The sequence below is a fragment of the Streptopelia decaocto genome (assembly GCF_964273445.1).
Source record: "Streptopelia decaocto genome assembly, chromosome: 3".
In the NCBI taxonomy this organism is placed as follows: domain Eukaryota; kingdom Metazoa; phylum Chordata; class Aves; order Columbiformes; family Columbidae; genus Streptopelia; species Streptopelia decaocto.
The window spans coordinates 84,632,385-84,733,542 of record NC_138656.1 but is presented as its reverse complement, the minus strand read 5'-3'; the positions used below and the strand labels follow the sequence as shown (position 1 = coordinate 84,733,542).

Here is a 101,158-nt window from a genome sequence, read left to right as displayed (position 1 = left end):
CTCTGGCCCAGTACTCCTGCTGAAATTTTTCATATAAATACTTTATGAGAGCATGGGATGTAAGAGGAGGGTATATAAAAGTACAGAATATCCCATGTTAAAATTTGGCAGATTTTCTGTATGTTTGATGCAGATATAAAAGAAGAAATTTCTCTATTCACAGGTCTTGAATTCAGGTTTAATTATGGCTTCTGCTGTCAACTGTGACACATGAAACTATAAAAAAATAAAAATTCTCTCTGAAACTCACCGAACCATCTTTAAGTTTTGCACTGACATGCAACAGCAATGAAGTGGATTCTTCATGACTGCTAAGCACTGCGAGTCCATAGTCTTGATTCTGGCTCATGTCCAATCCACAGCAATGAGAAACTTGTTGTGGTATTTTACAGGAAATTTATGTAGCTGAGATATCTGTTCAAGTACCTATGCATCTTCAGGTTGTGTTTTTTTTTTTTTTTTTAAGCAAGGAGAACTAAGCATTTCTTCTCCATGTAACATACACAGCAAATAAAGAATTAGATCACATTTTTGAGTGGCTTTGGATATATTCCAGCTTGGGTCATTATATTTCTCTTCTTCCAAAAGAAAAATACTAAATTACAAGAATGCAAAAGAAAATTTTTAAAAAGTATTCTTAAAACAATAAAAACTGCAGTGAACCTGTTTAAGCACCCACTTGAGGGACAAGTATAATAAAAAGCAGCTACCTAACATTTAATGATCTAAAAAGATGAGTTGAGTCATACTCAGCTTGAAATCAGTTGAGGATACTTTGGGGATAGTTTCTTGAGAGAAGGTTACCTAAACAAGGAATACTTTCATGTTGCTTTTTACAATACCTAACATGTAAATATTGTCTTGAAAGAAATAAACAATGTGAAATTTTCTTAGAAAAATAATCACCGGGGAAGAAAAAAAAGATAAAAAATGAAAAGAAGCTAGACATTTGTAACTGGGGAAGCACAAGATCCTTACGGAAACACTGCCCTCTAGTTCTCACTCAGAAGGGTGATGTCCTTGTCTTTGGCTGCTTCTATACTCTATAACCTTCTTCAAGGTTACGTGTGGTGTGAGTTCTCACACTCCTGTCGTCGTTGCAGTTCTGGCAATATCACAGGTTTGAAGAGATGGAGGTCTAGTTCTAGGAACGTGATTCATTTGTTGAAATGTGAACATCTATCTGAGCTATTTATTTTCTTTTTAGCCAAGAAGTGGTAATTCTGAGGTGTAATATATGTTATGATAAAACAGATGTCTTAATATATTAAGATCAGATTAATCCCATGTACTTCTCTCCCTTGGCAATAAGGGAATGGCAGGTAACGAGCTCACACACAAATATCCATGGTGTGGGCACTAAAGTGACCTGAGATGAATCTTAGTCCTGACTTCACTAATATAATTAAAACTCTGTGGCCTTCACTTCCCTGTTAACGTTATTGTTGTCCTTGAATGAATGATGTGAAGCAGAGATGATGGGATAGGACACTTGACATGTATTAGCTCTGGAAAGCACATAACATGCTGGAACCTCTCCAGTGTCTTTGTATGCTTCTGCCAGGGATTTCAAGAATGTCACCAGTTCCTTATAGCTGACAATTTCAGAGGCTGTCAAAGAGCAGGATAAACACCTGGTCTTCAGCAGTAATAAAGGCCCCAGGCAGTATCAAAGATCATAAAATTTCAGACCTGCAGAGTTGCTAAAAATACTTCAGATCATCCTTCTTCGTAGTCCCCTTTTAAAACAAAAAGACATTTTAGGGGTGCTGAAATTAGAGCTCTCCACAAATCCTGAGTAAATGGGCTTTAATATTCTTACTTGAAGCTGAGTGGGAGAGGCAGGGAGAGAGAAGGGAAAGGAAATTCCTTGTGTTTCGCAGGCGCAGATGGAGGAGGAACAGGACATCTGCTCCTCCAGCAGGATGCAGTAGTGGCTGATTCCCTGGAAGAGACCATCAGGAGGGTTTCTGACCTATTTGTGCCACGTTCTTGTATCTTCTGCTCCTTACGTGACCCAGTAATACCAGAATAGAGAAAGTTACTGTGATTTATTCAGCTGTCTATATACCTGTTTCAGGAACTCCCCTCTCGCTTTGCTCAGGCACCCCCCCAGACTAATTACCAGCCTGCCCATGCAGCTCTGTAGGACGGGTAAAAGGGTTCTACCTTAATACCATCATATTCCCTCAGCAAGTCAACTTCAATATGAAAGATCTTACTAGAAATACAACACTGAAATCTTCAGTGTAAAAACGCACAGTGCTATTAAGAGTTATTTTATCCTAGGAGAAGGAACTGTCTGTGAAATTTAGACAAGATGCTCTGTACTGTTGACCCAGTTCAGTGACACTTAGACCTGGTGGCAGCTCTAGGGCCTTTTAGCTAGTGAGGGTGTCAGAAGAAAATTTAGTGACAGGCTCTGTATGTGTGTGCGCGTGTGAGTGTGCACAGGCGTGCGAACAAGCACATGTAACGTGATGGAGATTTTGGAGAACACAACCACACAAACCAAGAAGGCACCACAATACATGGGAAGGATTTGAAGATGTGCCTGCACAGCAGCCCTCAGTGCATTTTCTAAGCTCATATAAACCTGGAAAAAAATCCTTCCTTGAAGGAGAACAGCATTTAGTTTGCTTATATGTAAGCACCAAGGAAGCAAGTAGTAGGAATGATGCAGGTCACTGTGTGTATCTACTGAAAAGTCCCTCATTGTGGATGGTGACCACTGACTATGGGACTACAAAGGTCATAAATTATTCCTTTATGTGAATAACAGTTTTAGAACTTGAATCTAAGAGAATAACCTGAATGTGTTTAGATTCCCCTTCCCCAACATTTGAACTTGCATAGAAGTGCCAGACGTAGATCGTCACAACATATACTTCTCCAACACTCTTGCAAGAAATAGCTAATGCATAATCTTTCAGAACTTTAAACTTCATTTCATTTAATGTTTCTCTCTATGATTCAGTAACTTCTGTGACTTCAAGATGCATTTGATTGCTGACAAAATTAGATACATTTCTTGTAAATATTTAGTTCCTTTAGTTTAAAAAAGTAGTGCTTTCACCACCAGGATGTAAACTTTAATAAATATTATTCTATCTTCTGACTTTTTTTTTTTTGCATACTAGCAGGTGACCAATAGGGTATACATTTTGTTCCAGATTGCCATGTCACATTTTATGTAATAAAAAATAGCTGGCATTTGATCACCAGTTAGACAGCATCCTTGCTACAGACTTTGAAGTCACTGTTAGACATGATGTAATACTAATTCTGTTATCAATAACCAATCAGGGAACAATTCACCACGGTAAACCCTGAATTAAGCCCAATCTGTGCACATGTGGGAGATGGTAATATTTTGTTTCTTTTTTCCTTTTTTAAAATTAAAAATCTGTAAGACCAATGCACAAAGTTAAACATGACGTTGATTTTATATGCTTTCTTTCTGGCTCACTTGTGATGGCAGTGCTCAGAGCATGTCAAGCATGTCAAGCAATGCCTGTTTAACATGATTTACATAGTTATTCTTCCTGATTTTTTCCTCTAAAATCCAACTCATTCTGTCATTAGTAAGACCAAATATTGAAAATACAAATCAATTCCATTGTTAAATAAGAGTATATATATTTAAAGAGTTATTAAAATAAGCTATAATTCAATTCAGTGGGCTAACAGTAAAGGCTAAGTCCTATTTGCCTTACTTATGCAAGTTATTACATTGCAATGAGATTAGTCACCTAACATAAGTAGGAGTCGGTTCTGTAACAAATCTGCAAACACACACACAAAAATGGAGTTAATCCTGAAATACCATTTTTAGCTTGCTCTCATTGTGTCTCTCTAATATTATAGAGGTCTCCTAGTAGTGACAGTTTTAACCTTGGCTCTTTTGCTTTTTGAGAGATGAAGTCAGCCCTCCATTTGAACGCTTTTTTCATAGTTTAATATCCTCATCAGTTTTACTTGAAGCTAGGCTAAAAAAATGAATAATAAATTTGATGAGAGCTAGTTAAAGAAAGCACTGCATTGAATTTGGATTGCTCCCAGCTCTCTTAATTGAACAAAGGGAAAGTTTCCAAATACACCTTCTATATTGGCCGACTGCCTTAAAAGTTCTCTGAACCTAGAAGTCCTTCCTCTACTAACTAAAATACATGCTGAAAAAAAAAATCTGTTGTATAAAGTTAGACCAGAAATAATGTAAAACTGATTATCTCATTAGAAATTGGCATCAGAATTAAGTTGTATTATGTATCTGTTTTGATGTTGGAATAAGTAACAGAGTTCTAATTTCTGTCATTGTGTAATTTTGCATATAGCTAAAAACCTGATTTTTAAAAGCAAAACCTCCTGTTCTTATTTGGGTAGACATAAATTAGTAATAGAATCAGCACAAACTCCTGGTCATGTGGAATGCAGTCTGTAAGTTCTGACCCCAAAATCAAACGGGGGCTGCCAATGCCTGGAAGCAGTTGAAGAGAGCTGGTTGGTGGCATCAAAAGAATCAACTGGAGCTTAAATTATTTTACCAACTAGAGAGAAGATAAACCCAAAATGTGGTGTTTCATTGAGCTGCATTGTCCCTCAGAAACATTGCTCCATAGTTTGTCCTAGCCACAGGTCTGCATAGCCTGGTTTTCCAGCAGCAGCTGAAGGCTGACGCAGCAGGTAGATTGGTAACTACCAGTAAAAAATTTCCAGCCTTATTATATTGATACTTTTTGACAGTGGGATGGCGTTTCTGCATCCCTAAACGGGCAGGAAACTTCCTCTGGTAACAGGAAGGCCCCTGGGAGAGGCAAAATGAAGGTAGAGGTGGCAGCAAAGCCTCATGAGGACTTCTCCTGGGGTGGCTGTCAGCATCCCTCTGCTGTGCAGATTTTGAAACACACACCAAGAAATTATTCTAAAATCAATGTATTCTGGTTTTGCCTGGTACGGCACTTCTGGGGTGCACTCTGTCAAAAGCCACCGGCGGGATGCCAAGGACCCCTGTAATGCTGCGAAGGCAGCGCTGGTGTAACTGCAGGCAGCGGTTTGTATGTCGTGTGTAACTCTGTGCTCCCACCACGAGACCAAAGGTTTTTCTATATGGAAGGTATTCCAGCTTCTGGGGAGCAGCAGCAGCAACATTATTTTCACAGTATATAAGCCCGAGCAGTGGAAAGCCATACAAAAAGTAAAATTTTAAAACAAAGGGGCGTTATTGATTGTTTACTCTATGTGACAATTCAGTCCGCTCACAACAGCAGTCTGGCTTCTCTATACATAGTTCACTGTACTCATCACATAAATTTCAAGTTAATGGGAGCTGCTGTTTGCCATTGTGTGTATGGCATTTACACACAAATTGTACCAAAAAATTAGTATTCATAGAATTTAGTATGCAGAGGCATGCAATAAAAGAATGTTAATGTTTTTAAAGAGCTCTTAAAAGTTAGGGAGTGCCAGAATTAGGAAAGTAACTCAAATTTAGCTCACTTGTGAGCACAGTCATTACACAGTCACATCTTTTTCCCCACAGCATTCCTGCCTTATTTTGTCTGAAGGATGGACAAACCTTACTGAGGGACAAGTTAATCAAAGCTTACTTTCAGTAAGCTCAAGCCTTACTTAGCCATTATTAATACAATTATTCAGATCCTCTATTGAATTATTAATCTCCTCATAAGATTTACTATGATGATTTCTTTGCACTATTATCACTGTTTGCCAACATTAATTAATACCCACAGTTCTGTTTCGAAGTTACCCTTCCCTTGATTTTATGCACAGGCACCTAAGACAGAGGGACTCAAAGAACAGCTGTGAAACCCAGAATTATCAAGAATTGTCTAAATTTGGGTGCCCAATTTTAGAAGCTGAGAGCCTGATTTTTTCCATGTGTTCAAATCGCAGCTAGCAATTTTAAGTGCAGCTGTGAATGCTCAGCCCTTTTCGAATTTAGACCCAGATGTCCCCCATTGGGCCACAAGAAAATGAAAAATGACAGAGGCAAGGATAGCATCAATCTCTCCAGGGCAGCATTCAATTGCCTGCAGGCCCTGCCTCATCTGCTGCACATTTTATAACTTCTGGAGCTGGTGAAGCAGGAGTCACGCTGACAACAGCTACACTGGCTACACGACCCTGAAACCCTCTTTAATTATATGATTGCATTTGATATATTTCCAGTTATTTCTACTTGTTCAATGCACAGAAAAATTATCTTCGGAAAAATACCATAATTTGTTTGCACATAAAACTTCATTCCACCATTTCTGAACTATTGAGAGTCTGACTTTGCAAACTCTTCTTTTTTTTTACTGCATGCTACCTAAGCCTTTTCTAGTACAACAGTGCACTAACATCCTGGGGGCATTTCCATGCAAAATATCGAAATTATTTCCTAATAAAAGGCCTTTTTCTTTTTTTCTTTTTCTTTTTTTTTTTTTCTTTTTATTTTTTTTTTCCAGTGTTATGCTCTGGAGAGGAACAGTCTTGTAGTGAAAGCCTAGGGCAAGGAAATAGGAAATTTAGTTCCAGAATCACTTCTGCCATAGACTTTCTTAGTGACCTTGGGCACTCCTTATCCTTGTTGTCATTCCCTTTCATCATCTTGAGGTTGGGACTAGCACAAGGTCTGCTTCAGGGCAGCTTTGTGGAGCTCAATTCATTATTCTTGGTAGGGGGTCAGATTCTCAGGTGGAATGCACTACAAAATTATGAAATATTATGCAATAACATGCTGCAATAGAAGTGTCAAACACAAAGTGGTGTTATGAAATACTAGTGATGCTGTAATTGTATTAGGAGATAAGCCTTTATAAATTTTTTACCTGCTGTACAAGATGTCTGTATTAACGTCACTGTTTCTCCTTATCCTGACCATGATAATTAGGTACCAATGCTCTGATGGGTAGTATAAAATGTCCAGCATCACTGCCTGGCTTCGGAACTGTATATACCCAGTACACCAAGTAAATGCATATAGCTTGCCTTTAACTGGGATGCCTTGGAGTTTGAACAGAATTTCACTGTAGTTTTGCATATTTAATTCCCTGCTTCTGGCAAATTCTTTGCCTTTTCCATTTACTGCTATAGCCCTAGCTTTGTCAGCTTTGTAGGAGTCTTGCTTACAGGAGGCTGGCCCCACATTTTTCTATGAGACTATAACTTTAGTTGATAAATGTGGCTATGTGATTGCCACCTGATTTTTTTGTAAGGCCATTCATCTGGATTTCTGAGTATGATTAGGCAGCACAACATACTAATAAGGAATATTTAAACAGGATTGAGAACAAGCTAAATGGAGCACTTCAGAATTGTCCTCAGAGATTACTATCAAAGGTGAGTATTTCTCAAGGGGCTGTACACAGGATGCATGGCCACAGCATACGCAATGATCTCCGTGATGTGTAACAGATCTATAATGCCCCTGGTCTGCAGAGGACAAGGACTGGCAATATGGTAAATAATGATGAGGGCTGGGCTATCATACACACTGATCTGAAATATATTTTAATATAGCCCAAAACAGTCTTATACTTCTGGGAACAATGTGTCTATATAAGGGAGGTGTATCCAGGACACTTTGTAAGGACAGGCAGACAAGCAACTCAACATGAGAAGACACAGTGTGCTTGGACGGGATCACAACAAGCAGAAGTGTGGGAATGCTGTAGGTGGGGCTGGTGAGATGGATATTGAAATGACACGGAGTCCTTTGTACACATCTTTAGAAGATAGGGGAGAATGAAAAAAACATGCAGGCAAAAGACACAGAAATTAGATAATTTCTGGCCAAGTGCTGGAAATTGTAGTAATTACTTAGGGTAGTTAAAGATGTGGGAATTTTAAAAAGAGATTAAACTACAGTGAATTAGCATCTTTCTAGTGAAAATATGATAGGTATCTGAAGTCGCTCCAATGTGGGAAAGAAATCTATAAAAACATCAGTGCCTGGAATTTTAAGCTGGGTAAGCTTAATAGGATAAAATATAAGATGTTTTTTAGTGGGATGGTAACTAATCATGGGAACATGTCCCCGCCAAGGATAAGCAGTGGGTTTTCTGTCCCTTTGGATTCACAGCTTGGATGCCATCTGGAGGATAGGCAGTAATCCAACACAACATCAATATCAGAGATATACAGGACAATCTAATGATCTCTTTTGGCCTGATACTCAAGGAACTCAAGTTCATGAGAGTTCTGCCATTGACTTTAACAAAGGCAGGATTTCATCTTCTGTTCCCAAGGCTTTAATAATGGAAAAGGTATTAATTACCTCTGCTCAAATGAATGGAGACAGAGTGATGTGCAATACCCTGGAGGAAAGATGCTAACAGAAAGCAGCAATGATGCAAGTTGAAACCAACTTCCTTTTTCTTTTTTTCTTATGAAAATTTTCTGCTTTTCAGCTGCATAGTCTCTTGAAGCACATCTGTGTGGTCAGCTCTAATTATAGAAAATTTCTGGGATGTAACCCTGTGTATAGAGGGAACCAGGGCTTTGGAAAGCAGCAGATGAGAAGGGACATCCTTTAGATCCAGACTTCACCAAAAGAACAAATGCAATTTTGGTATTTTAAGGTGAGTGAAGTTGTCAGAGATTGGGCAAATTGAAGGTCATCTGTGTCCTCAGTGAAGGGAAGCAGGATTAACAGCAGTGGATCGTTCTGGGCCTTGGAGATGACTGCATCTCTGTCAATGAGCCAAGAGAAAAGATAGATTCTTCTGCTTCAGCGGGGTTGACTATTGCTTCAACTTCAGAAACTGGCTTATTTGTTTAGCTGCATTTAGATGCCTTGCCAGAAGCCAGACTGATGGCTATGTACTAGTTTCTTTTAATAAAGACATGTTCAAATGTTACAAATCTGCAAATGTTTCTTTCCTCTCTGTCTCTGCAGCATACACTGCACATAGAAGGCAGTTGAGTTATTTAACTCTGTCCATGTTAAGAAGAACTAGAACATTTGCTGTAATAAAAAATGTTCTGGGTTTAAAGGTCAAGTACAGCAAATACTCTGATAAGGCTGCAGTTACTGAAAGTATACTCTTGATTTTCCTGTTTTCATTTAGATTTGCATTTTTAGGCACCAAATCATGAGTTACAAGGGGTCCCTCTAAGGTATGAACATACAATTGATTGGGAATTCTGTGAAGTATGGCCCAAAAGGATTTCAACATCAAATATTTCAAATATTTTTGATAGTGATTATGTACAGTGAAGTCATTAGAATAGTCAAACAACAATGATTAATTTTATGCCTTAGATCTTTGAACATTCCAGTTCCCCCTGTGACCATGGAGAGAGAGAATGAATAAATTACTGGGTTCCACGTTATCAACCCTCCCTGATATATGCTTTTCTCATTCAGAATATCCTTAAATTCCAAACTGAGTTTGTAAAAACCTCATCCTGGAACAAAGATGGCCCTAGCCATCCAAACACAGGGCTTGGTCCCCTTGATCTTTCTTGGGAGGCAGAAGCGTTTAAGATCTGGTCCACAGTGTCCAAGTTTGGCCTCTGCTTGGGGGCGACTGATGCTGGGGCCTGTATGGTGCAGCTGAGACTGAGTTTAGGAAGACAGCCAGCTTAAATCACTGCACTAAGGCCATGCGGAAAACCCTCTTTCCTACTCTTATGAGTCCGTTCTGTGAAAAAGGTCAAAAGAAAGGTTACGTTAAAAGCAATATTTTGAAAGAGCCAATGGATGTTGTACCATCATATGGTCTACTGTGAGACTCTGCTGGGGCTACAGATCCCAGACTAGGATACCCTCATGCAAAATAAACAAATTATAAGATTCTTATGAATGGCTAGGGTAAAAAGTTAATAATCTAATCACAGAGAGGTAAATATCAGGCCATAAATCCAGAAAATAAATTCTAGGACATATACTGCCAAGGTTTAGGGCCTGTTTATACTATAGTGACCAGTCTTATAAAAACCAGTATGAATATGCTGAGATCCAAACAGGAAGGAAGAAAACACAGCATTCATAAACTTGCATTTACTTTCACATGTTTGATTTGCATAAAATTTCTGTGCTTTTTATTGATAAATAGACCCAGGACGTATGAATTCTGCATTGCTCTTTCTGCCATGGCCTACAACCTAAAAGATTCACTTAGTTTCAATGTCTCTTCATCTCCTTATCCAAAATCAAAAAGTTTTTTTGTCCTGTTGAAATAAATGTACTTCTAAGTGCCCAGCATTAGAATTTGGTCGGCTGAAGAAGACCAAACTCATCATTTCAGTTGTATGTTGCTGAGGTTGGTCGCAGTGTTTACTACCGTTAAAGTAATACATGTATAAGGCTTAAACAATTATTTCTCTGACTATTTATTGATCAGCTAGATTTTGCAAAGCCAGATACTTGTCCAAGGCTTCTATACACCATACTCAAACTGCAGACAATTTACCAGCATGGTCACTTCAGGGAAAACACCTGTATTTCTGAAGTTCATTGTTCCTTGATTTCCCACCTTCTTTTTTTTTCCTTTTCTGTCTGTCAGGAGGAGAATGATAGCATGTCAGAGAGATCTGTCCGCTCCAGCATTCTGCCTCTGGTCTAAATTGGAAAATAAGAGGATAAAAGAGGAAAAGACCACCTAAGAAATTGCTGTGACTATTAGACTGTTAGGGGATAGTTTTACCATCACTGACCAAATTCAGACACTATTGACAGTGTCATATCCTATAATATTTCCTGTACTTACTTTTGATATCACAAAAGCCATCAAATTTCTTTATAAGTATGCACCTACTCACATTGAGAATAAAAGGTCCCAGTACTACACTGTTTTTCTAATTTCACTGCTTCATCACATTAAACTCTCTCTTTCAGTGATCCTGCACCCACTTTTGATATATTCACCGTTGGCTTGTTTTTTTCTCTTTAATATTCTTGTGTATTTTCTATGTTGGCGATACACATCTATTGGTTTTTTTTTCCCTACTCCGCAGGTACATTAATTACTTTCTATTTTATAAACGTACATATATATATATATATATATATATAACAGTTCAGATAACTAGGAATGGTCCATTACATTTGGATCCTACAGATGTTAGAATACTTGGAAGCAGTATCTCTTTCTAAGTATTATTATTTTCTAAAATCCAACAAAGTAATTTACCGTCTATTAGCAAAACAAATCTCACAAATAGTGTGTGGCTTTAAAAGTCTGAGCCTTCAAAACCCTGACTAGTAAAATTCTTTCTCACATCTACTCTATGGCAATGCTATCAATGTGAACCAGCAGATCCTCATCAAAATACAGGAATGCATCTCCCACCTCCTTTCTCTGTCTCACACGGACAGCATGCAGATGCACATCACCTTCTTCACTTGAGTATTACATCAGAAACCTCACCAATGTTGTCAAGAGATGCATTGCATGAATAAACATCAGATGACTGAGGCTACAGATAGGGACTTGTAGACAATTTTAGAGTCATTTGGCTATTTAAATAATGAGTTAAAATATCCTTCTTCTTTTAAATTCAATAGAAGTTCCCACAACCTAAACTGACTAACCAACACTGCAGACATTAATTATGCCAGTAGAAATTATTGGTGCAATATTATGAGTAACTGGAGGAAATTCTGAGGTCTGTTTTATACAGAGACTGTACCAGCTGGTCGTGTGTTGTCAGAAACTCTGAAAAGATAGCAATGCAGTCAGTGGGATTCAGCTCCAGCTCAACACACGCATGAACTTAAGTGTCTTCTGTTGCATCTAGAGCCTTTTGAACATCCCTTGGGTGTCCTGCTGGACCACCAGCTCCTGCTGCAGAAGGATTTGGGGCACCTGCAGGTCCCACTGATGTGTGTGGCAGCTCTGTGTGGATGAATGAGATACACAGGGCATCTCTAATGGCACAAGGTGTGTGTGCATGAGCGCTGCATCCCATGAGTGCCCTGTCTCAGTGCTGGTGGCGATTTGGACTCTTGGCCCACATGTAGACCTATACATGCAGACATCTACATGCAGGCATTTGCATCCTTCCCTGTAAGTCATCTCGGAGAAAGAATCATTTCAAGAGGCTGTTTAGGCATATCCAGGATTGGTCCTAGTCTTGGTGTGCCCTGAGTTTCTCCAGAGATACTTCCGGAGGTCTCATGGCTGTCTGCAAACAGACAGTGGGAATGAACTGAGAGGCGGGAGAGAGGAGACACAGACCTCTGCCTTGGGATGGGGAGGTTCTCCTGCAGCGCTGGGTTTGTGCACATGCCCTTGCCAGCCCTGCTGGCTGCCCCTGCAGAGAAGCTGCTGCTGGGGAGGGAGTCAATAAGCAGTGCTGCATAGAAAGAGATGGACACATAGACATGCTGCAGCACAACCAGGGATGAATTATACTGCTCAGACCTCTGCTTAGGCACTCAGTAGTTTTGACTACTTTGACACCTTTGCAAAGCCATGGACACAGCCAGACAGCATCCCCGAAAGAACACAACAACCTCTGGCCATGACACTGAGTGCTGCCTGTCCTTGAGGATGCCTGTCAGGAAACTGGGAAATCACACAGCAACTGACGTCTGTAACAAATATGTCACTCATGTGGAAGAATGGATGCTGTGTCTTCTCCAGCAGCATGTTTCCTTTTCTCCAGTAAAGTTTTCTAACTCCAAACCCCCATAGTAATATACTGTGCTGTGGCTATGAAGGTCAATCTGAAAAGTATTTAGTAAATTCAGAAGCTACTAATAGCCTTTAGGAGCTCACTGGTAGTGTCCAACAGCTGGCAGAGAAGTGATATGTGAATAAGCATAGATATGTTTATAGATGCACTGTATATCAGTGTAGTTGCTGATCTCATTAAAACACATCTGCACGCTTAGGCTTCTGAAAATGATCCTGGGATGTGTGAACGAGTCTCAGTATCCGGCCGTAGATGGCACCAGACAACCACGAGTAGAGCAATCCCTGCTTGGTGCTGCAGCAGCTGGGCTGAGGCTGCACGCCGGCACATCCCCAGCTAACTGCCTGTCTGCCATGAGCTGCTAGAAATTCCATAATTTCTTCTTCCAAGACACAATTCTGCTTATCCCCCCCCAAATCAAATAGTCTTTCTGAGTTTCACAACTATTTTTTCATGTTTAATTCCCCCTGCAGTGGTTCTTTTCTCAGGTTTTAGGGTTGGTTTTTTTTGGATACAGCAGTACAAAAAAAGCCTACCATGGTCATGGATGGCACTTTGAAAGAGTATGGGAAGGGATCATTGCTGCTCAGAAAACCTAGCAATCTGAATAGGCTGTTGCACAGGTTTGTAAGGGACTTTCAGAGTCTTGAAGCCTAATTGTTGCTTTTGCAAGCAATTAGGTGAAGCAATCCCATTCATAAGCTGATGAAGCTTTAACTTAAAATCTAAATCATGTTTTTTATTCCTCCCATGCCTCTCTGAAGCTTAGAAAGGTTTTAATTTCCAACCTAGATTCATTTGTGGACATATTGTCCTTTTTCATTCCTGTACTAACACTGAGTTTTAGTTTGAATAGCCCTTCTCCCTACCTGGTATTTCCTGCTCCACAGAGCTCCCTGTCAGACCCATGGTGTGAATTTTGGGGCTGTCCTATGCAGGGACAGGAGTTGGACTCAATGATCCTTTTGGGTCCCTTCCAACTCAGGACATTCTATGATTCTATGGTTAGACTTGTGTGACTCCTAGCTACATGCTCACAGGCTTGAGAGACAGAGCATGTGCTCTTTAAGCCTTCATCTCGCTTCCCTGAAGATATGCCCAGAGCTTTTCCGTCCTTGGCTCCCAACAAAACACCCAGCTGCCATCAGGGCTAAAGCATCACAGCATGGGCAAAGGTCTTAGAGACATCATCTTGCTGAAGGCCATCTGGAGGGTGTGAGCCAGGTGAGATTAGGGTGCAAGCAGGCAAAGAGATGAGTGAGGAGAGGGAATCTCTGGAGAAGGGGCAGTGGGTTGCCAGTGGTGTAGACAGCTCAGGGCAGACTGTGTCTCTCAACCACCTTTTTAGGATTCTGTCATTGCAGGTTATGAGCATAAAAGGGAGTCTAGAAAACAGGTGTAATAGGCTGAACATGAGATCAACGTCTTCCTCAGTTCACTGCACACTATCACTTGTTGTCCTGGGGTCTCCCCCATTAGGGTCATCAGTCTCCTCCAGCTTGCTAGCTGGATGTTCCCTGATCCACTGGTGTCCTGCGGCTGTGTGCACCTTGGTACACACCCGTACCCCAAACTTGGCCATTAAACCGAATTCCAGTGGTGATCACCCAGCACTTTTCATGGAACCCTCCTTCCAATCACTAGCTTACCTTCAAGTACAATGAGCGGTTATTGTTCAATCCCTCCTTCTCCTTCCCTCCTCTTCAGCTATGGCCACCTTGAAACTCTCCTCATCGTGCCTTCCTTGTACAGTTGAGCTAATATTCTTTTCCTCCTGAAGGGCTTATTAAATACTTTGCAGAAGTCCAGTCAGACCTCCTTCTTCTCTGAAACAGGTAATTTATTTTTAAAAAAGGAAACTGAGACTGAGATTAAACAACAACCTAGTGTGCTGGAGGTTCATTTGTAGTACTTACCCAGAAGTGAGCAATTTGTCCCCAAACATAGCTACTATACTTGGGTCCAGCTCTACTATTCTTTTTGCAAACTTAAATGCATACATTGAAGTTCTGTGTATCCTCAGTTAAGGACTGGGACTGGGAAGTTTGCAAGTTTCTGGGGCTGAATGTCTGTTTTCAGAATGCTGAACTCAGATGTGCTCTATTACATGCCAGAGGACTCCTTTCATTACATTTCCATTTCATTTTAGTTGATTGATATTGACTGATTGCTTCTGGGACTAAGAAGTGGGAAGTATCACCTGGATATGGAAACACGATGGGCAAATTTATTTTGCAAACATAAATTCAGATCTTTGAGACTTTATTCAGCACAGGTCCCTCAATAAACATAGATTATAAGCTCCAGGAACCAAGGATTGTCTTGTGCATTTTATAGCACGCTTTATCTATTAAATCAATAATAATTCAATTGGGAGTTTTGTGCAGAACTAGAATATAAAAAAGGCTCTGTTCGCTCAAGCCAAAAATTCATATAGGGTCTTCATCCTAGGAGAAGGCAAAAGGACAGGGGGAACATAATGGGACACTGCTTTACATCCATAGCTTCAAGGAGTCTAGCTCTTTTTCTGGTACATGTTCTGCTTATTCTCAACTCATCTCAACATTGTAGTAAAAAAGCACTTTGAGAAGTTGCATCTTGTTAAATAAGTGAGGGTTAATCACTCTTGCTGCTTAGCCAGTTTATGCCCTCAACATCTGTTTCTTTCCTTTTGACCATGTGGTAGTGGCAAAGCTAATACACAGGGTGTTTCACAAAGATGGACCCAATTTCAAAGTAATTTCAATTTCAAATTGGGTCTTTCTTTGTGAAACACCCTGTAGTCTCAAGGCCTCCGACTAACACCAACATTTATTTGAGCAAATGGATAAATTATATGTAAGACAGATATACTGATACCCAAGTTCAGATACCACAGCTGCTTTTCTTACTTGGCACGAAGTAAAATATCCTAAGTGTCCCTCATCTAATGTATTTGCTACTGATCGTACATGATTACTGTGATATGTACAAGTAACAGCTATATTCCATATTTACCAGTTTTCTGTAATCTGTATTAGTATATTTTCTTCTTTAATGTGCATTTCCCCATTACTGGCCAGCAGAATGAAATGTTGATTAATACCAGCTTACTACAGGAAAACAGGAAGGAGAGATGGTTTAAGTAGACTGGCTACTTTTTTTTTGGTTTTGCTTCATTTTCTGCATTACCAATGAGCCCCTTCTGAATTAATATTCATGTAAAAAATGTAGAACATTTTCAGCTTTAGTTTGGAATTTATTTTCTATCATCTCCTTCACAGAAATGAAGTCCAAAGCAGAGTACCAGAGAAATACACCTGCCTTTCTCCAGGTCCCAGGACACCTAATATCAAACTGATAGTTTTTAGATAAGCTGAACATTACACATTTTCTAAAACTTAGCAGCACTGAGGGTGGGCTTGTGTGATCACAAGCAGTAAAACCATTTCCACATGCACAGGCAGATATAATGTTCCTAAGGTCCCCAGCACACCTGAGCTCCTGGAAAATGAAAATGCTTTCCTGTCAGGTCCCGGAGAGATTTGGAGCATGTTCTGCTGGTGGCATGGAGGGGGTTATTTTTTCCTGACCCTGAAGCCTTGAAGCATGAAATTTGATTATAATCATTGTCCCATTGAGGAGCTGCAAAATTTATGAGCACTAAGAGCACAGCAGTGAGCTTCCTTTTCTCCATAAAAGACCACTAGTGGGTATATGGTTTGCTCCCCAGATTTCAAACACACACACATACACATATAAACAACTTTCCCTGCTATATCCACAGGCTGGAGGGAGACAGCTAATTCACCTGAAAGCACACGAGCAGCATCTATTGCTTTCCTGGGTAAAGGGATCAATCATTCTCTCCTCTTTCTGCTCCAAGGAAGCTTCATTTCATCTAAACTAAGCTGATAATTCCTGGACCACAGTTTGCTCCAATTTCAAAGGATGAAACCACCCCAGTGGTAAAACAACATTTCCATATGAGACATGGTTATTGAGTCATGTCCTAGCTTCCTTTTCTGAGAGGTTTTTCCTGATGTCTGGATAATTTCTGGGTCCCTTCCCAGGTCACTGCAGTGTGGGAGCTCTCCCAGGTGGGCTGCACAGGGGACAGGTTTGCCTCCTGGCTCATAGGTCGCCTCACTCCCAAGGTGACCTCTCCTTCCTTACTGCTGCAGAAGTAGCGATGCACCATATATTTTTCTTCTCTCTAATGTCTCCCTTTCCCACTTCAGTCTTCTGGCAGCTGCTCATTTACAGCATATTCTCTCACACTAAAAATGTGTAGAAATAAGCTTTTTCCCTAAATAACTGGATCTTTTTTTTGCAGATGTTAGAACGAATCCTACTGCATCGGTACCATGTACACAACAGATCCAGAGCACTAAGTAGTCAATTCCTGGTTTGTGTTACTGATGCAGTCTTCTGAGATCCAAAAATCCTGTCAGCAAAGACTTTGTGACTCACCCTGTGAACCATCAGCATAAATGCTGAATAGCCTTGGACTAGAAACTGAATGCTGGGAGACCCAACAAAACCAGTCCAGTTCATCAGAGGGCTCCATTGTCATCTAGCTTGAGACCTGTCTGTGAATGTCTGGACTTAACTCTTGCCTTCTTAATTTTGCCAGATAAAAGCTTTTAGATCTAAATATATAAATACATATGGATTAAAATATCAATATGTAGAAATGTTTTGCAGAAAGCCAAGTAGATGGTATTGATACATTGTTGCTATTGCCTAAACTGTAGCTGAGTCAAAGACACTGAAATTTCATTTGAGATGATCTACCTTTCATGAAACCATGACATTCTTTACTTGTATTTTTAGCGTCCACCTCTTTGCTGCTACAGTTATAGAAACCATTCCATACCTTCTGTATATTTCCCCTCTTTTTAATATTACAAGTGAATATATTGAAATATTTCAATATATTGAAATATTAGTGTTAGAGGTTACAAGACCTCTTCATATATTTCCTTTAAAGTCCCTGGTGTAAAATCTCTAGACCTGTACATTTGAAAATGTTTCAATTTAGTAGGTATCACTTTGCATTCTCCTGTGTTAATTTTATGGAGAAAACCAAACCAAACCAAACCAAACCAACCAACCAAACAAACAAAAAAAAAAAAAACACAACAAAAAAACCTTCTGTGCCAGCTGAAAAATGGTTACTGTGGCGTTTATTTTCCTTTTTCCTTACAGAGGCTGAGCAGAGAGCTGGGTCTTTCCTGCCCCTGGAGTCTACAGAGAAAATCTGAGAACTTCACCCAAAAGCTTTTGGACAGAGGCTTTGGTGGCAGTGGGTGTTCAGAGCTCCACTGTGCCACATGCCCCTTGGAGTCTGTCCTCTGCATCCACAGCACATTCATGACTATTTCATCTTCAGCATCCTGTTGAGAAGCAGCCATAAATTGAACTCCCTTTCAGCTACATGATCTGCAGCTTTTGGATTTGCATCCTGATCAGATACAATGTGATTCACCACATGATTTTTCTAACCATTCGGAGAGCTGCAGAGAAAGCAGCATTTCTGCTTTTAGTACTCTAACCACTATTTAATGATACGCCGTGCCTTTACTCCTTCCCAGCTCTACAGCTTTTCTCTCCTCAACACTTAATTCTGATCTTCAGGGTGTATTTAAGCCCTATAAAATTTAGCAGACTGCAAAGCTGTTACTGCATATCTTGGCAGTAATTACCTTACCAGTCCTGTTTTCTCTTCACAGTTATTACTTATGATACCTATATCAGGCCTTCCCCTTGAGACCCTAATTGGTATTGATGTTACTGAGGACTGTGGTTTGGGAACTCTCTGTCGTGTTGGACATTTTGCTCTCAGATTGCACCAAATACTAATTATTATAAATTTTAGTGCACTGAATTTCAAAATACATAAATGGGAGAGGATTATTTAAATCACTTTGCCTTCTGTGCGGAAGTAGGCTCCCTAGAACTAGATTACATCCATCACTGGAGTGGATTTTAGGAAGACATTACAACTGCTGGGGTGGTTTGGGATCACTCAGTGCACTCCAGCAGTTTCCCCATGATCTACAACTGTTGTCGGTTGTTTCCTTCTTGTCACATTGCATAATGAAAGACAGTATTTTTTTTCCTCTGGACTGTCGTTGTTAAAGAAAGATCACAATAAAAAGCTTGCTGCTTCAGAAAGCTTAACCTGAAGAACAAAATTCCTGGCATTATGTGAAAGTGACCAGAATTGGAAGAGGAAGAAAAGGTGGCAGGAGGGAGACAGCTAATTCACCTGAAAGCACATGAGCAGCATCTATTGTTTTCCAGGGTAAAGTGATCAGTTGTTGTTTCTTCTTTCTGCTCAAAGGAAGCTTAATTTTGTTTAAGCTCAGCTGATAATTTCTGTACTGTGAAATGCAGGTGTGCCCACCTGGGTGCATATGGCTCACAGAATAACTGCTGTTGCAGCATCGCTCCAAAAATTTCCTTTAGTAAAGAGCCAGGTTGAGTTTACAAACCTACTGTCCTTTTGTCCTGCTAGACAAGACATAGACAGAATAGCCCAGACACATGATGACAGATACTTTCCAGCCTGGATTTCTCAATAGCCTGTGGAAACAGAAGGAAAGGGCTACTGGAAGCTGCACTGTGTGCTGTTCCAAAAAACACAGAAGTGGAGAAAAGAGACTGACTGTCTCCAAGGTATGCTCCCCTTTCCTCATGGTTTCATTTCCCTAGCAGCTGCTGGGATGGAGAAATGGGAGTTTTGGTATAGTTACCCTCGCTTTCTGCTAAGCCCCACAAATGGAGTTGGATAGTTGGTATTTCTGAAAATCAGACTGGAATCCCAGCCAAGGCTCCAATTCTGACATTATAATTCATCATCTGGTCAGTAAAACAAGAATTTTCTTCAAGCCTAATTCTATTCCTGCTTGGTTTAAATGTTTAGTTCTCATGTACTATGGATGTGAACTTAAGCATCAACTGGTTTAACTGAAATACTACAATAAATACTAAAGGCTTTCTGCTGCCAGTTGTTTGTGTAAAACACTTCTGATGGTTTAACCAGATTGGCCACAATAGCTAAGCAGGCAGACAAAATCATGTCCAGCTAAGAGGAAGGGACATGCTCAGATATACTTAAATATTTCATTGTATTATACTATTTTGTTCTTAAATTATCCTGACAGCATCTTTTTAAGTCAACATACCTTTGAAGGCATACATGTGTGAGCTTAACTCATTCCTACCATGTTAAAACATTAATGTATAATTTCTCTCTCCTCTTAAGTGATGTCACATTCTCCAGGAAGTTATATAATACTAATGGGAAGTATTAAACACAAACCTATTTTTTATAATTACTAGCTGTGTCCCCAGGACAGATGAGAAATGCTAAAATATGTTGATTAAATGCTGGCCTAAGTTGGGCAAGCATGTGGAGCAGCTGAAGAGCAATATAATAATAAACATATAATTAGAGGTAGATTCTTCATCCTAAAGGAACCAAGCCAGCCCTTTCAGGAGCTGCAAAACCTGGGTAGCTTCACTGCCACTGGATCAGTGCACAGTCTGAGAGAAGTCACTGGGCCTCCATGCCTGGTGCTTCTTTCAGATGAGCTGTGTTTTTGCTAAAGTAACAAAGATACTTAGCATCAAACCAACTAAATAGCACAACTGAGCCTTTTTAGGTCACTCAGCTTTTTATACATGACAACTACAGGTTCCCTAGACAAGCAATGATTCAATAGATACAACATTAACCCAAGTCACACGTGCATTCATAGTGCAATAAAACTGTTAGTGTACATTTGGGAAAGCATTGCTTTTATTATAAAGCACATCTGCAAATGAATTTGTTGTGTGAGAGCTCCTCCACTTCTCTTTCCATGAGACATGGAGAGGATGATGAAAATACCAAATGAAACACCTTGCAGTTTGAGAAGAGGTTTACTTCCCTGGCTTCTTGTTAGAAATGCAATTAGCTTTCCAAACCATCACTTACTTCTTTCTGTGGGTAGCACAGAGGATGAAAAAACTTACAGTGCTCAAGTAGAGCCACAAAAGATGGCAAGTGATAGGGAGGTTTTATCCTCTAAGCCTTTTAACAGGGCATGGGACTTCTGCAGTCTGCACGGCAACCCAGCCTGAAACGACAGAAATCCCCAATAATTCTTTGAATGACAGGTCAGCAAAGTCTGAAATCAAAAGCAGTTGCTTTCAGTGAGCTGATCTGAACATGGGAAGAATAATATCTTTTTGATTATGCTTTCCCAGAGGGTACCCACTTGGGAATTACAGCTATAATGTGGTATAGTTTAGTTAAAGGGCAGTGCTTTACTTAAAAGATGTGAGAGTGTAACTCAGGAGTTACACCTCACTGGTAGTTGGTTCAGAACTAATGATTTGGTTGTAGTGAGTTTAAAAAGGTGTTCATCTCTAACATGTCTAGGCTAGTAGAGCAGGAAAAGAGAATAAGCATTAAAGTACAGAGCACGATCAAATGAAATATTATCCTTAAAAAGCTTTTTAAATTAAGTGTCCAGTTTTAATAAGTCTGCACTAGAACATGCTAAATGGGCATTTCTGAGGCTTTCTGCATGGCTGAGAAGTTTAAAAAAATGGCTCCTCATTTGTGACATTACAGAGCTTCAGCTTTTGTTGGTTTAGATTTCTCCAATATCCCTGTGAGTCCTGGTCTCCACTGAAGTTAAACAGAGAAGATTTAATAACAGGTCTAAGACCTACACTTTTTTTTTCCTTCTACCTTATATTCAGTTAATTGGTTTCAATTTTTTCAGATTACTTATTTCTCTTACTTTGTATCATGAAACATAGTTATACTTGTACAACCAGCAAACCAGACCTTAGATGCTTTAGTGATTGTGACAAATGCAATATGATTAAAAACTTCAGGATAAAATCCCTGTCAGAGACCCCCTAATTGAATTTCGCAGGACATTGCTTTATTTTGTGCTGTTAAATCTATCTGAAAAAAAAAGCAGGGTCTTTGTTTCTTAAGACTTTGTTTCCTTCTACTGTTTCTTTCCTATACTAAGCCGCAGATTGTAATCCTGTTTGTCACCATGATCTGTCGTGGGAATTATGATATGATGCCGTTCTCACTGACGGCAAAACTCTTTTTGACTTCAGAACACAGGCAACCACATTGTATAATCTCTTTCCTCAGTTTATATGATATAGTGTCAGACCTAAGGTATCAAATAGGACAAAGAGTAAAACGTTCAGTTCTCAAATAAGGAAAGTAATTAGAAAGCAGAATGTCCTTGGTATAAGAAAAATAATCTCAGATCAATCTGTTTCTGTGTTGAATGCCTTAGGCAAGGCTCTTCAGGCTTGAGACAAACAAAATCAGAGATTATCAACAAAAATTTCATCCTGGGCTCTATGCTTTCTGCATGAGACTGTGCAAACTGTCCTGCAGAAGTGTGTTATCTGCAGTGGAGCAGGATCTCCCAATCAGGCACCAGCACTGCTCAGTATAGTGTGGTTAATGGCAATGAGAAGGGATGCTCTGGGAGCTGAATGAATCCCCAGGACCAATCTCATGTAATTTGCTTTCTTTTCAGGGTGTGACTCCAGTGTTGATATAATTTCATCATGAAGGAGTCTTGACCTTATTCAATCCCAACTGCTGTTTCCCTACACTGCCATCTTCTTAAATCAATATTAGTACAGGCAGTGAAATTTGGCTGATGAATGTTGGCAGCTAATTTTGATCTATTAAAAAATTGAAAAGAAAGAAATTAAAACATCAGTAACTGTACAGATTTTTTCTTAGAGACACAGAACATCTTTATCAGAAAGGAAAGGTTATATGAGAAAAATATACAGGGTATTGGGTACAACACAATCACCTGCAGACTTCCCACTATGCTTTTACTGCACCTGGAGCAAGGAATGAACTCTCAATCTATTTTTATTTTACATTGTGGAAATATCCAGCCTAAGAAGAGTATTACACAAAATTTCCATGGGTTGTGATAGAACATAAAGCTCATCCTCTAAAAGACTGCTCACCTTGAGTCTCTCCATAGGCACTGCCCAACAAAATGACAGGCAGTCTCCATACTGGCAAGTAATTGTACCTGCAAACTCTATACTTTCCTCACCTAATTTTGTACATTTTGTGAGGTGAAGGTACAGCCAGATCTGCTCAGAGAATTGCCAAGGTTATCAAAATACACTCTCAAGGTTTACAGTGAGGGAGGGTAACAAAACTTACATACTAGCAGCAGAGAGAATGAGGGAAGAGATTCAGACAGCACACAGGTTCTTTTCTCCACTGATCTTTGGAGAAAAGGCAGGTCTTTCTCACATTGAAGAAATGTCAACAGGTAGAGTTTAAAATTGGAACTCAGAAATCCTGCACAGAATGCAGGAAAGGTGAGTAGAGCAGGGGAATAAGGTAAAATGAGCTCTGAGATCAGATTTGGGAGATAATTTCCTCTGTCTTAGGGCTACTGGATCACAAAATCACAGAATGTTAGGGATTGGAAGGGACCGCAAAAGATCATCTAGTCCAATCCCCCTGCCGGAGCAGGAACACTTAGATGAGGCTACACAGGAATGTGTCCAGGCGGGTTTTGAATGTCTCCAGAGTAGCAGACTCCACAACCCGCCTGGGCAGCCTGTTCCAGTGTCCTGTTACTTTTACTGAGGAGAAGTTTCTTCTCAATGTGTTCCACTTTGAACCCATTACCCCTTGTCCTACCGTTGGTTGTCACTGAGAAGAGCCTGGCTCCATCCTCGTGACACTCACCCTTTATATATTTGTAAACATTAATAAGGTCACCCCTCAGTCTCCTCCAAGCTAAAGAGCCCCAGCTCTCTCAGCCTTTCCTCATAAGGGAGATGCTCCACTCCCTTAATCATCTTTGTTGCCCTGCACTGGACTCTCTCCAGCAGTTCCCTGTCCTTCTTGAATTGAGGGGCCCAGAACTGAACACAATATTCCAGATGTGGTCTCACTAGGGCAGAGTAGAGGGGAAGGAGAACCTCTCTCGACCTACTAACCACCCTCCTTCTAATACACCCCAGGATGCCATTGGCCTTCCTGGCCACAAGGGCACAGTGCTGGCTCATGGTCATCCTGCTGTCCACCAGGACCCCAGGTCCCTTTCCCCTGCGCTGCTCTCTAATAAGTCATTCCCCAATTTATACTGGAACCTGGGGTTGTTCCTGCCCAGATGCAATACTCTACACTTGCCCTTGTTGTATTTAATTAAATTTTTCCCCACCCAACTCTCCAGCCTGTCCAGGTCTTGCTGGATGGCAGCACAGCCTTCTGGGGTGTCAGCCACTCCTCCCAGCTTAGTGTCATCAGCAAACTTGCTCATAGTACACTCTATTCCCTCATCCAAATCATAGATGACTATATTGAATAATACAGACCCCAGTACTGACCCCTGAGGCACTCCACTAGATACTGGCCTCCAACTAGACTCCACCCCATTGACCACGACTCTCTGGCTTCTTTCCTTCAGCCAGTTTGCAGTCCATCTCACTACCTGCTCGTCCAGACTGCACTCCCTCAGTTTAGCTGTAAGGATGCTGTGGGAGACTGTGTCAAATGCTTTACTGAAGTCAAGGTAGACCACATCCACTGCTCTGCCATCATCTATCCACCTCATTATGTCCTCATAAAAGGCGATGAGGTTGGTCAAGCACGACTTCCCCTTGGTGAAGCCATGTTGACTCCCCCTAATGACCCTCTTATCCTTGATATGCCTTGAGATGATACCAAGTATAAGTCATTCCATCACTTTCCCAGGCATGGAGGTGAGGCTGACTGGTCTATAGTTACCCAGGTCCTCCCTCTTGCCCTTTTTGAAGACTGGAGTGACATTTGCTTTCCTCCAGTCTTCAGGCACCTCTCCCATTTCCCAAGACTTGGCAAAGATGATGTAGGATCCTGAAATGCTTTTCTGGACAACAGGAAGGGTGTTTTTAGGAGAGTTAGAAACTTTCTCCCCCCTTCATCAGGATGGCCTGTTGCTTTCTGATTAAGCCACTTTCTGGGGAAATTTAAGACATAGATTTCAGTTCTTTCAGCCTGAAATAACTTGGGAACAGACTTTTTAGTCAGGCCTGTAGTGATAGGACAAGGGGCAATCATTTTAAACTAAAAGAGGGGAGATTTAGACTAGATATAAGGAAGAAAATTTTGACAATGAGTGTGATGAAACACTGGAACAGATTGCCCAGAGAGGTGGTAGATGCCCCATCCCTGTAAACCTTCCAGGCCAGGCTGGAGGGGGCTCTAAGCAACATGATCTAGTTGAAGATGTCCCTGCTCATTGCAGGGGGGTTGAGCTAGAAGACCTTTGCAGGTCCCTTCCAACCCGAACTATTCTGTGATTCATATGAAGCAGATATATCCTGTGGCAGAGCTCAGCTGAGATCTCCCAGCTGGTTTATAAGAATCACCAACCCCTTTCACCTGATAAATAAGGCAGCTAAACTGGACATACCTCATAGCAGTCCGTGGCCCACCCTGCCTTAGTTTAGAGTTTAGCCCTCCAAATGCAGTGATTTGTTTTTCTGCCCATGTCGAGATACACAACTCTGTGGGTACAAATAGGAATTTCCTGTATGCGTTACGTCTACGGCATTTCTAATTGTAATATGATTTTGACTTTCAGGAAGGCTGGTCAGACATGAAAATGTAAAGGGAACTGATCTTGATGATAACGATAAGGACAACTAACTAACAAAGGGGCATTTGGTGTTTAGCTTATGTTCTCTGAGACAACGGCCTGCTAATCAAAGGGAACAAAAGAAACGTGGGACTCCTCAGAGGAAACAAAACACAGTTGCAAACAAAGATAGTGAAATAATAGGGATCTTTTAAACCAGTTGGTGCTTTCCCTTGGAACCTACAAGACACAATATTCACATAGTAAAAAAAGTTGACTGCTAAACATGCATGCATTTGTAAACAAGATGTAGTTTGGAGTCAGGAAAAGTGTAAGGACTAGATGATGTGTTGACTGAATGGAACATTAATTGGGTCAACTGAGCCTTCAGAGCTCATAAAACTTCAAAGACATTTAAATAATATTCCTATCCTGTATTTCAAATGAAAAATGACCTCAGATGTAAGCATTTCCCTATTTTCAGATTTTGCAACACAAAATTTGCCACTTAGCAGTAGAACACAAGATGATAAGCACAAAAACTCAACAAGTGAATCTGGGTTTTTCTGCATCCAGTTTGCATGAAACAAATAATAGTTTCAAGGCAAGCAACCATGCTGAGGCCCCATATCTTCCAGTGCAAATGGACACAGGTGCTTTGGTTTCTTTTTACAGAAATACTGATGTTTTAGAAAACCCTCCATTTTAGAAACGCCTTCTCTTTCTGCATTGGAATCAAAGGCATAAGAAGAAACAACAAAAATCCCATTTTACTGTATTTTCACTGCTGAATTTAACCATAGCTTAACTCATAAGTGAAACAAGATTCAACTTCATTGCTCAGTTGCATTAATTCTAAGTTAAAATTACTGCATTTCTGATGCATCCCTGGGCCAGTGTGCTACCCCATGCTCCAAAGCTGCCTTGCCCAATACCCCTCAGGAAGCACCACAGACTCCCCAGCAGGCCCACAGGACCTCAGCTGTGCTGTCACTGGCAAGCCATCACTCTACCATGTTCTTTCTCCCAAATCCTCTTCTTGTGAACCAGTTAGAGTTTTAATGGCTGCAATGTTGTTCCTCTCTGAGTGCACCCTGAGAAGACCACTTCTTCCCCAAGAGACCCAGGAGCTCCAAACATGTGCAGTTATTTGGCACTTCCACAGTATCAGGTTGGACAATTCCTGTACGGTTCCTCTGCATCCCCACCAGGCCATCCCAAACACCATTCAGAGGTTAAAAAAAACTCAACACAAATAAAGTGAATTCTGAAGAGTGGAGCATTGCACAGCCCCTTGGATAGAGAGAAAGGTCTGCTAGGGGAGGGTGAGCAAGTGGTTGGCCTGGTACAGAGATGCCATCTTGGTGCAGATAAGGCTAACTGAAATTTCTGGGAAATGCTGGTATATTAGTATTGGACCTCATTGATCGATGTATGGAGCCATGTATAACCATGTACATGCCTGTGTCCATGTGCCTTTTACATGTCTGTACCAAATGTAGATTGGATGGATGCAAACTTGGACAAAACTAACTCACCTGTGTAGGGTGGGTTGTAAAAATCTGAGCTACTCCATGTCACAGGGGAATATCAGCAGACTTACATTCTAGTTACTTGGGGAGGCTAAGTTCGGGTTATTTGGGGTTTTTCTTGGTTTTGTTTTGTTGTGGGTTTTGTTGTTGTTGTTGTTGTTATTGTTGTGTGTTGTTTTGTTTTATTTTTCCTATGGAAGGACCATTTAGAGGCTTCATAGCACAGATCTTCCCTGCTCCTCTTATCCTGAAGAAATCATTTCATGTATCCACACAAGAGATTCCACTCATAAGGTGAAGAATAACATACCTCCCTAAGTGAGAAGTAGGATTAACACTTGCTAGAAAACCTTCCCGGACCATTTGCAAAAATAGCTGAAGTTGTACTGTTTGTATTAGCACTCTGGACTATTCCCAAGCTAAGACTAGATCTTTGTGTTTGCTCAGGCATAAGGGGAAGCATTAATGTTTACCAAGTGAGAATGCTGTTGCTTAAGGAGCTTAATTGAATTTATCATTCCTGGCTCATGATGTCTCAAGACGAGTCACAGCATGCATCAAGCCATCAGAAAAAGGCAGATAAACACAGCATAATTTTCCATGTTTTCTGAGCAACCACCTGCAATAACAAGAAACATCAGTTTGAAAATAACCCTGTTACTGGTAGCTTTTCTTCTTACCAAATTCTCACTGTAACAGAAGAATGTGAAAGCGGAAATAACTGAACTGTGCATTGAAAGGGATATATTTCATATGAGTTAGAGATGTTTATCTTCACTGAAATAACAAGACAGGAGGCTGCAGTGCTTCATTCAGTTAAGAAAGACTTGGACTGTTTATTTTCCATTTACAAATGAGAGCCCCTGGGATATGGTAACTTAGCTGGAACTGTTCATCTTGAGATTATCACTTGGAATCCAGCACGGATTGCAATAATCATAGGTTATTATTTGATGGGTAGAAGTGGAGAAAATAATAATATTGTTTTTTCTCCAACTTTTAAGTAACTTTGGTGAGAATGTATGAATAGTATTCTATTCTATTCTATTCTATTCTATTCTATTCTATTCTATTCTATTCTATTCTATTCTATTCTATTCTATTCTATTCTATTCTATTCTATTCTATTCTATTCCATTCCATTCCATTCCATTCCATTCCATTCCATTCCATTCTATATTGATTTTATGGCACATTTTCATTCTGTTAGCAACTTGAAACTTAGGTTTCTTTTGGTAAGGACTAGCACTTCTCTAATGGCATCATCTTCTTTGTTACTCAGATATATTTGTACTCTACGGTATTACAATATCCCACTGATTGTCTTCTAGCAGATGCCTACTATTATAAACATTTAAAATTAAATGTTCCAGTTCACTTATCTCCATCCTTATATTCCCAGCACTTACACAGAGCACTTTTATGTGGAATCTTGATCTAATCCTATTTCACGTGCCTGATTTTCTTTGGATTATTTGCACCAATCTTTGTTGTTTCCTATCTGGATTTTGTCACCTTCTCAGGTATGCAGAGTGTTTTTGGTTTTACCCTTTCGACAATGAGTCACTCCAACTGGCATGCTCTCCTGCACCTGTCATCTTGTCCTCAACCTTCCATTTAAAAATGCTCCTACAGTCTTTTATTTTACTTATTTTACTTTTTTTTTTTTTTTTTTAAATCCTGTGTGCTAGCAGACTCCTTCTGCTCCACATCGAAAACTGGGGGTTTCATACATTCTGCATTTGCCTTTATTCTGTTTGCTGGAATGCTGGTTTATAGAAACAAAGATTCTTAAACACAATAGTAGACATGTTAATGGAAAATAAATCTTAACTGATAAATATGAATGTGTGTAATGTCCTCATGGGAAAATAAATCATAGCAGTACAATTCAACATGAGAGCTGAGAGATGTGGTGAGTCTGTCCCTCTCGCGACAGACTTCTTTGACATAGCTCAGTTTGTTTGTGAGGAACTGCAAAACCGGTTCGTGCATAGTTTATTAAAAATAGAGATGAGTGGTTTTAAATAAACAACCAAAATTCAAGTATTTCTCAGCCCCTCTGTAGTTATACTACAAAAATAAAGAAACATGCACACTGGCACACACAGAGATGAACCTTTTGAAGTAAATGATTTGTTCAAAATTACATCCTTGGTTCTGGTGTTCACTGAGGCGTGCTATTAAGCGGAGCTAATTTCTTGTGTCTGCCTCAGAAAACCATTACCCCAACTGTCGCTATGGTTTGCAGGCACAGCAGAGAGGAGCACACAAAACCCATGTCCTCGTCCTCCAGGGAGTGCTTCCAGAAAGCTTATGCTGCCACTGCTTTCCACCCTTGATATTCATCCAGATTTGTCCTGCTACTTGGCCTGTGACAGGGAATCCCAGAGCCACATAAAGCCCATGAAAATAACAAAGCCGTATGGCACACATGTCTCTGCTATGTCTCCACCATTAGCCTTATACACAACCCTAAAGGATGTACTGGGGAGGCTGGGGCTGGTGCTGTTCATGAAACACTTGCAGATTATCCCCAATGCTTTCTTTTCCCCTCCACTTTGCCAAGGACAACTTTGATGCAAGGGAGGATTAAGCCTGGTCAAGCTACTACTTCCCAGGGATATTACCTCCCCCCCGCAAAAGGAAATTCTCTGTAACATTAAAGATATTAGTATTTATGGTATGATGACTGAGAGCAAGGAACTGAAAACTCCTTGTGGAACTTCCTGTATGTGTTGTGCACGCAAAAACCCTTGGGTATTTTACACAGAAATGTTGATTATAATTATAGTACTAGAACGTCTTTATCTGCCAAAGCGTCTGCCTTGCACCTGCTCTCCTGCCATGGAAAGAGAGCAATGAGAGAGAACAGAGGCTGCAGCAGGAAAGGGAGGAAAAAATGTAGCCTCTTTAGAAACGCTCCATCAGTTTTTCTTCAAACAAATCTTTTATTGGTCTCAGTGTGGGGAGAAACAAGCACAGCTCCTCCACTCTTTCCTTGCTCATGGATGTGAGCAAACTTGTGAAGAGCATCTCAACTCTATAGCTCTTTGAAAAGCTGAAACAAAAGGATGGATCCCTGGAAGCTGGTACTTTGTCTGGTTGAGCAGGCACAGGTCTTGCTGTGTCAAGACCGGCTTTCTTTCTCCCCATCTGACAGGAACATGTTGATTGGCACTGCAGCATCAGCAGAGAACCCGCACAACTCCCTTGCAGTTCAAAGCAAAGTCGCCGCAGGTTTCAGAGGGAGCGAGGGCAGGCTTCAAACCTGCATTCCCTTGTGAGGCCATTGAATCCCTTCTAGATTGCCAGAGTCCTGACAGTCAACATGAGGGTTTTTTCCGATAGAAGCAAAAAATTCATGAGGAAATAAAGGCCTAAACTATTCTTCAGTTATTGCATAGCTCTGGTTTTCATCTGTTACTAATATAGGTCCAAATTCAAAGAAAAATACTTTATTTCAATAAGTGCTTAAAAACATAGATGTATAAAAGTTGCTTCAGCAGAGCATTCACTTAATATTTGCACAAATTATACCTAGCACTTCGACTACTCATTCTCTAAATCATCTCTAAGTAAATCAGTAAATAAATACAACCACCATCAAGTACACGTGTCTCAATGTATTTAAAATAATTATTTCAGACCAAAAGCTACCTGATTAGTACGTCAAACAATATTTTATTTTGGAGTATTTGCTGAATGTTAATGTCACAGACAATATGAGTGAATTCTTGCACTGCCGAGATAAGGAATACCTGAGATAATAATTTCCATGATGAGCTCTACATTTCAGCTGCGAAACACTCTGAGCATTCTTTGCATTTTAAAATATTTCTTCTTAATGGCAGCACCATTTTTTAAAATATATATTTGTCAAAACCTATGTACTTAGGAAGAGATATCTGATGAAGTCTAAGACTTGTTGTGTGTCAGTTTCTAACCAGGTCATATATATTCAGGTAAAAGTTAATTTAATATGTATTTCTCATATTGCTATGTATATTAATGAATCTATATATAATATAGATTCTGAGATGGTAAGAATCTATATATTCTTCTATGTAATCCTAACTTTATATGTAATATATTTTCACAGCATAAATATAAATATAGAAAAAATTAGACATACATATGCATATACATATACATATACATATACATATACATATACATATACATATACATAATATACATTCTGTGAAGGTAAAAAAAAAGAAAAAAGTGGCAAGAATGTACGAAGTCTAGTATAGACATAAATTATTTCAATAACAACAACAAAAATTATATGAACCATTGTTTTTGGAGAAAAAAATAGTTTAAAGAGACAGGCAGTAAATGTAACGGAAAAATTTCAGACTTTTTTTTTTATGGTTATGCTGCAGTAATGCCTGCAGGCCAGAGAGGCACTTGGCTGACTAACAAAATGCTAATTATTCAGAGACTTCTGTTCCACAGAGTAAAGTCACATCAGTAACTTGGTAAGTGGCATCTGTGGAATTCTTAGAGTATACTAATGAAAAAATCTGTCAGGAGAAAATTCAGAAGATGAGACAAGAAAATTTTCAATAATGTGATATCTCACTGCTGTGCTATTCTGTGTTTCATATTGCGAATGCTAGGATGTACAAGAATGCAATGTGTGATAATGAGACTGTGGCTGCAGGTCTAAGATTAAAGGAATGAAATGCTGAGCAGAGGAAGCTGGTAATAATATTGAGGATGCAACCCTTAAAACATCGCAATCATGATCTCCAAGTTCTTTTAAATGACAAATTTACACCTATCAGAGAAAATCGCCTACTTTGAAATTTTTCCCTGTAGCAATCTTAGTGTATATATTCATATCAAAACCAAACATTGCATGTCATAGTGCACCTCATATCACCTGATATAAAATATATGGAATATTTTGATATATTTTACAGTGAATACTTTAATATCTTGAATATTAAGTTGAGGCGTACAAAGACATTCCCAGAAGTAATCAGGTAATGGAACAGTAGCACCTGGATATGAAAATTTCAGATCAATAACGTAGGCTTTTGTTAGTTGAGCTAACAGAGTAACTTAGTGATACCAACTTGGAGCCTCCCTAGAAGGCAATGAGACCTTGCCAGCAGGTTTCTCAGGGTTCACTGGGGTAGGGTCTTCTGAGGTCCATGCCAGGCTTTGGAAAGGTATACACTAGACCTACGACTCCTATACCTATTTTTTTTCCAAACCTGATTCCTCTCTCCCTTCCCCTGAAAGATAATAATGTTTTAGTCATGCCTCTTCCCAGTTTTGGCTCTTCATCTCACTTCTCATTAACCAGCCACAGATTCTACCCTCTAGTCCTCTCTCCAGACCACCTCTGGGGCCAAGATACCCAGGCTCAATGTCTTTCACTAGGAAGGACAAAGTCACACATGTCTTGTGCCTTTTAACTGTTTTCACAGTCTCTTCCCAATATGTAGACACTTGGAGCTCTTCGTTAGCTCTTCACCTAAGTCTTCTTACCCCATTAGTGCTATTTCTCTCTCCCAGTTTCTCCTCCCATCTATCTTTCACCCTTCACACAGAACCTATTCCTATCTGACATCACCCCAAGCAAGCACCTCCCAGTTTGGATAACTCACTTCAAGATGTACCCCAGTTCAAATTGTCCTTACTGTGTGTAATAGTTTCTTTTCCCAGCTCCTGTTCCAGCCATTCTTCATTTGCTTCTGCATCCTCTCTCTGTTGCTGACCTGACCTGCCCCATCCCTCCTCCTGTTCTCCACTGCCCATTTATGCCTGGACACAGTCTGTTTCCTCAAGCATGGCTTGTTCTTCCCATATCATCAAGCTATCCTTTCCCACATCTGCTAGAGCTGAATTCTTCAGGATGCCTCCACAGGACTTAAGCCCTTTGGCCAGCCAGCTGCGATGACCCTCATGAGCTCAAGCCCTGGTCCCAGTTGTCCCCTGGACTCAACTCACTAAGATCTCCTGCTCTCTACACCTCTCTCCACCCCCAGTCTGGCTCCAGTGTCAGGGCTCCAGGTGTACCAACAGGCTCTACCACACAGATACGTGACCATTATCTTTGTGGGCAGTCTCTGCCAGAGGGCAAAGGGTAACCCGCTCAGTGTGGAAGGAAGCTGCTGTGACAATGGAAGTTTTGCTTTAGGATTTGATTGTCTCTGTCTGTCTGTCTATGGGATGAGGAGTGGCACGAAGGGGAGAGGTGGGTTGGCCTTAAAGGAGGCCCAGGAGCTCCTTCCAAAATCTGTGAATGAGCTCACCTGTTTGGTAATGATAGAATGTGGGAGGCCATGGCATGGAAAATATGATCAGATGAGTCAGGCAGTCAGCAGGGCCACAAGCAATTCCCTGAAGGTGAAAAAGTGAGCAGTCTTGGTGAACAGGTCCACCACTACCAGAATGGCTGCATTTCCTTGTGAAGGGGCAAGTCCACTGCGAAACCCAGAGGCACGAGCTGCCATGGCTTGGCAGGTGTGGAGAGGGTCTTTGGGAGCCACTGGGGCTTTTGCAGAGACTTTTGGTGTGGGCACAGGTCTTACAGACTGGGATGTAATCAGCTATATCTGCCCACTCTCTGGACCACCAGCCTGCCCGTGTGATCATGTAGTGTGTCCTCCAGCAGCCACCACACCCAGCACCAGGTGCATCGGTGTCTGCAATGGTACTCAAGCAATGTATGGCTGCTTGCTCCACTATGTATAGGCATATTCTTTTTTGCAAGCAGGGGAATGGAGAAAAGAGAGGCTGCAGACCCTGTTAGTGCAGTCATGGTCCTGCCACACTGTCCCAATTCCTCTTTGTCTCCTTTCCAGGCTTAATCTTCCATTGGGCTAATTAAACCTCCCTGCTGCCACCTCTGAACATAATTTCTTGTCCTGTCTTACAAACCCCAGCCTCAATCCCACTTCCCAGTGTATGTCTGTCACCAAAGCACTTGTCCACTGCTTCTCTTCCTTCTCCTCCTCCTTTTCCTGCCACTCTCCTCTTGTTGCAGCCTGGATGTTTGGGCTATGCAAAGGAGTGGAAGAGAGAAGAAAAGCAAGCATCTCCCAGTTTGGATAACTCACTTCAAGACGTACCCCAGCCTCCAGCAACACCAAGCTTAGGTTGCAAGGAGACCCCTGGTCAGTTCTGGATGAAATGAGCCCCAGACAGATTTAATTCTTCAAGGAATTTAGTAAGCAAATTCTTCAAAGTCATTTTAGTGAGCAACTAAAATTATCATTTTTGTAGACCTGGAAATTGGCCTAAAACCACAAGGTAAATACCTGGTGCAATGGCAAACTTCATGCCCCAAAAACATGCAGCTCCTGTAATTGTTAAACCCCCTCCTAAAAAAGGCACTGGAAGTTTTACATGCTGCAAGATGATGTTTCTACCATTTATCCTTCATTCTTGGAAATGGCTCAATGATTTGAGCTGTCTTATTTTGATCACAGTGTTACCCCAAAATAAGCCTGAATAAACCCACCATGGAAAAATGTAGTTCAAAAAAAAAAAAGTTTAAAGCAAGGAAAATGTGATTTTTAAGGGAACTGACAGCAAGTCTTAAAATATGTGATACCAATATTTACTTTTGGCACCCCTGCCATTTATCTACAAATTCTTTAAGACAGGCAGACTACTGCCGGCCCACACAATGAGATCCCTGTTCTCTGTGTTCGATGCTACCGTTAAGGATCACTGGGATGCAATGAAATTCTGCTACAATGGAATTTGCAGCCTCATAACTTCAGTCACCAGCAGCCAGGGAGGAACCGCAGGGCTCGGGGAGTTTCTGGCAGTGCTTATCTCCGGGTGCCTGTGTCAGAGCTCTGACATCCCCGCAACACCATACAAGACACCGTGTGCACTCCTCAGGCTGGCACTGCTATCTTTAGGACTCACGTTGCCTCTCTCAGGTGCTTGTTTGTCAGAGGTACGGCTCACACATCACTGCTCCTTGCAATTCATTCTTTCCTGCTAGAGGTTAAATGCTGCATTATATACACCACCAGCTTAGTGGCATGCATCCTTTTTGAGAGCTGATGCTGTGCTGATGGCTTAAGAGATATAGGAGAAACTGAAAAACAACAATTCTGCTCCCATGACTATCTTTTTAGCCAGGAAAGCAATAAATCTGAAGAAACAAGTAATTGAATGGAACATTGTGAGAGAAGAGATGACACCGCTAGGGACTGTATTCCCAGTCAGAGGAGTCAGATCAGGACATTCCAATGACTATCTAATTTCTTCATCTCTTCTGTCAATAGCTGTTGGGCTAGAGTGACTTCATTTCATTTGGCTGCCTCTCACTTCTTTTTAGAGGTGAGAGGGCAAATCCTGCTGGTGCCACATTGCAGCACCATGCACTCCAACTGCAGCAAACCCCTGTGACATTATGCTGCATTATGCTGAGCAAGCCAGACACTTCTGCTGAGCCCTGGCACCAACGATGTATCAGTGTTTCACTGACTCCCATTCTATTAAATGGAGTTACAAGATTGGTGTTCAGCACTGATGTCTCTGTTTCTTATCTGGATGGAATTTAAAGTGCCCATAATTCCACAGCAAATGATATTCTTATTTTTAAAAAGATCCCTGTAACTGGTGGCTGATCCCATTACACATTCTCAGACCCTTAATGTGTCGCTTTCCCATGTGGATACATTATCCTTTACCATTTGCCAGCCTCAGCCTGGGAGCGGAGTGCAATGGGGGAGGGAAATGAGGAAGCCCAACCTGCTGTGTGGACTCACACCCTGCCACATGGACACAGGGGGGTCTCCCGTAGGTGTGTGTGCCATGCACACACACAAATGTATTGCTTATTCCCCAGCAGATACCAACAATCACCCGAATGTGCTTATGGGTGTAACCACAAAACTTATAATGGCATCGGGGCTGGGATAAATCTGGGAAGTTGGAGGTTTTCAGCCTCATTGACAGAGCGGATGGTAGAGCAGTTCCCCTTCAAGTGAGGCCATTTGCTGTTGAATCCTCTAAACCCAAGCGATGGTGCTCCCCAAGTCACCAGGAACCTGGTTCCCCATAGCACAAAGGGGTTGAAAAGATGTGTGCTTTCCTGGAAATGCATCCCTCTTTCTCACAAAGGTTTCCTTCCAGTATCCCTGCAACCCTTGATGTCCAGTTGAATAGAGGAAGGAGAAGAATAGTTTTCTCCATAAAATGAAAGAATGATGTTTAATACTATTATAGCCTAATCAAAATCCAGCGAGATGGGAAGAAGTAGGATGGATGTCTCCACAAAAGAGCATTTTGTCTTTAGGACTCCAAACACACCTCTTGGTAGGAAACAACAAGCACTTTGGCTTAAGTGGAATTACCCTGTTTGAATATGTGATACATTTTTGTCTATAAATAAGATGGAAGAAATATGCAACAGCAACAGGACAAGCACCATCTTTATTAGCCAAGCAATGGTTTTATAGCCATTGGTAATATGAATAGCCTGACCTACAGATTAAGTTCTATTCCTTGTTTTTTCCTTACAAGAAAACTTGTATATATTTTATTTCTTAGGACCTAGTTTAGATCTCATATAATTTACTGACAAAAAAAAAATCATTTTGTGGAAATGTTGAACCAACCCCACTTTCAGGTACATTAGTGATATTGAAAATACTGTATCAAAAACAAATAATGGTGAGGATAGAGGCTGGTAAAACCAACAGTGCTGTTCTTTGCATTTTACAAACTGATGCTTTACTTTCAAAGTATAGCAGAAAAAGTGCCCTATATGTCATACCACAACTAAAAAATGCTTGATGCCTCATAAGACACTACTGCAAAGTCTTCAGTAGATATAATTGCACACAGATGAACATCTACCAAGGCAGTGCATATAAATGTCTTATGCAAACTTCACATTTACTCGCAAAAAAATGACTCATTTTTAAACTACTAGAACAAACGTGTAAATAAATGACATATGCATGTACAGTCAATATCTGTACGTAAACACCATACATACACTTACTTTCCAAAACCCATCCCTAAAATATTGCAAAAATTGGATGCAACAGGATGAAGCGAGGCTATAAAACACTCAAGATCAAATTTTGTCTGTTAATCAGTCTCAGTAAGCAGAGGAGCAGTTCCATGTGTTTGACCTTGTCTTTCTCACTAAAAAGAAGCACTGACAAGATCAAGCCAATTCTGTCCCTATATGAACTCATGCAATAATTTTCAAACAACGTCTCTTCTTTACCAATAATTGAGAGCTACTGTGGCCTTCGGAGGGGCTAATACAAAGCCAACTGAGTGTCCCCTGTCCAGATATTCCCATGTCCAAGTGTGATTAGCACTATCTTGTCAAATTTAGCTCTAAACCATTTGTGAACACCTACTTTGTTTATAGTAGCACACTCAAATCTGCACAGACCTCTTGTGTTTGCTCTTCTGTGTATCCTATTAACAGTGCATCACATTTCAAGATGTCATACTGCAGAAAGCCACTAAAGCACTTTTAATCAATTTAAACCAAACCAAGTGAATTACTTTAATTCTGGATAAATACTGCTTGGTATGCATTCTGAGAAAACAAAATCAAGTGTTTAATTCTACTGTTGTAAATCCAGAATGACTGTACAAGAATTATTTGTACTGCATTTGAAATTGTTCAATTGCAATTATACAAAAATCCCTATAAAAATCAAACTATGGATAAACAGAATTGAACACTGTAAACTGCCAGCTATGACCTACTTGAAAAGTTATATAAGGAAATTTTTAAAATCTCTGATCTTAAGATAAATTTTGAAGCAGCTCAGAACTGATGCAATGCCTAGATATTTTTATTATTGCATAAGAGAGTAAATAAAACTGTATGACATCGTATTTCAGTTTTCATTTCAGTATTATATTTACAGCACAGTATATTTGATCCTGACCCCCTTGCTTTACCAGAGGTAGTCTGGTTATACACATCCAACCAAGGACAACCTTCAGCTCAAAAGTTATAATTAAAAAAAATGAAACAAAACAAAAACAAACACCAAATCTGAAATACAAAAAAGCAGGAACTAAGGCACAGAGAATATTGTTTTAATTAGATGAGTCAAGAACACATGGGGGGTCTGCCTCTATCAGACTTTGTGCTGAATTCAGAACTATTCTTTCCACTACCATATGCAAAAAACCCACACAATTAAACCAAGGCTTGGATAGTCACTTACCAATGCACTGTTACTCTTGCTCTGTGCACAAACTGAAGGAGAAAAAACAGCCATGACAAAGAATCTTCTAGCCTCGACGTAATGATTTCTAGCCTATATTTCAAAGTCAGTGGGAAGATAGCAAAATGTTAGGGTTTTGGTGTTTATTTGGGGTTTTTTTTAATCGCGTCAATAAGAGTAAGTTATTATTTCAAATACAGACATTTGTATTTCTCTCAATAAACAGGACTGTACTACTAAACTATGCAGCCAAGAAGAGTCATACAGTGTGAAAACATGTAGAGGAACAACAGCTGTTAGTCATTATTTTCTCCTTATCCTTTCAACACCTCTGTTTCAGTTTGCTCTCTAATGGGTAAATCACACTTTCTCCCTAGGACTTTTTCTCATTTCGGGCAGGTACTAAAAAGAATCCTGAGACAATTAAGAGTAATTGGCTAAAGACACCTCTTTTGTTGCTTTTACTGTAGATGTTGAAACACATTTTTATGCTTTCTCAAACAGATAAAGCTAATGTTGTGTTCTCTTAGTCCTTTGCCACTACTAATGTGATAGAAGATGTTTCTGCTTTTCTTCTTTGGACAATGAAGCCTCTATTCTTTTTTTTCTTACACAGCCTGTGTTATATTTCTCAAAAGAGAAAAAATTATTGCTCTCACTTCATTTAGGTAAAAGAAGAATCTACCATCAAACAGCTTTTAAACATCTGTTTTATGCTTTATCTCATCTGACAAGGTTTCACAACAGCCATTTGGAAACAGAAAAAAAATAGATAAAATTTTGCTTACGATGAAACTCAACTTTGTTTTTTTACTTTTACGAGGTACTTTGCTCTAACCTTGGCTGTAAGATGAATATTTACTGGGAGTTTGAGTCCTCTGTTCATTCTGATTTTAATTAATCTGACTCTATGTCACAGTAAAAGTGAGGCTGGAAAAAATGCAAACCGCTACAAACATTTCAGTGCAGTAAAAATTACTCTGGGAATCTTGTTATTTTAAACATTTGGCTTAAACCTAATGTCCTACTAAGTCGGGCTTTTTACTGTGAAATACATTTTCCTTTAATAACTCCTTAAGTCATAATAATTATAATTTTTTCTAAGTGGTTAAATCTCAGAACCTCCAAAATGACAGAACGCATCCACTGATGAAGCTGGAATGTATCACGGCATGAGCAAGCTTCATCTGTTTCAAAGAAAGATGTTGTTTTCCTTCAGAAAGGCAATTCAGTGCACATCTGGTTTTGACTTACAAGATCTGAAAAAAAATGCTATTGATCTAATGCTATTAATCTGATTACATTTCCCACACAGCTTCTAATCTGTAACATTTTTTACAACTGGTACTGCTGATACTGTTCAGTGGAACAAACTGTGCTGAAGATATTGTAGAGAAGGCCTAAGTTACCTTCTCTCTGCAGCTATTCTTGGATAGTGGTAGGGTAGACGCACTCTTTATAGCTACACTCAAAAAGACAAAATATTATTCAAAAGGGTACAGTGCCTCTCTCTTCGTGGTGCCCAGTAATGTGAGTAATGGGCCAATAAATTAGCGGGGTTTGAAGACCTCCTTCAGAATCTAGGGCAGCTCCACCCCACCAAGGCTCCTAGCTTCCCTAGGGCTGATATTATTACTGTTTAGTAGATCTTATATATGATCACTCTACTGTTTCTGCCCCCCTCACATGCATCGGTGATTGCAATCTCAAAAAGAAAAGGGGAAAAACAAATAATGAAAAAAAGTAAGCTCCCTTGGTACCGGGAAACATGGAGATGGTACAAGTTTGGCATAGAACCTTGTGCATGTAGCAACAGCATCTGATGCTGGCAGCAGAATGAAGTGTCGGGACCACGTGAAAAAGACGAAAGGAACGCAGGTCTACTCGGTAAAAATACCCTACCAAAAAAAAAAAAAAAAGCCACCACGCTAACTAAGAAAGCAACGTTATCTTGGGGGAGTATGTCACAGAGCGTATTGGGGGGTGACGCATTATGAAACAAGGACCCCTCTAAAGAGCGTGATTTCCTCCCCCACCCCTCCGCCCGAGGGGGGAAATTCCTTTGTCTGTGCCCGGGAAGCGCTGTCCCCCTCATCCCCTCCTTACACCCCCATCCCCCTGCAGCTCCGCTCCCGCCGGTTCGGGCGCGGGGCGCGGCGGGCGCTGCCGGTACCAGCGCGGGCCACGGTGCCGAGCGGAGCGGAGGCGCTGGCACTCTCTTCTCACACGCCTCGCCGTGCCGCTCTAGGGGAATCAACACATTTTTAACAACAAAAGGCCGCGCTTGCGGCTGCTTTAGTCCCATCACCGGCGCGGAAGGGCCTGGGCACGTCCCCGGTGCCGCCTCGCCCCGTCTCCCGCCCCGTTCCCACAGGGGCTCCCCCCCTCCCGGCAGCAGCCATGTGTCTGCTCAAGTGCGATTAACACCGACTTGCCAACTCCCCACCCCCCCGGGCCATTTGGGGCATGCACGCGCCCGCGCCCCGTGTTTACACAGCGGAGCCTTTTTGTCGATGGCGCTGGCAAATGAGCCGGGGGAGGTGGGCTCCGCGGCGCGCAGCGGCCGCCGGCGGCTATAAAAGCCTCCGAGGCCGGGGTGTACAGGGCTGGGCGAGTGGCCGCGAAGCGGCGGAGGATGGAGAGCGGATGGATTGGGTGCTGCTGCCGCCCCCGCTTGCTGCTCCCGCAGGGCTACTCGCCGTTCTCCGCCTCCTCCCGGTGCGGGGCGCGGCCCAGCCCTGCTCTGACGGTCCTGCCCTCGGCCCGCAGGTCTGTGCCCTTCTGGCGACCCTGGGTGCCCGTGCCGGACGAGGTGGGACAGCGGACCGGCCCCAGACCCACCGCAGTGAGTGGGGCGGAGGGCGGGGGGTGGCACCTCCCGCCGGCATCGCTGTACTAGCGTTTAGGGAGTTCTGGGGGGGCTGTTTGGGGTGGTCCCCTCGAAGGCTGGGTGCCGTGCCGGCGGGCTGATCTCTGCTCTCTCCCCCCCAGCATCGCAACCCCTGCGGGCTAGCAGAAGCCTCCCGAAAGCTGGCGCAGTACACGCACCCCGTCAGGTAAGTGGCTGCCCCGGGCCGCTGCCGCTTTCCGCGGGGGAGCTCCGGGCACCCGGTCCCCGCGCTGCCGGGGCCTGTGGCGCTGCATGGCCAGGGGGTAAGAGCTAAGCACTGGCTCCCCCACCCCTTCCCATCCCACCCGTGTATTTGTGTGGATATCGAAGTGCCTTCAGCGCGATTTAGCCGTTTAAGTGCTGTTGAACTGACAGATCCTCGGGCAAACGATTGACAACACTTGTGGATTTACCAGGTCTTTAAGATGAAATGTTGGCATGCTTTTGTGGTGTAGGACTTTACATATGTTTACACAGTTATGTGGGTTGTTGTGGGTTTTTTTTTTGTGGTGGCAGAAGCAGCTTGCTACTCATTCCTGTGCCCAGGATTAATAAAGGGAGGGGAGAGGTAGTTCCTAAAGCTGTCTTGCTGTGCAAACCTCCAGTGTCCTCCTGGGGCAGAGAAGCAGGTGCAGGCATTGGGAAAGAGTGGCAGGAGAAGAGAGTACAGACTAAACCAGCATTGCTAAGAAAAATACTCATGTAATTACTGCACTGTCAGTTCTGAAAAGGAAATAAAATAACTGCAGTTGAATCTGCAGGAGAATCTGTATACAGAAGTACTAGTAGGTGTTGCGAGGTGCTTAAAATAATTGCATAGGTAATTCTTCCAGACAAGATGCAGCTTTCTGCCAAAACTAGGCTCCAATCCTTCAAATACTATACACAGACTACCTAAGCAATTGCATGGACTCTGACTTCACTGTCACTGCTCTGGTGCTTAGATATGAACAAATACTGCAGGGAACACTGGGAATGAAGAGATGTTATAAAACAAGTGTCAGATACTTCGTGCTGCAAAGAAAGCAGTGTTCTGTTAAACAGTAGCCTGGAAAGCACTTTTTGTAATTGCTAGAAAACCATCTAGTTCTGTTTCTTAATGTATTTCTATTATAAACAATCCGTAGTCAGCATTTGTGTTGCAATGTGCTCTTGGGACCTCTATTGTCTATTTCTTCCTGCTACTTACAAACTGTAAACAAAAGAGGATGCTAGTTTAAAGGAATAGGAGCTGTGAAGTATATTAATTGCAATCTGTTATCTCATTAGCTGATAGCTCTTGCTAACCACTGTATTATCAGCAATCTTTATGTTAATTTCTGGATATAACACAGACTACTTTAAAAACTGGACTTAGGGGGCATCTTCCATAAGGAACATAAGGAATCTGTTAGGTGATTGTTCTTGGAAAGACAGGTGAAATATCAAGGTCCTTTCCTCCTAGACCTTTATCATTCCTTTCACTTTGATATTTGTCTTGCGCCATTGTAAATGATCACCTAGGTTGGCAGCCTTCGGTAACAAAACTACTAATGTAATCAGGATATATTGACACCCATTATCTTCCCTAGGAATAGTTTCAGTGAGGGCAGTGTTACTTGAATCGGATCCCCAGGTAATACTGTTAGTGAGATACTGGAGTGGGAAGTTTCAGATGCAGTGGATTTTGGTTTTTAAACCATTTTTGCTGCAAAACTAGCTCTTTAAGTTCATCCTTACCTATGTAGGAAGCTTGTTGTAACAGAATTTCACTGCTGTTTCTTGTTAGTCAACCTCCAAGTAAAATATGTAATAACAATATGCAAACCTATTGTATACCTGTTTCAGACTATTTTGGCCCAAATCAAGGTGCTATGATTACTTATATCAGGAAGCCGAAGCACTTCTGAAAAACTTTCCAGTTCAAGCTACGATTTCCTTTTATGAAGACTCAGATAGTGAAGATGATGAAGATGAACTGGAACATGATTCAAGAACAGAATCAGATTGCTGATTGCAGGGAAGGCCAACACAACTTCTAAGACTTAATTCGAACTTAATATAAAATTGTATTATAGTATTTTTAAAGATAATTTATTTGTATGTAAGTTATTCTTAATAAAATGGAAATGTTTTGTAATTTTATCTAAGCCTTTTTCATTTGTTTTATTCCTGTCCTGTTTTAGGCAGGGAAGGTATTGATTAGTATCTTTAACTAAGGTCCTATATTTTGTAGACTATAACTTGGACATCAATTTTAGGAGCCGAGAATGGCTGCCTTGCTTTAAAGTGCTCTATGGTTGTGTGACTTCCTCAAAGTTTGAGGACACAAGGAAAGATCTTTCATTGTGATTTAGCAGGCTCCATGTAGGAAGATATAAAGAAATAACTGGATTAAGTATTCTAATTATGTGCCTGTTGTAACAATAAGGTTTCAAACATGGAAAAGAAACAGTATAGCTGTTTACCAGATGTCCCCATCTGGAGAAGGATCCAAATTCTGCTCTAGTTATACTTTTAAAGAAAAAAAAAACCAAAACACACAACACCAAAAACAAAACAAAAACTCTAGTGTTTTTTTGTCATTGATACTCTCTCATGTACATGAGCTGTATTGTTATGCATACAGTATGAAACTATCAGTTTTGCTTGTAAAGTGGACATCAAGAACTGAGAGAGTTGCAACGTGAGTTGTTTTGATCACAGAATGGTTGGGGTTAGAAGTGACCTCTGGTGATCATCTAGTCCAACACACCTGCTAAAGCACGTTCACCCACAGCAGATCACACAGGAATGTGTCCAGGCAGGTTTTGAATGTCTCCAGAGGAGACTCCACAGCCTGTTCCAGTGCTCTGGCACCCTCAATGTAAAGAAGTTTCTCCTCATTTTCAGATGGAACCTCCTGTGCTTCAGTTGGTGCATGTTGCCCCTCATCCTGTTGTTGGGCACCACTGTAAACAGTCTGGTCCCATCCTCTAGAGCCACGCTTGAGGTATTTATAAGAATAAATAACATTCCCCTCTCAGCTTTTTCTTCTCCAGGCTGAACCAGCTCTCTCTGTTCTCATAAGAAAGATGCTCCAGACCCCTTATTATCTTCCTAGCCTTCTGCTGGACTCCCTCCAGTAATTCCCTGTCCTTCTTAAACTGGGGAGCCCAGAACTGGACACAGTACTCCAGATGTAGCCTCACCAGAGCAGAGGGATTGTTTGTTTGTAGACTGATTGTTTTGATAATCAAAGCCAAGTTTGATACCAATCATCATGCAGACCAAAGCCCATAAAGGGACAAAAGATCCAAAATTTTAATTCAAATGCCAGTCGCTACTGCTACTGTAACCAGTACAGCTTCCCCTACATACCCGAACATTTCCTTGCCTGAGTGCTCATGAGTGTTGCTGCAGGCTGCGCTGTCTCAGTGTGGCAGCAGCAGCAGCCCCAGGGTGCCTGCCCTGTTCCACCTTCCCCTGGTGGGCCTGGCCCAGCCCAGCAGGAAGGAGTGGATCTTCACACACAGCCCTTCTCCCCATCTGACCTTCAGACCGTGGGGACAGCAATAGTGCCCCTTGTCATAACCGTCGGGCTCGAGGAGTGGCTGACACGCCAGAAGGCTATGCTGCCATCCAGCAAGACCTGGACAGGCTGGAGAGTTGGGCAGGGAAAAATTTAATGAAATATTACAAGGGCAAGTGTAGAGTCTTGCTTCTGAGCAGGAACAGCCCCGGGTTCCAGTATAAGTTGGGGAATGACATATTAGAGAGCAATGCAGGGGAAAGGGACCTGGTGGACAACAGGATGACCATGAGCCAGCACTGTGCCCTTGTGGCCAGGAAGACCAATGGCATCCTGGGGTGTATTAGAAGCGGGGTGGTTGGTAGGTCGAGAGAGGTTCTCCTTCCCTCTACTCTGCCCTAGTGAGACCACATCTGGAATATTGTGTTCAGTTCTGGGCCCCTCAGTTCAAGAAGGACAGGGAACTGCTGGAGAAAGTTCGGCGCAGAGCCACGAAGATGATTAAGGGAGTGGAGCATCTCCTGTATGAGGAAAGGCTGAGGGAGCTGGGTCTCTTTAGCTTGGAGGAGACTGAGGGAGGACCTTATTAACGTTTATAAATAGGTATAGGGTGAGTGTCATGAGGATGGAGCCAGGCTCTTCTCGGTGACAACCAATGATAGGATAAGGGGCAATGAATCCAAACTGGAACACAGGAGGTTCCACTTAAATTTGAGAAGAAATTTCTTCTCAGTGAGGGTGCCAGAGCACTAGAACAGGCTGCCCAGGGCAGTTGTGGAGTCTCCTTCTCTGGAGACATTCAAAACCCGTCTGGACGCCATTCTGAGTAACCTCATCTAGGTGTTCCTGCTCCGGCAGGGGGATTGGACTAGATGATCTTTCGAGGTTCCTTCCAATCTTTAACATTTTGTGATGCTGCGAGCACCGTACCTGGCGCTGGGAGACCTGGATGTAAAACCAACCTCACTGCAGCGGGAGACAAACTCCCGACGGTGAAACAAGCGGGCGGACGCGCTGCCCTGGGCAGCCCGGCACCGCTCTGCAGGGTAGCCCCGCGGGCCCGAGATGTCAACACGGACGCCCAATCCCAAGCGCTTCCTATCAACACCGCCCCGCGTCTGGGCCGATGCCGCGAAGCCTCCAGCGCGCCTGAGCCCCGCCCGTGTCTGGGCCCCGCCCGCCGCCGCGCCTGCGCTCTGTGCCGGAGCGCTCCGCCCGCCCGGCCGCCGGGGCGCAGGTCGCGGCCCGGGCCAGCAGGATGCTGAATGTGCCGCCGCAGGCCTTCCCCGCGCCCGGCTCACAGCAACGGGTGGCTGCGAGCGGCCGCGCCAAGGTAAGGACAGCTGGGCTGCCGCCGCGGGGGTGCGGATCACCCGCAGCCGGGGCCTTCCCGGTACCGCGGCCTGGCGCCCTGCGGCGCTGCTTATGCTCCGGCCGCGGGGCAGTCGGTGACCGTCGCTTAGGGCGGGGGGTCTGGAGGGCGCGGGTGCGTGCCGGGGCCGCAACCCGGTGGGATCGGCGGCACCCCGCTTCGTCTCGGCCGCTGCGCGGCCTGGCCCTTCCCGGCGGTGCCGCTGTGGTTCGGTGGCGGGTTCCCGGTGGCGGCTGGGGAAGGGCTGCCTCTGCCGCTTCCCCACAGTGACCGCCGAGAGACCGCGGCGGCTGGGACAGGTTCCCCGGGCGAGCGGCCGGTGCTGCCGCGTCGCTGAAAAATACTTCGTGCTTCTCGTTTTTGAAGGCGGTGATGGCGATAGCACTTCCCGTTCTGCCTGCCCCGGCTGGCTCGGGGTTCCTCCTGTGCAGAGACGGAGACTTTCAGCTTGGAATTACCGTGCACAGCTTGCATTTCGTGGGTCTTCATCTTTGGAGTAGTTTTGGGGGCACTAGATGCCTCCAGACCTCACTTGGAAAGCAAACTCAGAGTAAAGTCAAGTGATGCAGGTCTATGTGCCCTTTAGTTTTCTCGTTTCTAGTTGTGCTGTGGTTTTGTGAGACTGTGATTCTTTAACCCTGCTCCCTGCTGTTAGAGCCCGGATCAAAGGGGTTCCCAGTCTGTCATGCTGTTGAAAAGGAAGGTGCTTAAGACACCCTGATGATTTTGCTCTGCCTTTCAGGCGGCTAGAAGACTTTGGCTCCAGCTTTCTCTGGGTGAGACTTCCAGTTACTGTAGCACTTGCAGAAAGTTTTTATGAATGCTGTGAAGGTGAAATCTTCTACCGTGTCCTACCTGGCCGTGATTTTCAAATGTCTCTTTGATGCTTGTAGGTTTCCAGGCCATAACTGAAAGGTTGCTTATAAAACTTTTGAGCGACACAGGAGTACTTGGGATCTGTGGTTTGCTTTGGGATGAGTCATCTAAGTGTTTGTTGATGTTCAGTAATTCCCTTGCCTGCACTACTTTGTAGGAAGCTTCCTTAAGCAGCCTCACTGCTGGGTAGGACTCCCAAGTGTTGGTGAAGAATACAGGTTGTGCTGTTTCTTGTTTTGCCCAAGTCCTTCTTGAGAGCTTAAAAAAAAATAATATTGTATTGCTCTTTCTTCCTCTAGAGTTAATAATGTTTGTATGCTTTTATTTTTCAGGTACCTTTAAAACCAGGAAGGAGCCTTATGGATTGGATTCGACTAACTAAAAGTGGGAAGGACTTGACTGGTTTAAAAGGGAGGCTGGTTGAAGTGACTGAAGATGAGCTGGCTAAGCACAACAAAAAGGAGGACTGCTGGATATGTATAAGAGGTTGGTTGCTGTGATGTTGCTTTGCTTTTTTTTGTTTGTTTGTTTAGTGTCTCTCTTCTGTACTTAAAGAAGCAGCAACAAAACCCAATCAAACAACAACAAAAGCCATGCCTCAAAACAAACTATATGCCATCTGATGTTTAGGGCAAGTGTAATCTTGATGTGATAGGACACAACTTTGTTCAAGTTAGAGCTTTTATGTAACAGAACTTTTCTTTGCTCTCAAGCCTTTCTTAAGAAATCTTCCAAGTGGGCATATTTTACCCTGTTTTATGTTTGCATATGAAAAAACCAAAACACAATATTGTAGGTGGTACCTTAAACAACAAGAGCTTAGCAAGAATAAGGTATTGAAAATTCTGATATGTACTTATACTCCTTAGTCTTGGAGAGTTTATTAACCCTTAGCAGTTAAATATTTTTAGGGGTTGCTTTAAAGCATCTAGAGACATGAATACTAATAATGTTACTTGAATTACTTTTTACTTAGTGTTTAATGTTACTCATTACTTTATGTTACTTAAATGTTACTATAGAGAATGGTCTTTGGGAAATAAGTGTGTAAGCGCATGGATTGTTTAGTGAGGCAAATGATAGTTGCCATGCAGAGCAATTATAATCTGTATCTTGCATAACAAACATCTGCGGTAACTGAGCCGTTCTATTTATGTTATTATTTTTATGAGATTTTTAGCTCAAAAGTTGAAAGTTTTATATAACAATGTTTGAAAGGTGGTTTGGAGCAATAGCCTTGGCTAGAAGAGTATTTTCAGTGCTGAAGTTCCTAGTTGCCTTACAGAAATGAGTAACATGTTTACTTTCTAGTTTAATTATTTAGAGGCTAACATACATTAATATCACCTTAAATTTGTTATGAGTTAACAGCATTTCCTGTGAAGATAGATTAGGAAGATCAGAGTAGCTATATTGTGGCCTTTCTGTAGGAAGAGTGCTTCATGTTAGTGGTAAGAGTTCAGAATTTCTTTGTGAGGGCAGCTGTGTTTTTGTTGGGTGTTAAAGGGGATGAAAGTGGGGATAAAATGTCATTCAGTACTGGCTTTTGAACAAAATAATAGGATTGTTCATGCTCTGTGTTTTGCTCTTGCACATGCTAGCAAAGCTATAGTGGGAGGAGAGCTAAAGAAAGCTTATTAACTGTGGATGTCTGTTCTTTTTTTCCTGTCACAAAAAGGGCCATCTGCTACTGCAAACAGAATCACAGCTTAAAAGCATTTATGTTTTGGTTTTAATATTTTTTCCCCCTCTTGATTGCATCTCTGAGGTTGTTTTTTATAAAACCTCCATCATACTGCTTCTGTATTCATCTTTAAATTTTCCCGTCTTAGCCTCGTCTTTGTTCTAGAACCACCGATGGAAAAACCAGCATAACTGAGAATCCTGTTAGGTTATCTGTAGACCTGATATGTGGACAGGTAGTAAAACAACACATTGTGGAGAAGATAAATTAAGTCTTTGCATTGGTAATTAGACTAGCTGTACACAAAAGAGCAGAAATTGATGAGAGGAACGTGAAGCAGAAGATTAGGAGCTAAATTTGTTCGAAGACCAGTGATCATCAAAGCTGTCAAATAGACCATAAGTATATAAATTGGGATGTCAGGGGAGCTAAAAAAGTGTGAGAGATACATATATGAGATTTGTTTTGCTCCCGCAAGTTTGGTAAATTGAATATTTGGCTAATATTCAGGAAGTCTTAACTATGCAGATATTTATGTACATTTTCTTGTGTGCAGTAATCAGTGTTGCACACAAGATGGCATAGCAGATACATAATTTAGAAGATCAGGTCAGTCAAATATGCAAATATCCTTCCTTTGTTGTCTAGGATAGTTGTTTTTACCAACTAGGATTGTCCCAAGTATGTCTCCCCCTGGGCCAGTGCTGGATGTCTACCTCTTCTTATGACGTAGTTAATTTACACTTCTTAATGTGTTGAAAACTTCTTATGAAAGCATGGGCACAGTTCCTATTCTGGTAGCTTCCTGTTTTGGTAATGTTATATATCTTCCAATATTCTTCTAGGTGGGCCCGCAATAGCAGCATTTCTGTGGTTAAATTTGTTTATAGCTGCATTCTCCAGGCTCTAATTACAGTGCTTGCATATCAACAATAATTAGACTTCATCATTTCAGACCTATGGAGTAGCATTGTTTTGTCTCCTTGGAAATACCAAGAATAGTACTCATGTAGAAAGAATGCTGAGCCCTTTTATTGGGTCAAATCTGATACCAGAGTTGTAAGCCTTAGGCTATGTTTAGTTTTTTTGTATTGCTGAATCTGAAGAGTAGGAGTTTTGTTGCTGATGGTAGCAGTTTTTCTTTATGGGAGACAGTACATTCAATAGGCATTTTATTCCATAGGGAAACAACTATGACAGCATTTAGGGAGTAACGTGATTGGAAGGGAGACTGAAGACTGTGTGCTAACTGGCTCCATTTTATGTATTTAAAAGAACCAAAGGCTGGTTTACCACCTAGCTAGGATCCATCATGTTCAACTTCAAGGGTTTATTTTGTTAAAGTCGTACCCCTGCAGGTTTCTCCAGCCTCTCAGTGGGACAAGTAGTATGCCATTGTAGGGTTGTCCTCTCTATGTACTAAGTTACCTCTTGTGCTCTATATGATTGTGTAACTTAAACTTCTGGTTTTGGAAAGTCATACTATTTGTTCCAATGATGTCTACTGTTTGCCATGACACTGATATGCACTAACCTTTTGGCTGGTTTTGAAGATAGGAGTGGTTGTAGTGGTAGTAGAAATGCTGCTCACATTTTTATATTCCATTTTCTGCAGGGTTTGTGTATAATGTCACTTCATACATGGAATATCATCCCGGCGGTGAGGATGAACTAATGAAAGCAGCAGGAACTGATGGTACAGATCTCTTTGATCAGGTGAGAACAACTGGCAGCAAATGACACTTGCTTACTGACAGGTCTTTTGAAAAATGCGTGTTTTCTGGTTAAAAATAACTAGGGCATTCCAGTGGAAATGATGATTTGAAATTTTTCATATCTAAGGAAAGACTATGGGCTTACTGCTCAGAATGGCACCTATGTGTGCTGAAAGGGGCATGTAATTTAAACTTTGTACCAAAAGGCAATAATGAAAATGTCACTTTATGTCGTTGGAATGATGCTTCAGTTTGACCATTTTATTAAATTAACTTTTTTGGCAGAAATAGCAATAAAGCTAGCAACAACTTGAGATACCACCTTCTTAATAAATTACTACAGTGACTAATTGCTGTCATCTGAGAGGTTTTTTCTTCTCAGAACTTTCTCTTTTTGAAAAATACTTGTAGTATTCTTTTGTGTGTTCACTTGGCCACAGCATTATCAGTGAACAAAGTGCTAAGAAAAAAATGCTGGAGCCACTATTAATTTATTGTGAACAAATCACAAGATGACAGTTTCTCTCTTCTTTGTTTACCATTTCTTGAAATTATTTGATTAGACTCAGGAAATAAAGGGTCTGCAGAATAAGTGTCCTTTCTGTAAGGAATCACTTGCAAACCTGGTGCTCTACGAGATGATTCACTGAGTTGGTATTTTTTATGAACAGACATTCTTCGAGTCTCCTTGGCTCACAAGGTTTATCTGAGAAACTGGGAAAGAACAGAAAGGAAACTTCTGTTTCTGAAAGGAAATCTTTCTCTCTTTACAGTTCCTGCATCAGAGTGTTATGCCTTTATTTGCAAAATATTTTTAACAACAAATGTAAATAAAGATATGATGATGTTTTAGCTTTGTTAAGTTTCTCTTTTGGTTAATCCTTTCACAAATGAAGTGTTGGATTCAAGCATAATTCTCGGTTTTCAAGGGATTTTCTGCTAAAAGATTGTCCAGTATCAAGTTGTGGCCTGGAATCCTGTAGCTGGGTCATTGTCAAGTGTTGTATGATGTACTCAGAAACAGGAGTCTTGACGTCAAGAATATTTGGGGAAGCCTTCAAGTTGTTATTAAGAGCAGATACATACTTGTTACTCTTTAATTTTGTCATGAGAGTAGAAAGCAGTGTTCAGATCATTAAAATATGCTATGCACATTTTTGTTTCCGGCTGATGTCTTTCCTGTTCTGGAGGTGTTTCTGTTGTTATCCCCTCTGCTTTAGCATTCTGTGTCTGTTGGATACTGATCTCTTTAAAAGTTTGTTTTTCTTAAATTTCTGGAAAAAAAACAACTGTAATTCAAAATCCTTCATTTCTTTGTTATCTGTATACGAGGAGACTACAACTTGTGGATGGGATTCTTTATCTCATCTCCTTAGCTTGTCCAGTTTAAAGTTTTCATTTTTAAATGTCTGCATACCATTCACATTTGTCATGCAGCACTTTGTTTCCTTTTCTCTTCTTGTGCTGTTATCCTGGGTGCCCTTTCAGAATTGGCTTTTCTGCCGTCCGTTTCCTCTGCAAATTGTCCAGTTCTGTTTTGTAAAGCTGCTGCTTTTTCTTCACTTTATTTGACTTCCTAAGATAGGTAATTTCCAGATAATTTGGTGATAGTAAGACAGAAACAAACAGAAATACACCAACTTGGTAGGAGGTGCTTATGTGTCTAAACGACTATTCTTTATCTCGGTTTCCTTCATCCTTTTTCCCCTCAATTGTATCTAAACAGGGCTAATTACCCTTGTTGCGAAGACAATACTGTTAATTGCATAGCATCCATCATAAAAATGCTCTTCTGAAATATTTTCTGTAGCTCAAGATTATGATGTTCAGATACTGCAAAGCATAAAATGAATCAATTAAACTATTGTCACTTTTTCGTGGTCCTATTCTATTATTTAATTACATGCTATCTGTAGTAGAAGTGAAAATAAGTACTGAATGATGGCAAACTGCTAAATGAACTACATTAGCCACTGTACAAAAATGAACTTTTCTATTTCAGTGTGTATAACAGCGTAGTAAGAATTACAAATTTTGTGAAAACTGATTTTGTTAATATAGGTTCATCGTTGGGTCAATTATGAATCGATGCTGAAGGAATGTCTTGTTGGGAGAATGGCTGTCAAGCCTATTGCTGCTCCGAAAGGTGAGGGGTTTAAGAATTAAATGATGTCTATTATGTTTTATTCCAAAGCTATCTCTTAAATTGTATTTATGAGGAGAGTCTCTTTTTCTTGCATAGAGATGAAGGCTGTTGCATATATTGTCTTTTTACAGCAGATACCTGAAGATAAAACTATTTTATGCGTGAAGACTTTTATAAGTAATGTACTGCTACATTTCTTTTGGTCTTAGTAATCAGAAAACAGATGTGTGTGTGTGTGTGTGTTATATGTATACAGAATTACATATATATATTTTTTTTTTCCCCTCAAGATCCCTCTTTCTTCTTCTAATCCCAGGGGACAAACTGTCATAGACAGCGCTCTCATCTTGAAATAAAAGTCAGTTTTTCGGTCTGGTGGTTTTAGCATCAGAGGGAGATCTGTCAAGTTGCATATTTATTGAGATATATGAATACACTTTATGGACGTTTATCCTTTCCAGAACACTATATTAGGTCCTTTAGTTTGAATTTACTTGGAGAAAATTTTGCTGATACAACAGACTCCTGTGAGCCAGGACAGCCAGAGATGTAGTGTGTTGTCTTAAAATGCTTGTGATGGTTTCCAGAGCCTTTAATCTTCAGTATTTGTTTTGGTTTGTAGGCCACAGCAAAAATTTCCCATACCTAGGAAGCAGATGCTATTACTGAATATTGACCCTTAGCAAAACTGTACTGAAAACATGAAAGAATTAATCTTTGCAACTATTGTTATATTCTTTTTAATTCACAAATTCTGCTGTTTCTTGTAGCACTTCAACTTCTGACAAGATGCTTGCTTAGTGCATACTTGTGTAGTGCTTAGATCGCATCACCCAGCAGTTAGGTTATGATTGGTCTGTACATGAAGTGGAATAGTATTTTACATTTCCACGTTGCTAGGTAGCTAATTCCAGGTAATTAAGGGAAATGCTGCAAAGTATGAAGAAACCTTGGCAGCACAGCTGCTTCATGGAGGTGAGGTGTTTCAGATAAGTTACTGCCACTTTGTCAGCTGAGTTAGAAATTTAAAAGCAAACTTGACTTTTGCTGATTTTATTAATCTAACTTTTCTGCAACTAGAAGGAATTCTTGTTACAGACAGTTGGTAAAAAAAACCCAAGTCTTTGCCCCTGCCAGCTATGACAATCCATTTTCTACTGTTCACTCCTGCTTTCTTCTGAAATAGGACTGCTCTATCTGTTCTACTGTAGTAAAGTTTGCAGGAAAAAAAGTTGCCAGCTGGTGTAAAAATGGTTCTGTTGCCTGCATCTCTTTTGGCCATTTCAGGCTTGAAGAAAAGGTGGTTTCATTAATTAGGAGTAAAACTCATTAGAGACTGGATTTGCTGAAGTTCTTAACTGTAAAATTCTTGAAGTTTACTGTGATTCCTGGTATGCTATATATCCTCCTATTTGATAATTCACTATTCAAAAGATGTGATTGACTAACCTTATTCTCAGGCAGTGATAATTCTTGTCTTGCATCCTTCCAGAAGACTGAGTTTAGCCAAGTTTGCATTTGAAAATGGAAGAATAAAATACAGTGTTAAGGTGCGTGGTTTTGAATATAGGATTAAATGGGCCTATAAGTACAGAGGAAAGACAGGATTTCAAATTATGGAATGCATTGCTTGCTTTTTGTGGCGGAGGGTGAGTGTTTGGCAGTAGGGCAAGCATCAGTGCTTAATGTTTGGTACAGTCTCAGTACAGAGCAAGTCAGTCAGATGTGGGCTTGTCGGGCTGTTGCTGGAAGATTTGTGATTGTTTAGTTTAGTTGTGTTTCCTGTGTTCAGGTGTTTTTTTGGAAGGTTGTACAATTATTTGCTCGCTTAACTGTTGAAGGAAGCTGAACCTTGTCCTTGCATATTCAAGTTTCTTTGGTTGTGTTTTTTTTAGTTTTTTTTGGTTCTTTTTTTTTTATTTTTAAGAAAATAAGTCTTCTCAAGGTGCTGATGATAGTTAATGTTTTGTCAACTTGTCTTTTGGGAATGCTGCCTAATGGTGTGGTAGGAAATTCTGATGTGTCCCTTCTGCAATGTTGCAGAGCATTGGAGCTCTGCACTCAAGTGTGTAGTGTTTGTACTTGCTGAGGTGGACAGTGCAGCAACTACAACAGTACCCAAGCACATAAGAGATTATTTCAGTGTCTCCCTTCTCCTTCCATCTCCTTTGGCAAACCTGTACAGCAATAAGCTGCTTGCCTTCCCTTCAGGGTACTCAGCTGTAAACAGCACAGACATTACTTTGTTGTCTAGTACCCTTTACTACTGCTAATTTTTCTCACAGACACACCTTAGTATCTACTTCCCTATGTTATTTTGGCAGTAACGTAACTTGGGAGTTGGAATATATGTTGTGTTATTGTTAAATCAGTGGGATTAGGCTGAGAGCAGTGGTATCATATGAGGAAGAGAGGTAGAGCTGTGTCTTAGAAATGCCTCAAACCATCCTTAAATTTGCAATGCCAATTTCAGTGCGGTGTGTTAAAATGTACTGCAATGTGAGTAGACTTTTGAACATAAAAAATGGTCTTTAATCAGAAACAGATTTTTGTGAATGACTTGCCTATCCTGGCAGAAAGCTTGAAGTGGTGTATAGCAGAATAGACAGACAAATACAGCCTCACCAAAAATTTTTGGTGGACTGTCCCATTCATCTTGTGGAGTGTTTTGTTTTCACCTTATAGTGGCACAAAACAAAAGCCTCTGATTAAGGCAATTCTTGGTCAGCTCTGAAGTAATTTTGCAACACTGTATGTTTGCTGCTTTGTTCTGGGAGCCATTCCTTCATTTCTCTCACTGGCATTTTTCCTCTAAGACTGGCTGCTGCGATACAGGGCACCGGGAGGGGTTCAAAAGAACGGAGGGATGAAACACGTTTTGGTTTTCATAAAACGGAGCAGGAAGAACACACTCGTTTCTCCTGCTTCCCCAAACCCGGCTCCCGTAAAGTAGAATATAAAATGGGCCTTCGTACTGGGACATTCTGAGATATGCACATAGAGGAGACAGAAAGTGACCTGGGTACATGCAAAGCACTAGTTTCCCCGCAGATTTGCTATGAAAGGAAGGATATGTGGCTGAGAGGGATAATACCTTTGCCCTAGAACTGGGTGCCATATGTGTGAATTGACAGTATGTAATTCACCTGCTTAGTCTTTATCTTTTTCCTGATAGTACTTGTTTGTTTGTTTGTTTGTGAGTAGTTGCAGCATACTGTAGGTTTAATGAAAAACTCAGGAAGTAACTTGTGAAATAAAACCGTTTGACAGAAGGAGCCTCCAGAAAGATTTTCTTTTCACTGGGTTTCTGCCAAGGATTAGATTTAGATAGTTGTACATCAGATTCAGTGTCTGCTATGTGTTGTCTTGACAAATGTCATCTAAAGTCTGACAGATTTAGCCAGCTTCTTAGCTTATGAAGTTTAGAATTGCACAAGGTAACCTGTGACGCTTGTTTCGAAGTGCCAGATTAGAGTTCTTGCGTTTCCAACCCTTTCGTGCTGTGAAAATTTTGCAATTTTTACCATAGTGTTTTTTAAGATTTATACATCATCTTTTGGAATGGAAATCAGTGCTGCAATGTAGTTGTGACTTCTTGGTGTCTGAAGCATCCTGGCCAATCTGTTAATGTTTTGGAAGATTTGTTTGGAGATCCTTACTTTGGCTTATTTCTTTAACATGATGTGTGCAGCTGCCCTGCCATAACTTCTTACTGTCATGCTTGGTTTTTTTCCTAATGCTTATAGAGATTTCTTCTACTCTGTCTGAAGAGAAGAAACAGCTTAATGGTAAGTATTCACCTGGAGTGAGGTGAGGAGTAAATCTTAAATTTGTTTGAATATTATTGAATGAGCAATGTCTATCCAGACTTTTGTCTGTCTATATTTGAACTGATCTTGAGACTGTAGTGATCTGTGGAAAATAGAGAAGGCAAAATCCTAATTTGGTATTGTGAATTCAGTGTTTAAAAGTATTACAAGATGGCAGTAGGGCAATATAGAAAAGAGAGGTATGAGATGGGGGAGGTTTCTGCTCGAGTCAGACGAGATCACAAATAACTGTGTGCTACAAAATCTGCCACTATGAAATTGCCACACTTTCTGATCTTTCTCTCTGTCAGAAAAGCTAGGAGGCCATGGGGCTGCAGTAGCAGATATGGGAAAAAATCTTTGGGAATAATTATGATTATTAAGTCTCTACTAAAAGCTGAAAGGTCATCACTGGTAAATGAGTTGAAGTGGAGGTGAATTAGCTCTTACAGCATGACTGAACTACTGGGGATGTAACTGCGAGAATGACTGGACTGTCTTTTGGTATAGCTCTAGGAGAAGCAAGTGCAGTTCTTTGAACATGTCAGAAGGTTGACAGTAGTCCTCATAGAGATGGGGAAGCATTCAAGCTTTGAACAAGCCTTCACTGAGCCCTTCGTCAAGTACTGGAGGTAGCCTTGATTGCTAGTGATCAAGATCTGTGTGTTTGATTTTGATACTTTAGGGAATCACTTCTGGAGTGATTAGTCATCTTAGTACAAGAGTCTTCCTAAAATAATATGGCTTATGAAGTCCCATCAAATGAAGTTGGATGGGAGTGTGTTGGTGAAGGAAATAAGATGAACATCTGTGAAAGGAAATAATACGTTTCGAACTGAAGGCTTACCTTTTGGTGTGAGAGGGAACAGGTGCAAATTGGTCATGGAAAATTCAAGGCTGAAACTTTGGAAGGAGTCTACAGCAGTCAAATTTTGGAGTGGCAGGAGGAACAGAAACCTAGATATGTCTTAAGATGAAGCCAGAGAAGTTTTTCAGGGTGGTATTCCAGCAAGTGCAGGCACAATGAAGGGAAACTTATGTGTTCATGCTTTTTTTGGTGAATTTGAGTTCCCATTTGTTTTTTTCTGTTCTTATACTGTCGTCCTTGCCCTCCCTTTGTGTTCTGTAAACGTTGTATTTGTCTTCTAAAAGGCAGTTTACCTGTTAGTATGTATGAGCATTGAGCTACACAGAAAGGTAAACAGAAGAGTAAGCAAGACTGATTTTAGTTGCTTCTGTTTTGCTCTATAGTCTTATAAGATGCGAAGCTAAACTTTGACGAGGTCTGTTGCCTGACTTACGAGCAAGTTGTTGGAAGCTGTTAATCTTGCTTTGAAAGACAGAGAATGAGAAAGCAAACTCTGCTTTATCAGAATTGTAGCACTAGGCAGTAGCTAGTCGTTAAATACGTCATAAATATTTTTATTCAAGTAGAAGACTAGCTGTACCATATATTCCAGTGTCCTCTTCTTGGTTATATTGGTTCATGAATTTCTTACTTTTTGTGCTTGTATAGCTGTCCAGAGCTTTCCTATGCATCTTTCATATTCACAGTGGATCCAGGTAAAGAGAAATAAGTGCTATTCCCTTTCTCTTCCATCCTGCTTCCCTTCTTGCTCCTAGCAATAACTTTCCTTGTTCAGGTTATATGACTTGTTGACAGACATAGGAAATTATTCTTATGGTAGTTTCCAATAACATTTCCAAAATACCGGTGGTTGCTTGTTGTATTCAGTTTACCTGCCTGGCAAGGCTTTTCTTTCCAAAATAGGGGGGGTCAGTTCCTGAGGTTACCTTCCATGAGGTTTTTCATATTCAGTTGTTGTGTTCTGGTGCTTAGTTCTTGTACATTTAAGTCAAAATGAGACTAGAAATAAGCATTGCTGTCTGAAAGTGGGAAAGAGAAGCCTGTGTCATGGACTTTTGATGTTTTGGAAGTTGTTGGCACTAGTGAAGACATTTTTGTCCAGTCAGTCTAAAATATGCAAATAATTGTATTTGGAGTGTGCTCAGATCAATCAACCTAAATGTATCCTCAATTTTATGAACATCAATTCTATATTGCTTGTGATAACAGTCAGTGTGGGTGTAGCCTAATGTGCTTTCAACATCTGTTCATAGTTGAGTTTCAAACAAAAGATATAAAAATTTCAAAATGCTGCCATTACCAAAGCATGCGTGAAAAACTCATATTTGTTTGAGCACAAATATGTATCAAATACTTATTTTAAAAAGTGTCTTGCACTTTTGAGCTAAACTGAATTTCTCTTTCACTGAAACGATGATGATGATTTTTGTAATATTAATAGTAAAAAAAAATAAATTACTTGAGCACTTCCACCATCTGAAAACAAGCTAATGCTTGAGTATATGCACATCAGACCTTGAAAATCTTATGTTGTAGAAAAGGGTGATGGGAGGAGAGTTTGAGCTAGTGTCGAGTACAGAAAACTAAATCTTAAGGTTCAACAAGCTGGAATTCTTTAGGTTAAATATTATAAGTATAAATGTTCCTGTTTTTTCTTAATAATATTTGGATTTTACAAATATGGGTCAGGCTTGTTCTGGGCCTTTTAAGAACAAAGAAAACAATAGGTACAGAAAGCCTTCAGGGCATCCTAAAATAGTTTAGATTGGAAGGAACACCTGGAGCTTGTTCAGTGCAGTCTGCTGCTCAAAGCAGGGTGAACTTGCATACTGGATCAGATGAGCAGCCCCACCCTCATGGGAAGGGAAGAGATGGGGTGGTTTGGGTTTTCTGTTGTTGTTGTTGTTTTGATTCATTTGTTTTTGTTTTCCATACACATAACCACAATTTTTGCTGCTGCCTGTCCGTTGCCTCTGTCCTTCTGTGCCCCTCTGAGAAGAATGTGGCTATCTTCCCTCCCATCCCCTTCTCTTTAGGTAGTTGAAGACTGCAGCTGGATTTCCCCCATAGCCTTTTCTTCTGCAGGCTGAACAAACACATTTTTCTCAGCCTCTTCTCATATATCCTGTGCTCCAGCTGCTGACCATGTTGGTGGCCTTTCCCTGGACTTGATCTGGTTCTATCAATATCTGTCTGGCACTGGGGAGCCAAAACAAGATACAATATCCCAGATGTGGTCTTAAAAATGCTGATGGAGAGGTAGAATTGCTTCCTGTGAACTGATTGTTGTGCTCTTGCCCAGGATAAAGTTGGCCTTCATCATCACAAGGGTGCAGTATCTGCCCAACTTCAGCTTGTCTGCTAAGCCCCTGGAAAGTTTCCTGCAAAGCTTGTGTTTAGCCAGTCAGGCCTCCCACTTGCTTTGTTGCATCAGATTTTTTTTTTTTTTCCAGGTGCAAAATTTGGCATTTGCTTTTGAGCTTCATGGAGCTTTTGCCAGCCCATTTGTTCAGTCTATTAGGGTCCCTTTTAATGGCAGCCGTGACCTTCTGTGTTTTGACCACTTCCATTGATATGTTATTGCTTACCTGCTTCCTGACAGTGGGACAGCACGTGCTCTTCAGGTTGCCAATGATGATATCAAACAGTATCAACATTCCATGTTTCTAAGGAATAACAGCTATAACTAGTCACCAGTTGGACTTTGTGCTATTGATCACACCTTTTGTGACTGACAGTCCTACTAATTTTCTCTCCAGATTGTAATCTGCCTGTCAAACCCAGCTGTCTCCAGTGTGGCTATGAGGATAGTGTGAGACTCTGTCAATAGTTTTGCTGTCTCATCTCCCACGGGATTCTGCAAAGCAGTTCCCTGAACAAGCTGAAGTTTGCTCTTGTGAGGTGCAGAATTGTTAATTCTGCTGGTCACTTCTTTCAGGACCTTAAGCTCCCTAATTTCACGCCTGCCATGAGCTTTCAGTTTCACTACCAGTTCTTCTTTATTTATGACCACCATTTCCAGTAGAGCACTTTTCTTAATTGGTTCTTTGATCACCTGAATCATTGTCTTTTTATTGCAATGTGACTCCTTGTTTTCACATAGCGTCTTACAGTATTTCAGAATAATTCATAAATAAGTTGGTTTGCTAGAACGTTCTATTTTATCATGGCTGTTCATTTCTGTTGACCTGCAACAGCAAATAGCAGTGTGTATGACCATGAATTCCTCTTACCTTTTGAGGCCAACCTAAGCATTTGGTGTATGTCCCCAAAAAAAAGCATAGGCTTTTATCATTGGGTGATTGATTTTCTGACTGCTCTGCCTTTTAGCTTCCCTGGTGGCTGCAGATGGTGTGTATTTAGGGGTAATTAAGGATCAAATAATAAGTAATTCCAGTGAGTTTTAGTTGCTTTGGGTTAATCTTCCCAATCTGGATGATCAAGTAGTTTTGACAGATTGGATTAGACAGAATGGCTTGTTTTGTTTTGTTTTTTTTTAATCTACTTCCCACATGGTGGAACCACTCAATTACTGTGTTTAAACTTGTGCTCATAGTACAAAACTTACTGGCCTTTAGAAGATAATGACCTAAGTAACTTAGAATTCATACATTAATTATTTTATGCATAGCCAATTCAGGTTTGCAGGGTTTGCTTTTGGATGGGCTTGAAACTAGCACTTACCAACTGTTATCTTAGACCTCTGCCAGGAAAACTCCTGCTCTTCATGTGGTGCTACAAATCATATTATATTTCAGCCTGTGCAGCTTTCTCCATCATGATTCTATGTAACTACCTTGAATTAAAATTTATGAAAGATTCCAGTTGCTTTTATCTGTCATGTCTGCTCAAGTTTTTGCCAGGTGTGTTCAGTTTCTATTACGCCAGAGATTAGTACGGTTGATGTTTTCAGAGAATGACCAGGTGTTTTCTCCCAGTAAAAGCTTTTTCAGGCTGTTTTGTGTTGTTTAATAGTTAAAAGTGAGTAGCTGGTTTAATGTGAAAATTCCTAGTGAAGTGTGAAATAGATTAAGCCTGATATCTTTGATTAACTGACTGATATGAAATTTTACTTGTGAATTAGGTTAGACCAGACATCCCAAATTGAATTAGTTCATCTGAATTGTATAAGCAAATAATTCAGATAACCTTTTTTTCCATGCTTCACTGTCACACAGTATGAAAGCACAAGCGAGTAACAGATGAAACTGAGGCCAGGCTACATGTACCAGAAGGGCTGCACGCACAGGTTCTGTGGTATATGGAACTTTTAATTTCTGAAGTAGAACTTCGTGTTCTAGGAGCCTGCTCTCCAAGAGAAAGTGCTAAATAAAAACAAAATTTAAAAAGTATGTGGATACTTCTGGCTGCCTCTGAAAACAAATCCATTAAATATTCTGGAGAGGTATTTAGGACATTGAATTAAAAAAATAAAAACCCACCTCTGGTCATGATTTCTATTAGTGAGCCTTACAGCAAATATTTTAATGACTCTCTGTTTTTTGTAGGCATGCTTTCTGAGAAGGGAGTACTGGGTGCTTCTACTAAAGATGTAATGCTAAGGTAAACTTCTGTCTTCCATTGTTTGAACATTCTATTTAATAATTCTGTGCAGTTCTCAGTAAATGCTGGCAACTTCTTCCATGGTTAGTTCCTGATAGTTCGGCTAAATGAGTATATATCGTTGCCATACCCTTCAAGTAGGAAAGTTGAGGTTCAGGTTTAAATGTCTTTCCAAAGGTCATATTATCCCTATAGGCAGATGATGGTGGGAGTTTCTTGGCTTGGTCTGTTGTTTTCCAACACTTGTGCTGTCTTGCATTGTATACAAATGTAGGGCTTGTATTTGCAGGCTCCTCAGCCTTGCTTCTTGCTTCTTGATTCCAGCTGGGCTGATTACTTTTTTTATTTCAGTTAATTTGTCCATAAACATGAGAGTTGGTGTGCCTTGGAAAAGTACTTCATTTCAAGCTGGAATATATTAAGATGTGATAGCCATATTCAAGCTTCTACAATATGCAAAGCAGGCCCTAAACCCCTCTGTGATATCCCTGCTGTTGTCACTGATGTATCATTTTACCCCATGATGCCTTGAATCGCCAGGGTTCGGTTTCTCATTTTGCATCCAAATCTGCTGTGAATGTTTAATTTCTAGGATAATTACCTGCAGCCATATAAAATATTGGGGCTTGTGAACAACAGGCATGTGGCTTATCTTCTGGAGCGCTCCCCAGACCTCACTGCCTTTCTTCCTGTGTATGTCTGGTGTGTCCTGATGTGTGGCTGTAAGGTATGCAGCTTAGAACATGCTGGTTGTCAGGAGTGTCTGCTGGAGGGGGGCATCTTTCCTCTATGCCTTCTTTTCTCATCCGAGACTCCAAACAGTAGGCAGAAGTGGTTAGGACTTTGGGGAAGGTAGACGATACAAGGGAGTAACCTTGTTGTGGGCAGAGAGTTGACTGTTGCTTGCTAGGATTGCAGTCTTCAAGGCACTGGAGTCAGGTGAGAATTGCAGATGATGTATGGTGGAGAGCCACGCATGAGATTGTCAGATGTACGGTCCCCATGGAAAGGGCTAGAGAAAGGAACAGATTTTCTGGGCTTCGCGGGTAGGTTACTTCTTGGCAAGTGTAGAGCAATACAAGCAGTGAGCATTTGAAGGCTTTCTGTTTCTTACCCTGGCTTTATTACAAGGTTCGGGCAGCTTGGGAACATGGGAATATAAGATCTTGATTTGGGAAGATGAAGGGAACTGTGGTTTTGTGGTATGTGTATGGAATCTATAACTATTGGAAGTCACCCTGGCTATTTCATGTGTTTGTCTGGACTCGAGGATTTTAATCATCTTGTTAGGAAGGTTTGCATGCTGCAAAGAGGATGCATATGCTTTTTAAGTAAACCCAATGCCATATGATTTTAGCTACAATGTGCTGGCTATCAGAATGCATAATTAGACTGTTCTTATTTTAATATTATTTTCAAAATCATTGGCTCTGGACTTAATCTCTTTAAAAAATAGTAAATAATGTATTTGGTTAGTAAATTTGGAAAGAAACTCTTCTTGAGAACTGGTAGTTAAATATATTATGGTATGCTCAAAGAAAGTATATATTTTTTCTTTTCTGTATTTTTGTTTTACAGTTATGACTGGTTCCAAACAGACAGTTTGATCACCATTGTCATATATACTAAGCAGAAGGTAGGTGTATTTTACAAAAGAGAGAATTACAAGATCCAGTTCGATCCAGCTTGTATTCCGGGAGAACTTTAATAAAGTGGGTTTTTCTGTTTGTTTTTTTCATTGCCTATGAAAGGATCTGAATGCAGAGTTGGTGATAGTTGACTGTCAAGACAAACGATTAAGGGGAGAGATCATCATAGACGACCACTCATATCTTGTAGAAGTTGGTACGTACTGTGATTTTTGCAGTTGAAAATACTGAATTTTTATTCTATTTTATTTAAACCCTCTAATCAGGCCATATGTGTTTTACATATACCAATTAATATTTTATTCCTCTTTCATTAGAGATGAGTACTTTAAAGTACCTTTATGTAAAGGAATTGCATCTTTTATCAGCTCACATCTTCATTTGTTTAGTATGTACTTAATTTTTGACGCACGAAATAAGGTGTAGTAAGAAATTGATGTAGAAGTCATGTAAAGTTTTTCCTCACATGTGTTTTAGATGGTTATTAAAATGTCCTTATTCAAAAATGGCAAGTGGAATGATTTAGGTAAATGCAGGTTGTTATCTTTACTTGAGTCATGGTTAAAAGTAATGGGAAAACTGATGCCTTTCTTAACATTATATGTTAGGCCTGCAGAATTCCCTGGGACTGATATGATGCATGAGTGAAATTTCAGGGCCAGATAAAGATGCATAGGGTTCTAGGCTTATTAGTTCACTCTGTATTTCTAGCCTTAAACTATATATATATATATATAATGGGTAGGATGTAATTTTGGTTTTGCTTAAAATTGAGTTTTTCTCTATTTCAGACTTGTATCATGCAGTTCAAGAAGACTTGGCTGGTAAGTTCCTGCTCTTGCAGCATTTCTGTATTTCTTCTAATATCAGAACATGGAACTTTAACTGATTTTTCTGACTCATCAGGCGCTTTAGTTTTGCTTACCACCAGGTTCTGACACATCAGTTGAATCAAACCATAACATTAACAATTTTTTTTTTTAATTCTGGCATTTAGGCATGTGAGAGTGATAAGTTGATGTTCCTCTGAAACATCTGAGTATGACTAAATGTTAAAATAATTAGTTCTGTTTTGTAGTCATAAACTGTTCGTTGCTTAGACTGGGATTTTCTTGGATTTAGTTATTCATTCAAATGGCCTCGAAAAGAAAGGAAGAAGTAAATAGTGCTAGTTGACAGTTTCCGGTAAATGAGGACTCTCTTTGAGCATTCTTTTTGACCAAATGGACTGTGAAGCATTTCACAAAGTATTTAGTAAATGTGTTATGTTAATTATGCATATTAAGTTAATGCTTGTTGTCTTAAATTCACTGTAAAACATTATAAAGAGATACCTGGAAGTACTTTTAATTTGATATTTTAATTGACTCGATTAATTCTGTGTGTCTCAAGAAATGACTAATCTTACTAAAATTTCATTATAAGGGAAGAGGTTGGGGTTTTTTTTGTACAAAATGCAACTCAAAAGTAACAGTGTGAAACCTTTTATCTTTTAGTGAATATTACTGAAAAAGTTGGGAAAGTAGAGATTATATTAAAGAAAAATGATAAAATTCATTGGAAAATGCTGGGACAGCCCTTGGAGAATCATAATACATTTATCAAACGCACGGACAGAGGTAAGCATTTTCATGGCCACGTTACCAGTTGTTTAAGACTTTTTGGAGCATGTTAGGCATATTTAGTTTATCCCTGGATTTTCTTTCCCTGTAGTCATACTTTTCTTTCAGGAATGTTCTCTGGTTTTGTTGGAAGTTTCTCAGGAATTCTCCTGGAAACAGTTCAGCTTAGGGATGTGTTTTTGGTTTGCTTTGTTGATTTGTTTTGTTGTGCAGTAGACTTGGAGGTCATGCAGGTGTGTGGAAAGACTGGAAGAACCTAGTAGGGGAAAGTGAAGACTTGGGTGTTGTTGCATGTCATGGCTGCCTGTGTGCTTAATATCATTAATATCCATTCTGTCCATATGAAAACCTCAGTGCATGGACTTGTTTCAGTCATTATGGGAGTAACTGTAGTGAAGGAACAAAAGCTTCCACTTCCAACTGTTACTGTAGATGTAATGACATCTTTCAATGCTGTAATGTTGTTCCAGCACCCTGCATCTTGTAACTTGGGCTGTGATTAAATAAGACACTTCAAGCCATGTATAGGTATCAAAACCAGCTCTGAATAAGCTGATGTTTCTGCAAGAAGCAGTAGATGTTACCTACGAGTTCATTCTGTGGTAACAGAGTAGTATGAATTTGATGCAGCACTGAAGTCTATTAGCCTGATCAGTGTGCTACTTTTTTTTAACAGCTAAATTATAAATTTCTGCACAATTACATTACATTACATTACATAATATAAGCATGCTCCTGATGTTATTGCAGCTGCCCAGTTTCTAAAAATACCTCTTGGCCCTCAGTCTAACAGCACTCAAAAGTTGACTGACATTAGTCTACCTTATTATGTGTGAAAGAGAATCTGTACACTTTTAAGAGCTAATTAAATGTCGATCACCATGTCATATACCTCTTACTGTCTCTCAGTTATGCTACTTAGGCCATTAAATTTGAGAGATTTCTGTGGTACAAAAAGCAAGACCAACTACATGAAAGCACATCTCTTTAGCTACCTTTAGCTTATGTGGAATGTAATTTTCCTTCTGAGAGTTTCAGAAACTGTTGAGTCATCCACTTTAATATTAGATTGTTCAATACAATTCTCTTTATTTAAGGTGATACAGCCTGAAGTAATATGTTGTCCACTGTCCATTGTTCATTTTCTCCCTTATTACTTTTCCTGATTATGGAAAGCAGAAAGAGAAAACAACCTGAAAGAATAAGATGTGTAGAATATAGTGGCTTTATAGGTCCTTTGCAAATGAGGAAAGTGAGAATGATTGGAGCTATGCTTTCTAGATTATTATTCTGCAGTTTTTTCTGAGAAGTCATTCTCCAACATAGCATTTGTCATGTTATGCAAAGAAGCGTTATAGGTGTTGGGTAACTTTATTATGTATCACTGACTGACTGAGTTTAAGTTGAATCCCCAGAAAAGTTAAAGGGCTTGCTGAGCCTGAATTTCTTCAGCTTCCTGATTACCAAGGTGATGAATCTGGTAAATACATTGATATCTATGGCTTTTCAATCCCTACTCCAGAAACTTTTATTCTGTGGTTTTTCAATTTTAAACCCCTCAAATTTAAATTGAATTTGCCAGAAGGTTTATACAGGCAGAATGCTTAAGCCTAGATGTCTTTCTTTTATTCCAACCCTGTGCTTTCAGGTTGGCCCTGAAATCTATGTGTTGGAGCCTTGTGTTTACTCAGTTTAGTCTTAAGTAGCCACTCTCCGTTTCTGCTTAGAATTGTGCTCCCTTACTCTGAATTGCAGAGTTTTCAGTTTTGCTTCCACTTTTGTAGGAGCAAAATAATGTTATGGGTGAAGAAACTCATACCTTGTGCAGTGTGAGCACAGAAATAGTAATTAACAACTCTAGATAACTTCCTTGTCTTCATTGGGTGTGCAGTTGGTTTTATATGCAAAACTACTTTTTCTGAAGCAAAATAACTTTATTCTGGAAATAAAATAATGAATACCACTAGCCTGGTAAGTAATCCTGACCTCATAAATTCATTGATGCACTTCATACATGAAGTTAAATAGTTCTTTGAAGAGGTTAGATTGTTCTTCGATAAACTGCAGAAACACTTAGTATGAAGTGTGTTGCAGATACAGAGGTTCTCCTTAATACTGCTTACACTTCAGTTTATTTTGCATCAAGATTGTGCACATGTGGTTTGCCTGTTAACCTGTGCCCACACTAGGAGCACTTTTAATACAGGCAGAACATAATGTCAAGTACTAGTAAAGTACAAGTAAACCCTGCAGCAAGATAGTGTAAATGTGTATGCTGCTGACCAGAGTGTGATTCACATTAGATACTTGATCTCTTACATTATTTCAGTGTGTAGGTGTGATGAAAGATGAGCAAGGACTACAACAGGGCAGAGGAAGGACATACTAGCTTTGTAAATAACTGCACTTACATGATATACCAATTGCTATTAAAAAAACCCCAGTGATGTGTGTGACATAAATGAAGTAACTTACACCTGTTTCACAGAGAAGTAAAGTTCTGCGAATGTTAGTGTGGCTGAAAAGAGCAGGTAGAACTTTTGACACAAGGTATATTGGAATTTGAGTGTGAGCAGGAGAAGCAGAACCAGTGTTGAAGTAGCCCCTTGTGGGAGCTGCTTTACTTTCAAGACCTAAGCTGGCCAGTTAAAGCTATTTTATAGCTTTATACCTGGTATTTCTATGTGGCGCTACATAAATGTATATATAGGGTAGCACAGATGCATTGCCTTAAATATTCTTATTTTTTTCACTTGGATTTATGTATCTTCCACTGCTTACTCTCAGCATTACCTTTTGTTTCCCATGGCTGTGAGAACCTTGTTTCAAGACAGCATAACTGATAATTTTCACTTCTTGAAAGTACTGGAAAATCTGGGAACAGATTGGAAAGTACTTATGTAATATTGTTATACTCTTTATTTATTTATTTAAAAAAAATATTTGTAGTTGTTTTGCTAAGTTACTGACACTTTCTAATAAAAGTAATAATTTTACTCAGAATGTTTCCACACTTGAGTTTGGTGGCAAGCTTATTCTGCACCTGTGAACAGTAAGTGCTTCTGGGAGCACTGTTTATTTCCTTGGGTTTTCCTTGCCTGAGTGTTTCTGTAGTATTTCCTTGTGTACCAATCATTTGAAACATTTCCATTGTATTAAAGCACAGGAAGGAGGGCTGAAAAATAGGCAGGGTTGACACTTGAAAACTTTACTTGATTTTATGTTATTGCTTTTTCATATGACAGCGTTCATGAATGAGTTTGTGAAGAGGAGGGGTGACCACTATGCCCTCCTGAGCCCCTATAGTTCTAAGTTATTTAATCTTCATTTTTACAACAGCCAGATCTAAATTCTACAAAAAATGATGTTATTTTTCAGAGACAATGACATAATGCCAAGATGATACTGGAAGCCTATAATAACTTTATGCTATGAAGAAACAATTAGCATAAGCCCCTACTTTTTCCCCTTAAGCTGGGAAAGTCATACTCGCAGATAAATTGCCTATGGTGGACTCTCTAATTTCTGATGAGTTTAAAGTAGCATTTTGGTCAGTGTATCTGTTAATTAATGGGGAGGAAAGAAAATAATTGTGGAATTTCTTCAAAATTGAGGGGGATTTTTTTTTTTTTTAATGTTAATGGCATTATAAGGAACTACATTGTATCTTAGGATGTATCAGTAGATTCAAAAGAATATTTAATACTGCTTCTGCTCCTTAAGGAGGATTAAGTGCTTAGTTTTCTGGAGGAATAATTTTACCTGGCAGTATTGCATAGAAAGCACAATTCAATATAATTAGATTGTCAGTGTAGGGAAGCTGGTGACATTACTCTTAGGTAGCTGTTATGAAGCTGCTGATTAGGAAGCATAAACAAAAACTAATGGTCATAGTGCCAGCATCCTGGGAAATTTAAATGCAGTATTAAGCAAAAATAAGGTGCAACTTTCTGGATTAAAAAAACAACCAACCAAACAAGAAAAACCCAAACAAACAAACGAACAAAAAACCCACCCACAACATTAGCACAGTGAGAGAGAGCAGTTTTTTTCATAGGTATTGACATGATTTTCTTGTAGGTGCCTTTACTGCGAAATAAGATCGCTCATGCGGGTATAGGTTGTGATCACCACTGCATATCATGCTTCTGCATCAAGGTGGAATTGCAGCCAAGCCTTGGTGGGGACAGGCCAGCACTATAGTATTTTTACCTAGAACTGCAGATTATCAAAGATTGGTGAAAAGGTACCAACTGGAAGAATATTTAAATATTAGCTTTTGCTGTGGAATTATTGAACAAAGATAGCTGAAATTGTTTTTTATCTTAGTTGGTGAAAACAGATCTTTCAACTTTGATTTTTCTGCATTAGTATACTAGGGTTTTTTGTGGAAAAAACGAATTCTGCTGAATTTAAAAAAAATCAAGACCTTCACCACTGACCACTCAAAATTTCATTGAGTACAAATCTGCTCATGATGTCCCTTCCAAACACTTCATGCTCTGAATAGGAAAACCTTGTATGTACATAAAAAGTATTTCTATGTATCTAAGGCTTTTATTTTTGACTTGTGGACAGTTGTTCAGCTGTAGTTGTGGTCAACAGAAAGTGAAACTTTGAGTTATTTGAATTAATCACAATTTTTTTACTTCTGGTTTCTTAGCAGCTTTAGCCAATAGAATAAGCAACTGATGTTGGGGCTGTATGTGATAATACCTAATTTCTTTGTCCTGAAATTTGTTACAACACAGTAAAAATGAAATTTAAGGGAAGAACTAAGTAGTAGCATGCCAGTTCGGAAAATGTTTTACAGTAACTGTGTACGTAAGAGCAGTAGCCATATGCAAGTGAAAAATGAGACATTAATAGGGATGACTTATGGGGTGTGCCTGTGTGTTTTTCCCATGGAGAATAAACTCTACTTCTTCCATCTGAAAGTGATTCTGAACTTCCATTTAGACCCTTGTTTTGGAAACTAACCTAATTACCAACTTCTGCGCTCCTAATGAGCGTGCAACTATTTGCAGATGCTTAGAGGGTTCAGTAAAGAATCCAGGTGATACTGCCTGTGAGGACTGAAATGGGTTGTGATTGTGTAATGTGAAAGAATGTGTAAGTGAAAAGATCTTAGGGCTTTTTCTTTTTTTGGAAGTAATAGAAGGGGGAGAATGGTCATGCAGTGCTCTAAGGTACATATGCCAGACTTATGCTCTGATGGTGTGCTGTTTGCTGCATAACCAGGGAAAGTTTAGAAGGCATTAATTCAGTGAAAACTTTATTTTGGGAAGGGAAGGAGGTGATCTGGGAAGGGCATGGCTGACCCTTTTGGATAATAGGAGCTAGGCTAGGAGATCTAGTAATTGACTGAAGTGTTTGAGGGTAATGATACATGGATGGTCAGCAGGAAGGGTTCACTGTTGTCGTAACTCTGAGACTGGGCTGCTGCCAGGAGTGATGGGCAGGCACCTGCCTTCAGCTGGGTGGGCACTAACACTGTTTGAGGCTCCATAATCAAGTCACCTGAACAAATTAAGAATTAACTTTCAGTGGGCTGATGGACACTGGGTGGTACGTACTTGCTGAGGATGCTGTGGGACTCCCCTGCAAAAGATGGGGGAGCAGTGGAGCGATGTGGTTTTTATACTTTGAAACTCTGTGTCACAAGCAAACAGGTGAAGTTGCTTCCATAGCATTACCAGGATAGTGGCTAACAAGTAAGAAGAGTTAAGAATTGTCCCTGAAGTCTTATCATTGATGAAAAGCATAAAACATCGTTCAAGGAAAATTTCTTAAATTAAAATCCCTTTCATAATGAATAAGAATACAGTACGAAAAAGGATGATACTCTCCCAAAGGTATGCAGCATGTTTTGTTAGTAAACTACTCCCATGCAGCAGTTTCGTTAGGAAAACTCATTTTGTATGTGTATGAATCAAGGTGCTGTAGTTCTTCAGTCCAGCAGATGAGGAACTTTAGTTTAGAGAGCAGCATCTTTAGCCTGTGACTCTCTAGGCTTCACATGGCAAGGTTTCAGTCACAGGGGGGATGCTGCAAGGGTGGCTTCTTTGAGATAGGAGCTGACACAGCTTCATCAAACCTGACCTTCTCCCTGATTGCTTTCTCTACTTTGAAAATGAGGAATTGCTACTGGGCACTTGGATGATGCTCCAGAATTAAGAGAGCAGTGCCTTTTGCTTATGTATAGTAGCAATTCATATGTCTTTGTCATTGGACAGTTAACTTTCTTTCAGGGGATGCTGAAAGCAACTGATCTCCTTTAACTTGCTACTGGAGGCTGATGTTCTCTTGTTGAAAGGCTTCTCTGCATTGCCAATTGCCTTTGCTTGTGGCTTCAGATTTTATTTGGACCACTGATAATGAACTAATTTTATTTAAGACAACCTAAACTAGCAGGTTCCTTGGGGCTATGAATGTCTCTTTTTTAAATATCAGATTGAGTGAATCGGTACAAAATTTCTATATGGCAAATTAAAAAGAAAAAGGGAGAGGTAAAGGTTAGTTTGTTATAAGTGGAAAAGTCTGGAATTTGTCAGGTTGGAAAGGTCAGAAAATTGTCAGGAAACAGTGAATCACTGATGAATCATTTTTTTGACTTCTCTCTCCACTCCCACATACCTGGAATTAGCTGATCAGTATTGTGGGATATATTACCGATGTCCCATATCCTTTCAAGTAATTCTGAAGAATTGACAGCAGTCTTAGCATATTTATTTCTATCCTGTACTTTGCAATTTTCGTATGTATTGTTTTTCAAAAGAATGGTAGAAAAACAAATTACAAAAAACTTCTTCCAAAATTTATTTTGTATAACCAGAGAGCTGATTTTTGCTTTACTTCAAGATTGGTATGAAATGGAATTATTGCCTTTCATTTTTCAAGACTGTAGTCATTCTTTTGTTACATCTGAAATGTTTACTCATTCAAAATAAGCTGTTTGTAGAATGTTAGATGAAAGACATGAGGAAGCATTGATGAAGAAAGCTTTATTCCGTGTCAGAGGCTTTACATTGTGTCTCTGCAGGCGTTTGGAGTGGATAAGTCACTAGTAGGTATTTGAATAATATAAGAAAACAAGTGTATGCAGAAAAATGCCATAGCCACCTACTCTGGCAGTAGTGGTATGTAATGAATTTGATGCAAATGCATGTGCAGCTGAGATTTAGTAACCCGAATGTGTATTTCCAGGTGTAACTCTACATATTTAGATACGTTTATACCCTTGAAAATAATGCCAATTAGAAAGAAGCCTGGCTGTGCTGCAACATTGTGTTTAAACCCTTAACTTTTAAGCATTTGGTGGATAAATATTGTTTGTTTGAAAGCTTTTCTCTGTTTAAAATTCTTTTGTTTCTGTTGTGGTTGAATTGACAGGCTGTGGTCCTGTACTTACTGAAGAAGGGGATGTTAATGGTGATGCTGTTCCTTCAGGCAGCAGTTGCCTGCACTGTCCCAGAGGAGTCTGTAACTGGTCTCCTGCTGTCTTGAACTCTTCGGCTGGGTTTTTAATCCAGAATATCTGGGAACAGCAAAATGTTTGTGATAAGGATACTGCAGTACAGATAAATTAAATGGAAAATGATAAGCCATTAGATGAAGTTACCAAGTCATTAAATGACTTTTGGAGAATGCTGGGGAAGGAGAATGGACAGGCTAGCTTATTGAGACCCTCTAAAGCCTCTTGTGTTGCTTTTGTTTGTTTGTTTTAAAATTGTTATTATTATTTTATTTTTGTTTGTTTTCTTTCTGTTGTTGTTTTTTAAGAAGTCCTACAGTTGGTGTCTGTTCTTGAACTGTACCCCTAGTGAAGAATAAAGCTCAGCCAGCCTTACTGGCTTGGGCTTCCCCTTAAGTGGTGCTGGTGGAGGTAGGAGCAAGGAAGCAATGGCAGTGGTCACTGAGCTGCAAGACTTGCTTAAAAAGAGTTGCTGACTTGAGAGAGAATTTTGTTTGAGTTTGGGATTTAGGCCATGTACAAGTGATGTACATTTATTACAGGTAGTCCATCCCTATTGAGAAGACAATCAGCATGTGATTGAAGTCAAGAAGTAAAGAAGCATGTGCTGGTGCAGTGGCAAAATACAAAAGATCAAGATGCTTCTACTTCTAACAGTTAAGACCTAAAGAAATATTAGAATCATAGAGTAACTCAGTTGAAAGGGACCTTTGGAAGTGACCTGGTCTGTCTGCTCAAAGCTGTCCAGTCAAGGTTTGAATATCTCCAAGGGCAGAGACTCTCTCTGGGCAGCCTACCCCAGTGTTTGACCAGACCATCCTCAGGGTGATGCCCAGTTGGAATTTCCTGAGTGTCCTTTGCATCTCATCCTGTCTCATGAGGAGCTCAGCTATGTAAGCAGTGACTTGAGTTCATTTTTCAATAATGTTGAAAAAAAGAGAGGGGAAGAACTGTTGCTTCACTGAAATTGCTTCAATGCAGAAAGTGTCATTAGAAGGGTGTCATGCTCAAGTATTCCCATATATGAACCTGTCAAATTTTGAGAGGCTTCACATGAACTGGGACAGACTACAAATTTTACATTGAAAATGGTAAGTGGCATGATGGGATTATTGTAGGGAAGAGGCGAAGAGGCTGCTTCTTTCTGCCGTTTTTTTGTTTGGTTTGGTTTTGTTTTTTGGAAGTATGAAGTTTAGATAATGCCACTCATGGGATTTTGCTGCTTGCTTGCTTTTTTAAAAAAAAAAAATCTTTGCCAAACTGAGCTTCCAATATCTTGTAGCCCATGAAACTTCCCCTGAGTTACTGACCTGTTTAGGCAGTGTGGTATCACCACTCTGGTATTTCAGGTTAGAGCTAAAATACTGCAGTGCTGCAATAAATGCTTAGCTGAAAAATGTTCTCCTAAAGGTAGAAGAGAAAAATTTGCTTCTCTTTATCTTCACTTTACACCTCTCGTTTTGTATCTAGATTTCTACAATATGCTAGCACTTGCCTTATGCAGCAATTGTTATTCCCATTGGTATTTTAGGAAAGCTGGGACACTTGTTCCCAACTACTCAAATAATAACCTATGGTGGCAATGTCAACAGGCCTGTATCAGTTAATAGAATATTGCAGTGGAGAGTTGAGGAATACCTTCCTGCGTTTGGCATTTGTAGCTAAATTAACCTTTCTAAGCATGTTTCTTTCCAGAATGAAGCCACTAAGTGGTTGTTTTTGCATCCTTGCCCTTTGTTCTTTGAAGTACTTCTTCCTTGCTGCTTTATCCCTACTTATGCTCTGCAGTTTCTGGTTGTAATAAGCAGGGCACAGCCCTCTGCTTAGTTGTGTTTTCAAATCCTCTCTTAGAGCGTGAAGTGGTATAATGATGCAGATTACACGGATGACGATGGCAGCTTAGTTAAACTGGGTGCAGGTCTGGCCAGCCTTAGCCAGGCGCTTTCCCAATGAGATTATCACCAGTGTAAGTGACGAGTTGGTACTCCTGCTGTAGCAGAGGCAGAGTAAATGGCTTATTTTGCTCTGAGTCTATTGTTGGTACAGGGAAAACACGTTACTTTGAGCTTCCATAAGATACTGGTGAAACTATTATAATAATTTCCTTTTGTCCCTGAACAAAGCTAAATATTCCTGGGTGTTCTTTTTGCCCACTCTTTTTTTTTAATCCCCATCATTAATTAGCTATTCTGATTGTGTTCTTTCACTGATTTATTTCTCAGTCTCTTGTCTGAATATCCACTAAAATTTTTCATTGCAGAGTGATTTGTTTGTTTGTGGAGATTGTTTGTTTGTTTTGTATGTTTTTAAATAGCTTTCTCTTCTTTTCCATCACCATTTGCCTGGCATTTAGATGCTGCACAAGTTGAAAAGCACTGTATTTGAAACCCACGTCCTTGCCTCCAAAACAGCTGTATCAATAGAAATTTGTGCTGTATATATGACTTTGTAGTTTATTTAAGTAAGCATGTGAACATATAACTGGAGCTCGTAATTTCTAGTTAGCCAAAAGGCACCAATTCAAGTCTGAAATATTTATTGATAATGCTGAAGCGTGTGTTGCCTACATAGGCACAGATATTAGTTTCATTTTATGTTGTGTGTAAGCATTGGTATTGCGTACCTGAAAAATTGTGCAAGGCTGTTATCAGAAATACTTGTGCTAATAGAAGTGAAACTACAACACTGAGGGGTGGGCAACCCAGTAAATGTGTGGAATGCCAGCTGGGTTTAGATAGTCTCTTACTGAGAACTGGGGTGCTATGCCTTGCTTACACTTCATTTGCATTACCCAAACTGGTTTTAGTCTGCATATATATATTTATGCTGCAGTCATATGCTGAATTTAGCACAGGTGCAGTGTAGTACAAGAGGTTCTGCTTTCTGCTGCTATTTGGTGGTTTTCTACTTCTTCCCAGTCAATGCTGTTAACTCACAGATTCAGTCTGTTGTGAGCCTAAGGTAAGGCTATAAATGAGTCCTTAGACCAAAATGAGAAAATTAATTGTAATTAATTATACAACAAGCATCTGTTTATAGTCTTTTTATAATTGTATATAGTGAAATACAGGTTTTTCTCTCTCTCTTATTAAAAAATGTATAAGAATGGAAAGACAGATTGAGACTCGCATAACAAATAAACCCATTTTTTTAGGACAGTTCTACAGAAAATGCAAGTTGGTTTCTAAGACAGAAGTTACCCACGACACCAAACTCTTCTGCTTGATGTTGCCTAAGAGCACACATCTCCATGTTCCCACTGGACAACATGTTTACCTCAAACAAATCATTGCAGGTAAAAAAAGTAGAATGTAGCCATGGTTATATTAAAATAAATCCCTTTTCGTAGTCTTGGGAGAAGGCCACTAATTCCCTGGTTGTAGTTAGAAAGTGTCTGCTTCCAGGATCACAATCAGTGCTTAATAGTGAACTGACTGGATTAATTTTGCTGGGAAACTTAACTATGGGGATGGTTGGCATTTACTCTTGAGCTTATCAGCTCTTTCAATTCTGCCTTTAAAATGTTCTCTCTATTGAAGTAGTGCTGTTCATCTTTGAAGGTGGGGAAGCCCATTGTATATGTGTTATGTATGATTAGTCATTTCCTTTTGGTTTGCAGCTTTTTTTGGCATGGGGAGGGTAATGTTGCAATTTTTTTTTCCTTCTGAGCGATTTATAGCTGTCATAGTAATGCTACTTTACACTTCACTTATACAGTATTCATAATAATATGAGATTATAAGAGGAATGCATCTTGAAAAGCATTGTTTAGGTGCTATTTTTCCAAATTTTGTTCAAGGCAAATGTAAAAAAAATTAAATGGGAGATCAAAAAAATATCTTGTTTATTTTTTTTTTTAAGGATACTTTTAAAAAGTTGCATGTTAATGATTATACTGGTCACTGTACTTGCATTCCTCTGTGCGTGGTAAAGAGATCTCTCAGAAGAATTTTTAAATAGCCTTTAATGGTAAACTGTTTTGTCTTCTTCCCTACCTAATTGTTTGCTGGTGTCCAACTCTTGCAATCTTTCTTTCTGTCATTATACAATAGCTTTTTGAAAGATAGTGGAAAAAAAGATAATAATGCAGTACTAAAAAACTGCTATTTCAATTTAGAAAAAATCAAGCTGTGATACTTGAAAATAAATGCAAATGCTTTTAGATTTTCATGTTCTTTGGGGATGACTAGATATTTTCTTCCTGTGTTTTGAATTGCTAAGTAGTTTAGAAATAGTGTACTTCACAGCGGCCTGAAGATTTTAGTTGGAAGTGGAAGGCGACTGTAAGAAGAACTGGTGCAGTGGAAAATAACATACTTGCGTGAAAGCACGTGATGGTGTTATTTTTATGGGATATACAGGTTATTTGTTTATGGTTTGGTTATTTTGGTTTGGTTATTTTGGTTTGGTTATTTTGTACTTGTTTACAGTACATTTGCTGGATGTACTTTTTATAGTATTTCAGCTACCTTTTTGTATTCTATCTAGGGACAGAGGTAGTAAAACCATACACACCTGTATTGCCTTTTTTGCCGCTGGATTTCAAAGAACCATCTTGCCACGATGGTGCACATATATATTTAATGATTAAAATTTATTCCTGCGGACCATTCACACAGGCACTTGAGCACCTGCAAGTTGGTAAGTATATGTTGAGGTTTTTTGTGTTTGGCTTTGCAGCGATTCTTTATTGCTTCACATTCACTGTCTGGGTATTGTGATGTTCTTACTGTTTATTTACTTATACACTGGGATGTACTCTTAACTTTTTTTGTTAAACCTTATTCTCCATGCCCCAAATGCACAGGCTTATCCTCCCTGTAACTAGGACTTGTCCATTACATGAAGCTCTCCTGACTGATCTTCCAAATGTGTTCATGTTGAACTGTTGAGATATGTCAACTGTATCACACACACTATATATAGTATATAGTCTTAGAGCACCTTTTTGTATTTTTGAATAAAGAAAGATAGGTCTGCTTTACTAGACTTGAGATGTACTTCCTTTTCTATTTCAGGTATAGTGGCAGGTTTTTAACACTGATTTGCAAATGCTTGTGTATTCATACAGTGTGGAATCCCTCAAGACAAGACATTTTAATTGAACATCTGTTCTTTTAACGAGAATGATTCTTGTGTGAAATGCGTAGTACCTTTCTGAAAGGAACCTTAATACTACAAAGGTGAAGGCAATATGAAAGGGCCCGTAAAAATCAGACTGCTAATGAGCTTGTTTTCATCTCCTTAAAGTTTACCATTCTGTTTGTTTGTTTGTTTTTTAATAAAGGAGACTATATTTCTGTCAGCAACCCTGAAGGTAACTTCAAGAAGTCACAAGTTCAAACTTCAGAAGATCTCTTTTTATTGGCAGCAGGCACAGGCTTCACACCAATGGTTAAACTGCTGGATTTTGCTCTGACAGCAGTTAGTTGCCTCCGGTATGTACTATTCTTATGATTTAACCCCTAGCGAGATTAATCCATAGGAAGGATAAAGCTTAATGGACAAGCCTCAGTGTTAATAAAACAATTGACAAAATAAAATGGCATGGAAGCATTTTTCCTCAGGCTGGTATGCTTTAGGGAAGAGTCTGTCAGAGTCTTAAAGAGCTTATGCATATTTGGTTGTCGGCTACCATCTACAAAATTGAGTGATTTCCATTGTGGGTTTTAGATGTGATACAAGTGGGCTCACTGAGGAGGAAACCTGAGGGGTTTTTGTTTGGAGTTTTTTTGTATGTGTGTGTTTTGGTTTGTTTTGGTTTTTTAAACTAGCTTTGCATTTGCATGCCTTTTTTTAGTATTGAAATATTTCAGTATAGGTACTGTTTTTTGGACTGAGGAGGTTTACTGCTGGTTAGTTATGGCTTCTCTTTAATTTATTAGAATAGCTAGTATATTTCTACATTTTTTCACCTGCTAAGCAACAGTAACACATTTTTACCAGGTCAGTTCCAGTTTTCACTAAAGTGAGACTTATGTAAGCAAAGCATTTAAGTACATTCAAATGCATTAAAAGGGTGTATTGCATGTGCATTCTTTACTCTGCTTGTAAAATCTCCAGAAGGAAGCACTACTTGTTCTTGGTTAAAATAACAGCTTGCTTTGGCTCCTTTTGTCTTTCAGAACCCTAGAACTAGTACTTCTGCTTGATATGATTGTCTGTTCACAACCATAAGAGAGTATACAGTAGCTCAACTTTAAAAGGAAATGCAAAATGTTTCTGTAGGGGCATACTTTGATAGAGGTGAGGTGTGCTTACAGTGCTTTTAGCAAAAATCCTCCTCTAGAATCACATCTTGCTGAATTTCTTAGCAGATAAAATTTTTGTCAATGTGAACTATTGTAATTTAGGAGAGTATAAAACTCAAAAATATTCCTGAACTGTGTTTTCTTTAAAGCTGTTGCAGAGGACAGTTCAACAAACTTGCTACTGTTTTCCTGTCCCTTTGAATTCAGATTCTTTTAACGGAGATTAATTTCTAAATCTATGTTTTATTCAATATAAGCACAGGATGTTTTGGTTCATTATGTCTTCATGAAACACATTTTGAAACAACATAGAGAGATTAATTGGACTTTAATCTCCATAGTAAAGCTAAGAAGGATAACATGTATTGCAGAAATATGTTTCTAAAAAAAATAATCTAAACTCAGGCATTATTCTTTTCTTAGTTTTTGTTCAGCAATTACATATAGTCCTATTTTGTGAGCAGAGAGACTCTGCTGTTTAGGTCTTCCAAAGTGTCCTGTATTGTCAGTTGTGAATAACATGTGGCTGGCTGACTTTGTGAATCCAAAAGATAAATCTGTCATCTCACATAAATGCTTGGGAAGCACTACTAAGTGAGTTTGCAATATTTTTTTTCGTTTTGAGGAGGAAACTAGTATGTCAGGTAAAGGTAGTTGTGATAATACAAAAGCAAAACTAAGGAGAACATAGTAAAAGATGCAAATCTCGACATTTTGTCCGTAACCACAATAAACAGAGTAGATAATGTATGAAAGACTACTACTGCACAGAAGATGTTTTTATCTACTTTTTCCTTGAAAGATGACTAGAGTGGCTTATTTAATTCTCTTCAGCACAATTTCTTGTGGGATCTCAATGCTCACGGTTAGCTTAGGATGCAGCAACATCTGTTGTCTTACCAAAATAAATGATTTTTTCCTTCTTTTTGTGGAAGCTTGCTAGGTGCTGGAATGATTTGAAGTAGTACAGGTTCTGTTTATATGCAGACACTTAAAGCTTGGGTTTTCTGACTGCTCTAGGCAACATAATTTCTTATATTTGCTCTTTAACTCACACTTTCTCTTTGGGGAAAATATTACAAGAATGCGTTTAATATATGTGTGTATGTATGTATTTATAGATTTATATATACTAGTGGTATACATAGGAATATATGCATATATAAACAACTTAATTTGCATAAAATTATCTTACTGTGGAAAGTAACGATTGCTGTGAACTTGGATTGCATGTGCTAGGCCACGAATTGAGAAAGTTGAGGAAGGACCTGAATAATGACAGACCTGTCACTTGAGGTGCAGCAGCCTCTGCCTGTGATGCTGGGCAAGTCCTGCTGAACCTCTGGGGCTGCACAGCGAGTGCTGGAGAATCCATCCCCATCTTCCCTAGGCAGCTTTTGCTGTGGTGTAATGGGCTTGGATCATTGGATTTTCATTCTACTGTTTAGCCAAAGTCTCCCTATCAACTTTTACCATAGGCAAGAAATTACAGATTTAAATGTGGAAAACGGTTTGTTCTCTTCCTGTCTGCAGTATCCTTTGGTGCATCAAGTCATGATGCTTTTCCTTCAGTGTGTGTCTATTGCTCGTCTCTTAGGAGCAAGGTTGGGCTCATGTAAAAGGAGAGGGGGTAGTGGAGTGCCTTGTTTGAGAACTGTCTGGTGAGAACAACCAGCAGGTTGAGCTCAGCCTTGGTGCCAGCCCTGACAGGTACCCGTGTGGTTCCTCAAGCATTTCTGCACCAGGTGTCGCAGAACTCCGGCTTTCTGCATGTGGGGCGCTGAACTTGCAGCTTCTGGCACCCCAGCAACATGTACTCTCTGCTCAGAGCTGTGCTTGAGGGGAAAAAACAACATGAACTTAAAGCCCTGTGGGGTGCAGGTCAGGAACTGCTTGCATTTAACAGCAGATCTTCTGTCTTAGATCAGTTGTCCCTGGGGTACTAGTCTGTTGTTAGCAATAAAGGAGAAGTTGAGTTTATGTGACTTTGTCAAATGGTAAATTCAACTTTGTAAAGTCAGCGTTTTTGTGTTTTACCTCTGTTGTAGTATAAAAATCTGAAGAGATAATAGCACTGACCTTAATGACAGAGCATTTATTTTTATGTGAACTTTCTGGCAAATACAATGCTTGTAAACAGTAGCTTTCCAGGAAAACAGATTTTATAAATCACCAGATAAAGTAAGAATAAGATAACCTGGTACAGAGCTGTAGTTTGCTCTTCAGGTTGTGAGTGAATTATATCTTCCTTCTATGGGTTTAGATTCTGTCTTTATTAAATTAACATTGACATAACCTTCCTGAAATTCTGCTTTCACCTCTACAAGCTGGTCTGTGTAATATTAAAAACATGTACAGAGTTCATATACGAGATACTAATTGAAGTAGTAGTGCTCAAACAATATTGAGAAGCCATTAGATAAAACTTGACAAGCTATACTATATTCTCAGTCAGGTCTTAGTAACCTCAAGAGACTTTATTTTTCTTAGGACAGCAGTTCCTGAACTAGAAGTTGCAACTGCAGACAGGGTTATGACATTTAGAAGAGAGGTCACAAGTCCAACAGACTTTCAGGTACAGCAAGAAAGATACTCTATCGAGTTAGTGACAAAAAAATTTGAGGATTGCAAAGTTGCAAAACAAACAGACAAACAAAATGTAAGTAAAAGGCTTCTGTATAATGCAGTAAGTTCCGATTCTTTAATGTGTTTCAAATAGAGAAGCAATCTGCAATTAATTTTTTAATATTTTTTTTTTCTAAAGGACAGTGAAGCTGATCTTCTTCAACAAAACAGAAGATGACATACTTTGGAGAAACCAACTTGAACAATTAGCTCTTTTGGACAAAAGGTATTTAAGAGTCTTGTGGAGAACTTGTACCATCCCAGCATGTAGGAGAAGAGGTCTTGCGGCTTAGACTAACTCTACAGCTTTGGCACAAAGACAGATCATGATGCAGGAAACTCTTAGCTAAGAATTTAATGAAGCCAAGAGAGATTGGTCACAGATTCATAGCAGCAGGTTGTGTCATTATCTTCTGTATGTCCCGTAGGAAATGAGGGATTTGATATGACAGTGTTTAATAGGTGTTTATTGGAGATGATATGTTAGATGAGGTGATCATTAAGACTGTCTAGGAAGCTTTTTGAAGGTGAAGATAATTAGCCTTAGCAATAGAAAACAGAGATATGCAAAGAGAAACACAGAAGTGATAGACTAGGACAGTGCATACTTGGAGCAACATTCTGAATTTACAGAGAAGTCCTGAAAAAGCCTCTTTGGTGCCACTTAGTTGAGAAAATGTATATATAAAAATTTGAAGTTTAAATTAGGCCCGTTACTTTCATTTTTACACTGTCTAATTGTTGCCTTTTTTTTCTCAGTTACAAAGTAATTATGGATTAAAATGCACTAGTGCACAGGTAATGCTAATGTAGTTTAGCAGGTCACATTTCCATCAGGAGACACAGGGGTATCGGGTTGCCTATTAATTTCAGTACTCTTGCTTTTATCACTAGATAAATTGTCACTGCCTAGATTTTACATGACAGAAGTGTGCTTTGTTTATGCTTAATTCTTAGTTGAAATTGTATGAACAAGTTAATTTCACTTGTTCCTTCACAACATTGAAGAGAAAAATCAATATTATTTCATTGCCTGGTGATGTCTGGCACATTCAAGGCTTCATAGTCTGGACTTTGTGTAAATTTACAGTAAAAACCCTTTTTCCTTTTCATTAGGAGCCACAGATACATGAGTGCTTGGTTTTTACTGAACAACTACTCTGTTATTGAGTTTTTGAAACCAGTTATAGTATTTTCTCATTAATGAAGTTGTACTGACATTTTCACAAGTTTGGCTAAGCATTTATATTTCACTACTTGTGTATTGAGCTACACCAACATTACGTAAGTGGATAACAGAACAATAAAATCTTAATTGGTACCAGCTGTTTTTCTTTGTAAGGTGAAATATACAGCTAAGACTTTTAAGACTGAAAGATTTGGTTAAATAATTAAATGCACAATACTGGAGGGGATTTGATTGACTTGATTGGTAGGAACAGCTAAATGTCTGTGAGATCTGATACTGTGCCTGTGGGAGTTGAGCAGAACTTCATTGTAGGAAAGCAGAGCAGAAAGTAATCGTAGGAAACACCAGTGTCTCAGTCAGCAGCATTTTGGGTGGCAGATTTCTTATCAGAGGCAATATTTCTGAAATATTCTTCTGCTTTCCAGGTTTGAGGTTAAATTCATTCTTTCACAACCAACAAAGGACTGGATGGGTAAAGAGGGGAAGATTTCTTCATCTCTTCTCTCTGAGTTTGTGAAAAGAAGCAGCAAATATTCCAAAGTGCTTATCTGTATCTGTGGTCCAACACCGTTTACAGAACAAGGAGTACAGTGAGTATTTCAGATTATGAACTGGAGAACAATTATTGTTTTTTATTTGATCACCTAACCATCTAGAGTGCTTCTGACTTGATAGTCTTTCAAAAAAGGCTTCACATTTTCTGATTTGCAAGAAAATTTTTTTAAATTAAAAAAAAAAAAAAATAGAAAAACACCTGGTATTATACTTGGAGTATATTTAGTGTGCAGCTAAGTAAATGTCAGCAACATGGAAGTTTCATGAGCTCTAGTCACTTGTCCAAAAGTTTCTAAGAGCATCTCTTTAACACGACTTTTTTTCCCCAAAGCTTTAAATGCTGCTTTTAATTCAATGTGTTCTAGCACAAGCACTTCTCTTGCATTTATTTATGTCTGTACCTAATACTTTCCTTATTTTATATGTCATATATTTAAAGATAAAAGGCCCTCTAACTTTCTCTTGCCTGGCTTCAAAATATTGAACCAATATAGATATCACTTGCATTTCTGCAGTCCTGCTGAAGCCAGGTGCATGGATCCAATGGAGGGTGAAATTGGCCAATAATCGTGCTACCTCTGGAGAAATCAGAGCTAATAAAAATTCTATCTGTATTTAGTTTTAGAAATTTTTTCCATATCCTTAAAGGTCATGTAGTACATATGAGTTCCTGGGCATGAAATGTTTTCTAAAAGCATTTGCAAAGGTAAACTTAATTGTGCATGTCTCAATAAAAACAAGATAGTGGTGCTGAAGTTATGTTTCATCTGTGTCTGTGGTGAGTTTTGGGTTCCAAATATTAATATTATCAACTTGATTTCTGACTTTCAGATATCTGAAGGATCTTGGATACTCCCAAGAAGAGATACATGCTTTTACTGCATAAACCCATATGAGGATATCAGTGTTTGTTTGTATAATTCAATCTTATTTATTTACTTTCATGAACTTAAATGCGAAGCAATTTTGTAAGACTTGAAATTTCATTCTTGGTACCAAACTGTTTCTTGGAAGAAATGTATCTTTGAAAAAAATTTATATGATGTTTTATCTTGTTTTTGTAAATATTTTTGGTAATACTTAAGTCATCCAGGGTATTAATTTATTATAGAGGGAAGCAAAAATGTATAGTATACATTATGTAAGATATATCATGTTGTTGGTTCATGAGAATTCTTAAATTTATGACAAGCACTGATTTAGTTTTTGAATCGAAAAAGCTTGTTAGTTTAGTTCTTACTGTAAAAAAGTCTTAAGAGCAATACTGTCTGAAATTAAATATTGTACTGTAACTCAGGTAACAGTTCTTTTTCATCCAATATCTCTGTTTGACTTGCAAGTGATCTGGATACATTTTTGGCTTTGTAAACAAAGAATCGAAGTACCTTTGGTGAAAAAAAAAATACATCAAATAATAAAAAAAATAATAATTTTACATTACTTTATGTATTTTTGTAAATTTTTTTGTATTTTCAGTTGATAATGTCATATAGAAAGGCTTGCACAAGCTTAGGACACCAGCTGAGAACTCAGAACAGATGCACAGGGTCATCGTCTCCCACAAAACTTGCTGTGTGGCCTCACTAATGTCAGGCATCCTGTGCCAGGAGACATTCTGAGGGTAAAGACACGACAACTTGTGGCCTGCAGATACCAGGGTAAGGGCCACAGAACTACCCAGAAATATTTGACAGATTGCAGTAGTATTAAATGAGGTTATTTGAATTGGTAGGGTTTTTTTCTCCATTATTAAAAGTATGTTATCATGAGGCAGTAATCTGGTGTCTAATAACAGTTCAGAGAAAGAAGCAGCAGAGCAGCTTCCCCCTTTGTAGATGTTGTCAGGAATATCTGTAGGCATTGCTCCATGTGACATCTAGTAGTGTTTACATCTTGTGTTGTGTCGAGTGGGTATTTCTTCCTCCGAAGAAGCCAGTGTTCATGAAAAATGTTTTCATAATACCCTGAAAGGTTAAATTGCTCTCTCACAGTGACTGGCTATGCTAAGCTGAGCTGTCATCTCTTCAGTGCCTTCTGTTTTATTAGTCTTGAAGTTAGAAAAGGATCTGGTTGTCAGTCATTGCCCGTAAGTCACAAGTTATTTGAGAAGAGACAGTGGTTGTGTCATCACTTGATCTAGAAGGATCTAAATGTTTTCAGTTATAATTTTGCAATGTATTATTTGTGGAGATTTTTGCTGCAGAGCTCTGAACAGGTTTCTCTTCTGCTGAGCAGAAATGTCAGTGCTATGCTGGAAAAACAAAACACGCATTGAATTTGGTCATTTTTACTGTCACAAACATAAGATCACAGTGGTGACTTTAAAAACTACATTTTTATGTTAATGACTAAACCTTACATCTTCCATAGGATACCAAGGAATTTGTCCTATTCCCATCTCCCAAGATCTAATGGGATGGTCTCCTTTGTAAAAGAATGTAATTAATTGCCTCCCTTTCAGCCTTCTTGGTGTCAGCAGGTTACTTTGCCAATATCCTGCCCTTTGTGCTCTGATTGTCCTTATCTGTCTTTATCCAGAAGGACAAAATAAAGCGTTTTGGATAAGCAGCTGTTGTGACACAGTACATCAAGGGTTTTATCCTATGCCTTAGGGCATACGCTTTTTTTGTCAATAGATGATGACTTCTCAAAAGCTTTGAGCAGTCCATGTGGTGCTCAAGGATATGGAATTACCTCAGAGAAGGTCTAGAAGCTTGTGTAGTCAGTGTGTATCTCCTTTAGCTTCTGAAAGTTTGTTTTCAGTCTTGTGTGCTACTGGTAATTGCTGTTTACAGTTGCAGTCTGAAGAAAGTTTTGCTCTCGGAGACTTTAAGACTGTCATCCTGAAGCAGGGAACACCCTGATGCAATTGTTTATGTTCATTGTCATAAAGGGCTATGGATTTTAAATAACTTAAATATTTGTAGCTGCCCTTGCAAGTCCAACAAGACCTTTAGTGCAGAGGTGTTCTGCTGTGGTGGTTCTTCCAGGACAGATCTTCATGGGTTTGTAGTAAACTTCTTGGATCTTACACTGCATCTGTCCACAGGGCTTGTTGCAACTGTATTTTTCCTGGAAATATTAATACTTCATCGAAAACTGAGTAATACTGAGATGCTGATGTTACTGATGAGGAGCAAAAGAAGACACTGACATGCAGAAGAGTCGTCCTTGGAGGTCTCAATATGCAAGTGTTTTCCCTTTGGAAAATTTGAAGGGTTGTTGTTGGACCAGAAAAGAGCTACATTTTCCTAGGAAATAAGTCTGAAAGTGGAAGATGACATCAGAATAATATTCTCCTATTACCAGGTTAATATTAGATAAGCTCTTGAACTGATGCTCTGTCCCATCTCTGGATGGCAGTTCACCAAGAAACAAACTCTCTTTAGTTTTCCAAAAGGAAGTTTGAAACATTTATCAGGAGGCACCAGCTTAATTGCTGTGTTGTCAGAGTGAAACAGGGGATTTGCATGAAAAATCATTTATAGGGAAAAAGGGACATCTGCAGTCTCCCAGCTCTTTGTTTGGAACATACTCTTGGATAAACTCATGTAATTTGTTCCATTTGCAGCTGTAGGTACATATTTCGTGCAATTAAAACAGTAGCTTGAAGAAGTAAATGCTTGAGTACAGCGTATTAATAGTAATTCTGCTAAGAGACTATTCATAAAATATTTGTTTGTCCACACCTGAGAAACATGAAGAATTCAGTAGTTAATACAGTGTTTATATTGCATTTTATTGAAGATGTGCGGATTGAAATCCCAATCATACATTGTAATCCATTAGTAAGACTGCTTTATAGCTACCTGCTGCATGCTGCTGATAATGAAAAGGGATGATAAATTGTAACAATTATTTGCCAGCTGTATTTTTAAAATCCTAGCTTCTTGGGTTTTGTTGCCTTTAGTAAATGAGGAGGAGGGAGACCATTGTTTACAGGAAAATCCAATTTGCAGCTATATCAGTTCTGGAATACTTACATATTGAGAGACTAATTAAAACAAGGTCAGAGGAGCCAATATGAAGTGGTATGGTTGATCATTGCTGCTGCTGAGGGAAATATTGGTATGCTCATTAAGAAAGAATTGTTTATAGAAAAGCATTCTTAATAAATCCACCCAGTAAATATAAGGAATTTGAAGAATGCAATTGTTGACTATGTCTTCATTTACAACAACAAAAAAACATTCTAATGTTTTGTTTGTGCAGTGTTTATTGTTTCAGTGCATCGATTGTTCTGACTCTTCTGGAGGAGAATCATTACACAGTAAGGGAGAAAAATTTACTGTGTTGTTTCCTCCCATGCATTTTTTTTTTCGTTCTGAGCAAAACTGGTTTCTGGGAGAAGCCACAGAAACCTCCATGTAGGTGTATCTTTTTTCATGCTAGCTCTTAGCTGCTTTTCTAGAAAAATTCCTGCATTACAAAACTGTACAACATCCAGCCTATTCTAAAAGATGGTCATAAATTTTGTATGTCAGTAACCTCTTAACATCAGTGCTTCATGCTACATGCAGTTGAAATAAACAGTTTAATCTCCTCCATTGAGGCATGGAAATGACCTTACAACCTTTGAGATTGTAAAGAAGGTATGTATTTACAGAGCGCTGGACACATGGGGGAATAATTCCACCTAAGATGTGTGTGAATTTCCAGTAGCTGTGATCTTGGTTAAATGCTGCAAAGTGTTACATATTAATTAAAGTTTTAGGAACGGCCATACATATTCATAACCTGTCCTCAAGAAGGTGGTTCTTATTACAATGAGTTCCAGGAGATCATTTCCATAGTCTCCACCTCTGGCTCCTCCTGGTTGTGCCTGTGTGGTGACAGTGAACCAGGGTCTTCTCTGTACACGGTTACCTTCGGCCTGGTGTGATGAGTTGGTTGGGACTCAGACTGGCGTATCTCCTGTCCTGTGCCCAAGTTTCTGTTATCTAGTTCACCCAAGGATGCATCAAGGATGCACCCAAGGTTTTTTATCTTTGCGAGGCCTGTGAAGTCATCAGCAAACTCCTGTTTCTCATACAAGAAGTTACACAAAGCTAAGCAAGGCTAGGCAATTGTGGTGTGGGTTAAGGGTTAGATCTCTGAGTGTTAGCTCTTTAGTTCTTTAAGTGTTAGTTCTTTAAGTGTTAGTTCTTTAAGTGTTAGTTAGTTCCCTGTATCACCATCACAAGAAGGTATATAATCAATATCTTGGAACTATGTCTTTTGCCTCTTACATGTGGCTGCTGCATCCTGATTTCACAGTTTTAAAAAATAACCAACAAAAGCCAAACCAAAACCCCACCACACAGATTTGTAGAAGTTACACTGATAAAAACTGCACACTAAATCACAATTTGAATGGGAATTTTCAGAAACAAATTGTTATGAATTCACTATCTTATAAAACGCTATTGCAGAAGAATGATGCATTTCCCTTCTCTCATTATTTTCTTACAGACGGGTCTGTCATGTGGCTCTTTGAGCTGTGTGGTTTGGAAAAAGGAGCATAGTCCCCAAATCTTTCAGTTCCACATACAGTCTTCATTGCTCTGACCTTGTCAAGGTTGATATCCCCATGGTGATCCCTTCTAGACCAGGTCAAGAGGACCTCTTTAAGCATGGCACTCTACATTTCCAGTTGGGAAGATACCTATTTAAGCATCTTTTTGCAATGATTGAAATCCAGATCACATCCAAGTGTGTAGTTTGAGAGCAGTCACCATTTGACATCTGTAACGGAGTTAAGCAGAGGGACACTCGTTTCCAAGTTCTGAAGTGGATTCCTGGTGAGATGAACAGAGTTGCTTGTTTGCCCCAAGATAGGGTCTCAAAATTTCAGGCACTTTGAGGTTTTTTAAGATGTAATTTACGATGAATTGTCACACTTGTAAAAGCCTCTGGTTTCCTTTGAAGTTCTGAATAGATCTGATATTACTCATAACTTGCTTTGCACTAGTAGCTTAGCAACAAATGGCAATTTGACACTACTTCAGCTTTTTAATCTAGATATGATACTATGTGTTATAAGTGGCTGAAGTGTAACTAAGTTTTACTTATTTTTCTAATACTTCAAAGATTTGATACAGATTATAACTTTTAAAATAAATTCCTAAAGATGGATATGAGGCTGAACATCTGAAATCAAGGCTAGCTTATAATAACAAAAGAAAATGGTTTTTTGTTTGTTTGTTTTGTTGTTTTTTTTAAGGCAGTGATGCTCATCATCTGCCTGTTTGCATTATGTAGCATCACAACCTTATGCAGCCGCTAAAATGGGGCTTCTGAGAGTATGTTTTTTTTTCTTGTAATTAACCTTAATTTCTGCTGATGTCATCAATTTGGCACATTTCTGTAACTGTTCTGTGTTCCTGTTTGAGTTCGTGTTTATAAGGCAGATTGCAAAGTAGCATTTGTGACTGTTATTAACCATGCCAGAGAAGTTAAGTGCTTCAGATCTTCAGATCATAGAATCATAGAATGTCCTGAGTTGGAAGGGACCCACAAGGATCATCGAGTCCAACTTCTGTCCCTGCACATGACAACCCCAGAGTTCACACCATGTGTCTGAGGGCATTGTCCAGTCTCTTCTTGAACACTGTCAGGCTTGGGGCTGTGACACCTCCCTGGGGACCCCGTTCCAGTGCTCCAGCACCTCTGGGTAAAGAACCTTTTCCTGAAGTCCAGTCTAAACCTCTGCTGGCACATCTCCCTGCCATTCCCTTGGGTTCTGTCATTGATCACTAAAGAGAAGAGATCAGCACCTGCCCCTCCTCCCCTTGTGAGGAAGCTGTAGATGTGATGAGGTCTCCCCTTAGTCCTCTCTAGGCTGAACAAACCAAGTGACTTTAGCCATTCTTCATACAACTTCCTCTCCAAACCCTTCACCAACTTCATACCTCTCTTCTGGAGACTCTCCACTAGCTTAATACATTTTTTAATACTGTGTTGCCCAGAACTGTACATGGTACCCCAGGTGAGGCCACTTACAGCACTGTTCTTGAATAGGAATATGCGGAAACATTGGCTGGAAGAACCTGCTGGAGATCTGGTGTGGTCTCTGCCCTTGGGGGCTTTCAAGAGCTGACTGGATACAGCCCTGAGCACCCTGGTTTGGACTAGAGGCTTCCTGAGGATGCTTCACACACAAATTTTCCTTTGATTCTATGAATGCATGTACAAACTTTTTCATGGTAACAATTCCTGTTAATCCATAGTTCAGTTTCATGCATATTCTGTTTTTAGAGAGTATAACCTACCCATCACATTCTGAAGATACCTCATTTGTTTATCATAATTGTTCACATCTCTATTCACGTGACTTGTTTTGCAGTAATGATAGCAGCAGCAGTAGCTGATTTTTTCCTTGAAGCATACAGCCATTGGGGTGGTGTAGCCACATGTGTGCTTTCATAAAGAAATAACAAGCAACTTTGCTTACAGTTCTGGATTACTGGACACAATTCATAAATTTGGATACTCAGGTATCCAGCACAATGTGTTTTCAGCATAATGTCCTTTATGGTATGGTAGCTAGTCTACTTAGGAAAAATTATATTAATAAAAAGGAGGAATTGCTATGATTTTGAGTTGTATGGATGTTCAGTGGCTGTGTCTGGCTTTTTTAATGTGTCGCTCTTTTAATACCTGCAGATCAGATTAAGACTATGTATCATTTAATGGTTTTAGAGGTAGAAATAGTTAATAGAAGGTAGAGATTATTTAAGGAATTTTTTTTTTTAAATAATTAACAAAGTAATTTTCTCTTTGCTCAACAGCATATAATGTAGGTATTGTTTGTGTATACTGATGACAGGTTTCTACAAAAGAAAATCCTAATAGAATAGGACTGGGTGATTAGAGATTACAGGTGAAAGCTTGCAGAGACAGCAGTAATAATAAAATAGCATAGCTGGCAAGTAATGAGTTAGTTTATATGAAACTGTACTCATGTATTACAAGTAAGGGGGCAAAAGCCTCATCAGTGAAGTCACTGGGCTCAGCCAAACAGTTTTCCTTTGATGAAACAGTCAAGGATAAATGGTAACATGCAGATCAAACAAAGATGACCATCAGCAGGAACCCGTGGCAGCTGCAGCAGGGGAACTGCCACCCAGGTTTCCTCATGTCACTGTGCTCAGCCCATAGCCGGGTGCTGCGGAAACAGAGGGTGCCATCCCCTAGGGCCTCTCCTGCACACTGGGGACAACTGCTCAGTGAAGAGCCTTGAGAACATCCTTCAGCTCCTTAAACTCCTGCTTTTTCATCTCTTTTCTTCTTATGGGTAAGTTCTTTACTACCTTGAGTTAATTCAGCTCGCCAAGAGGAGTGAGATGAATGTCAAGGCTAATGCAAGGAGAAAGGCCAAGTGTATGGCTGGGATTTGGAAATGATCAGTAACCCCACAATGAAGGACTTGTGAATAATTGGTTTTAAGCTAACCTGCACAATTGTGGTGGGGTTTTTTTTGTTTGGTTGCTTGTTTGTTTGTTTTATTGTTTGCTTTTTATTTATTTTATTTGTATTTGTTTTGTTTTGGTGTGGGTTTTTTTGTGTGGTCTTTGTTTTTAATAGGACTGAGCATCAGTGAGGCAGGGATGTGGCAGCCCCCTGCTATGTGAGACAGAGTGATCTACAAGCTTCCCCACCATATTTTGCTATCTTTGACACAAATTTTTCAAAAATATCCATAACCTGTTTCTGAACCTCTATAAACAAGTGGACGTACAGACATTGTCCACGTGCAGAGGTGATTTTCCAGCATATGTCACTAAATCTCCCGTGTCTTGTTTAGGTTTTTGATCACTTGTGATATAAAATAATATCTGATTAGAACTGAAGCAGAGATGTTTTCAAGTGTACCTGCAGTCTGGATGTATCTCTTTGGAGTCTTTCTGTGACAATACTTGCAAAGTAATGTGAAATGAGGTTTAAGTTTTCTTTTTTTAAAAAAAAATTCTTTTTGTAACTGTCTTTGAGGTAGATTTCTCTTGTATTTTTTTCAAGATTCAATATACTACTAAAGGATTAACAGTTTTCTAAATTTCCTTATTTTAAGTGGTCTTATTAATATACCCATTTTTACAAAATCATTTGCAAAAATAATCTTGCTTCATTTTCTACAGGAGAGGCTATGTGATTTTCCTAGTTTGGCAGCATAAATGTGGAGAAATTTGGATTAAAACAAACAAACAAAAAAACCTCTTCTTACCCCAGAGCCATATTTCAACTTCTTGAGCAGATATTGTAAATATTAAATTTGTCAGTAACTGGGGGAAAAAAAACCTCAATTAATGTTCTTATAGATCTTATAGATCTGTCTTAGCATGTGCGATCAGTGATTTCACATAGTAGTCAGAGTCCAGATTTATGTATTCCTGGGACAGATTAAGTATTCCCTGGCTGTCTTTCCATACGGTCCTACGCATATGCAATGCAGATTCACTTCTTAGTTAACTACCTGTCTCTCACTCTTTCATTTTCCTTTTATTGACCAAATTTCATATTTTCCAAAGCTGAAGTTTCAGCGCAGGCCAGGATGCTTTGTTCCTATAGCAACAGGGAACTGTCTTCACACAAACTGTGCATGCTGAGTCGCTGTGGCAACACAGGTAAGAAATTCTGGTAGGTGCAGAAAAGTGCCAAACCTGTGCCGGCTGCTAAGTCCAAGCATCTGGCATCTGCCAAGAGCTGATGCTAGATGCCCCAGAAGGGAGCGAAGGGCTCCCTAGGATGCAGATGATGGTATTAAACCTTAAAACTGTAGAATATTCCTCCCAGCTTGCATATTCTTCTGTGTTTAACGATGAGGAGTGTGCTCACCTGGTGTATTTTGTAAATCCCAAGGGATTTATCGATTCTGTTACTGATGATTTGACTTGTGCAGGTCAAAGAGGAATGTCTTGTTTTTGTCATCAATCTGCAAATGTTTCCATCTGAAATGCACTTGCTTGGCAATTCTGTCTGTATTTGTATCTGCACGTAGAAAACAAAGTCCCATTGGAAGTATTTTCTCCTCGTTGAAATAAAGAACCCATTTAAAATGCACTAAGATGAGGCAAGGAAGAGTCATTGTGAATTTAAAGGAAGGAAAAAGAAGAAGCTTGAGTCCTGTGCAGGAAGGTACACAGATATGTCTACATCCACCTGGCAGAAAGTGGCAATGAGGGAGGGACTCAAGATTATGTGGCAGAGGAACAATTCATGCTGCTCAAATTGAGTAGACTGTTAGTTATGCAAGAGAAGCTTTTGCCAGTGTATATTTAAAGCCAGTTATGTTAGTTCAAACACAGTATGAGATGAGCTTTCTCCTCACTAAGTCAGAAGAAATGCCTGGCTCAGTCCCAATAAAGATGCAAAAAAGTTGCTAAACCAATTGACCAGCTCAGGGTGGGGAAAAGGGGGTCATCCTGCTTCCCCTTCTGGCCTTGCTGATCTCTACTTTGAACTATGTCCCTCACCATCAAATGGAGGTCAGTGTAGAAGAATATAAAGCAAAGTGCTGAGCATCAGCTCCAAAAGAAGTCAAGGGAAGACAATTTTAGTGAGAAGTCATCTTCTTCGGTTAAAGCTGTGAAAGCTAAACCCCAAATGGTGATTGTGTCAAGGAAAAGCATGCAGGAGAAGCCAGGCTGGTGCTGCTCTACCACATGCTCGGAGATGAGTGACAGCTCTAAACATCAATTGTTTGGGAGATGAAAGGAAATGAAGACCAGAAAGGTTATAATTTAGGGGCTCCTGTGCACTACAAAATGAAAAAAAAAAAGCCTTTACTATGTTGATGGTCCATATAGTTGTTAATGCTCTAAATGATGAAAGATGTTCTTAGACTGCTGGCAGGAGGATACATAAAATGTAACTGTGCTTTACATTTTTGGGGCAAGACTTCTACAAATTGGGAACCTGAAGGCAGGTACCTGAGTGCAGGGGCAGAAAAGCTAACTCTAAGAGGCACAAAGAGCAGCTGAGCACCTCAGTGCCCACCGTCTTGAGCAATGCCATGTGTGTCTTAAGGAAGAGCTACCCTCCTATCTCCGCAGAAGGCTGAACCACTGTTCAAAAGCCCATCTGGTGCCTCTGATAGCTCAGATTGTTTGGACCAGTGGAGTTTGCTCCTAAATGCCACATACACTGTGAGTCTAAGGTAGACTAAGGTGGTCTTCACCTACCCTCTAGCCCATAGCAATTTAAGAAGACGAAGCACAGTAAATTCTATATGGCAGCAGGTCTAAGTCCAAAAAAAAGTGTTCAAATAACCATCGTAAGTGTATCTAGAGCCTGATCAAGATTCTACACCATTCCTCCTAGGAAAAACAAGTCTGTTAGCAGGACTTCTCCAGTACACTTGCTAAACGAACAATGTTATTTTTCTGTGCAGAAAATCCTGTGAAATTATTTTCCTCTATGGAATACCAAATACTGAAATCCTAAATAATAGATTTCCTGGGTAGTAGGACCTCTATGCAAAGATTCTTCTACATATTTTGAAACAACTGAATCAAGTTAAATAATTTAATAACTTCCCTGTTGCTCTTTTCACAAATGGTAGAAAAGTTGCCAGCAAAGCTTCAGAGTTTACATGCTGAGTTGTGGCTTTGTCCTTTTCTTGAGAAACAGCCAGGAACTTAACCAGCCCTCCCCAGCTTGCACCCTGGAAACAACACAGCTCTGTGGAGGCTGCCTTGACTCCGCTCAGGCCCTTAACGTGGCGGATATGGATACTAGAGGACTGGTACTTCACCACCTTGGGACTTTGTGAATACGGTGAAGATGGACCCTGCCAAAATGGTTTTGCAAACCTTGCACCTTCTCTTGCATCTACTGAAGAGTCGTCAGCTGTGTAAGGAGAAGCGCAGGGTTTGTCTCACAGTCTGATGCAGACTGGAGAATATATGCAGCATCCCAGCTTCTGCAGAGAGCCAGTTTGCAGAGCAGGTGTTTGGCCCACCATATACTCTGATTTGAGAAAATCACTCATCCCTCTAAAAGACTCGACCTAGTGGATTTTTAGGTGTGTAGTTTTGGTCTTCCCCCTAACTGGAATCAGCTTGTTCTCGCATTTCTCTTGGTTGATGAGGCAAGCAGCTACCAAGGCTTTATCAGGTGTTTCATTTTTATTCACATTAAACAAAAGTATTGGTTGTTTTAAATGTGAATGTATGAGATTTTGGTTGCCTTTTGAACTCATCTCCTAGACTCTCACAAGGACAATTTGAGAAATGTTTTACAACTTCTACTGTTTACCTAATACTAAGTGACAAGATCAGGGGAATTGCAATAGTAGGTTTTCCTGTCTCTTTGCGCTACAGGACTGAATCTGCTTAATTTGCTAAACCCAGCTCAGGTGAGCAAGAGTTGCTGTAAGGGCTTTACATGCTGTGTGGGAGCAGAGGCAGTCCACTGTAGTTTTGCAGTTGCATCAATCCCCTTTCGGGAGGAAATTGTTTACCTTGCCTCTCCTCTTTTTGCAGGACAGTAGCACTACATTTAAAGCATTTAGGATTTTCTCTGAGCTTTAGCTTAGATTGAAAGTGTTTACTTTTATTGGAAACATTGCCTCTCTAAAAACTCAGCTCAACAGGACCTTTGATGAGTCCTTCACAAGGTGTCCTGCAAAACTGCACATGATCAGTGAAGAAGGACAAGAGAGGAAGGGAATTCTGTATCGAATAACGTACCAGTCTCTGCTTATACAGGCTGTTAGGATGAATTGTTTTTCAGACTTGTTGTTTATATATCACTTTGTCCAATGAGACTAATCTCTAGCTTAGCTTACCTCATCAGTGCTGTTGTCTCAGCACCTACTCCCTCCACTTTAAAGGCTCCAACTACCTCATATACACGAATGTAGCTTTTATGTGCTTCGCAGCACTGATGACTTGTGTGTGCCTGTCCCCTGTGACTAACACTGTGCTCACCGTTCCCCTCGGCAGTGCTCTCCTCTGCTCCGCGCTGCTCTCTTCCCTTTCCCCTTAGGCTGAGTGACTGGCAAACAGAATCATTTATACTCAGGTCAACCGTCTCAAATTTCAGCCTGAAGTCTCCTCTTTCTGTTTCAGACATAAAGGATAATCCTGATTGCCATCATTTTTTTTTTGCCTATTTCAGTTTGTCTAAGAGAAGAAATTGCATCTCCAACAACCGTATCTTGTTAAAATTAAAAAAAAAAAAGCCACAACCAATTAACACATGGTGAGGATGTAGGAACATGGTGTCTTGCCTATGTAAGGGGGAGATTTGCCAATCTCTCTCTTCAAAAGCCCTTATAATGAAGATAGAACTTACCTTGGTGAACACTTAAATCAGTGTAGTGTTCCCTGGCATTCTTTTAGTAAAATAGGAATAATTTTGTAATAAAATGTGTCAGTGTATCTATAGCTACTAAAGAGCTTTTCCCAGCCCAGAAAATAATTATTTTGGAAAATAATCTTTTAAACATTTGTAACTAATAAAGATCTGGCAACAAAACTGGTAAGTAGAGGCCAAACTTTTATGTAGGCTCTTCCTGATTGTTACTATGACAAATTCAAAGTGACGGCAAAGAAAAATCAAATATAGCTCCTTTTTCTTTTCATCCTTTGTCAGATGTGAAGAAATCCCATGGACCTTGTGCGTAATTGCTTATTTTTCTATAAGAAATTATTTTTTTTTATTCTTCGGGGTAGCAGAAAAATTAACGAAATTTGTATACTGCAAGAAAAGGATGATTAAAAATAACTGAACTGCTTGAAATATATTTTCATCAGTTATTAACCTTTTAATGACAACTAGTACTACAAAGACACCTGTTTCGTCTTCACCAGCCCATCAGTTACCACGGAGAGAACCTACTGTGAACTCTGTTTTGATATCCCAATGTGTCCTCCAGCAAAATCAGGCAGCAGATTTAGTGCGTCTGCTTTTGTCTGTCCTGCGTCAGTGGTTGGTTTCGTGGTGTCATTGAAATGTAGTTGTTAAACTGGAAGCCACAAACTAAGACTGATGGACAGCTTGGATTATACTGAAACAGTTAAATCTTATAGAAAGCCAAATGGTCTTTCAGAGCAAGACAGTGAGGTGTCCTGATCTGACAGGCAGGGTGAATGCACCAGAGCTTTTTTCATGCATCTGGTTTTGATTCTCAGGTTTAGTTTCTGTAGTCCAACCCTGAAACCAAGTTTATGCCATGAACCTGGAAAATCCATGCAGCCTGGCTTCTGCATGTGGCAGAGATCCCTTTGACAGCATGGGATGTGGGTTTCTTGCCAGCTGCAGGGTTTTTTTTTTTTCCTCCAGATTCAGTAATTAGTGAATATCTTTGCTCCCCAAAACTTATGTAGATACAGCAGTATAAGCAAGAGTTCCTTTGGATTTGAGGAAATTAAGAAATGATTACCAAAAGTTATTTGCTACCCTAATCCTGTAACAACTGGATAGTTACCATAGTAATGAAAGTGTTATTCAGTATAAGAGAGAAAATAGCTAGAATGTGCCATGGGTGTTTTGGAACAACACCTAGTTCAGATTCCCCTCACTGGGAATAAAGCCAACAGAAGAACGTCACAGTTAATAAAACAGGACACTGACAAGATGAGAGTATTTCTCAGGTGGGCAAAAACCTAGAGAAAGAGTCACAGAACACATTTTTTGTCTGTATTCCATGCACAGTTGTATTGTTTTGGCAGTCCAGCCAGTTTCCTGCATGAAACGTGTTTTGCTTTTATTTCCTCTTTCAAATAGACTGGTATCATGGCAGTGTTTGCAAATAAATTTTACATAGTCAAGAGGGTATGAGAGTGAGGCAAGTTCAGAATTTATGTCCTTTTAAGCTGTGTACAGTGAAACTCAAAGGTAGTGAATTTTTACTCAATAAATAATGATTATGCACATTTTTAAATGCAGTAGAATCTCCTCTCGGTAAAGCTATTAAGAGTTAATGTAACTCTGAGCAGAGCAACAATGCTTAATTGTGTATTGGGATGGTCACACAACCTGAACACTAGAAAAAGGAGCTGATAGACCAAGGCCCAGAGAAGGGGGGTTATTCTGGGAGCATCTCTTTGTATGTGCTGCTTGACAGGTGAGTGTGTGCCTCATGCAGGATAAAATCCATCACTCAGGCACAGAGGTTTCTCCTTTCCTGTTACACATTGGAAGTGGCTGATCTTGCAACTGCAGAAAGTCCCCTTGTTGTTTAGACTGGGGCTCTATGCCCATTCAGCTCAATGCACGTTGAGTCTAGGAAGCAAAGGTTATTCCTGCGCTGATGAGATTTTCTGACCTTGCTGATCTTTTGTGAGGCTGCAACATCAGCAGAACATTCCCCTTTCACCCACAGTCCTGACCTGCTCAGATCTCAGATTTAAAACTAGGTTGAGTACTTGGTTTAATGAAGATGCTTCAGTCTTCTCATACTTCCTTCATGAAATAGTCTACTAGTTCCTCACAAAATGGAAAACTGCTGGCCATTCCTTGCCTAATAGTTACTGGGGAGCTTTGCCAGGATGCCAAGAAGGCAAGAATCCTCTGACAGCATGTGGGGTACAATGGGCTTAGCCTGCTTCTATGTCCACTAGTCACACAGGGTGGGATTTGCAACCTGTCAGTGAACTTACACAAAAAGTCTTGGGAACCAAGACTCAGGCAAAGCTCTTAATGGAAGGAAGACAGGTAGTCAGTCTCTTGGAAGGAGGGTCCTCAAAAACAGCCCTGTTGTAGAGAAGGCCTTTCCCCTAGGCTTGTTAAAAACTCTGCTTCTGTTAGCCCAAAGAAGATGCTGCTGCTCAGCAAAGCTTCTTGTCCTGTTTCTGCTTTGTCGAGCAGCTGTTGTGCTCATTGCTCTCTATGATGGAAGATAAGGCTGGCCCATATTCTTCTTTGGCACTGTTTTCAAAAAGGGACAGGCCTGATGGATGCAGCCTGTGTGTTGTGTACCTCAGCAGCTGCTTTGGCTTTGGACTCTTGAAAAGAAAACTGAAGTACAATTGGCTTAGCCTGCTTCTATGTCTACCAGTCATCCATCCTTTTGGAACAAAAGGATACTCCTGATTGTAAGTTTTAGTAAATTAACTCTTCTTTCCAACCCAGGACTGTGTGTTGCAAAGTGGTAAAAATACTTTTAGCAGTAGTGGCATCAGCAACTAGAATGTGAACCCCTAGGCACTGGAAAAAATACTTCTATCTGATGCTGTGATAGTTTCTGTCCTAGTACTTGTGAAACTGTTTAGTTTGAAAAATGCTGCTCCTTTGGGGTGAGGAACCTATTAGCCACTAGTGAGCAGGGCAACATCCTTAAATGCAGGAGACCTTCAGTCCCTTCTGCTCATGGAGAAACAGCACCAGCATGTTCTGCTTCTCAAAGCACTCATGGCCAATAGGTCACTGTAAGGTAGCAGGGACCAGCCTGTGACCTTAAAACAGTCCAAGCGTGGCTTCTGTCCTGGGACTGTGCTGGCTTAGATGTGGAGAGCTGCATTCAGGTGAGGCACCACGACTGGGACTCCTTAGGGGACATGGTGTTCCCTCACTTAGTGCCTTTTTGAGAGGGACTGTCTTCACGTGCATCTATGGAATCATCAGCTAGCTCATTTCCAGATGAGCACAATGATTATAGTGAATCATTATAGTGAATCATTTTTTGAGTAACAAAATTGACTGTATATATGTCTGTGCTGGGACTGAATGTACTTCCCAGCCTGGCTGGGAGATAAAATTAGAATGAAACAAGGGTGAGAGCTGCACTTATCTGAAGCTGACTTGGGCTCTCCAGTATCTGTCACTGATGAAAATGTGGACTTGAATGTAGTGCCCACTATCTTGTTCCTAACTTGGGATGATTTCCTGTGTTGGTGGAGGTGAAGGGTAGCAAAGCTTATTTCTTCTCTCTTCCTCCCCCAACAGCCTTCACTGAAGAGAAGGAACAGCAGCATAATAGAAAAATAATAGGTGTTGAGGAAAACATGAACTTGACACAACCCCCAGTTTCAGAGTGCCTCAGAGCATTGCTTGATAAAATGCCAAGCTGAATAACCAGAGAAAAGAGCTGAGCTAAATGTAAATGTTTTGAACAGTGAGTGTTACTTTGCTGACAGGTTCACCAGGGTGTTTAGAGATGGGAATGGGATGTTCTAAGAAGGGTTTGAAAAAGAAAATGAAACCATCCTGAAATTCTCTAATGCCTTCAGAAATCCAGTGGTGAGGCCAAGGTGCAAAACATTTCCTTCTTATTTCCTTTGGTTTCAAGGAGCCTAAGGACAGGCCCTGAATTCATAGTCCTCCGTTGTCATCTGGGCCTGTGGGGAACTCTTTTGATGAACATAAGCAGTAAATGTATGTCTTCTTCCTCATCTCTTCCCGTTGGGCAAAAACATATTTGGTATGAGAGAATTTAATCAAATTGCTGATTTGTCCCTTGCTTCTTTTGTAAGAATGGTGGATGTTTTTTCAAGTCTAGGCTGCTGTTGAAAACAAACCTCAAAACTGCTTTTTAATAAAAACTATCTCATTTTTGAAAATAATCTGTTCTGCACTGCTGAGGTATAATTACCACAGACACTGTTAGAATGGCATAATTTAAGTGCTTTATCTCATGGAAGAAAAAAAACCTAACGATTGCAAGCATTTCCATTACTTAGGAAGTACAGATTTCTTAAAACGAATTCAGTTCTTTGGTGGTCAGTGACTGCTCTCATCCCTGCAGAATGTACACATACTCGACTGCATGAACCCCAGAGAAAGGTGGGTGCAGGGCCTTTGTTTCAGCTTTTGTTACAGGTAAGTGCAGGGATCTGATTATGTATATGGTATTTTCAGAAAGCAGACTCTGTGTACATCATTTTCTAAAGTGGAGTCTCTGCAGGTGCTCCAAGATCACAGTAAACCTTGTTCTCCTGGAGCAGTGGCAGGACGCAGTCTAGGGCCATAGCTTCTGGCGAGGTGTGTTTGGGCTGAGTAATGGAAGATTTGCTTCTGTAATATATTCCATCTTCCCATCAAATCTGTTCTTGGATATATTACTTTATTGCTGCTGTCAAGAAACTGTGATCTGTTCAAAGGTCCTGGAAGTCTGAGGTGAGCATCTTGTATGTCCTGCCTGCCCACCACTGGTCGTTGCCTCTGTCTCTGCAAGGGGCTAGATCCAAAACCTCTTTATTCTGCCATGTGGCTACACCTCCTGGAAAGCTGTCTTACATTTACTCCAATTACTCTACATGTCCCTCTTATGCTCCTCACTCTCAGTAAGGTACTTAACATAACAGTGCATATGTGTCAAGATTGTTTACGCTGCTCTTTGTTGCTACAACCTGCCATTGAAGAATTGTCACTGATACTGTGCACCTATCCCCACTGTCTGGTCAAGTCACTTTCTGAAACATCTGGTAAATAAATTACTGGGCTGGTATTGCCATTAGTTCTATTTAAG

At 39.9% G+C, this 101,158-nt stretch overlaps 2 protein-coding genes across 3 annotated transcripts; both read left to right on the top strand.

The window, feature by feature from the left end:
- Positions 1-40,515: 40,515 nt before the first annotated feature.
- On the top strand, positions 40,516-42,913 carry RIPPLY2 (ripply transcriptional repressor 2; the record flags this gene model as incomplete). The annotated part of the gene is given in 4 exon segments (XM_082048898.1): positions 40,516-40,532; positions 40,534-40,834; positions 40,981-41,045; positions 42,707-42,913. Coding segments are annotated over 4 exon segments (549 nt in total). The 3' UTR covers positions 42,873-42,913.
- Positions 42,914-45,558: 2,645 nt separating this feature from the next.
- Positions 45,559-84,220, top strand: LOC309437422 (cytochrome b5 reductase 4-like). Of its 2 annotated transcripts, none has more exons than XM_082047836.1 (16): positions 45,559-45,702; positions 46,950-47,103; positions 49,917-50,017; positions 52,078-52,162; positions 55,909-55,950; positions 61,348-61,402; positions 62,981-63,038; positions 63,154-63,247; positions 63,843-63,875; positions 64,548-64,670; positions 75,302-75,442; positions 76,636-76,788; positions 77,435-77,585; positions 81,163-81,249; positions 82,638-82,802; positions 83,599-84,220. In XM_082047836.1, the coding sequence occupies exons 1-16, from the start codon at positions 45,628-45,630 to the stop codon at positions 83,651-83,653; spliced, it is 1,572 nt and encodes a 523-aa protein (XP_081903962.1). In that variant the 5' UTR covers positions 45,559-45,627; the 3' UTR covers positions 83,654-84,220. The 2 variants fall into 2 exon arrangements, with proteins under 2 accessions (XP_081903962.1, XP_081903963.1); XM_082047837.1 differs by lacking the exon at positions 83,599-84,220 and adding an exon at positions 80,889-81,057 and having other exon boundaries at positions 82,638-82,776.
- Positions 84,221-101,158: the final 16,938 nt, after the last annotated feature.

Excerpts from the sequence above, each read along its gene's own strand:
- LOC309437422 (XM_082047836.1), top strand. The coding sequence starts at position 45,628 with ATGCTGAATGTGCCGCCGCAGGCCTTCCCCGCGCCCGGCTCACAGCAA. Across the intron at positions 64,671-75,301 it reads TATCAAACGCACGGACAGAG|GACAGTTCTACAGAAAATGC; the intron begins GTAAGCATTTTC and ends CCATTTTTTTAG. Across the intron at positions 76,789-77,434 it reads ACTTGAGCACCTGCAAGTTG|GAGACTATATTTCTGTCAGC; the intron begins GTAAGTATATGT and ends TTTTTAATAAAG.